General features: G+C 41.9%; 2 protein-coding genes across 3 annotated transcripts; both read right to left on the bottom strand.

The window, feature by feature from the left end:
* Positions 1-11193: 11193 nt before the first annotated feature.
* On the bottom strand, positions 11194-44659 carry SPOCD1 (SPOC domain containing 1). Its single transcript, XM_032227104.1, has 14 exons — positions 43080-44659; positions 42027-42080; positions 41634-41738; positions 38426-38510; positions 33558-33681; positions 32671-32830; positions 30129-30242; positions 29346-29471; positions 26768-26816; positions 24543-24684; positions 22344-22497; positions 19900-19989; positions 17889-18075; positions 11194-12739 (listed from the first exon to the last, which is right to left on the bottom strand). The coding sequence occupies exons 1-14, from the start codon at positions 44574-44576 to the stop codon at positions 11829-11831; spliced, it is 3798 nt and encodes a 1265-aa protein (XP_032082995.1). The 5' UTR covers positions 44577-44659; the 3' UTR covers positions 11194-11828.
* A 6815-nt stretch (positions 44660-51474) lies between these two features.
* Positions 51475-91214, bottom strand: PTP4A2 (protein tyrosine phosphatase 4A2). 2 transcript variants are annotated; one of them, XM_032227074.1, is made up of 6 exons: positions 90893-91214; positions 81034-81714; positions 77312-77404; positions 56859-56989; positions 55306-55380; positions 51475-53898 (listed from the first exon to the last, which is right to left on the bottom strand). In XM_032227074.1, exons 2-6 carry the CDS (start codon positions 81127-81129, stop codon positions 53790-53792), a joined length of 504 nt encoding a protein of 167 aa, XP_032082965.1. In that variant the 5' UTR covers positions 81130-81714; positions 90893-91214; the 3' UTR covers positions 51475-53789. The 2 variants fall into 2 exon arrangements, with proteins under 2 accessions (XP_032082965.1, XP_032082968.1); XM_032227077.1 differs by having other exon boundaries at positions 90889-91214.
* Positions 91215-108721: the final 17507 nt, after the last annotated feature.

The raw sequence follows: 108721 nt of genomic DNA on the forward strand, positions 1-108721 counted from the left end.
TTACTTTATTTAATCCCTGTTTCATTTCTGTATGTTAAAAATAAGTCATTAAGTAATTTGCTCTTGCAATTAAGCATAACTATCAATCTTGTGAAGGATTATAAAAGTCTGCCTTTTGTTGCCGCATAAATAAAGCCCTATGCTGTAAAATGCACAGTCATTTTTAAAAAAAGTTTTGCAACTTTATTTAACTGTTATTTCCAGAAAATCAAAGGCATAATAGTGAGAAATTTCTGATTGAAACAGGTGTTATGATGTCAAAATAATTCAGTTAATGGCATGGTGGGTGGGTGGGTGGGTGGGAGAGAGAAATAGGTGAGACAAGAGTTATCAGATACCCCATACACATTTGAAAGTGCTAGTAATTAATTACATTGGCACAGAACATAAAACCTGAAGACAAGTTCTGATTTGGTTTCATGGAAGCATGCCACAATCAATAAACTCCCTCTCTTGTCCTGCTGCTGGCTGGGGAATTCTGGGAGTTGAACACCCTGCATCTTAAACTTGCCAAAGTTGAGAAACATTGCCCTAGATATTTCCACCAGGTCCTGTGCCAAAAATCTTCACTCCAATTGCATCCATGACTGCTTTCAAACAGTGAACATTGTGAGCATCCTGCCATTAGCTATGCAGAACATTCCATCTCTTGAGATAAAATGCCTTGCAGATACCGTATTTTTCGGAGTATAAGAAGCACCGGAGCATAAGACACACCATGATTTTGAAGAGATAATTTTTTTTTAAAAGTGTTTGTAGTCTCCAGGCCTCCCAAACCTTCTGCATACCTCGGGGTTTTTTGCAAAAAAAAGGGGGGGCATGGAGAGCTTTGGGAGGCTTATAGAGTGCTCCTGGGGGCCGGGGGGGCAGGGGAAACAAGCAAAAATGGGCAGTTTTTGCAAAAAAAAGAGGGGCATGCATAGGCTTTGGGAGGCTTGTAGAGTGCTCCTGGGGACTGGGGGAGTAAAATGAGCAAAAATGGCCTCTTCTTTGCTGGATTTTGCTCTCCTCAGCCTCCAGGAGCACTGCAAGCCTCCCAAACCCTCTGCACATCCATTTTTGCAAAGTGGGTGGGGTTTCAGTAGGCCAAAAATTCTGCATTCAGTTTATAAGACACACCCAGATTTTCACCCTATTTTTGGGTGGGAAAAGGTGCTTCTTATACTCCCAAAATATGGTACTTAAGAACCCTATTTAACTGTAGCTCTGGATGGATAACAGTAGGCATTGCATGGGACAATGCCACAATAGGTAAGCACCATGTCAAGAATACCATTTAAGGTCAGGTCAGCCAAGAATAAGGACTTGAGTGCTCTGAACTTTGTGATGATGGAGAGTTTTCAGATGAAGAAGATGGTCAGAAGAACCAGATGTATCTGGCCCTGGTCTAAGACTTGGACCAGAACCATTGCTTGCGAATGTAGGATCCTTTGCTCATGATTTAGGTCCAATCTTATCAGGAGAGCCATTGGATCAAACACAGGTAGTCCTCCACTTATGATGGGTCACTTACCAACCATCTGAAGTTACAACAGACTCTGCAAAAGTTAGTTGCAATCTGATTTCAAAGTTAAAACCACTGCAGTGCCCCTGCCATTGTTTATCCCATTGTTGTCCACAGGGATGCTCAGCATCCCCCCCACATGCACACACACACACACTATCTCCCCCGCCCCATCCCACCAGGTCCCTTTAGGCCTCAGCCTACTCACAATCACCCAGAAAAGGGAATTGAAAGTCAATCAGCAGAAGTTACCAGCACATGGAGGACAGTTACAGCTTATAGGTACTTCCTATCCAATCACCCAAGGGACTTTGCAGGACTCAGAATAGCAATATCACTTAGACCTATATATCGCTTCCCAGTGCTTTCCAGCCCTCTCTAAGCAGTTTACAGAATCAGCCTCTTGCCCCCAACAATCTGGGTCCTCATTTGACCCACCTTGGAAGGATGGAAGGCTGAGTCAACCTGGAGCCTGGTGAGATTCGAACTGCCAAATTGAAGGCAGCTGGTAGGCAGCAGAACTAGCCTGCAGTACTGTACTCTAACCACTGTGCCACTGCGGCTCTTGAAAGTCTTCTCGAGATAGGGAAATCCTTTAATTACATAAAGCCACTTCCCATCTCAGAACACTCACCCCACATTGCAAGACCTCAAGCACACAAAAGATTAAGAGTTAAACATTCCCCATAGGGGTGCACTCAGTCTACTGTAGAAAGTAGAAAAAGTCGTGATGACCAGAACTGGAGAGTTTTCCAAGTGAGATCTCATCAAGGCAGTATCTCTATCTCAAATATCTATCAAAAATGTTTTGTTTAAAGTTTGTTGAAAGCGTTTGAGGGCAAAACACATTTTGTTATAGAGTTTCCAAATTTGGCCTTGAAATCCAGAAGGCAGCAAGGAGTTTTCTGCACCTCAGTGCTATCTTCTAATAGTAATCCTGGTCTCTGCAGTTAGATCTGGCAAACCTACTTCTGTTATGTCTGTTGGTACATAAATCTTACATGGTTTCTACAATGTCACATTCTAGAAAGGATGTATGTTTTTTTCAGGAGGAAGACCTTTGAGTGGTACACCTGAGACAGTTCTCCAAAACACGTAAGATGTCGGAGGGGGAAAACCACCTGAATTTAAAAGCATGTTATTCACATTTGAAATAACTCAGTGGTGTCAACTGAACTTTCTTCTTGTTGTTGTTTTTTCTTTGAAGATGTTTCGCTTCTCATCCAAGATTGCTAAATGTCTGTAGGATAAACACCCTTTGAGTGGTGTGGGAATAAGAGTGGATTTCCAGCAAAAAAAATGGAGACTAAAGAAACCAGAAGCCCCACTCAGGTGACCCTGAGGACACAGATCAACCTCCAAGTGCTTCAACCATCCTCTAAAAAGGATGCAAATGACCAGCTGACTTAAAGGAATATCAATCTTTCCATTCCCTGCTATCCTGTCAGAGCCGAAAAAGCTTCTTGGATGAGAAGCGAAAGGTCTTCAAGGAAAACAAAACAGAACAAGAAAGTCCAGTTGCCTCCTAAAAAAGCACCTTTGGGACAAGTGTGACCTGGATGACTGAGAATCTCTACAGACAGATATTTATTTTTATTTATTTTTTGTCACTCATGTACAAAATAACAGGAATAAGAATAAACAGGAATAAGAACGCAGGAAATGGGTACAAATAAATGGGGACAGTAGGACAGGGACGGTGGGCACGCTGGTCTCTTAGGAATGGGGTGAGGTCAACAGTAGACAGTTTAAGGTTAAAGTTATGGGGGTTTTTAGGATGTAACAACAGTCAGGTAGTGTCAAGAGGTAGCCCTTGACTTAAGACAATCGAGCCCAAAACATATGTTGCTAAGTGAGACATTTGCTGTGAGTATTGACCCATTTTACAACTTTTCTTGCCATTGTTGTTAATGGAATCACTGCAGTTGTTAAGTGAGTAACATAGATGTTAAGTTAGGGTGACCAGACATCCCGCTTTTGGCGGGACAGTCCCGATTTTACACAATTTGTCCTGCGTCCCGCATCGTTGTTAAAAAGTCCCAATTTTTCATTTTTGGCACATTGCAGTTCGCTCACTCGCTCCCCCGCCCATCCGCACTAAGCCAGCCCAGTCTGCTGCTCACTGATTGGCTGGAGTCCAGCCAATCAGTGAGTGGGCTGGAGGCGAAACGTTTAAATTTAAAAGCTTCACGCTGCTTGAGTCTGACCTCCATTTCGTCTTCGCCTTCCAGGAGCTTGCTGCTTCCCCCTCAGGTAAGCAACTAAGCCCCGGCAGCAGGACTCGGGAGGCTTCAGGTGGGCGGCGGCGGCCTAGCTTTCGCAAGGGAAGGCCTTCCCTTGCGAAGGCCTTCCCTAGCGAAGCCATGGGCTGGCAGTAGCCGCCGCGGCCTAGCTTTCGCAAGGGAAGGCAAAGACGGCCTAGCTTTTCTCCCTACCCCACCCTCTCCAGACCTGCTTAGTGACCCTAGCCTTGTTGTCCCTCCAAAGTCCAGTCCAGTGTCTTACCTGTTCCTGCTGCATCTCTGCCTGCCTGCTCCCTGTTGCTTCCATCCATCACTGCGAGGATCCATCGCATCGGAGTTCTGCTGATTCTGCCTGCTGGTAAGTGACCCGGGTTTTTTTTCTTTTATTTTTTAATATATTTTAAAATAATATTTTATTTATTGTGCATAGGATTTTTTAAAATAGTTTTATTCTGTGTGGATTCTTTTTTTAAATTGTCTTAGACTATTAAAAAAAAGATTCTATCCAAAATAAATTAAAATAAACCATTTTTAAAAATTCTATGCACAATATAGAATTTTTAAAAATGGTTTATTTTAATTTATTTTGGATATAATCTTTTTTAAATAGTCAATTACTTCATAGTTACTTCAATTTATTCTGTGTGGATTCTTTTTTTAAATTGACACATCTAATCATAAGGATATAAAGTTATTTCCAACCATTATTAGATTTTTTGATTCAGAAACTGGAATACAAATTAGAATTTTAGATTTTGTTTCTTTGCCCGGCGAAACTTCTGAAATAATTTTTAGTTCCATTATTAATATTTTGGAACAAAACAATTTAAAACATAAAATAATTGCATATTGTGGAGACAACACGAACGCAAATTTTGGAGGAAAAGCGAGAAGAGGTACAAATAATATTTTTTATAAATTAAACAAAAACCTTAATCAAAACATTATTGGTGTTGGTTGTGCAGCGCACATAATACATAACACCATTCAAACAGCTGCTGACTTGTTGCCCGTAGATGTGGAAAATATTGTTGTTAAAATATATTCTTATTTCTATATATACACTATGCGCGTTGAAATGCTTAAAGAATTTTGTGAAACTGCGGAAGTTGAATATCAGAAAATACTTGGATACAGTAAAATGCGCTGGTTAGCTCTTTTGCCAGCTGTCAAAAGAATTTTGAAAATATACGATCCTTTGAAATCCTACTTTCTATCACAGGATAAATGTCCTAGAGTTTTAGAAGAGTTTTTTGAAAAAGAATCTTCAAAAATTTGGCTAGAGTTTGTACACAATCAAGCAGCTCTTTTTCAAAATGCTATAAAACTTATTGAAGGTGACAAAATTTTGGTAATCGAAGTAGCAAATGAAGTTAATAATTTAAAATTTCAGTATCAAGAGCGATTAGAAAATATTTTTATTCCATTAACTATCCGTAATAGTATAAGCCAGCTAGAAGAACAAGGTGCAATAAATCATGCAGATATCATGAATCACGTTAAAAAGTTCTATAGTAACTGCATAGATTATTTAGAAGAGTGGACGGTACATTACAAAGATATTGAACATTTTCATTGGGTTGCATTAAAACAAGAACTTAATTGGAATGATGTGCAAAAATCATTCGATCATATTACTCAAAATTTCCCATATAGTAATATTTCTGAAAATGATCTTTTTGATGAGGTATCATTATTAAAAATATATATATATTGATAAGGAAAAGGTTAAATCTTGGGCATCAGCAAAAATCACAATAGAGAACAAATGGTTAGAAATATTTCATCATTTTGAAACAAACCATGTTCCATACAATAATGCACTAAAAATTGTGGAATACGCTCTGTCCCTACCAGGAACTAATGCTGCGACTGAACACGTTTTTTCTACGGTAAATAAAGTGTGGACATCAGAAAAATCACAATTAAGTGTTGAGACTTTGAAAGCCATTTTATGTGTGAAATATAATTTAACAAATTCTTGTGAAAAATTTCATGACCTTTTAAACAAAGACAGCAATCTACTAAAAAAAATTCACTCAAGTGAGAAATATGCCAAAGAATAAAATAATACTGTACATAATTTTTGTAAATATATTTAATAAATATAAATGTAAATAAATGTATTATATTTGTAAATTGTAGTTATGTTGAAATAAAATATATATATTACAATACTATTTTTGCGTTCTATGAAAATTTTTGTTGCTCTATATAAAATTTTTAATCAAGAACACCCCCACCCACCCACCCCCCGGTCAATGGTGTCCCTCTTTACCAATCTGAAAATCTGGTCACCTTATGTTAAGTGGACCTGCCTTCCGCATTGGCTCTGCGGGTCATAAGGTCGCCAAAGGAGACCCTGGGACCCTGGGACATAGCAACCGTCCTAAGTAGGAACCAGTTGCCAAGTGGCTGAATGTGGATCGTGTGACCATTGGGATGATGTAAGTGTGAAAAATGATCATAAGTCACTTTTTAGGGCCGTTGTAACTTTGAATGGTCACTAAATGAACTATTGTAAATCAAGGACTTTATTATTATTTATTATTACTCTATAAACCTGAAAATAAATTGATCCTCAAAGAATTCTTGAGACTTCAGGCTTGGAAAAACAGGCCTAGAGCATTTTCTCAAGGAGATGCCAAGACGGCCCACAACAGTCTCCCCTGAAGGAAAACAGTGTTATTTTCTATTAAACTGCACCATCTGGTGGTCAAAGTCAGAGGTTGCAGCCTCAGCATCGCCCCCAAAAAAGCACCTGCCTCATTTGGACACTGAAAGCAGCTGGAAGAAAGAGATTTTCTAGAGCAGGGCTGTCAAATTTGCGGATCAGATGCATCATGCAGTGGCCACGCCCACACCCGGTTTAGCAAAAGGGGGGAGTCTCAATACATCAAATGACGCCCCCGTAACGACATGAGTTTGACACCCCTGTTCTACAGACTCTCTTTCCCTTTACCATTTCTTTATTTTATTTATTTTGTCAAGCATGTACAGTATAAGAGAACAGATATAAGTATGTTGGAAGAAATGTCCTTCTGGGGTTTAATTCCAAGCGGAGGAAAAGACACTGGACACATGGAGGCTGCTTGGAAAGATGGTTTAATGGTGGCCAGGATCACATGACTTGAGCTCCTGAACAGAAAAGGGGATCACATGCTTCCAGATGTTGGGTGAAGAAGAAAAAGGGGCAGAGATGCTGAAAGTCCCTGGTTTTAATGCCCTCTCTGGCCTTTGATCTTGAGTTTGTATTCTGATTGGTTGTCAGACTCCCATGGGGCCATGCAGGGGCAACTCTCTAGGCTGTGCTTTGAATCCATGTTTGTTTGAGCACTGCTTCTCCCCAGGCGCCCTGTGGTGAGATGGGTAAAGGGCCAGTACTATTATGCCTTAATCCCATCACCCCGGAGCTGAAGGGGAGGAGTTTTTGTTACATAGAAGTGACTGGCTCAGGGATTTTAATGTTCCATTGACAAAGGTGGGGGCTATTAAGAGTGAGTCTGTTTCCTGCCTAAAAACATGTTTCTCCATTTCTTATCCAGGGGAATATAATATTCTGCCTTTTCAATATTTCCCAGGATATTTCATTTTTCTAGGAGAGGGAGGGGTGGGTTTTAGCTTCCTACAAGTATAAACATGATTATGAATACAGGAAATGGTTATGAATAAGTGGGGACAGGAGGACAGGGATGGTAGGCAGACTGGTGCGCTTATGCACACCCCTTACAGAACTCTTAGGAATGGGGTGTGGTCGACAGTAGACAGTCTAAGGCAGTGATGGGTAACCTTTTTCCCATCACTTGCCAAAAGTGGGGGGGAGCACAGTGGGGTCGTGCACGGGCGTGCCACACCCATAATACCATGGGCACGATCCCCGCCCTCCTCCCCCTTGCTTTTGGCTCATTATGGATCCGTTTTTTGCTTTCCCCAGGCTCCAGAGGCTTTCTAGGAGCCTGAGAGGGGCAAAAACAGCCTCCTGCCTCTCCAGAGGCCCTCAAAATTCAGATGCTTCGCAATTGGTTTGTATTTGTGATGGTTGCAGTATCCTGGGGTCACGTGATCCCCATAACAACTGTGGCAAGGAAGGTCATTAAATGGGCCAAAGCTCAGCTAACAAATGTCTCGCTTGACAACGGAAATGTGGGGCTCAATTGTGGTCGTAAGTTGAGGACTACACGTAGCCCATTCTGTTACCCATAATGGAAACAGAAAAAAATATATGAAAGAATTCCCGGAGCGGGGGGAGAAAGAGGAAAGAGTTAGAAGAAAGGCAATGAGAAAGGGGGGGGGGGAGCCTGCAGAAGTTACTCTTCAGATGGTATAGTTCAGCGGTCACCAACTGGTGGTCCGTGAGAAAAGTTTGGTGGTCCGCAGAAAAATTATTTGCATTTTTTATATTGCACTAAATCAGGGGTCCTCAAACTGCGGCCTCTGAGACGGACACGTGCACTGAACGTTTGTGTTGCTGCAGAGAGTCTCCTCCCTTGGGGTCTTTTTGTGTAGGACAGAGGGGGACAGAAATTCCAACTTGGGGTCTGCCTCGGCCTCCTGGTGCGGGGCTTTGGACGAAGGTGCAAAGAGCCGGAGGGCCTTGTTCCAATGGGACTGAATCATGGCCTGGAACTGGCTGACCATCTCAGCCCACTGAGCCTCCAGGCACTGGTACCTGGCATTGCACTCCCCTCTGCTTGGAAAGACTATGCTCCTAGTCCTCAGTGAGGTGCTTTTGCTGAGCCTCCTTTTCGATCAGATCCAATTTGACCTGAGCCAGCTGTTTGGCCAACTCTTTCTTGTGGTGGCTGCTTAGCTCCAGCAACTGCTTCCTGTTGGGGCCCTAAACAGCCCAGGTGGGCAGGCAAGGAGTGGCTGAGAGGGGAGGGGCAAGTAGAGTCCGGCAAGGCACCCCTCAATGTGAGTGACATCAAGTTGGCCACACCCACCCACCCAGTCATTAGGCAGATCATATTAATGGTCGGCGGGATTTAAAATTATGAATTTAGTGGTCCCTGAGGTCTGAAAGGTTGGTGACCCCTGATATAGTTGGTCCTGAGTGAAAAGGAAGGAAGCAATGGGTGTGTCATGTCTGCAAGCTATCTTTTCTTTTGGACTTCAGGTCTGCCACACTTTCTACTGTCTATTTTCTATTGTGGGAAAATAGGAGGGGGGATTATATGGAGTTGGGTGATATGTAGCCATAACAACATTCTTCTTAGAAAGCCAAGGTCATTTTTGTCTCTGCACCTGCCTGGAACTGGATGGGTGGAAGCTGCCAGCAAGGCAGTGGGAGATTTGACCATGGGATGGACTTATGGGGACAAGATCTTGAACTTTCAATTGGATGTGGAAAACCGGGAAGCTTTCAGATTCGGGTTTTCCTAGATGTGCCAACATGGCTCTCTTAATAAATTGGAACTTTGAGGAATCCTTTGCCTCGGACTCTGATTTACCTTTGGGTGCTATTTGGAACCCTGACAGGGTGGCTTGTATGACTGCCACATATTTTCAGCACCAGAAAGTCAAATAACTTTCAGAAACCTACCTTACAGCCTTCCTGTCCTTGGACAACATTAGCTGCTGAAGGCCACAATTCGCCCCATCCACAGACCTGCTCTCTACTTCCAGCTTGTCATTCACAGGGCTCTATACAGCCTTCGATATGCAACCACAATTGAGCCCAACATTTCTCTTGCTGAACAAGACGGTTGTTAAGTGAGTTTTGCCCCCATTCTATGACCCTTCTTGCCATAGTTGTTAAATGAATTGCTGCAGTTGTTAAGCCAGTAACACGGTTGTTAAGTGATTCCAGCTTCTCCATTGACTGCTTGTCTGAAAGTCGCAAGGTGAGGACATAACCCTGGGACATTGCAACTGTCATAAATATGAGTTAGTTGCCAGGTTTCTGAAGGTTGATCATGTGGGGCTGCAGCAGTGGTTGTGGTCATAAATGGTCATAAGTCCCTTTTCTCACTGCTGGTGTAACAATAATCACTAAATGAACCGTTGTGAGTCAAGGACTACCTGTACTTGCAGACAGGTAAGGAAACAAACAAAAGGTAAGGAAGATAAAGGTAAAGGTTTCCCTCACACAAATGTGCTATTCATTCTCGACTCTAGGGGGCAATGCTCATCTTATTTTGGCACTTCCTTGTTATTTCAATTTCAGGTGAGGATATTCCTACTTTCCCAGTATTTCCTTCCTCCCTTCCTCCCTCCTTCCTTTCTCCCTTCCTTCCTTTCTCCCTTCCTCCCTCCCTCCTTCCTTCCCTCCCTTCACACAGAATGTGATTTATGCTCTATCAGTGGTTCTCCTAGACATATGGTAACTTCATTTATAATGTTATTCTGTACAAAGGTAAAGGTAAACGTTCCCCTCACACACATGTGCTTGTCGTTCCCAACTCTAGAGGGCGGTGCTCATCTCCATTTCAAAGCCGAAGAGCCAGCGCTGTCCGAAGACGTCTCCATGGTCATGTGGCCGGCATGACTCAATGCCAAAGGCGCACGGAACGCTGATACCTTCCCACCAAAGGTGGTCCCTATTTTTCTACTCACATTTTTCCCTGTTTTCGAACTGCTAGGATGGCAGAAGCTGGGACAAGTAATGGGAGCTCACTCCGTTACGTAGCACTGGGCATTCAAACCGCCAAACTGTTGACTTTCTGTTCGACAAGCTCAGCATCTTAGCCACTGAGCCACCACGTAGTAGAGTATCATGGTTCTAAACAGGAGACTGAATGTGAGAAATTTTTCCTGGTGCAATTATTTAGCATTTCCTTAACAATAGTAGCATCCAAGTAGAAGTCTTCAAACAGAGGCTGAACAGGCCTCTGTTTCAGAGATGGTCTGTTGCAGTGTGTATCTCACTCTTAGCATCTTTAAGATGTGTGGACTTCAATGCCTCAGTCAGCATATTTGGAGTTACAGTCCAGCCATCTTAAAGTGGCCACAATTGAGAAACATTGTTCTAATGCAGGGGTCCCCAACCACTGGTAGGTGGACCGGCACCAGGCCAGGGCATGCCAGAAGCCGGACCACGCAAACAAGTGAAGCCGGAAAACTCTCTCCATGGAACCAGTCCCTGGCACCCAAAAGGTTGGGGACCGCTGTTCTGATGTATCCTACAATGAGAAGGGACTTGGACCACACCAGTGTTTCTCAGTCTTGGCAACTTTAGGATGTGGATTGCAACTGCCAGCATGCTTTCTGGGGAATTCTGGGAACTGAAGTCCACACACACACACAACTCTGAGATTCTATTCAGAAAACAGCCATTCCAACTTTTTCTTTACCTCAGCACAGGTTTTGAAAAAAAGATTTTAAAAAGAAACTCAAAACCCCATAATCTTACAAAACATTTAACACATAATAAAACATTTATTTATTTATTTATTTATTTTAAAAAACACTTTTGAATTGTTTCTTAACATGGAAATAAACGTCAGGAACAGTTGTCTTTTATTCAGACAATAACTTCAACCCCCAATGCAATTCTCATTCTCCTCATGGAATCTGCCTCTTGCCCAACATACATATTCAAAATCATCAGCATATAACATAAAACCATAAAACTATCCATCTCTTTTTTGCCCTGGAAATTACTCAATGCCAATTCCCATGAACTTCATGGAAAATGCTCATTTTAAGTCATGAGTTTACAATGGTTTCTGGTGAGCCAATTGGCTACCTGTTTGTCACAACCAGGGTATGAGATAGAGATACTAGGATTCGGGTAATTTACCGTATCCAACTCAGTGTTTTTCAATCTTGGTAACTTTAAGGTGTGTGGACCTTTAATTCCCAGAATTCCCTGCTGGCTGGGAAAGTCACCAAGACTGAGAAACGCTGATCTAAATAAACTTTTAAACCCCAATCAACGCACAATTGAAACCTAAATGTACCCCCGTCTCTTAGAATTATAAGGAATAAATATGCAAGCAGGTTAAGAAAAAGTAATGAAACTTCCTTCACCTGCAGCTTATTCTACCCTTATTTCTACCCTGTTTGCTCTCAAAGAGGAGTTGTCCTCTATTTTGCAGGTTTCAGCCACCACCATCATACCTGTCACCCTCCCAAGCATCTCAGGTTGGTCCTATGTAGTATCCCCCGTCTTGCTGGACTGGAAACGACTCTAACCCAGCTGGAATCTGAGACAATGCAGAGATCATTTCCTGTGTAAGGAGACTACATGGTTGGGCTTCAAGATTTTGAATGCTGGACTGCATCTGTGTCACATATTGGAGAAGACCTAAGGTTTCCTGCACAGATGGGTTATGCGCTCCAATCGTGTTAGCATAAGGAATCTGGGGTGGAAGTTGAGCCTGACATTCTTCCACAGGGGTCACGGCTTCAGCACAAAGGACACTCGGTGGAAGTGGATTCCCAAAGGTGTTTATCCCTTGTGCTCCATAGGGTAAGGCCATAGGAGTTCCATGTTGATCTGGATGTAAAACCCCAGAAGGTAAAAGAGGCCCATGCAGGCTACAGAAATCCGATAGATCTGGATCGATAAAAAACTGTATCTCTTCCCCACTCGGACATGGCCGTGATCCCCAAGTTCCCAGGGTTAAATTGCCCAATTGTTCTCCAGTTGAAGCAGAATCTGCTGTTGAATGGAAAGTATCGCCCAAAGGAGTTTGATGGACTTCATCTCTTGCATCTTGGGGGCAAGAAGCGGAAGGCACTCTACACAGTATGTCTCTTTTGAGCTGTTCTATGAGACCGAGAAGACCATCAACTGTCAGCTCCTCTTGCTCTGGAAAGCTTGAGGAAAGCTCCCCTGTGCACAGAGGCTGCGGGGTCTGTTCCTGACCAACATCTGCCTGTAAATGTGAAGGGACAGTGAAGCGGCTGTTTTCCAGGCTGACCTTAGAAGTGACCCTCTTTCTCTTGGCTTTAGGTGGAAGATCATGACTTGTCTTCAGAATGTCCGGACTAGTCCTTTTGGGCAGGATCAGCCCTAGCAGCAAAGCTGGGTGGCGTTGATCAAGTCCTGTTGAAAGAAACAAAGCCATGGAATGAAAAGGACTTGCCCAGGGACAACTTCACAAGCGTCTCACACATTTTTAAACAAAGCCCTTTCTCTTTGCTGGTTGCCAATACCGAAAAGAATGAAGTTCATGGGGCAGGAATTTGTAGTTCTCATGCCAGGGAGAAGCATAATGTGAACCTTAAGCATCTCCTTCCCATTCTCAAGGCTGTGAAGAGAACAGCCAATTTTCTACTCTCTTTTCTGAAGGAAGTAAACAACTACAATTTAAATCATGCACATATATGGCAATGTGACGGTGAATCTTTTGGGCTTGGCATGTCAAAAATTTGGAAAATGCCTAACTTGACCCTACAGGCATGTCTCTTATATACACATATACATCCTGAACAAAAGAGACGGAACGCTTTACATATTCATTCCTAATCCAATGCACATCTGGTTGACACAAAGTTGATTACATACAATTGCTGATAGTATTATCATTTTGCAGACTTTGGTTGCAGATATTCTCTGCGCTTGCTCCTCAAAAATGATCTTTGCTCTGCAAACAACCACCCCGTGCAGCAGTTGGCAAACAAGGGAACTGTGCAGCTGCCATGTTGCCATTGCCTTTTGCAAGCTGCGCTCTTTTTTGTGTTACCATCAATCACGCCTTTGAAGATGACAAATGCTGGCATGGATGGGGAGAATCCATTTTAAATGATCTTTGGGTAGTGCCCAAAGGTATTTCTTGTGTTTGTATTCATTCAGTTTCTTTGGTAATTCCAACAGGGAGAAGAATTGTGGTCGGATGTTGGTGAACCCTGGAATGTCACACAAAATGACATGGGGTGTCACTTTGGACACACATGTCATAGGTTCACCATCCACTGGTACAGATATATAGGCACAGATTAGATAGAGATGGAGATATTTATTTAGTGTGCAGCGGATGAAGATATTGATTTTGGTGGACTGCCATAAACTATGTGTAAATGGTTTTCTTCCTGTCTCCATTGAAGGAATTAATCTAGGGCTGTCATATCCAATTTAATAAATTTCCAATTTAATAAAATTTGTATGCCGCCCACTCCCTAGGGACTCTGGGCGGCTATCCCCAATCTCTTGCTATAAGCCCATGATAGTGAGCACATATTGGTGGGCACGTGAGCACATATTGGCACATATTGGTGGGCACGTGAGCTCAGCTCTGGCCGAGCTGATTTTCGGGCCTTATTCAGGCCCTCTATAAGTCAGGAAACAGGCTGTTTTCAGCCTCAGGGGTGGGGGAAGGCTATTTTTGCCCTTGCCAGGCTCCTAGAAAGGCTCTGGAGCCTAGGAAGGGCGAAAAATGGGTCCACCGTGCCATCGCATGCCAAAAGCGGGGGGAACGTGGGGGGAGCACGCACATGTGCATGGGACAGACACATAGAATTATGAGTGTAGACACACATGCACGCAACCCCCCCACCATGCTCCCCCCGCTTCTGGCACTCAAAGGTAAAAAGCTTAGCCATCAGTGCTATAAGCAGTTTCCTGAATACAAACATTCTGTAAGAGTCAGAAGCAAAGCTGGGTTCCTATTAGTTCGGACCGGTTCGGCCCAATAGGTGGTAACCTGGTGGGCTGGGTCACTGGAACCAGCAATGACCCAGGCATGCCACGCCCCCGAACCGGTTCTCTCGGTTCATCTTGTTTTTGGCTTCTGCGCATGCGCAGAAGCACTTTTAAAGAATTGTGCATGTGCACACAGGTGGCATCAAGTTCGTGCGCAGTGCGTCCCTGAGCAAACTGGCGGTAGCAGCAGCCAGAACCCAGCCCTGGTCTGAAGAGTCGTGATTTACTGCTCTACGTACGAGAAGCCTGTTGGATATAATAAATACATCCTAACAGTTTGCAAGTCAAACTTGACAGGGAGTAGGGGAGGGGGTGGGGGGAGGAAGGGAAAGCAAACCTTTTGGTAATCTTGGGGTTTTAAAACAAGTCTTTAAACTTGTTGGCCCTTATTTATCCAAAAGATTTAACTAACATTATACAGGTGCTGTACGATGCTTTACCTTAGTGCGCTACAGATGCTCTGAAGTACAACTCTCAGAATCTTTTCCTTAGATCTGAAACAAACCAACGCGGTGAAGGAGACTAATCTGCTTTATTTAGAAAATGACGGGATGAATCGCTTTGACCAACTGGTATGTGCTCCCCTGCCTCTTCCTCTTCATCCCTTGCCCTGGATCTAAGTAAATAGCACACTTGGTAGCTGTGCATATGATTCTCTGGCATTTTGTAATGCGAAATGAAAGGACGAGGCCAATTCCAAATGTCGATGGAGAAATGTTAATATCCTGTTCCAGTTGCCGCAGGACAATCAAATACCATGTTGTCTCCAAACAGGCATGCAAAGGTCATCATAACAAAGCCAGTGAAAATGACAGCATTGGAGGAGGGGAGGGGGGAGATGACAGCTGAGGAAAGGAGACATCCTGAAAAGCCCATCATTAAAGATTCTGCAACAGTGCAGAATAGTCTCGGTTCATGTGGAGGTTGATTGTAATCCGTCCCACACGTTGGAGATTCAGCGAAGTTCAATAAAAGTTCCAACATGCCCATGTTTGCCCCTAGAGCATACAAAAGTATAGGACACTGAATCATCCAAGAGGCCTGGTATGCATCACACCCAGCAAAATTGAAATTGGACCCACTGATATAACAGAAGGTTGCATCACCTTTTGGGGCTAAGTCCACCTTTGCCTTTAGAACTTCATGTGAAATATGAATTTTATGTTATTTCTCTGCAAGAATTCTCAGTGGTTTCCCTCTCCAGTCACATTAAACATAACAAATTACTGGCAACTTTTAAAGGAGTTTTTGGTACTGTCCATGGGGTTTTCATGGCAAAGATAGTGGAGTGGGTTGCCATTTCCTTCTCCAGTGGATCATGTTTTGTCGGAGCTCTCTGCTATGACCTGTCCATCTTGGGTGGCCCTGAAGAAAGTAAAAGAGGCTTGCTCCTGGGGAGCAAAATTATGGCAAATCTAGACAGCATATTAAAAAACAGAGACATCACCCTACCACAAAAGTGCTATGGCTTTTCCAGTTGCAATGTATAGCTGTGACCATAAGAAAGGCTGAGCGCCAAAGAATGGAGGCCTTTGAACTCTGGTGCTGGAGAAGACTCTTGCGAGTCCCTTGGACTGCAAGGTGATCAAACTGGTCAATCCTAGAGGAGATCAACTCTGACTGCTCTTTAGAAGGCCAGATCCTGAAGAGGAAACTCAAATACTTTGGCCACCTGATGAGAAGGAAGAACTCACTGGAGAAAAGCCTAATGCTGGGAAAGATGGAGGGCAAAAGAAGAAGGGGACAACAGAGAATGAGGTGACTGGATGGAGTCACCGAAGCAGTTGGTGGGAGCTTAAATGGACACCAGAGGATGATAGAGAACAGGAAGGCCTGGAGGAACGTTGTCCATGGGGTTGCGATGGGTCAGACAGAACTTTGCAACTAACAACAACAAAAGAGGAGTTTTTATGATCTCAAAGCTGCAGTTTGGGCATCCTTGACATAGATGATATCTTCCTTGGTGCACATATCAGAGCTAACATTTCTGACTAGTGACTCCTTTGCCAAATATCATTCGCTTAACTGTTAGCTTAATCTGGAATTGCTTTAACAGAATGACATAACATTGAGTTCCCTAACAATCTTGCTAGCTGCAAAAGCTCTTGACACCATTTAATGCATCTTCCCACAGAAAACTTCATTTATACTCCCTCCAGGACCTTGTGTTCGCTCAGGCTTTCTCATGCCAGCTTTCATGGATCCTGTTTCTTTTTCTTCGGGTTGAGTTCGAACTGCAACTGTAGAACTGCCTTCTACTTTGGCCAGGTTGATTACATTGATTGGGGATCTCAGTTCAATTCTTCTTCCGCTTCCACTTGCCTTGTATGTTCTCTTGACATGTAATCAGAGAACTCTGTCAACCGCAGGTGAAACAATATTTTCGTTTGGTTACTCCTGTTCTGCCAAATACCAATAATCCTAGCAATTATCTATGTGGTCCTTGCTTTCTGAGCTTAGTTATTCTCCTGTAGGGGTTTCATGACCCAACTAAGTAACATCATCAGTACTAGCTGCTTTCTGCCATTCCCTTTCTTCTTCTGATCTTTTTTTGCTTCTTCATTTCTCTGGTTTCATTTGAGCTCTCATCCTTCAGCTGTCAAAGTTCAGGTGCCACTAGATGGCAGCAAAAAGATACAGAACACTCTCTTTCCTGTCATCTACCGTGTTTTCCCCAAAATAAGACCCGGACTTATGGGGGGGGGGGGGGCAAAAGATGCATTAGGGCAGTGATGAGGAATCTTTTCAGCACAGAGTGCCCAAGCCGTCTTCTGGTCTCCTTCCTCTTTTCTTTGGCACTCTGGCATGCTGGCCAGCTGGTCTTTATGTCTGCTGGAGTGCCAGAAACCTGAAGACCAGGTGGCCGGTGCACATGCGTGTGCATGCGTGCCGGCCAGCTGGTCTTTGGGTTTCTAGCAAATGCAAAAGCCAGCTTTCCAGTGTGCATGCGCATGCTAGAAACCAGAAAAGCAGCTACCTACAGAGTGCCATAGAATCGCCATCAGGGCATTAGGGCTTTTTTTCTGGAAAACATGCACAACGCGGGAAACCAATAGACAGTGGAACAGATTGACATCCAATTTAATAGACACGGGCAATTCCAACACGCAGCAGCACTGGCAGGAGGCATAGGCCGGGGAGGAGGGGGGAAGAGGGGAGCTGATTTCTGCCATTCTCTTTCTTCTTCAGACTTTTTTTTCATTTCTCTAATTTCACTTGAGCGCTCATACCTCTGCTGCAAAAGTTCAGTTGCCACTAGATGGCAGCAAAAAGATGCAGAACATTTCTCTTTCCTGTCATCTAGTGGCCATTCCAATGTCTGCAGTCCAGAAATGGTAACTACAAAACTGCTGAAACAAAGAGAAGTTCTCTTGAAAGAGAACTCATAACAGAGAGGTTGTATTAAATTATAATAGCCAAAGAAATAAAAACAAAAAAACGCATCCATTTTCCTTGACAGGAAGCTTATCTTACTAAGAATATATCTCCTGGTTTTAAGCTGTCCAGCTTCCTAAGAACCAACAACCTAGAAGTGACCTGGTCTGGTTCCTACCTGGTCCACCTACTGGGTGGAACTGGGAAGGCACCAATTGGTAGGCTGGTAATGGCACCAGGAATATCTCCATCAGGCTGCTTTCCACAATGCCATATCTCTGTCTGTTGTTCAGGTAGGTATACAAAGTGTGGTAAGAATTGAAATCTCTGGATAAACTGGGGCGAAATCGTATCACCCCCATTTCCTAAATGGAAAGGTAAGAAAAAGGCCATTAGCGGATGGGAAAAAGGTTTTGCAACATAAACATTTGTCTATATAATTTATGGTTTTAAAGCAGGGGCTGCCTATACCACCAGCACACTGCAGGAATAGGCAAACTCTTTGTGAAGTGTGTGTGTTCAGAGACTTACTATACTTTATGTTAAGCGTTACATTGGCAAATTAAGCCTAACCTAAGAAATAACTGAAGAAAAATAAAGAACTGGGTCTGCTCAAATATCATCCCCCAAATGCATCAGATTGAAGTAATCACAACAACGAAAAGAGCGAAGGGAGAGAGGAAAGGCAGGGAGAGGAGAGGGAAAGAAGAAAGGGGAAAGGAAAGCAAGACATGGAGGGGAAGTAAGTGTAGGAGAGAGGGCAGAAAGGGGAAGAAGAAAAGAGAAAGGAGAGGAGAAAAGAAGAAAGTAGAGAAGAAGGGAGGGAAGGAGAAAAGGAGAGGGAAGGAAAAGTAGGGTTATGATAAAATAAGATGGATGAATGGGATGGCAGGAGAAGCAGTCCCAATTAGATGGAGAAAAGAATTTATAAATGTTAAAAGATATACACACAATATCGATAATAACTATGAGGATGTATAATTGTGAATGTATGTATGAAGAATAAAAACAGAGAACTTTAAAAAATAAGAAACAATTGAAGAAATAGAAACTGCAAAAGCTTTGACTTGTGAGTGGAGAATTTACACCCAGGGGGTGTTCCAGATTTCAACACAGCTAACTGACTCCATAAGCTAAACAGAGAGGATTTTAAGAATGGAAATCCTGAAGGGAAAAAAAATTCTTCAGGAGGCTTGGGAGAGTCTTGAAAAACAACATAATTAAAGCCCAAACATAAACAGGGCCAGAGAGAAGGGAAAACCAAGAGACAGCTGATGAGACCAGCATCCTTTCAAAAGATGCTCTCTTATAAATTGAGAAACACAAAGGAGAACTTTTTTAAAAATGGAACAAAAGGTTGTATAATGAAACTAGAATACAGCCCAAAGATGGGGTCAGATTGATTAAAACTGAGAATGAATTGAGGCTAGTGATGAAATAATTAATAAATAAATAAATAAATAAATAAATAAATAAATAAATAAATAAATAAATAAATAAATAAATAAAAGTTCTCTTTGAAGTATGTACAGAACAAAAACCAAGGCAACAGGGAGTCTGCTGGTTGGAAAAGATGGCAAGATAGACTAGGAAGAGACCCTGTGAGTGCTAGTCTTTCCTTCAGCATGCAAGCTTCCTGGGTGACTGACCAGCCACATCCTTTCAGCCCAATCATAGGACTCCAACTATGGGGAGAAGGTTGGATTAGATGGCCTCCAATATCCCTCACATCGTGTGGTGGGATTCAAATAATTTAACAACCAGTTCTCTGCCCTAATGACCAGCTGGTAGGTGGGGCTCAGTGGTCATATGACTGGGTGGGCATGGCTAGCTCAACGTCACTCACATCGACGGGTGCTTTGCTTTAGCCGTTACAAGGTAATAAGGGTTAACCGGAGAGGCAGTTTCTGTAAGCAGGGCAATAAAGATTAGGCTAGAAACAACACCACAATGTTTCCTTCCTGCCTCCAGGATCCTTTCCAGGATTAGCCCTGGAAAGTGGGAAAAAACAAACTGAGTTTTCTTCCAACAACCGATTCTCCAAACTGCTTAGAAAGTTAACAACCGGTTCTCCCGGATAGGTTCCAACTGGTTGAATCCCACCACTGCTCGTATCCTATATTTGGAAGTGGAAGTTGGTTTGTTAGGATATGAATAACCATCCCTAAACAAAGGAAGAATGAAAATACCTCCCTCTTTGTTGGCCATATGCTGTCTACATAAGCCCAGACATTCTTGGGGAGAATACATCCCTCTGACCGAAGAACTGTTGGTAAAGCCTGCAAGAAAATAAAAAAGGCAAACTTTCAGTGTTGCAAAAAAGAAAGCTCCATATTTGGAAGTAAGGTTAATCCAGTGGATACACTTTTTATCAGCATTCCTTATGGCAAGATAAAGATAAAGAAGTCCCTGCAGATTTTATTCTGCAAATCCTTGCCAACCATAGGGGATGGTGCTCATCTCCGTTTCAAGGCCATTGAGCCAGTGTTGTCTGAAGACATCTCTCCATGTGGCCAGCATGATGTCCCAGACTGCTGTTACCCTCCCACTGAAGTGTTACTTATTTATCTACTCGCATTTGCATGCTTTCAAATTGCTTGGTTGGCAGGAGCTGGGTCGAGGACAGGAATTCACCCAGTAATGGTTGGCTATTCTTTTCAGTACCTGTTTGGTAGTGGGAGCGCATGTACAGAGGATCCATGATGACGTCAGGGTGGGTGGGCGGAGCTTCACACCACCGCCACTACCGGTTTGCCTGAACTGGTGCGAACTGGCAGTATACCACCTCTGAACTCACCCCATCACATGGTGCTTGGGTCTCAAACCTGGGCTGATGGTTTTCCAGCCAGAAAGCCCAGCATCTTAACCATGTGTTGAGCCACCACACCACCATTGCTTATGGACTATAATAAAATAAGAAAACCAATAGGGCCAAAACCCCACAGCAAAACCCCACAGATATGTTTTAAGCTCTCTAATAAGCTCCTGATGTCAGCCATCTTTTCTTTTGGGTCTTTGGCCTGCCACACTTTCTATTATTCTACTATGAAATTTCTATTGTGGGAAAATGGGAGGGGGGGAATTGTACAGAGTCACATACTATGAAGCCATAACAAAATTCTTCTTAGAAAGCCAAGGTCATCCTTTTGTCTCTGCACCTGACTGGAATTAGATGGGTGGAACTACCAGCATGGCAGTGGAAGATTGGACCATGGGATGGACTGGTGGGTATGGGGTCAAGATCTTGAACTTTCAACTAGGTGCGGGAAACCGGGAAGCTTTCAGATTCTGGTTTTCCCAGATGTGCCAACATGACTCTCTTAACTTTGAGCAATACTCAAAGGAACTTTGGAACTTTGAGCAATACTTTGCCTTGGACTCTGATTTACTTTTGGATGCTATTTGGAACCCTGGCACTTGATGGAAGGAGAACATGCCTGCCCCACCCATAAGAATATAAGAATAACTGTGGTGCATTTCTGTAAGCATAACTAATCTGATTGCTCCTTCTTTCCTCAATTCCACAATATCCCTCCAGAAATTCAGTGACCAAATAGTACACATTATTCTAAGCAGAGTGCATTAGAAATGTATACAGTGAGTCCTCACTTAACAACCACAACTGAAACCAGAATTTCTGTTGTAAGTAGTTGCAGTCATTAAGTAAGTCATTACTTAATGGCAAATCCATTCTCATGAATGGGTGTAATACTGAATTCCAAATTTCAAATGCCAAAAACCAGCAAAAAATACTGGAAACTGGCAAAGATTGCAGTCACATGACTGGCTGCAACCAGTGTTTCCCAGTCTCAGCAACTTTAGACTGTGAGATTTCATCTCCCACAATTCCCCTCCCAGCATTCATTAAAAAAATATATCAAACCACTTATTTGAGATGTGGAGTTATCAAAACTGAATGGATGGATGGATTCATTGCAGTTTGTTTCTCTTTGCAGACACCACTTCTTGCAACTAAGTGCATTTGAATTGCATTATGTAATTATATATTTAAAATTTAGCCATGATGGGTAATGTTCTAATGACAGAAGTGCAATAATGGAGAAATTGCACACTCCTTCTAGGGGCACAAGAGTGGCTGTACTAATATTATGTAAGTCAGGACATCAGGAAATTGTCTGCTACCATCACTGCATCCCAATGTGGAATAGCACTAAAATATGTTGGCCCTTTTTGGTGGCATTATGGGCAAGAAGAGGAATCAGAAGGTAATTCCCATTTCAACTTAAAAAGGCAGGTGCCCAAAATCACATGGGCAAAATTGACCATTCTGTGGCTGAATTTCAGCAACAGGTCAGGTCTTGCTGAGAGGCTGCAAATGGGGTGTCGGTTGTGCATCTCACAAGTAGCCCATAGCTGATTCAGTTACTTAAAGCTACCACTACCAGAGGGATCCTTCAGAGCACTCTGAACTTGGTTGTTTTCTGCAAACATTTCATTACACAACTAGGTAACATCTTCAGTGCTAGACTAGCGCTGATGTCCTAGCACTGATGATGTTACCTAGTTGGGTAACGAAACATCAGCAAGAAAACAACTAAGCTCAGAGAGTACCAAGGACCACACCATTCAACTCTGAGCTACAAATATTATCTTCTATAGGTACTACCCCTACCTGACAGAGACGAGGACCAAAACCAGAAACAGGATATGCTTTGGCTACAAACTGCTTCACACTGAACGTCTGGATAAGCCCATTCCAGATGACTGAGTAGCTGGACTGCTTTGCCGCGGGTCGATTACGGTTTGCAGTGCTAACAAAGGCAGACCTAAAGAAAGAGAAAGAAATCTGCAAACCATGGTCTGTTGCACCAGTACACACCAGCTACTTTGGGCAGAGATGGGTCACTACTATCGGTTCGCTTCGTGCGCGTTTTGCATGAGCACACACTAGATGCACGATGCACGTGCGCACACACTTTAATGTAAATTGTTCTTTGCGCATGCACATTACTAAACAACATGCTGGCAATGTCAGTGCCAACTGGAGAATCAGTTCAGGGGCATGGCCAGCCTGGTTACTGCTGGTTCTGCGACCCAGGCCAAAATACCACTGCCAGTTCGGCCGAACCAGGCAGTGGTATTAAAATTGGTTTAATTTTAATATACTAATATTTCTACATAATAAATTTCGAATAGAAATGACTACTGAAAGCTAAAGCACATTTAATAGAGATTATCTAACATGGATCCAATTGAAAGAATCACTTTGTCATAGTTTGCAGCAATCCAGCCAGCACACAAGCAAATAATTCAGCAGGATTCATTTATAGAAGAAACTTCTTTATATACAATAATGTAAAACATGATGCATGTATATAATGCCCATGCAACTCTTGCAACATGGGAGAAGTAGAAGTGACAAGGATAAGAAGCAAGGAGGCAGAGCACTCAATCAAAGACAAAAAAAAGTTTTATATACACAGAACAGTTAAGCTAAACCATGTCCAGGCTCCAAGTAGTCTCACATGGCTCACAACAAATCCTGTGTCTCCGTCTCCAAACAGTTCCCATTGTCTGACTTGTTATTATGGCTATTCCAGTTCATAAATTCTTACACACTGACACACTTTGATCGTGAGATGGGCAGCATATAAATTTAATGATTGAATAAAATTAAAACTTAATAAAGAAATGCACAACAGATGTACTTGAGGGATGGTCACAAAACAAGCAAGCAGAGAGATGAAGGATGGGTTTAATATCTAGCTGCCAACTGCGTGGCATTGACCAAAAAGATCTAACCAGTTTCTTCCTGGTTTTGCTGATACCTTCTTTTGCCAAAATGCAATGCATTGGGCTCTTTTGGCCAAAGGACAAATGTTGACTTTATCTCCTATTCAAAGCCTGGAGAGAAGAAATAAACAGGCACCACATTTTCTTGGTTCAAATATCTTCTTTTCAGAGAGAAGACAGACCAATTTGCATGGGATGGAAAAAGGAACCACTACTCCAGCCTTTTAAATCTCCATTAAACATGCTTCTTGCTGTCCAGAAAAGAATATGGAAGGCAATCAGCCATAAATTAGGAGAATAAATTTGCAAAACGCAACCTTACCTGCTAAGAAACTCAAATAATTTAGAGATGACCATTAGATGAAAATAAACAGTGCCACATTTTGCTCTGGCTTCACTGCGTTTGACTTTCAGTATGTGTTCCCCTCCTGAATGTGATAGCGACTGGAAATTTGGGGGCAGGAAGAAGTTTTGTCATTACAAAACTCTGCCTGGTGTCAGCTTGGATGGTGTCCAGCCACCAACGTTCTTTGGCAGCCTGATTTCCTTTTACCACTAACTCTTCTAAACACAATTGCTTTCTCCAGGGAATTCCCCCGCATGACATGGCCATAGCAGAGGTGAAATTCAGCAAGTTCTGACCAGTTCTGGAGAACCAGTAGCGGAAATTTTGATTCGTTCAGAAAACAGATAAATACCTCTGGCTGGCCCCACCCCCATCTTTCCTCTACCTCCCGAGTCCCAGTTGATTGGGAGGGAATGGGGATTTTGCAGTATCCTTCCCCTGCCACACCCACTAAGCACACCCACCAAGCCACACCCACAGAACCAGTAATAAAATAATTAGAATCCTACCACTGGGCCATAGTAAGTGAGTTGCAGTTTCATGATTGTACCTTTTAATGATATGTCTGGTGTTATACACTCCAGTACTTGCTTGTTAGTCAGCTGAGAGGCTGGAATCACACAGCATTCCTTAAGATTTCTGGAAGCTTTTATTGAAAAGGTCAAGACACTCAAGTAGTTTAGGTTCACAGAATGTGGACACATCATTTGAAAATCATAAATTGAGACAGACCTGCCCTCATCCTGAGGTCTCTTGTCAATCTCGGAGCATGTGATGTTTTGATGCAAAATCTGAGAGGGATTTGCCTCCTGCTGAAAAGTAAATTTATAGGTGGCCGGCTCAAACAGCCGCTCATTGTCAGCAGCCAACTGTCCTGCAGAGTCAGAAAGTAAGATACTTTTAAGTGTTGTTTTCAATTACAGGAAGTTCTCAATTTACGACTGCAACTGGGACTACAACTTCCGCTGCTAACAAAGCCGGTTGTTAAGTGAGTTGTGCCCAATTTTACAATTTTTTTTGCCATAGTTATTAAGCAAATCACATGTTGTGAATACATTATGAATCAATCAGTTTAAGTGAATACATGGTTAGTACCGTATTTTTCGGAGTATAAGATGCACCAGAGTATAAGATGCACCAAGGTTTTGAAGAGGCAAATTAAAAAAAAGGTTTTTCCATTTTACAAACCTCCCAAAACGGGCCCGTTTTCTTTTCTCAAAAAAAGTGCATGAAAAGCCCTTAGGAAGATTGTAGAGTGGTCCTGGGGGTGGGGGAACAAAATACGAGCAAAAAACAGCCCATTTTTTGTGAAAACGGGCCAGTTTTTCACCAAAAAAAGGGCATGCATAGCCATATGGGGGCTTATAGAGTGCTTTTGGGGGGGGGGCCAAAATTGAGCAAAAAACGGCCTGACCTTTGCTCATTTCTGCCCTCCCCAGCCCCCAGGAACTCTCTAAAAGTCTCCATAACGCTATGCACGGCCATTTTGGTGAAAGGGCGGGGCTTCAGGAGGCAGAAAATGCTGTATTCAGTGTATAAGACGTACCCAGATTTTCAGCCTCTTTTTGGAGGGAAAAAGGTACGTCTTATACGCTGAAAAATACAGTAAGTGATTCCAGCCTTCCCCCATTGACTGCTTGTCAGAAATCAGTTGGGAAGGCCACAAATGGTGATCACATGACCCAGGGATGCTGCAACCATCGTAAATACCATATTTTTGGAGTATGATGCACCCTTTCCCCCCCAAAAGAGGGTGTACACTGTATACAGCATTTTTGCCTCCCAAAAACCCGCCCCTCTTTCGAAAAATGGATGTGCAGAGGCTTTGGGAGGCCTGCAAAGTGCTCCTGGGGGCTGGGGAAGGCAAAAACAAGCAAAAAATGGCCCATTTTTGCCCCTTCTAGCACCCAGGAGCACTTTGCAGGCCTCTCAAACTCTCTGCATGCCTCATTTTTCACAAAAAATGAGGCATGCAGAGAATTTGGGAGGCCTGCAGAGTACAAAAATTTTACCTCTTCAAAATCTTGGTGTGTCTTATACTCCGGTGCATCTTATAGTCCAAAAATTGGTACATGCTGCTTGGCAAAGGTACAAATTTCGATCACATGATTTTGGGTACTCTACAACTATTGTTAAGTGCAAAGATCAGTCATAACTTTCCACACAAAGACTACCTGGGTATTTTAAATGCTCCTAAATTTTAAATGTTTCAAAACCCATGTTCAAACACTAACATAAAAAGTTAAACAACAAATATACAAACAGCAAGTCCTGAAGTTTGAGATGCACTGTGTCACTTAGATTCCATGATTGACATTGCTCTATTTATTATTTATTCAAAAAACATCAGTATGTCTTTCTGGTTAAAAGGACTGGACCCTTGCAAGGTTGGTTTTTCTTCTCCAAATCATCCCACGCTCCCTCTGACAATACCATTCCCTGGTGGAAAAAACTGATTCTGAAATGAAGTAGTAACATAACCTAAGAAAGAGAGGCATGGTCATGCCATCACCTGAAGGTTTGCAGACTCCCCAAAGGTGGTTAAAAAGAAACCATTTGAAAATCAACATTCGGTTCCATTCCTTCATTTCAGAATGACAGTGAGTAGAAAAACAGCCCGTAGATTTTACACCAAAACCTGGAGCTAGTTGTTTCTTCCAGCCCTTAGAGTGGCTTGAATGCAAAATTCCGAAGCACCAAAAGCAGTTTGTGAGCCTCCCCTACTCTAAGTTCCAAATACAAATAAAATAAATTCCAAATCTTTTAAAGCACAGGAGTACTTAGAATCACTTGGAGAGTTGAGATTGTTTATATAGCTGTTTTTAATGTGTTTAGTTTTATAGATTTAATATGGTTTTAACTGATTTGGAACGGGAGCAGCCAAGACATGGTGAGAAAATGGGTAGCGAGATAAATGCTTTCAATCAATAAAATATTAACCAAGTAAATAAACTTACTTATTTGGTTGTTCCCATCTAATGATGGCACCTCGAGTAGCGATGATTCCTAAAAATAATGTACCACAAGGAGAGTTACTGTGCTTTTAATGTTAAGCCTCACCAGTTGACATCTATGATAAAGTCAATGAAGCTTGCAGCTTTAATACTATTCACTGGAGGGTGGGGGCTTAGCCAATGGAGCTGTTCTAACAAGAACAATACAGTTTGCTACAGGTAAATCCCAACTTATGATCACATAAGGAAGGCAGCTGATAATTGAGTTATACCTGATTCTGCATCACTTTTTTTGCCACAGTTGTTAAGTGGATCATGCAATCATTAAGCAAATCCAGCTTTCCCCTATTAGATTTACTTATCAGAAGCTGGCCAAGAAGGTTGCAAATAGCAATCGCATGACCCTGATGGGACACTGTAACGCTTATAAATACACGCTGGTTACCAAAGCCTCAAATTTTGATCAGATGACTGTAGGGCTGCTGCAAATGTTGTGTGAGGACAGCTCAGTGGTGGGATTTAAGTAATTTAACAACCGGTTCTTTGCCCTAATGACCAGCTGGGTAGGCGTGGTTTGGTGGTCATGTGACTGGGTGGGCATGGCCAACTCAACATCACTCAGGTTAATGGGCGCTTCGCCTTAGCTGTTACAATGTAATAAGGATGAACCGGAAAGGCAGTTTCTGTAAGCAGGGCAATAAAGATGAGGCTAGAAACAACATCAGAATGTTTCCTTCCTGCCTTCCTTAGAGGACTAGCCCTGGAAAGTGGGAAAAAAACAAGCTGAGATTTCTTCCAACAATCGGTTCTCCCAACTGCTTAGAAAATTAACAACCGGTTCTCCCGAATAGGGAGCTGGCTGAATCCCACCACTGGGAGAGCTGTAAGTCATTTGTTGTAACTTCAAATAGCTTACAAATGATTGTGTAAGTTGAGGGCTACCTTTAGCAATATCAGAAAAGGAAGTCAGTAAGAACAATCTAAACATTAGATTTTAGACACCTTTTCCCAAGAGTTCAATTTCCAGTGTAGAAACACCCATTTGGTTAATTTCTATGGCAATTGATGGAAATGTTAATATCAAGGAGAGTAAGGTTGCATGTAGGACTCAAAAAGGAACTTGGAAAAGCATCTAATCCAGACTCCTTTTCCAATGTTGGCTCCACTAATTATACAGAATTCCAAGAATGTCACCATATATAACATGAATATAAACCTTTTCTTATTTGGTTGATCTGCTGCTGCCTTTTTTCTGGGAGGGGAGGGGGAGGGAGGGAGGCAGCAAGCAAAAGCAAAACCAAATCAGCACAAAAATTTGTAAAATACATGGAAATAATAAATACTGAAACTACCCAAGAACTAAACTTCTGATGAAATCTCTATAAATTCACTGCAACAGAAAACAGAGTCCAGAGGCAATCCCCAAGTTACATAGCAAGCAGGGGTGGCTTCCGGCTGTCACTACTGCCAGTTTGTTCAGGGATGTAGCGTGCACTTGATGCACGCTGTGAGCACATACAAGTGGTGGGTTCCGGATCCCGTTGCAACCAGTACAGTGCAACGTGGCCGGGTGTCCGCCACATGAACGCGCGCCACGAGCGCATGTGTACTTACCGCCCATGATGTTCCAACTGCTTGGCGGAGCTTTGCGCAGGCACCGTACACTCCGTGCGCGGAAGCCCTGAAAACTTCAAATACCGGTAAGGAGTGCGGGCGGGTGGGCCCTCCAGAGCACCATACCAGAACGGTACCTGGTGCTCCCGGCAGGCACCGGTACGCCCGTACCGGGGCGTATCGGTCATAACCTACCATTGGAACATACACAGTGCAACAAAAATTACTCTCACAGAGGGCAAAAACAAGATGGCAGTGCTTACAGAACTGGTTCGGGGACGTGGCAGGCCTGGGCCGCTGCCGGTTCCAGCGACCTAGGCTGCCAAGTTACTACCAGTTCGGCCAAACTGGTTCGAACCAGCAGGAACCCACCTCTGATAGCAAGGCAAGAGAAGACCTCCAAGGCAGGAGGAAGGGTCTCTGACCAGAACATATCTTCACAAGGGCTTCTTCTTCAGATCTTAACCATCCAATTGGAGGTAACCTTTGATCCGGCCCTCTGGAATGAGCTCCCTGTTGAGATCCGGATCCTTACTACCCTCCCGGCCTTCCGCAAAGCCACCAAGTCCTGGCTGTTCCAGCAGGCTGGGGGGAGCTGAGAAACATTTACCTCCACGGAAATTGTGAATGTTGGTTTTAATATGTTGTCTTTGTCTCGTTCCCCCCTTTCCCTTGTCTTTTGTGAGCCGCCCGGAGTCCTCCGGGAGTGGGCAGCATACAAGACAAATAAATAAATAAATAAATAAATAAATAAATAAATAAATAAATAAATAAATAAATAAATAAATAAATAAATAAATAAATAAATAAATAAATAAATAAATAAATGTATGTATGTATGTATGTATGTATGTATGTATGTATGTATGTATGTATGTATGTATGTATGTCTCCCTTCAGACTCAAGGGAACTGCCTACAGCAAGGTTCAGTTGGTTGCCCTGGCCCAAACACTACCCTCTACTCACAATTAATTCTTCAGATGCCACATCTATATCTGCTTCTCTGTAGATCTCTACAATTCCTTTGTGGGTGAACTTTTCAGAGCAACATCTTGGCACCTCTCGCTCCTCTTTCTCAATCATCTCCAGTTCCTGTAAGCAAGAGAACGACACAGACATGGCCCCAAGGAGGAGGGTCATTTCACACATGACATTCAAAGGGACACATATCTGATATTGGAATCAAGATGGTTGGTGACAGACCAGCAGCTTCTGAAATAAGCTGGTGGCTTGTGACAGGCCTTCCCATTTTTGGCTTCATCAGACAATCCCAAATGCCACTCAAGGATCAGAAAAGTACCCAAACTACCCCCAGCAATGGTAGGACTCAGGGGTGAAATCCAGCAGGTTCTGACAGGTTCTGGAGAACCGGTAGCAGAAATTTTGAGTAGTTCAGAGAACTGGCAAATACCACCTCTGACTGGCCCCAGAGTGGGGAGGGAATGGGGATTTTGCAGTATCCTTCCCCTGCCACGCCCACCAAGCCAGGCCCACATAACTGGTAGTAAAAACATTTGAATTTCACCAGTGGGTGAACATATTCAACACACTTTCCTCCTTTTACGGGTGGGAAGAGTCCCCTGAAAGTAAGCTGGGTGGCATATAAATTTACTAAAACAAACAAACTTGGCTACCAATATTAACTTTTGCAGATGGGGGAAACACAAGGCTGAATTTGTACCTGCAGCAAATTCTTATCCTTCCAAATAAGTCAACTGAGCTGAAAAGGGCAGAGGGACTTCAACTTACATGTTTGTACTTATTGGCTCTCCACTCTGCTAGTTCCTTGGAGGCCATCTCTAAAGAGTTCATCTGAACTAGTCTCCTTGGGGTGATTTTTCCAAGCATCAACTTGTGGAAGAGCTGGGGAAAACACAAGCAAAAGATATTTTGCATGAGAGCTGTAATTAAAACAATAATAGCTGGCCTAAAATAGCCTTATTTTCTTTTCCATGAAAGAATACAAGAAACCAGCAATGCCTTTGAAACAAAGTGTCATACAGATTGCAAACCAAGATCTGTAATACAATATTCTAGCAAACTGACTGGGTCACCAGTTCCTCACTGCCTTCTCTAGATTTCTCCAACTCAAAATGGATAAACTTCTTTCTTTCAAATGGGTGGCTGGGCCCCCATTTGCATCTCACCATCCACGGACGGCAACTGTTTTCTGTCCCATGGATTGCCTTTATCTCACCACACAGCCCACAAAGAGCCTTAATTTGTGCTTAGCTGCAGAAATGTTAAGGTAATATTCGCTACTTATTCCAACACTGTTCAAAGGTGGTCTCCACATATTTCACATTTGTTCGTTTCATCACCTATATAACCTTCCAGGAAAGGTTGGGAAGTGAGTCAGGGTAATTAGTCTCCAACTTGCAACTGTTTATTTAATGTTTGAAGTTTATTTTTGTTTAACTATTTATTTGATTAATATGTCACCCATCTCAGAATAACAGACTTGGAAGGGACCTTGTAGGTCATCTAGTCCAAGCCTCTACCCAAGCAGAAGAGCCTACACCATTTCTGACAGATGGCAATCCAGTCTCTTCTTGAAAGCTTCCAGTGATGAAGCTCCTACAATTTCCGAAGGCAACTTCTGTTCCATTGGTTCTCATGTCAGAAAATTTCTCCTTATTTCTAGGTTGAATCGCTCCTTGACCATTTTCCATTCGTTATTCCTTGTCTGGCCTTCGGGAAGTAGGTTGACTCTCTCTCCTCTCTGTGGTAGCCCCTCAAATATTGGAAGACTGCTATCATGTCTCCCCTGGTCCTTCTCTTCACTATACTAGCCATGCCCAGTTCCTGTAAGCGTTCTTCATATGTTTTATCCTCCAGTCCCCTAATCATCGTGGCTGCTCTTCTCTGCACTTTTTCTAGAGCCTCAACCTCTTTATTATAGTCTGGTGGCCAAAACTAGATGCAGTACTCTAGGTATGGTCTTACTAGGGCTTTATAGAGTGGTATTAGTACCTCACTTGATCGTGATTGTATCCCTCTGTTAATGCAACTTAGGATGGCATTGGCTTTTTTGGCTGCCGCCACACATTGCTGGCTCCTATTTAATTGGTTGTCCACTAAGATTCCAAGATCCCTCTCACAGATGACTGTACTACTATATATGTACTTTTGGTTTTCTCACTTTGGAAAGTGCTGCAGTTACAATGGCTTTGAAAAAAGAATTATAACTGACCCTGCAGTCACATGATCAAAATTCGGGCACTTGGCAACCAACATGTAGTTATGATGGTTGCAGCATCCTAGGATCATGCGATTCCCATTTCTAACTTCCCAGCTTGTTTCTGAGAAGCAAAGTCCATGGAAAACGTCAGATTTGCTTAACAACTACGTGACTGACTTCTCTGTAGGGGGTAGGGGAAAGATCATAAAACCAGGTGTGACTCATTTAATGATTACATAGCTTAGAGATTGAAATTTGGGTCCCCATTTTGATCATAAGTCCAGGACTACCTGTAGAGGCAGTAGATGGACCAACAAGGGTGACAGCTAATTTCATGCTGATGCAGCTTTCTGGCAACTCAAGGATGATTACATATTACCAGCAGTCCTTGTTTAGCAACCACAGTTGGAACTGGCAATTTGGTCATTAAGCAAAATGGTTGTTAAGTAGAGTTATAAGAGTGCCTACAGTTCTACTTCAGCTTTTCTTTGCTTTTCAAACTTGCAAAGGTCATAAATACAAGTATTGGCCATAAAGTTACTTTTTCGTCACTGTCATCTGTGAGCTGTCATTAAACACAGAAGTTGCTAAATGAAGTAGCTACCTGTACTATCACTCAGTACACAGTTAAACCCAAGAATTGGATGAAAAGCTCATTTTAAACCTTGCCTAAATTGTAAATTATATGACCCAAATTCTAGCAGAATTTGGAGGAGCCATAAACCACTAATCTGCAGTCTCCTAATCCTTCCTTTTATACTATATTGAATAAAAACCGGGCAAGAATGATTTATAATTTATCTTATAATTTATTATTTTGGCTTATAATTTATATTTTATTTTATAATTTATCATTTACCTTAATTATTAATTATTCTTATAATTCATAAGAATAATTTATTCTGCTCATTAGATATTGGTTTAAAAGTACCCTTTCTGGTTAAATGTTATTTTAAATGGAACAAAAAAAATGAATGACAGCCCGAGATACCGTAGTAATAAAGCAAGCCATATTTTAAGTTTCTTGCTTCATAGTTAAGATTCTCTTTAATGTTTTGAAATGAACTATGAGGCAACTTAGCTTGCTTTTTTTTTTTTTGGATTTATGACCTGGTTGTCTGTTGATTTCAGATTGAAGAGCAGACTGCGATACTTGTTTTTATAAAGCCGATCCACACGGCCAAAATGTCTGAATATCTCTGTCTCCACTTTCTTTGCTATTTTCGATGCTATATTTTTCTGCACATCCATGTCAAGGGAATCATTCAGTCTGAAATAGAGAGGCAGGAGATAAGTTGGTCTAACCAGTCAATCGCTCGCACTAAATAACATGTGTTCTTTTCATTTCCACCCAAAATTAGCAAACAGGCCATTTAGAATGCTGTTCTCTTTTCAATTAAATACATTATTTAAAGATACTGGAAAACACCAAGGAAGAATATTTGCTTTGGAGTTCTATGAATCAAACAGAGGCCAACTCAAGCTACCACTCTATTCTAAAGCATACTGGATGAATGTTGGTGGTCCTCATTTTCTTAACGTATCTCAAAAAGTATCTTCATGAGCCAGGGATGCTATTTATACTATCACATATGTAAGTAAAACAAATGGGACTTTCATTTGCCACCATCGTTAAGTGCTACTGTGTTAACAAAATAAAAACATAGAAGGAAATGTATCCTTGAAGTGTCTGTTCTCAGTAAGCTTTATCAAAATTTCTATCACCACCTGATAGGCTTCTTTCTATTAAGACAATAATTCTTTCTTGAAGACAGTAACAGTATAATCTCCAGTCCACACTGTGAAATAAGTAAGTTCTTCAGTGAACATTGATTATTAGTTTTGGAGTCCTACATTTGATTCCACACATCAATTCATTTTTAATTGCCATTATTTATTGAATTTGAAATCCCAAATGGGTTAATAATGGTAATTAAAATTAATTTCATCAAGTTTGTCCTCTTGTATACCAAGGATGTTCAGCCATACTGACCTACCTTTTCTGGAGGGTTTCTGTCAAGGCTTCCACAACTTTAATGCGACTTTGCTCTTCAGAGAGCCAAAACCTAGATATTGGTTTGGACATCTTTTTTGGTGTTGTCTTCTCTTTTGTTCTGCAGTCTTTTAAAATAATAGAAAAGTCTTGAGACACTACAACAAATGAATTTGCAGAAAGAAATTTGAGGGAAGCCTATTACTTCCTTGCTAAAAGCTCTGCTTTTTGTCAAATATATGTACACATTTAGCAAGCCCTAGTAAGACCACACCTAGAGTACTGCATCCAGTTTTGGTCACTACACTATAAAAATATGTTGAGACTCTAGAAAACCAGGATGATGAGGGGACTGGAGACTAAAATATATGAAGAACGGTTGCAGGAACTGGGCATGGCTAGTCTAGTGAAGAGAAGGACCAGGGGAGACATGATAGCAGTCTTTCAATATTTGAGGAGCTGCCACAGAGAGGAGGGGATCAAGCTATTTCTAAAGCACTTGAAGCCAGACAAGAAATAATGAATGGAAAATGGTCAAGGAGAGAGTCAACCTAGAAATAAGGAGAAATTTTCTGACATGAGAACCAACAGAACAGCTTGCCTTCAGAAGTTGTAGGAGCTTCATCACTGGAAGCTTTCAAGAAAAAACTGGACTGCCATCTGTCAGAAATGGTGTAGGGTCTTCTTCTTGGGTAGGGGGTTGGACTAGATGACCTACAAGTTCCCTTCCAAGTCGGTTGCAGAGAGAAGGGGGGTCAAGCTATTTTCCAAGGCACCTGAATGCCGGTCAAGGAATGATGGATGGAAACTGACCAAGGAGAGATTCAACCTGGAAATAAGGAGGAACTTTCTGACAGTAAGAACAATCAACCCATGGAACAGAAGTTGCTTTCAGAAGTTGTGGGAGCTTCATCCCTGGAAGCTTTTAAGAAGAAACTGGACTGCCATCTGTCAGAAATGGTGTAGGGTCTCTTGCTTGGGCAGGGGGGTTGGACTATAAGGTCCCTTCCAACTGTTAATCTGTTAAAAAAATAGAAGAATGTCGCCCTAACTTCTAAAAAAAAACAACCATTCTCAACCTTCCAATCAGTTTAATGAAATTTGCCTCAACTGAGATAGTATCTTCTGTGGAGACAGGTACCAATTCAAAAGCTCTCTCTAATTATCAATCCAGATTCAAAAATTAAAATCATTTCAGAACTAAATGAGAGGATTAGGTTGGGGCACTTTAAAGCTTTGTACTTTTTTCGAGTAATAAACAAGACCTTGCTATAAAGCCACATTTTTCAAACTGGCATCTTTAAGACATTGACTCCCAGAATTCCTCAGAAACCCTGCTGGCCAGGGATTTCTGGGAGTTGAAGTCTACACATTTTAAACTTGTCAAGTAAAGAGACTAGGGCAGGAATTCAAATTGCCATTCCAAATCACAAAAGATTCAAAACAGAAATTATTCAGCTCGTTATCTGAAGCATCTCTTTATTCTGCTTCTCCGCTTCAATTTTCCTGGAATTCTCTTTTTCTCTTAAAATTCCAAGCTTTGCTTTCAAGATCTGGGAAACAGGAGTAATCACATTTCTCTTTATCTATGTGACATGAAGATGTAGATTCTAACTTTTCTAACTCGGAAATTTGAGGCTGCCATTCACCTCCAGTGCAGTTACTAATAGCAATAGCCCTTAGACTTATATACCACTTCAGCCCTCTCTAAGCGATTTACAGAGTCAGTATATTGTCCCCAACAATCTGGGTCCTCATTGTACCCACCTCAGAAGGACGGAAGGCTGAGTCAGCCTTGAGCCTGTTGAGATTTGAACTGCTAAACTGTAGCTAGCAGTCAGCTGAAATAGCCTGCAGTACTGTACTCTAACCATTGTGCCACCGTGGCTCCACAAAAAGCTGCTTATGACCCCGTTACTAATGCTTTTTACACGATATCAGCCCTGAATTTAAATCATTCAGAATTTTGTATTTTTTCACATACATTTCAAACTGATTCTAGAATTTAAACAGCGGAGTTTAAAACATCCACCGAATGAAATGCATGACTCATTAGTGCATGACACGTATTCTTCAGAGCCTATCAGGGCTTTCAACAATTTATAGGCCTTAATGAGCACTCCTGAATTATTGCTGACATTGCAATAAACATTCTAGCAAGAAGAATCTTACCTTCTTCATATCTCCTTCTTCAGGGAAGCTGTTTCACTAACAGATGTGTGTGTGTGTGTGCGCGCGCGCGTGTTGGTATACATATATATCTATATATACCTACCGTATTTCCCTGAAAATAAGACAGGGTCTTATTTTCTTTTGATCTCCAAAATAAACGCTTGGCCTTATTTTCGGAGAGGTCTTATTATTTTTGAGGTGCAGGAGATAGCGAACGTGGTCACCTCATGGCTGCTGCTGTGTTGCAATATTTTCAGGAGGGCTTATTTTCAGGGGAGGGCTTATTTTAGCACATGCGCTCAAAAGCCTGATTGGGCTTATTATCCAGGGAGGTCTTATTTTCAGGGAAACAGGGTAGGTTCCTACCTACCTACCTACCTACCTACATACATACATACATACATACATACAAGGGACGCGGGGGCTCAGTGGCTAAGACGCTGAGCTTGCTGATCAGAAAGGTTGGCAGTTCAGCAGTTCAAATCCCTAGCGCCGCATAACAGAGTGAGTTCCCGTGACTTGTCCCAGCTTCTGCCAACCTAGCAGTTCAAAAGCATGTAAAAAATGCAAGTAGAAAAATAGGAACCACCTTTGGTGGAAAGGGAAGAGCGTTTCATGCTCCTTCAATGTTTAGTCATGCCAGCCACATGACCATGGAAAGCTCTGGCTCTTTGACTTTGAAACGAGATGAGCACCGCCCCCTAAAGTCGGGAACAACTAGCACATATGTGCAAGGGAAACCTTTACATACATACATGAGAATATACAATGTATATACTGTGCGTGTGTGTGTGTGCGCACACACACACAGAGTATATACACTGTATATTCACATACATACATACATACATACATACATACATACATACATGAGAAAATTCTGCCTTTGTTGCATTGGTCTCTACCACGCTCAAAGGCATGTCTATTAATCAATCTTTGGAAAATTCCCTAGCCAAAAAAAGAGATTCTGAGATTTGTCAAGAAGTATTTATGATGATTGAAATGTCAAAAAATGCTTGAACTGTGTGAGATTCATGGAGATTTGAAAAGTCAAGATATACAAGAGACTACGGCTTCAACCACAGTTATAACTACCATCTTGGGGTTTTTTTTTACCTCTACAAAGGTGCCTCTAATTTATCCTCATAATCTGTAAAATATTGTATATGAGGAAGACACTTTTTCAAGATATTAATCCTTAGCCAATCACGTAACAGTACCCTGACTTTGGACCAGCATCTAAAACCCTTCTCCCAGCCAACAAGACAGTCTTATCCATCCCATAAATTATCCCATTACTGCATTGCGATGGATCAAACTGAGAGCTCGTATATGTTCTATTTACTCTTTATGACCAATAAATTTCACAATTCCCAGTTGATCGTCAATATGATGGAGGGAACAGGCCCACAGCAAGCTGACATTTGTTCAAACTCTTACTCCATCATAAAGCTTATCACGCACGTCCCCAGGGCAGGGTTTTAAAACACCAATATGTCTACAGACAATTCCGTTTGCGCCCTCCAGGCTCTTGCGCACAATGGGATGTTTAATTAAAAAATAATTGTAAACAAAATTAAGGAAGCAATGGGGAAGTTATAAAGGAAAGCACCAGCTTCTAGCATCAGCCGTATTTCAAAAAATGCCTCTGGGGGCCATAACATTCCTATAAAATAAAAATAAATGGGGTTATTTTGTTTGGAGATCTGCCTCTTTGCCAAGAACTACAGGAAAAATAAACTGCGGCGCCAAATGGTGTATTCTGCAATATTGGTGGGAAGCATCCCCAGGTTTTCTTTTTGGGTTTTTTTAAACTGGAAGCCAGCCATCATAGCTGTGGGTAACACAGCCAAAATGCAATTTCAAAATTCCCAGTGTGGCCACCAGTCCTTGAACTGGGAGTCACCGATAACGGGGTTGACTTTAATCCAATCTATTAGTTTGCTCCTGAATAGATAAAATAAACAAATCCTCAAACTATCCAAGTCTCCTTCCTACTACAATATGAAGGATTGAAGTGTCTATGGAGATTCTCAGTCATCCAGGTCAGGGTTGTCCCAAAGGTGCTTTTTTCAAAAGGCAACTGGACTTTCTTTTTTCTTTTCTTTGAAGACGTTTCACTTCTCACTCAAGAGGGTTCTTCCGTTCTGATTGAATCAGAGGTGGTATTCAACAGATTCTGACCAGTTTTGGAGAACTGGTAGCGGAAATTTTGAGTAGTTCGGAGAACCGGCAAATACCACCTCTGACTGGCCCCTCCCCCATCTATTCTCTGCCTCCCAAGTCCCAGTTGATTGGGAGGGAATGGGGATTTTGCAGTATCCTTCCCCTGCCACGCCCACCAAGCCCATAGAACCGGTAGTAAAAAAAATTGAATCCCACCACTGGACTGAATGGTGGAGAATGGAAGGAGCTGTATTCCTTGCAGTCCTCTGGTCGTTAGCACTAAGTTACTGCAAGGATCATAAAATGCTTCCATTCTCCACCATCAGAACTGACGAAATGTCTTGCATGAGAAGTGAAATGTCTTCAAAGAAAAAAGAAAAGAAAGACAAGTTGCCTTTTGAAAAAGCACCTTTGGGAAAGATTGAAATCAGAACTGATATCTGAAAGCATAAGACACTTTTACTTTTTAATAAGATGCCCAGATCCCTTGACTGGTTATAAATACTATAAATAAATGAACTAGCAGCAACGTACCTAAGCGCATGGCTCTGTTTGCTAAACAGAGTCTATCTTCTTTTTTTCTCTTTGAAGAGCTCTTGGTGTCACTGCCTTCACGTTTCTTGCATTGCAGGAATTATGACAATCATGCAAGGAAAACAACCAGGATTTAATGAATTGCCTCTTGCAGACTTGAATATGAATTAAATTATCCATTGGTTACTGTCATTGTTAGTATGCAGCCCAGAGTTGCATGTGGTGGGAGGAGGAAGTTTACCCAATGAGTGGGCTCAGGCATCACATCAATCCATAGATTGTTTAACTATTGCCACTGTTACCATGTTTCCCCCAAAATAAGACAGGGTCTTATTTTCTTTTAACTCCCAAAATAGATGCTTGGCCTTATTTTCAGGGAGGTCTTATTATTTTTGAGGTGCAGGAGGCGGCAAGCGTGGTCACGTCATGGCTGCACTGCTGCAGCAGCGAGACACGACGCTGTGCCTGCCGTTCTTTTTGCAGCGGCCATTAGTGTGACAGAAGGGGCATGGTGGGTAGGGTTGCGGGAGTGGCTGTTAGGTAAGGACGTGGGATGTGGGGGCATGTTTCCCCTCCCTTTCTCCCACCTCCAGCCTCACCTCCTCACCTCGTGTTGTTTGTGCGGCAAGCAACCAGAGGAAATGGCAGGGACCGGATGCGCATGTGTTTACATACAATACAATACAATAGCAGAGTTGGAAGGGACCTTTGAGGTCTACTAGTCCAACCCCCTGCCTAGGCAGGAAAGCCTATACTGTTTCAGACAAATGGCTATCCAACAACTTCTTAAAGACTTCCAGTGTTGGAGCATTCACAACCTCTGGAGGCAAGTTGTTCCACTGATTAATTGTTCTACCTGTCAGGAAATTTCTCCTCAGTTCTAAGTTGCTTCTCTCCTTGATTAGTTTCCACCCATTGCTTCTTGTTCTATACTTAGGTGCCCTGGAAATATTTTCGGGGAATGGCTTATTTTAGCGCATGCGCTCAAAAGCCCAATTGGTCTTGTATTCTGGGGAGGTCTTATTTTCAGGGAAACAGGGTAGAAACAGTACGAGTTCAATGATGGAACTACTCAAGACAATAACTTCAAAGCAGCAAAGAATACATTCACATCATTGCAAATACAGGTGCACACAAGGTAGATACAGCATGAAGTGTTCACCAGCTTTTTATCCCCTAACACAAGTTCACTTCCCTCACCACACCTTTGGCTCAGCATCCTATCAAAGACATCTACCTTATATGGTACTTACTTTCCCCACCCCCACCTCATCTGTGTCATATCTACAGTTAAACCATAACCTAGTTTTTGTTAGCATAAGCTCTATTTTTATCTTTGTGTTTCCGCTACTTGCGGTGTCAACTGATATGTAGTTGTTAACTGCTTATCTAATATCAAAACAGCTCAGAATTTTCCTTATAGAACATAGGTTAAGCATTTACTTTAGAAACAATAAGAGTTCCATTTTTAAAAAAAATGACACTGCCCCAGAAGGCTGGCCCTTCCCTATGTGCAACACCTACTGGAAACACACACAGAGGTGGAGATTTCAAAAGACTTTATTCTGCACAAAAGAAAGACACGGGGATCACTCCTACTAGGCTGGCTGGAGAATTCTGGGAGTTGAAGTCCATAAGTCTTAAAGTTGCCAAGTTTGAGGACGCCTGCCTTAAACAGTACATTTTAAAAGATTTATTTGCTTACTATTGTGGTCTGCTGGCGGCCTGCAGAGCTGGCAGCAGAGTCGAACAGTGAGGAGGTTAGGGAGGAACATGGGCCGGTTCTGGAGTCTGGGGAAGGCTCAGATGAGGGCTCGGCATCAGAGGCAGAGAGGGAGCCAGGACTATCTGGGAATTATGTGCTGCCTCCGGAGCCTCCAAAGTCTGACATCAGCAAGGCAGAGGAACAGGGGGAGTCTGTTCCCAGTGCGCACATGTGCAGAGTTGCCAGAAGGAAAGAACAGTTAAGACAAAAGGCGAGACTTGGTAGTAAGGCTTGGAGATGACTGCCCCCTCCCATAAGAAATAAAGGAGGAGCAAAGGAACATGAGCCTTTGCAGGAAGCAACTTTGTTCATTCTGGTCAGTTTAAACTCTGAAGCTCCGTTTTGACTCTGTGCTCCGTTTGACCTTGCAAAGCTAATTGGCAATTAGGTCTTTGGCAGCATTTCAAGGGAGATAAAGGTAAGTGCTTATCAGCCTTATCCTGAAAAACTGTAGCAGACTTCTGCTGGACTCTTTACATACTATTTGGGACTCATTACGGACTGTGAATGAACATAATTCACAGCCGTTGAAATAAAAAGAGGGTTTTTGGGACTAAGCATGTGCATTTTACTATCTCAGGAAGCCTAGATCAGAACACTCACAAGCTCCATAAGCCATCCCCTAAAAGACCAACCCACTTCCATCCCCTATATTCAGTAAATCAATATATAATTAATTATTATGTAGGCAATTCCTAGCATTTACTATCTCCAAGTTCCCTTTTTTAATGAGGTCGCCTTACCCCATGGCAACATGTGGGGTTTCATCAGAGCAAGCATTTCTGAGGGTTTTACTGACCAAGCTGTTTTCGTTACCTGATCCCACCCCACCCCATGAACTAGCAACTGGTTGCAAAAGATCTGAAAAGCAAAAACAAGAATTTCTGGCAAATGCAAAATTTTTAGGGTCTTTTGGACCTTTCCTTCACTAGGAATTTCTAAATAAATCAATATTGGTTGAACAACAAACAAGAATCCATCAAACTTTCAGATATCCAAAAGAAACAAAGGAAGAATCCAAAGGGAATTTTGCTATTCTGCTTTGAAAATTATTTCATAGCAAGGAGTCCTGGAAAGTATGTTCAAAATAAATGATTTTGTTATATACATACCCTTTTGGCTAAATGCTCTGGTTTTGAACCTGATAATCCACTCAAGATCACCAGAAAATGAACCAATAAATGATCAATACATTAGTCATTGCATTGATGAGAGAGGTCTTATTTTCTACAACATCAATTGCTCTGGGTAGAAATTTATCAGAATTCTTCTTGGCACAAATTATTAGGGTTGTGTTTTTTTTTTTGCCTGAATGATGTGTGAATTCTATTCCGTATTCCATCATTCACAGCTGTTCTATTCTGTCATTTATTCAATTATTCCATAAAGTTGCAAAGGACGATGTAAAATAACAACACCAAATGAAACTATGGAATGATTCACCTCAGCATCTGAAGAATCCTCCAGTTCGGTAAGTCTTCCCAATCTGGACTTTTTCTGATTAACGCTGGGGCTTCCAAGAAGTTTCACTAATGACCCAAACAGTTCCTGGAGGAAAAACCCCACACACAATTACAGATAGTCCTTGACTTATAACAGCTCATTTAGTGACCCACCAAAGTTACGACGGCACTGAAAAAAATGACTTGTTTTTCACACTTAGGACTGGTACAGCCATCCCTACAAGAACTAGTAATTTCAGATTTTGCATTCTAGATATAGCAGTTTGAACCTGGAACAAGACATCTGTGCTGCACATTTAGCAATTTCTCCAGTGGAAAAAATTAATCAAAGGCAGTTTCTATCTATTATGCTGCAAAGAGAAAAGGAACTTACATAAAAGACCATTTTTACACTCTGAGACTGACACAGCGGAAAGTTTTCTTCTTCCTTAGAAAGAACATACAAATCTTAAATTATTTTTTCATTTTACTTTATCTCTTTTTTAGTGACTAGTTTAAACAAAAGGATCGTCTCCTGATCTTTTCCCCTTAAATCCATCATCAAAATGAAGCACAAACATGCTTCCGACTATTCCATTCGGCACTAGGACCAAATAAAGATATTTCCTAGACTGCTCTAGCTTTTAAATTTCCCTTTTCTTGAAGCTGGGACTGAAATTTGCACCTAAGAAATGGCACATTGAATTCTCCATTGGAGACTCTCTTTTACCAACCAAATGTAGGCTAAATCTGACCAGAGAAACAGATAGAATATTTATGCTGATGAATAACATTAATATATTTTGTTGGGTGTGTTTTGTGACAAAGACCCAGCTTTTATTATTTATGCTGATTTTTGGCATTTAGGATCTTAAGCAGAGGTGGGCTTCAGCCGATTCAGACTGGTTCAGGAAAACTGGTTGCTAATTCTGCCCAGTTCGGCGAACTGGCTAATCCTATCACTGGCTGACCCCAGCGCATTTTTCAGCAGTTTTGGGGCCATTTTCCAGGCCATTTCTGATTGTCCTTTGGGCCATTTTTAGCTGTTTGGGGGCCATTTTTTGAAAATACAGTTGCCTTTTGGAAAAGCACCTTTGGGACATCATTTCAAAACTTCCCAGCCAAGATTCCGACAAGCAAAATCAAGGGGAAAAGCCACATTGGCTTCATGACCACAAGATTCACTTAACAACTGCAGAGATTTACTTAACAACCATGGCAACAAAAGATCATAAAAATGGGCATTTAACAACTGCCTTGGCTTAGCAAGAGAAATTCTAGTTCCAGTTGTGGTCATAAGTCAAGGACTACCTTTATATTTTTAGATTGCCTTACTACTATTCCTATATTAAGAATCTGGTCACATTTGATGCAGCCGAGAATGCACAGGGGACATTTTCCTAAATTGAATTGGTACCCTCCATAAAGAGAATATCTATAATCATACTTCCACAGAAATGTTTTCTTCTGCTGGCAGACAATCCATATTTTCTTTTTCATCATTGAAGAAACTGACTTCCTGGTCTTCAACTGACATTGTTGCTTTTTTTATCTCAGTGTGTATGAAGGCTCCATCATTTTCATCTGGATATGTCTGATTTGCTAAATTCCCATCTGATAGTAAACATTCAGCACTGTGATCTGAAAGGCCATCATCTCCACATACCAAATCTCCAGCCATTTTTTCATCAGCTACACACACCGGAGCGTTATCGTATCGAATTTCATTGTTTTTTAGCAGGAACCAAAATCTCTCTGTATTTTTACTGCTATTCCTGGTATTACCTTCCTCCTCTTCCAGGGTCATTTGATCTTCACGGACCTTTTCAGTTAATGTGTTCAGACTGAGACCCTTCATTTCCTTTATTGGCAGCTTAATTTCACTCTTGTTCAACATTAGAGTCTGTAGGTCTAATTTAAGATTGATTTCTGAAAATGATGAGAGACGTTCAGATACCTGGCATCTGTCTCCTTCAGGAGATTTTTTATCAGTCAAGATCATTCTGCTAATTGATGTTTTGGAGAAGGTGTCCCTGCTAAAGGCAGGGATCATTTCCTTACTCTGCAAAGCTCCTTTATCAGAGATAGAGATGGAATGTAGGCTGCAGGGTTGGGTTACATCACTAATAGTAGTTTCACTTGAACCTCTTGAGAGCATTATTTCCACATCTTGATCATCTTCTGATTCATAATAGGCACTTTCCTTCTCTGTTTCTTTAACCACATGGCTTCCAGATTCCATACATTTTTCAATTGTTTCAAGACATTTAGTATTCATTTTTTCTGCGTCAAAAATCAGAAGAGAAGCCTTTTGAAAGTTTATTTTCCTTTCTTCATCTGTTTGGGCATGACAAGGACCCATTACTGCATTTCCATGGTTTGGTTCGATAACAGATAATGTTGCAAACAAACTCTGATCACTCAAGGCCAAAAATTTGGAAGATTTGGCTCCATTTCCAGATTTTCTAAGGTCACAATCTGAATTTGTTTGCCCAGGGTCCAATTCTCCAGAAAATTCCCCTACTTCCATAGAGTTATCTACCTCTGTGGTGCCTCCCTCTGTTGTGTCCTTTTTTTCCTTTTCTACCAATGCTCCAACATTTGAAATTTGAAAGGACTTCTTTAGCGTGGGAACACAATTTTTATCCAATATGTCATACAGTGCGACTTGCAGTTTTCTAAAAGCTGGAAACTTCTTGTGCTGTGTTGGTGGTGCCAACTGCTTTCCACGTGGAGCCGTTAAATAATAATCATGCTTTTCTTTCCTTCCACGGTTAATGTTTTTCAGCAGTACAAAGGATGCCTTTATTATTGTATTCTGCTTTAGAGATTTATTTCGGCTTCTGCAAGATGTTGATAATATTTCTGAGGTCAAACCAATCTGTTTTCTACTGTTTTCTTTCTTTGTTCCTGCTTTTTCGGAATGATATGTTGTAGATTCCATTTGTAATTTCACCAACTGATGCTTTTCGTAGAAAAGGTTCCTCAATGTATTCTCTCCTTGCAAGGCAATTGCTATTTCATGTTCTTTTCTCTGTACAATCCTTCAAAACTATGGATTCTGTATTGTGAAAAGAAGAAAAATCAAACACAGATACAGCACAGTCTTTCTCCCATTATTTTTATCTATTTTTGCCCCCTCCCCATCATCTTTACCAGCTGAGGTTAAAATCAGAGCCAAGTATTTAATGAGGGTTTAAATGAGGGTGCATTATTTCACTCTTTCAGACTCTTTTGGTCTTAAGATTTTTTTAAAAAATTTCCCTACTTGCTCCCTTCCCTTCTGCAGACTGCAACAAGTAACTCCATTCAGTTCACTACTTTGCTTCCCTCTTAAAAGGCAGCAGTTTACAAGCAAAGCATATATCACAAAAGAAAAACAAATCCAAGGAAAATATACATTATTTAGTGTTTAAGAGAAAAACAAGATAAGCAAATGAACATTTACATAACATTTTAAAACTGTTAAGAATCCAAACACTATGTGTCCCTGAAGAATGTTAATTATTCAAAGGAATAGAATAGAATAGAATAACAGAGTTGGAAGGGACCTTGGAGGTCTTCTAGTTCAACCACATAGTCAGGCAGGAAACTCTATACCAGCGACGGCTAACTTTTTTGGCTCGCGTGCCATAAGGGAGAAGCGCAGGGGAGGGTCGTGCGTGGTCATGCCACACCCATAATGCAACATGCAACCCCCTAGTGCACATGCGTGCAAGGGAGGCGCTTCCCCCCCATTTTTCCATGCTTTTATCACCCTCCCCAGGCTACAGAGGCTTTATAGGTGCCTGGGGAGGGCACAAATAGCCTCCCCCACCTCCCTCCGGAGGCTTCAGAGACGGAGGACTAAAAAGACCCTATGAGCAAACCGGACGTCACTTCTGATTTGCTCGTAGGTTTAAGCCCTCCGACCCTACGAGCAAATCAGAAGTGACTTCCGGTTTGCTCATAGGGTCCTTTTGACTCCTCCAGAGGCTTCCGGGAAGCCTCCTGAAGGTCCCTGATGAAGCCTCCGGAGGGCTTAAACCGACCCTACGAGCAAACCAGAAGTCCATTACCGAACTTTCGGTTTGCCCATGGGGCCAGTTTTTTGTGCTCCGGAGGCTTCAGGGAAGCTCCTGAAGCCTCCGGAGGGCCCCGGGGGGGGGGGACTCTGTTCGCCCTCCCCAGGCTCCTATAAAGCCCCTGGAGCCTGGGGAGGGCGAAAAATGGCTTTAAAAAAGGGTGAACTCAGATGGCCAACTGACAGGGCAACGCCTTGCATGCCCTGACAAATGGCTCCGCGTGCCACCTGTGGCATGCGTGCCATAGGTTCACCATCCCGGCCCTATGCCATTTCAGACAAACGGTTGTCCAACATCTCCAACATCTTCTTAAAAACTTCCCAGTGTTGGAGCATTCATAATTTCTACAGGCAGGTTGTTCCACTGATTAATTGTTCTCACTGTCAGGAAATTTCTCCTCAGTTCTAAGTTGCTTCTCTCCTTGATTAGTTTCCTCCATTGCTTCTTGTTCTACCCTCAGGTGCCTTGGAGAATAGTTTGACTTTCTCTTCTTTGTGGCAACCCCTGAGATATTGGAACACTCCTATCATGTCTTCCCTAGTACTTCTTTTCATTAAACTAGACATACACAATTTCAGCAACCCTTCTTTATATGTTTTAGCCTCCAGTCCCCTAATCATCTTTATTGCTCTTTTCTGTACTCTTTCTAGTCTCATCATCATTTTTACATCATGCCGATCAAAACTGGATGCAGTATTCCAAGTGTGTTATCAAGGCATTATAAAGTTGTATTAACACTTCACATGATGTATTTCCCATCCTAAATTCTCAAAATAATCCTTCCTTATTAGGCCATCTTTTTCCATTCTCATCCACATACATTCAACTATAAAATACAGAATAACAGAATTGGAAGGGACATTGGAGGTCCAACTCCACTTGAGCTGAAGACCCTACAGTATACCATACTGGTCAAATGGTTGTCTTAAAAAATATCTTCTTAAAAATCTTATCTTAATCTTGTATTTTCTGATTCTTATCCTACCTTTATTACTTTTTCAGTAACTCAAGGCAGCATACATAATACTCCTTTATCTCCTAGTTTTCCTACAACCCTGAGAGGTAGATTGGGCTGAGAGAAAGGAACTGACCCAAAGTCACTCAGCCAGCTCTCATACTTAAGGCAGTGCTAGAACTCACAGACTCCTGATTTCTAAGCCTGCACCTTAACTGGCCCAAGCTAACTCTCAAAATCATCCATTTTGCTTCATCACATTTTAAAATTCAGGGATTGTAGAAATTAGAGATTCCCTGCCATTGTTAGACAGCCTGATTTGTTAAGCTTCAATTCCCAAGAAGGCTGTGAGAATCTGGAAATTCTTAAGAGTTGGTCCAAAATATCTGAAAGGCAGTAAATTAAAAAACAGCTGTTCTTAGCAGTGACAGTCTGGCATTATATAGTTTTGAATCTGTTTCCTGGAATAAATTTTGTCTATGAATAGCATTGTTCTGATAAATGAAAATAAATACAGTTATAACCTGCTAATCAGGATTCAGAAAGATCTAGAAATTCAAGATATGGGAATTATGGGGGAAAAAATCTAATACTAATGAACTATTTTATTGTATGGAAATGACTTATAACCAAAATAGTCCTTCCCAGTTTTGATAAAAAGCAACCAAAAGATTTGATTGCATAACATCATTTTGCAGTGTAACTTTTTCCCTACTAAAATCAATATCAACATTCCAATCCCAGGTACTGTAACATTATTGTCTACTATGATTCTACTAGAGCTTATTTCTCTCCTTATGTTTCCTGTGGATGTCAACTTCCAGAGTTTCTAGAATAATGTTACTCAGTACCCAAAACTTTGACAGGTAGACCTCAACTGCCAGAATTTCCCAGCCAGCATTGTTTGCAACAAGATGCATGCTGGCTGGGAGAATTCCGGAAGATCGAAGCGCACCCATCTTAAAGTTAGGAGGTTGAAAAACTGTCCTAGAATGTAATTTTGCTGTTTAAAATATTGTATTGTTTTCCTAATCATACATTTTGCTTATCAAGGCTTTCTATGCTTGGTGAGATTATCACACCCTCAAAATATATATAATTGAAACATATTCCTTTATGCCAGTGATGTCAAACTCACATCATATGATATATTGGGATTCCCCCCCCCTTTTGCTAAAATGGGAGTGGGCATGGCCAGCGCATGACGCATCCAGCCTATAGGCCAGGAGTTTGACCACCCAGCTTTATGCCAATCTTCCCCATTGAAAAGATGCCTTCCTTTCACAGGTTGGATTACATTCCCCACTACTCCCCTCCAGCATGTCAAGGACCAGTGAGTGATGAGATTTGTATTGTAAAGTTGAGAAAGGAAAAGCTCATCTGATTCATTTACTTGATTAAAATTGTACTATTTTTTATTTATTCCTCTATTGAAAATGTTTCCTAATTTCAGCACATCCTTATTATGATCAACTCCTAAGAAAAGGAAAAAAACGTATTTTTTTTAATTGAGAGAAAACGATTGAGGGGGGGAGGGGGGAGGTGAAATTCCTTGTCTTTTGTTACAGTCCAGTCCAGTCCAGGCACAACTGGTGGTGTGTTTGCTCAGTGTGGAAAAGTGGGAGTCTAATTTACGTGAGAGACCTTTAAGGCAGGGACTTCAAGTTGAAGTCCACAAATCTTAAAGTTCCCAAGTTTAGACACCCCTGCTTTAGGGCGAATTTTAGGAAATACTCTTACTTGCTTGTATCACCAACCTTTCGCGCACGATCAGCTGGAAGAAAAACTGAGCCAACCCAAGGACTAAGCAAGAAGACTAAGCAACTTAACGTTTAAAAGGAAGGGGGGTTAAAAACATCATCGGTTCTAAGGCCTGGGCCAGGTCGGGAGTCCTCGCCCGCGTGTCTTTTCCCACGGGTTAAGGCGGATGCCCCTCTTTCTCATTTGTCCCCGGGGTCTCCACGACCACCGCTCGGGCTGAGGCTGGCCCCACCGAAGCCCGGGGAAATGGCGGATGCGTCTCCTCGCTGGCTTCCTTTCCAATGCAAGACCACCAGCCGAGCAGGGCCAGGATGGGACGCAATCGGGCGGCTTACAGGCTCCTTCCCAACGGCCGTGCGCTCCAGCAGTTAACAACCCACGCGCCTCCTTTGCAAAGGGATTGGGAGCCTACCTGCGAACGCCCCGCCTACTTCCCTGGGCCCCGCCCACGTGGGGGGACACTCGCATACCGAGGTTAGGCGGTCAAAGAGGCGGAGCTTTACCGGCACGCTAGCGGGCGGGGCCTGCCCGATGAGCCAAAGATGCGGAGGAGGCGGGGACTTGAGCGCTTCTGGCCCGGCCCGCCCAGCACGTGTAGCGGACTGGCTTCTGCTTGATTGGGAGCGGCGTCCATCCGAGTGGGAAGCGGAGTTACTGCCGTCTGGGCAGGGAATGACTGACCTTGTAGTTCAACGCAACTGAAGGGCGTCGGGAAGGCTTGGCGCCATGGGTTCAAGCGGAACGCGGACAGGATCCGGGAAAGGCACCGAAGGCAGGAATGGGGACGGCTTGGATCTCGCAGTAGAGCCTTCCTAGTGGTTTTCTCCCTCTATCGTACTCGTCATTTGGGTTTAAGTATCCTTTGAATTTTGCATAATTGATGGGGGGGTGTAGCTCAGCTGGAATAAAATAATGACCTCTAAATTAGAAGATCGGGGCTATAGAACTCGGGCAATCATTCGATGACAACCAAGAGATGGGAGCCTCTCCCCCTTTGCAAGCCGAGATCTGGAAGATCCAGTTTCTAGTAAGGTGGAATATTTGGGCAGCATCTGAATGACGCAAAGGGAGGTAGGAAGAAGAGGCTTTAAGGCAGGGGTGGCCAAACTTGGCAACTTTTAAGACTTGTGGACTTCAACTCCCAGAATTCTCCAGCCAGCTGGCCTGGATCCAGGGGTCCCCAAACTCGGCAACTGGCAGAGCTGGCTGGAGGATTCTGGGAATTGAAGTCCACAAGTCTGGGCACCCCTGCTTTAAAGGATGGCTGAAACACGGTGAGACTTAGAGGCAGCTGGAAAAGAGCCTCAAAGCAGTGGGAGGTCATGGAAACAGGTTGGCGCTGCTGAAATGGTCAGGATACCCTGCTCAAAGCCTTTCCATCCATTGTGGATGACTGTTTTTCCCCTGCTAAGAGCTGGCCTGAATTGTTCATCTGCCTTTGACATCACAGCCTGTTGAGCACCAACAGGAATAATTAGGTAATAAAATACTTCAGGCCACGCACCTCAAACAAAACAAGTCTGAAAACTCTTGGCATGAACTAAGCAGGCACATTAAACCCTGATCTAACAATGGTAACTTTGAGGCAAAGATTGGTTGTTTACAACCCTAAACCACCTGCCATCAGTTATGTGGTGTGTCTGTGTGTGTGCAGCCAATTGAAACTAATTCAGGGAGTTGTTTGGTTTTGGCTTAGTGAGGCATGAACATATCTAGGTTTCTTTAACCAGGTTTTATTAGTTAGAACCGTTCAACAAAGCTTTTAAAAAAAAAAAAAAGCATGACTTGGCAAGAGTATTTTCAGTGGCCCAGTTCATGAGGCATGGTGAGATCCTTTCTTTGGACAGATTCTGAAGAGAATTAATACTACTTGATGTCTTCTCTCCTGAAAAACTGGGTGAAGGATATTTAGCTGAGATTTAGTATCTACTTCCATCTACAAGCTTGGTTTCCTAAGATATAGTTCCCTGACTTTGGCTAATTATGAGCTTATTAACAAAACTCTGAAGATTCTGACCTGTACCCTAAATTCCTGTTCTGAGATTGGCTCCTGTGAAAAAATGTTAGGTTTTATGAAAGCAGATGTTTCCAAGACTCAATGCAGACTCAAGACTCAACACAATAGTTGTGTTTACATGACGCATCAAACCACAAAACAGGTAACCACATTTTAGCTTAGTTTGTCGTGCAACCTGGCCCCTGGGGTCAATACCAGATTTAGACTTGATGAGGCCCTAAGCTATATAAAGTTTGAAGGTCTCTTATTTAAAAATTGCACAAAGATGCGTACCAAAACAATCCTTGATCACCACAAAAAATGAAAATGTGTTTTAATTACATATAAAGCCATTTTAAAACTTCACAAACATTTACTACTCAAGTACATATAAAAGCCACATAAAATTCTTTTTAAACAATCTCTGAAATTTTGGGAGGTTCTACAGATTGTGAGGCCTAAGCTGTGGTTTATTTAATTTATGCCTAAATCTCACAATGCATGTGGTTAATTCATAGCTCACTTCATATCATATTTTTGCATCAAATCAGCCCAGTAACTAAGGAATGCCCAGATCTTGAAGTGAAAGTTCAGCCATTTAAAGCAGGATGTGTTGGGGTTAACATTCAAGCTGATAAATTCCTCTGTGTAGCACAGCATTTATGTGACTGTTGTCATTATGGAACCGAATCTTGAAAAAAAAAAGATTCTGACAGCATCCAATATATGCATCTTACTCCTCAAGTAGAGATTCAGGCAGCACCAGGTACGGGCACACAAACGTCCTTCCTCCCACAGTCCTCTGAAGGACAGCTGGATTCCTAACAAAAAGGCAGTGCAGAGTCAGAAGCTTGGGCATTAAGCAAATTGATTGGAGTGGATCATTTTCTCTGAAAAGCATTTTCACCATTGGGTCTAACACAGGAAAAAATAAAAACCCCAAAATAAAAGTCTTGTATTTTCCAGATGGAGGCAGCAAACCTTCTAAGTTCTTTCAGTCTCTGGACTTCTGCCCTAACCCAAAACAGTTGATCCTTGTAACAAATTCACTAAGAAGCAAGCAGGAGACTTTACAGTAAGAACTTTATTGCACTATGTTTCAAGTGCTAAACCAGAAATTGTGCCTATTAAGCTCGGCTCACATTGAAGCTCCAGCATTTCTATTCTATGACAGAATGTGTAGCCCTGTATACCGAACTGTTCCCCCCACCCGCCCCCAATCAGTTCTGCTAGGTTTGAAATACAAGCTAATATACTGTAATACAATACAGTGAAACTGAAAGGGGAGAACAAAACTATACATAGGGAAAAGAAAAGAAATCAATTATTTTACAGGTTTAGGGCAGAACTTTAGGAATTTTTTAAAATCTGACTTCAACACATTATGCTGCAGCATTTTTCGGTCAAAATAACATTTTTTTAGGAAATAAGATCTGATTACAAGGATGTGTACTTTTATGCATATGTGTGACAGCCAGAGCAGGAAATAAGGAAAGACAGCTCTATTTTTCTTCTTCTTAGAATTATGCTTCCAGATAAACATGATCTTTCTTAAATGTAAGACATGCCACTCTGAACACTTGTATGTTTTACAACAATGTGAAAAAACAAATATCAAGGAATCTGGCATTTGGGGCTTAATAGATTTACAAACTAAATTCAGTCAAGACTGCAATCTTACAAACATTCAGGGGTGTCAGTTTCCCTACATTTAAAGAAGTTCTCAATCAACATGCATAAGATTGCACTCCAGGTCACCCACATCGAGATTTAAGTGGCGTTATCACCACAATCAGCTTTCACACAAGTTTGCCAGGAAGCTTTTAATGATTTTTAGACTCAAAATATTTAAAAGGACTACTGTATATCAAGTGATTCAACACAATATACTGTGAGATACCCTGTTGGAGAGCTGGAAGGCCTTGTCTGTGTTCACTGATAGAGCAGCTGGAGGATCCCACTGGAGCCTGATGCTGCACAAAGACTGAAGAATATAAATTAAAAATCTTCAGCAAACATTTTTAAAAGCAAAACTGAGCTGGAAGACAAACAACTCAGTTTAATTGAAGCAATTTAGCAGAGAAGTAACTTAAAATGAACAAACGTACAAGCAAAACTTCCTGCCTTTCCTAATCAAAATCAGTAATCAAAACTGAGCCCAGTTTCCCGATATTTTACATGAAGACAACAAACATATGAGGCATTGACAGTATGTGATCAGCAAGTCTCCCTTAAGAACCTGGTGAAAAGTTAAAAACAAGGCAATCAGTGGTTAAGGTGAACTCTATGAGAGGCTAAGCTGGAAAAACGCCCGCAGGCATGGGGAGCTCAAGATGCCAATGGATGGAAAAGCAGCATGAGAAGACGAGACTTGATTCAACTGTTAAGATCTCTCCAGGGAGGAAACGTACCACCTTTTCATCCATCCTGGATGATACCATAAGTTGGCATTTTAAATGTTTTCACCAAAAACATTCAGTCTCTCTCTTTGCTGGAAGATATTTTTTTTCTGCTTAAATTGCAGGAAGTCAACTTCTAACTCAAAACATTTAGATAACATGTAACTGTAGACAAATGTTGAGCAATATATCTCAGCACTGAAGACAACATTGGAAATACCCACCATCATGTAATTTGGACATCTGCATAAAAAGAGCATGAAACGTCACTGTTAAATGTATCACAGCCACCAGCATTATGAAATGAGCCCACGCCCCCAGCCTTCTTCCTGGTGCCTCTTCAGGTGTAAACTGAAAGATGCTCGTAAATACCACCTAGTTAAGGGCTTTAACCCAGAATATCAGATTTACTGACACTGCCTTTACTGACGCTGGTAAAACAACCAGTTGCCAGCAAACTTACACACATACATATATCACACTATTTCTAAAAGCACCCCACAGGGTTTAAGGCTGCTGCTCACTCACATGGACCATACCAAACTCCAATTCTATCTTCCAGGTTTCAACAAAATGAAAGAGAAACCACTTCTAAAACTAAAAAATAATAAATTCAGGCTAGGACCTCATTAGGGCTCCCCGTCCTACTCCACCATTACAAATTTCTGCACATACTCCGGTGTTCCTTAAAACATAAAATCAATTTGGTTTTCTTCCACCAAAAAAGGTTAAAAACACAGAAAAGTAAGGAAACTCCCATCACTTGGCAGATGATCAGACTAACATGAGAAGACAATCCTGCACTGAAATGTTTCGTTTTAATTTTATTTTTTATCACAATCATTATCATTAGGAGAAAGGCAGAGGAGCCCTGACTCCACAACAGCCAGGATGTCGCTCAATGCAAGAATTACAATTCCAGATTCCACAAGTCCAGAAAGACAGCCATGATAGCGTCAAAGACATCACAAAGGGACTTGGCTTATTGCACGATGCAGTGCCCGTTGGCATCTCTAAAGCGTAACCTCATCTTCGGTCGGTATTTCTCAAGATAGAGCAGTTGTTTAGAATTGAAGGCTCCTCTCCTCTTCCTGAAATACAAGAGCATTTCGGGCATTAGCATATAATTGCTGAATCCATGACTAAAATAGAACAGCCCCAAGAGTAGACAATTGAAAACTGCTTTCTTATCCAGCCCTTCCACTTTACCCCAATGACAGTAAGATACGAGACAAACAAAGTGATTGGCATATGTGCACACAAGGGCAAGTGGACCCACAGATTGTATTAAACCTGCAATTTAGTTTTTGCTACCTGCATTAATTCAACAACGGGGAAGACCCAGCAATGGGGCTGCATTGATTGCTAGTTTGCTTTCAGGTCCAAAGTGTCACCTTTAAAGCTCTTCATGGCATGGGAGCAGATTATCTGGGGAACCCCTCACCTTAATGGCTTTGGTCTGCTCTACCCACTCCAGCAGAAGAGGCCTCTGGAGATCCTGTCAGTTGAGGGATTTTGGCTAGTGGGGTCAAGAAGAACCACCTCTCTGGAACATCTTGTCCTCAAAGGTGAGATCCACTTCCACCCTTCTATCCTTCCAGAGGAGTCTTAAAGCTTGCTGTCCCAGTTGGCTTGGGGCCCTGCTAGGGATGCATGCTGCTGGAGGTGGCTGCTGGAGTTAAGAGACAAATGTCTATTCCTTTACTCTCCACACCCTTGGTTTTAACTGTTGTTAAATGTATCTGTAATGCTTTTATATCTATGCTTTTATATCTATGCTTTTTTATTATTGCAAGCAACCCAGAGTTATTTGAAGCAGGTGGCATATAAATTTAATAAATAAATTTCCTCTCTTTGCAAGGAGAAAGAGAAGTGTCCATAAGCCAAATCCAAATCAGAAGTGTTAGGATAAAATGGGATGTTTTGGGGAACCTCATTTGCCAAGCTTCTTAGAGGAAAGATGAGATAAAAAATATTTTACAAGCAAGCTGGATTGGTGAGATAAATTCCTAAGTTAAAAACATGTGGCATATTAAAAGAAATGCAGGCTACCTTTGCTAGCAGCAGCATCTTTCTTTAGTTAAAAGCAGTAGGAATTATCTCTTAAAGGGCACTTGCTGCACAGAAAACTTAAATTTCTCTGGAAAGGGTACCATTATCACCTGGACCAAAAATCTTAAGCAGGGCAACACTCCCATCCAGACTGGCCAAGCATTCCAAAGGAGTTGGTCAAAATCTCAAGGAAGCAAGACAACAAGTCAGCATTAAGGTGTTCTTTTGCCAAAGCTTGTATGTCCTTTAGGGGACAATCTCTAGTACCAGCAGAAATCCCAAACCCAAACCCTGGGAGGAAGTCTGAACTAAGGTTTTTTCACAGCTACCTCTGCACAAAATCGGAATTACTTCAACCACTGTGACAGAAACTTCCTCAAGACAAAAACTGAAATAGAAAACAAGCAGGAGGAGACGGAATACCCCAGAAGATCAACCCCACTCACTGTCTTATAAACTGCACAGCGTCCTCATACTTCATTCCACATTCAATGAGTGCAAGGGCAACCAGAACTGGAGCTCTGGAAGGGCATGAAATATTAAGACAGATTTAAAATTCATCCAATAAACATTCAGAAATAAATCCAATTAGCATAGCCATTGGCCCAAGACAGTTTCTGCCTTGCAGCAACAGAACACCTGTTCTGATCTCGATTCAAGTCCAAGTCAATGGTTTTCTGGGTGCCAAACAGAAGTGATATAATATGGTTTGTACATTTTGCTGAAATAGCTCTTTACAAATAAATGAAACATGGGAAAGAATATAAAGATCCCTTTGCTTTGTAATTAGGAACAATTTTTAATGAGCTGATTTAACACTGCAGCCCATATGGCAATCCTCACAAAGGAAACTCATGCTAACAGTTATAGACGCTCTGGGCTTCTTAACTTATCCATCCTTTGTATTACTAAGCACTCATAAAGGTATTATCAGTAAAGATATTGATATCTTAAGATTGCTATTTCACAGGCCATTAGCATAAAAAAGAAGTCTAACACCAAATCAGGCAATCCTCCACCAACAGCCCGATGCTCAACACACTAATGAAGACTAATGTGTATATTAACACTGCAAAATGTTTCACATTTGAAACATCCCAATGTCAAAATAGATATTTCAAGTTTGAAGCAGGTTGGTCTGACTCTACTGAAAATCTAGAGTGTTTCAAGGTCTGGACACCCACAGGAACCTCAGACCAGCCTTGTTTCATGTTTGAAACACTGTCACACCTCTAGTAACAATACACACACAGGAGCACCTACTGAGTGCAGACATGTTATCTAGAAGTGTAGCTAAACTAAGCTAAATTATTTTCAATTATTATTCATTTATTTCTCAATTCAATGAGAATTATTTGTGTCACTCCGAGGAGTATTAAGAGGAGTATTAGGAGGCCTGCACTTTAGCACCGGCTTGATTGATTCTCATGCTTTATAATGTCCTAAAGATGAATGTTTTAAAAGAATAAATTGAAAACTGAAAGACTTTACATGGTCAAAGATTAGCTTAATGAAGGGAAAACAATGTATGTATGCCTTACCAGGACCTAGAGCACTTCTAAGGGAAAATCTCTTTACAAGAGGCACATTGCTGTACAAAATGGTCTCGTATACCATTCATTTTATGCTCAGAGGTAGGACAGAAATTTATGGAGCTGACTAGTCACTTTTCTGCAGACAAACAAATGCCTATTGACAGGCAGCTGCCTCACTCAAGAGAGACTGGGCTACATTCATCCAGTGGCATCTGACACAAGCGATAAGCAAGTTTTGACAGTATATCTGACATAAGTGGGCATCCTGTCAAAACTACAATAAGCCCGAAACGCTGTTACAAAGTAAGACCCCCTTTCATAGAAAGCCACACAAATCTCACTTTTGCTAACCTAAGCACAGCCTCACCCAATTTGCCTCTTTGCTATATCCCACCCACTTTCTCTCTCCCCCCCAAAACAGTATTACAGTTAATTTTCCTGCTTTAATGCAAGACAACGTTTACCTTCCTAATCCTGCCACGCAATGCACAGCAACACAGCAGCCTGGCTCCTCACGGAATTTGGTTTTCAACAGGTTCAGCCAATCCTCCACAATTTCACCGGGGGGTGGGGCTCCATCATCAAATGGCCAGTCCTTTGGAAGAGAAGAGGAATATCCAGTTTGGTCTGAATGGTTAAGGCACCTGGCTAGAAACTAGGAGCTCACAAGTTCTAGTCCAGTCTTAGACATGACAGCCATCTGGGTGACTTTGGGCCAATCACCAGGAGACAATGGGCTCTAGTCCCGCCTTAGGCATGAAAGCCATCTGAATGGACCAATCACCAGAAGACATGTCTATAGAGATTTTCAGTCATCCAGATCATGGTTGTCTCAAAGGTGCTTTTTCAGAAGGCAACTGGACTTTCGTCAGTTCCAAGAAGATTCCACATCCTTTTGCACTGATTCAGGTGACCCATAGGGCAGAGCTAGCCCCCCAAGTGACCTCAACACTCTCAGAGTGCTAATGACCAAATGACTGAATGTGTGTGTGTGTGTGTGTGTGTGTGTGTGTGTGTGTGTATGTGTATATATACAGACACACACATACATACACATATACATATGTGTATATACACACACACACACACACACACATTTCCACCCCCCATCACCACTATCCACTCAAAACTGAAGAAGTTTCTTGGATGAGAAATGGAAAAAACCAAAGTCCAGCTGCCTTTTGAAAAAGCACCTTTGAAACACCAGAAGACAGTCCGGCTTAAGGCATGAAATCCTGCTGGGTGACTTTGGGTCACTCCCTCTCTCTCTCAGCGCAATTCACTTGTTGTTGTTGTTGTTGTTGTGGGAAAAATAAGAGGAGGAAGGAGCATTGCGTGTTTTCACTGTCTTGAGTTATTTATAATGGCTGGATATAAATAAATAAATGTGAGGTCCATTCTAGCTGTAGAGAAGGGGGATGCCACCAACTTCCTTCCAAGCAAGCAGAACAGAGTCAACACCCCCATATCTTCAAGGCTTTCATGAAGGTCCACATGCAAATTGATGGAAACAACTTAAAACAGGAGGCACAAGACACACACGCTGTGAAGAAGAAATAATCAGGCTCTTAATTCATAACTGTGTAACATGAGGCCCCAGGAAATTTGGATGCAGTCCCGGTGAAAGCAAATACTGCTACTAAATTTGTTTTTATATACCAGAAACAAAAAAGTATTAAATGAGACGAGTTTAATCACACATGCACAAACAGATTTTATAATTTAATTAATATTTATTAAATGTAAATGAAATAACATTTAGTTTTGAATTGGAGGTCCAGAAAAGACTTTAGATATACTTTTGTCCTCTAAGGTATACATTAGTTTTATTTTAATAATGTGAAAAAAAATGCTTTCTGGGGAGGAGGTAGTTTGCTTGGTCATTGCAACATTTTGGAGAAAGATTAAGGCATCCTTCATATTCAGAACAACTCCACTTTGAAGTAGGAGTCTTAGGACATATTTCTGAGAATCTATGTAATAGTCAAACGTAAATTGAGGCTAGGAACGAAACGACTCACTTGCAAAACTGAAATATTCAAGTGCCTGATTTATTTTTCCTGGAAAGAGGCAGTAGCCGGTCTTGAAGTGAAGGAATAAAAACAAGTTTTCTCAGAAGATTCAGCATGAAAGTTGACATCCCAAAATGTCCACTGGAAAAACAATTCAAAATCTGAATGCTGGCCCAAATTTATACTTTAATAAAGTGTATGTATAAGTGTCTGTCTGTCGGGTTTCCCCCAAAATAAGACCATAACATATTAATTTTTACTCCAAAAGATGCATTAGGGCTTATTTTCCTGTTAGGTCTTATTTGGGGGGAAATATGGTACTAAATGCACCCATTTGGCTGATGATCTTAACTGGGGTTTATTTTTGGAGTATCCTGAAAAATCATGCTAGGACTTATTTTCCCGTTTGGTTGAAGTCCCAACTGAAGGTCTGAAAGGATGAAGTCCTGAAGAGAAATGACTTTCAACTGACGGAGTTGAAGGAATGAAAGTTGCAGACAGGAAAGTATCAAGATATGAAACAAGGAAGGATAGTGAAGATCTTTGAAGAGAAGGGCAAGGTCATGTAATATAATCCGGAATGAACAGAAAGCCAATTTAAGAGATTTAAAGAAAAGACAATTAAAATTAAATGACTTTAGGTAATGGAATATTAGAAATGGAAAAGAATGTGCAGAACTAGAAAGCTAAAGGAAAGTCTTGGCTAGAGTTAAAGGGGACATTCACCAGAGTTTTTGTCACTGGAAAAGGGAGACTATTTTTGTTCCAGTTCTGCAAATGAAGAAGCAGTACAAATAGAAGAAAGACTAATCCTCCCAGACAGCAGAAGTCTTTGAACCAATTTAGTCAATGGAGAAGATAATGTGTTGAAGCCTCCAGCCTAATTTAGCAGGAACTGCATATCTGAATTAATTACTGCTTGAGCAACAAGAACAATGGAATACAGTATATTTAAAATAGCCTTGTGTTTAATCAAGTCAATTAATTTAAATTAATTCAAATTTATTTCATTTCCAACAAGGAATGGAATAACTCTAGCTCAGAAGCCTATTCAGCCAAAGGAAAAAGGAAAACAGTAGGATTTGTATAACATTTTAACTGAATTACATTCTTCATTTAGCTGATAGTATTATTAAGCAACTAAGGTTCAAATGTAACCAATCCCAAACATAACCCAAAAGTGCTCTCATCCAAACCAGGGGATCACCATGCTGTCAAAGAAACCCAGGGTCTGCTTGTAACTTCAATCGAGAAAGTAGCTAGTGTAATAAAGTAGTAACAGATTAAAAGCAGGACGATCAGAATTCTACTCAGCCATTAGGCCTCCTTTCTCTTAGCTTCACTTGAGATGTAGCCCATGGGATGTCTTGAACTGCTTAAGTAAAGGCAAAGAGTGATGCACTTTAAAAGCAATGCCACAAAAAGGGTGTTGGTACTTACCTGATACGCCTCTTCTCATAGTGGTGGAGAAGTATCCAGGATGGGTTGACCTTGTCCTCTCATTGATTGGACTGAGTCAGATAAGCTCTTTGGGACACGCCCTGGTCACCAGGTACTGCCCAATTATCGACGAAGAACTCTATCCGACTCGTTGTGCTATCCACTCCAGACTTTAATTTTAGTTTCAAACCTTTATTGATTCAAACCTTCAACATAACAGTTTAACAACCAACATAACACTTGCTAGATAACGATGTCAGGGAGGGGCTGGATATTCCTTCCCCACTATGAGAAGAGGCATATCAAGTAAGTACCAACGCCCTTTCTCCATAGTGAAGGGAGGAGTATCCAGGATGGGACGTACGAAAGCCTACACGTCCCTAGGGAGGGTTACACATGAAGACAACATGGCCAAACGTATGCCTGGTGGGGCATGTCCCCCACCTTGTGAACAGCCTGTAACACCCTGCGACCGAATGATGCTTCTGCCAAGGCAAAGGAGTCCAACTTGTAGTTCCTCATGAATGGTGAGGGGGAAGACCACGTGGCTGCCCTACAGATCTCAGTCAATGAAGCCTACGTGGCTCAGGCCGTTGAAGTGGCCACGCTTTGTGTGGAGTGTGCTGTGATAGGACTCGGTGTTTGCAGACCCTGTGATTGGTAGGCCGTAGCAATACAGGTCTGCAACCACCTGCCTATGGTGGTGGAAGTCACCTTGTTACCCAGAGACCCCAGTTGGAAGGAGACAAACAGAGCTTTGGATTTCCTGTTCGGCCGGGTTCTTCTGAGGTAAATCCTCAGAGCCCTCCTTATGTCCAAGGTGTGCCACTTTCTCTCCAATGGGCAAAAGGGTCTGGACAGAAGTTGGGCAATATCAACTCCTGCGAGCGATGGAAGCAGGAGCACACCTTGGGTATGAAGGAGAGATCCAACCGTAGCACCACTCTGTCCAGGTGGAACACGCAGAGGTCCTCCCTGGTGGGCATAGCTTGCAGTTCGGATATCCACCTGGCAGAGGTGATGGCCACCAGAAACACCACCTTAAGAGTTAAAAACTTAAAGTGACACAGTTCGTAATGGTTCAAACGGAGCGCCTGTCATAGCGTCCAATACCTTGTGCAACTCCCAGGAAGGGTACCTGTGTACCGTGGGCGGTTTGAGGTTGGATGCCCCCTTGAGGAATCGCCTGACCATGGGATGGTGAGTCAAGGTCTGGGCCCTGCCACACAGAAGTACCAATGAGATGGCCGAGAACTGTCTCTTAATTGTATTGCCCGTCTGGGGAAAGTCCAGAACTTGTGGAACAGTGGTCCGCACCGGATCGTGCCCCCGGAAGTTGCACCATGCAGAGAAGGCACGCCATGTAGTGCCATAAATGCGCTCCGTGGAGGGTCTGCGGGCGGCCTGGATGGTCTGTATCACCCTGGGGGAGAAGTGGTCTTCCCTCAGGATGTTCCGCTCAAGCGCCAAGAGGTCAACTGGAACCACTGAGGGTCCAGGTGCTCCAGTGACCCCTGGCTGAGGGAGATCCTCTCCCGGGGGATCCTCCAGGACCTGTCCACCGAGAGAGTTTGGAGATCGGCAAACCATAGCCTCTGGAACCAGTGAGGGGCAACAGCACCACCTCCGCCCCCCCCCCCGTGTCTTGTACCTGGAGAAGAACCTCAGGAGTTGGGTGTTGAGGGGAGTGGCGAATAAATCGACCTCCGGGCGTCCGAAGTGCCCTGCCACCTCCTCGAAGATAGCTGGTTGCAGCCTCCACTCCAAGTTGTCCACTTCGGTCCAGCTGAGCCAGTCGGCTCTGATGTTGTCCACCCCCACTATATGTTCCGCCGTCAATGACAGAAGATTTCTTTCGGCCCACTGCCCCAGTCTTTTGGCCTCCCGCATGAGGGCCTTCGATTTGGTCCCCCCCCCCGTCTGTTTATGTGAGCCTTGTTGATGATGTTTTCTAAAATGTGCCTGCCCCTGACAGAGCGATAGAATTGTAACAGGGCCAGGCTGACCGCCCTGAGCTCCAACCAGTTGATATTGTGAGTCAATTCCGCCTGGCTCCATTGTCCTTGCACCATCTGAGCCTGCAGATGGGCACCCCACCCAAGCAGGCTGGCGTCCATAGTTACCGTCACCCGGTCTGGCATTCTGAAGACTTCGCCCTTGGTTATCGCTGGGGACATCCACCAGATCAGTGGGCGGGAGACTTCTGCTGGGAGAAGGACTTTGGTCTGGGAACAGCTCATGCGCCTTCGCTAGAAAGGCAAAAGGAACCATTGGATGTCTCTCATGTGGAGGCGAGCCCAAGGGACAATGCCAATGGCGGAGACCATGGTGCCTAAGGGAGAGCTGTCTTTCTGTTGACAGAGAAACCTTGCTTGCCTCTATATCTGTCAGGGCTCCTAGGTGGACCAGACTAGTGGAGGGGTGAAGATGGCTTTTGGCCAAGTTTACCGAGAACCCATGGTCTCTCAGTACTGTCATTGTGATGTCTAGATCCCATAGGGCACCCTTAAAGGAGGATGACTGCAACAACAGGTCATCTAAATAACATTGAATTCCAACAGGTAACTGCCTCAGGTACGCTGCTAGGACAGCCATTACCTTGGTGAAAACTCGACGGCAGAAGAAAACCCGAAAGGCAAGGCCCGGTACTGGAAGTGGTGCCCTAGGTTGCAGAACCTGAGATATTTGCGGCGTTCCTGAGCAATGGATATGTGCAGGCCTCTGTGAGGTCTATAGAGGTGAGGAAATCTCCCCGCTTAACCCCCTCCAAGATGGAATGGAGTGAGTGCATTTTAAACCTCCTATAGTGAATGAAGTGGTTCAGGAGTTTCAAGTCAAGAATCGCTCTCCAGCCACCCGAGGCCTTAGGGAATACAAAGAGGATAGAGTAATGCCCCTGACCCTGCTGGTCTAGGGGCACTAGTTGGATAGCCATGATGTCCAAAAGGTGTTGAATGGCCTCCTGCATCAGTAACCTCCAGGTCTGGTTATTTGAGACCGGGCAGATCCAGAAGAAACTCGGGGGGCTGGAAAGGAACTTGAGTGAAAGGCCATACCTAATGGTGTTCTGTACCCACTTATCAGAGGATTGGTCCCAACAGTCAGCAAACTATGCCAAGCGCCCCCCAAAGGGGGGGTGAGTTAGATCTAGCTCTAGTTTTTGCGGAAGGAGCGCCCCCCGCCGCCTCCTCTGCCCCCTCGAAAGGGCTGCTTCTGCTGCCTGCCTCTCTGCTGCCTATCTGGGTATCTCTGCCTGGCAGAGAATCCTCCCTGGTACTGCCTGGGACCTGAGTACCCTGCATCTGACCCCCTGAAGGAATTCTGACCCCGGAAGGAGGACCCGAAGTCTTATCCCCAGGAATAGGAACACCTGGGGTATGGATCCGCCCTGAAGCTGCCCTTCTTCGGAGCATTGGGAAGCACCTTCTGCTTGTCCTTGTTCTCAATCAGGTAGTAATCCAGAGCCATTCCAAAGAGGGAGCCCCCTGTGCAGGGGGCTAATGCCAGGCGCCATTTGTGGCGTATGTCCACCTGCCACTGTTGCAGCCACAGCAGCCTACCAGATGCTATGGACGAGGTCATCGCCCTGAAGGCAAACCTGGCTGCGGTCCAGGTGGCATCCGATGAAAATTGGATGGCTGCTACCAGTTTGTTGATGTCCTGGTGTGCTCTGACATCAGTTATGGGAATTTGTTGCTGCAGCTCCTGTAGCCACAGCAGAGAAGACCGATTGAAGAAGGAGGTGGTGGCCTTCACCGCCCAAGCGGCCGCTTGATGACTCCTTTGCAGGGTGAAGTCCGCCTTCTTGTCCTCCAGCTTCAGAGCATCCTCTGGTTCCCCGGGCATGTTGGTAGGTGTATGGAGAGCCATGACAGGTGCATCGATGGTGGGTTGCGACAGCACCTGAGCCATGTCCTGATCCACATTGAAGAAAGCCTTGTCCATGGATGTGGGCATGGGTCCCGCTGTGGGAGATGCCCATTGACACTTGACCAGGTCAAGAAAGGCCCTGGGGGTTGGCACCGTGTCGGCCTCAATGGCCTGCTCATCTAAGATGGTTTCTGCTGAGAATCCCTGGCGTTGAGGTGGTACTTCTGCTGCTCTGTTTCTGAGCTTGGCAGCTGTCTTGGCCTTGAAGAGAAGTGACTTGTACAAGGAGGGCTGGAATAACCCGAAAAAGGCCAGCTTAGGAGGGGGCATGCCTTCGTCTTCAGATAGTTTATCCTCTCTAATCTCGCCCTCCTCGCATTCCAGGTCACTGTCCTCTTGGGATGAGGCCGGGGAGCTGGGGGGTCCTCCCCATGGGTTTCCAGCCCCTTTAGGACCCTAGGAGGGGATGCCACCTGTGGCTGCATCTGTGGCTGTTGGAATGCCACTGCCATGCAATGCTGGAAGGCATGCATCATCAGGTCCTGAAAGTTGGGTACACTGTGGGGGATTTCTGGCTGGTGCCCATGCCCACCTGTGCAGGGGGAAACCCCAGAGGTGGTAGTCCCGTGAGCAGGGCTGTTCCCAACGATGCAGGGGAGGGGATTACCACCCCTGAGCAGAGCCCCAAAGGCCTGAAGTGTCAATAGGGATCCTTGCCTGCAAAGCAGGGTCCTCCTCGGTGGCCCCGCTGGTTGAAGAAATCCCTGGAGCCTTCCACTCTGTTCCCGGGCCTGGGGTAGTCTTTTGGCTGCCCGCCTCTTTGCAGATCCGCTCCAAAGTCTTGTGCCTTCGCTTTTCAAACTTTGAAGAGGGTTTGGAAGGCTTGGGGCCACCCTCTGCCTCTAACTCTGCCCTGGGAAAAGGTGCTTCTTCTTGGCTCTAGCCTTTGCTCCCCCCCTTTTGGAAAGTCTCTGGGGTGGCCACTGGATGGGTGCACCTCTGCCCCTCCGGTGGGGCTACTGGCCGTCGATGCAGTTACCTGGGTCCTGCTGGCTTCCTCGGAGCTGCTGGGCGCCGCCATCTTGGGTCACGTGTTTCCTCCCGGTTTCAAAATGGCACCACACACCAAAAACAAAGGCGCTGCCTTTAAAAATGCTTTTTCAAGCGGCTTGTGCTCCGAGGAGCTTTTGTGCACCCTTGCCACTGGTTTTCCTTGCCTCCTGCCTTCTTCCAATGCTGCTGTAGCCGGGCTCTCACTCGTGGCCTCTCCAATGAGTCGGACCACGTGGAAGCAGTGCGGGCACTCCACGGCACTTGGAGAAGCCACGGTTCGCCGCTCCACCCCTGTGGGGAGCGGCGGAGTGCTCTGGCACCGGTAGAGCCTCCACAGCAAAGCTTGTGCCTTTGTCTTTCTGGCTTGCCCGGCAGAAGTCCTCACTGAGTGACCCTGGTCTCACTCAGTGGCCTGGGCAGCGTGCCGCCCCTGAGGGCTTGTGGCAGTCCTTTTACCCCACCAGGGAGTTATCCAGTCCAGAGGAGGTTGATCTTTGTGGCAGGGAGGCAATTTCTCTTTTCTGTTCAGTCTTTTATATTGTTTTCCAAGATTACAGGAGATCCAGAATGGCAAACCGTCCAGTTGAGGGACTGAGTCGATAACGGGGCAGTACCTAGTGACCAGGGCGTGTCCCAAAGATCTTATCTGACTCAGTCCAATCCCCTCACTATGGAGAATTGGCCAGGTACTGCCTCCATCCCTCACACTGTTAAATTTGTTGTTTTCTGCTCCACATACAAAACACAAACTACAAAATTTTCGTGCAGATGCAACACAGTTCTAAGAGCATAAGAAGAAGGTCGGGAAGGGGAGGATGGGTCAGAATTGTCAACATCCATACATTAATGGTAGCAGTCAGGCTTACTTTAGCTAGCATATAACACAGAAGGAAAAGGGACTGATCTAGAAAGAAAGAGAAAATATGGGCACTAGTTCTCAAATGCAAGATTTTATCCAATCTCCAGAACAGATAACTCTGCAGCTTGTGCTATCGGTAGTACAAAAACAAGCCCCTAAAAAATAAGCCATGAATCCCACCTTGTTAAAACACATGCAGGGAAATCAGAGACCAAATTGGCTCTCAATCTAGGCTGATGGCATCTGGAGGTTTTCCCAGAATCTACAAGCATCTGGACACTCTGAACATCTGGACATATTGAACACATATCTCACCCAGTCCAGATGACATTCATCAAACCCAAGGCAGCAACCCAAGGTTGCTCTTCCTCCTCACAAAGCATCTGATTCCAAAGATCCCAATATACTTAGTAAAGACAACAGCCAATATAGATGGCCAGAAAGCAGATCTGCTTTAATTTTCAGGAAAACAGTTTCAAGCATTTTTTGTCAGACAAGACCAGAGTCAGATCTTATAGTATTTTTGTCCCTTTTTTCCATTCTGAAAAAGGTACAATAGATCTGAAAAGTTAACTGAGTAATTATCACCATACCAGAGATAATGGCCCTTAGTACACTGTGCCAGGTAGTGCCTGGCCAAACAAAGCAGCTGCTAATTTTAAATTTTTTAATTTCCAATTAAAAAATTAGTGTCACATTTCTTCACTTTTGTTCAGAAACAGCGAAAGAGGTGCAGGAGTGGACCAAAGGCAAACAAACTCAACACTCTAGGATAGTAAAGTTATGACAGCAAATAGGGCAGAGGGACCCACATGCACCATGAATAGAAGTCCCTGGAGATATCAAAGGAAAAACTAGCAGCCTCAATGCAGAGATCCTTGCTGTAATACATCCTATAGTTTATTTCATAAGTACATCGTGTTGTAATCACACATGAGAACAACATGTTATTGGCAAGAAGCTATCACACACTACTGCTGGAAGTTAATTCAAGCTCTTCAATGAATCAGCATCTGTTTAGAACTCAAAAGACCTTTTATTTCACAGGTTGACAGCTATATAAGACCTTTCCTGCAGCGCCTTATCAGAATGGATGTCCTGCACCAGGGGAACTTCCCACCCACAAAAAGAGGCACAAGAGCTGTGGTTCAGGGCAGAGCTACTGAAATTGAAGCTGCCACTGATAAGTTCTTGTCACGAGCCAGGAATTAAGATGTCTTTGAAGCAGCAATGGAAGCTGACTAAGTTGCAAGACTCATGAAGTGCACCCTTCAATTCTGAAGGAGACCAAAAGGACAAGAGCTGCATTCATTGCTACTAGGAATATATTTATAACTTGCTAAATTTGTTTCATGTTTGTTTTTCTTCCCAAACAGCCTTGAACTGGCTGTTATTATTCCCCGTTTTACATGTTAAGGAACAGATTCTAAGCCAGGAAGAACAGTTTTTAAATATATTTGTTTGTTAGATTTATCTCCTGTCTTTCCTTCAAGAACTCAAAGAACCATATATGGTGTTCCTTCTTCCCATTTCCCCCACAACCCCAGAGAACTAGATTGGGCTTTAGCTCTTCAGGGCCACAATGTATATATGAATAAAAACCTGCAAATTGGTAACTATCTTTCAGGCAAATAATTAGGCTCAGATACTGCTCAAAGCTTGCTCTCAGAGCCTACTAAATATAACTTACAAACATATTCCACTCATCTACGACCACCAGAGCCAAGTTATGTTTTGTTCCAGACACAGTGACTTCTCTGTGACACCTTCTAATGAAACCATTCATAGAAAAGAATTTTGTTATCTTTAATCATGCCTGCTTTTCAAGCGCAAGCTATTCTTGGAAGCCAACACATGAACTTGTGATGTTTCAACAACTGCCATGGATTAATCTCAATAAAATCCCATGACCATCCCCTTCTCTTTTCCTTTATGGAATGCCGTCCTTACGAGGGCTTGTTTACCAATGTTATAAAAGAGGGCACTGGAATTAAATGTAATCTACCAAGGCAAGATCAGTGAGTTGTTCTATAGGCACCTTGGACCCATCTTAGTTCTCAAACAGATCTCCAAGATTACCAGGGTATCTTTAAATTGTAATTTTTAAATTGCTTTAAATTACCCTGAATTAAGAAAGTGGGAGGTAGCAGAAAGGCCAAGGTCATCTGTTGGTTTGGAAGGATTTCTATTTGAATTTTCCTCGGCTACAAGTACTCTGTAGAATTCACTGAATACATTTCCCCCCATCTTAATCTGGAAACAGAAGGGAGTGGTTGAAAGCTTGAACATATAGGACTGTAGGAGGGGAAAATGATCCAAATGTAGTTCTCTCAATCTAGGGTCCTCATGCCCTTTCCCCATAATGTCTGTTGATGGAGAGACGGTTTGTTCATTGCCACCACTCTTTACATAGAAAATTCTTCTCCAAACTTTTACTCCAATCTGCTCTCAACTGTCTCACTTTTTTGATAGCTAGCAGAGCAGTCCGGATGCTGGGTGGCTTAGAATGCTTGTTTCAGAACAAGATACAAATTTTTTACTCTGTAAATAAACAACCTAAAATGAACTGAAGACAACAGGAGAAATGGGGGGGGGGGGTGTTTCCTCATGGATTCTGTAGACTAAGGAAATAAAGAAAGCCAACTTAGATCAATCCATAATAAAAATCTCATTAGGATTTTTTTCTTACTGGGGGGACAGGACCATTTTTGCTACATATTTCCCCATATTGGAAGGCAATCATAAGCACGTTGCCCTCAAGAAGAATGCCATCAAATAGAACAGGGGTGTCAAATTTGCATCGTCAGATGATGTATAGTGACTTTTTCCCCCTTCGCTAACCGGACATGGGTGTGGCTATCGTGTGATGCATCCAGGCTGCGAGTTTGACCACCACCCCAAAGTAGAAGATTAGCCACATCATCTATGACTGTTTGCCACTCATGTTGAATAGCTCTTACCTATGAAATGGTGAGATAAACCCAGACATTGACTAAGATTTTGCTTTAGGTTTAGGTTTTATTAGGATTTGTATGCTGCCCACTCTCTAGGGACTCTGGGCGGCTTACAGATAAAAACGGGGGAGGGGGGGGACATATAAAAATTAAAAAGAACAAACATTAAAATTTCACAACATACATACAGCTTAGAATGGGGCTGGATAAAATCAACAGCCCCAGGCCTGCCGGAACAGCCAGGTCTTAATCGCTTTGCGGAAGGCCGGAAGAGTAGTAAGGGTCCGGATCTCCATGAGGAGATCGTTCCATAGGGCCGGAGCAGCTACAGAGAAGGCCCTCCCCCGGGGAGTCGCCAGCCGACATTGACCGGCAGATGGAATCCGGAGGAGGCCTAATCTGTGTGATCTTCTTGGTCTCTGGGAGGTGAATGGCAGGAGGCGGTCTCTCAGGTAGCCAGGTCCTAAACCATGTAGGGCTTTAAAAGTAACGACTAGCACCTTGAAGCGTGTCCGGAGACCAATGGGGAACCAATGCAGCTCACGGAGGATAAGTGTAACGTGGGTGTACCTAGGAACCCCCACTATCGCTCACGCGGCTGCATTCTGGACCAACTGCAGTCTTCAAACACTCTTCAAGGGCAGCCCCATGTAGAGCGCGTTACAGTAATCCAGTCTTGAGGTGACGAGGGCGTGAGTGACCATCCGAATGACCTCCCGGTCCAGATAGGGTCGCAACTGGTGCACCAGGCGAACCTAGGCAAAGGCCCCCCTGGTCACAGCCGACAGATGATGTTCTAACGTCAGCTATGGATCCAGGAGGACACCCAAATTGCGAACTCTTTCTGAGGGGTGTATAATTTCACCCCCCCAGGCTAAGAGATGGAACGACTGGACCATCCTTGGGAGGGAGCATCAATAGCCACCTGGTCTTGTCGGGATTGAGTGCAAGCCTGTTAGCTCCCATCCAGACCCTGACAGCTTCCAGGCACTGGGACATCACTTCAACTGCTTCGCTGAAGCAGTTCTTTATAGAGAAAGACCCACAGAATCTAATGAAAAAGGCAAGTGCTGATCAAAGGAACAAAAACCATCAAGTGCGTGTTTTACTAGAGGATCAAAAATACAAGAGAGGTCAACAGCTGTATATCATCTAAAATCTCAACTAAAATGGGAACACAATTACAGCATGTAGTTTGGCTGTCTGCATAAACATTTCTAAGGGTTTACATGATAAATTTTTTCAGTCTGTATGTATTTAACTTAATCCATGCTAATTGAGATTAAGGAATTAAGCTTCTTACAGAATCAAACATACTTTTTCCATAGCAGTCTTCATTCTACAAGTGGAACCAACTATTTAGTTGTTGATCCACGCTATTGATAAGTGAAACTGTGACTCTGCTTATGATCTTACTCCACTTTTCCTTTGCTTTATAAATCTGTGAAGGTTGTAAATGCAAGGATTGGTCTGAAAGTTACTTTTTCATCACCACCATAATTACAAACAAGAGTTTACAATGCACTTGCAAAATGTACATTTTAAACATATTGTTTTATTTCTAAAGTTGCATTACTACTTAATAAAAATTATACTTTTTTAAACACAACAAAAAGCTAATTTTCCTTATGATTATTTAAACACAGCCTTCAGCATTTCTATCTGGTCCCGGTGATCCCTCAGGTTCATATTTAATCTCCATGCTGACAATCTTTTGGGTTTTTTTATTTAATTCACACAAATTTCATCTATCCTTGAATTATACTCTGGCTTGGTTCCAGAATAGAAAACAAAATCCCAGAAAATGGAATATGGCATTTGGCATAATTCTCGTACAATGCATTTGGATATATAACTGTGGAAGCAAACTATAAAAATTTGTTGTCATCTAATATAAATGTTTTATCCATACTTTTAGCCTACTGTACAAAAAGCTATAAAAACTCTGAAAATAAATTCTGTGTACTTTATAACTGAGAAAACTAATAAAAAAACATTAATCCAAAAACTCCTTACTTTTTTGGAAAAAGTTGAAATACCTTTTCTTTTGGACACAGTAAAAGTATGTCAACTTTAAAAAAAATCCTTTATGTGAGCAAGCAATCAAAGCATCTTCAAAGACTGGAAAAAGTGAATTAAATTATAAACAGTAATTTGTCCCACAATAATAAAATAATTTCCAAACACTATGCTTTTTGACTGGGGAGGATGTGTGTGTTTTAACTGAGAAGCCTATGTTAGTTTTTATTTAGTTCACTTTTTCGAGTAAAAGAAGTGAACCAGAGCTTGTCTGTATGAAAAGCTGAATATAGCAGGCTGTAATTGTTTAACAGTACTTACGAGCTGGAAGATTAAATGAGACATGTTTTTTAACATTAAAACTCCTCCTGAGATCCTGAGGTTTAACACTGACATTAAACACATAGGACACATTTGTATTGAAGCTAGGTTCAAAGATGGTAGGTTCCTAATCGATTTTAGCTAAGGCTGAAATCAAAGCAGCTCCCAAAAGAAATTGGGATGGGCAACTTCTAGGAATTCCAAGGCTGGGAAAGATCCAAAAATAATATTGGGAGAAAGCAACAGCTGCTCACTTTGGTAATGCTGACAAGAAGCCTACCAAGTTGAGCTTCTTGAAAATGTCTTTAGTTTCACCTTTAAAAAGACTACGCTTTGGCCTGGAACAAATTAGGATGACTATTATAACCAGAGGGCCCCAAGTTTTCATTCAGAAAAATCAGTACTCAATTTTTTTTAAAAAAGATATCTCATTTAATCCTCCATCTTAAATCATTTATTAAATAAATATTTTCTGAACAGACATAGGAATTCCAAGATCTTTCCATAGTAATTTGTTGTCCTTTCATTATTTTCATATTTTCTAGTCATGAAAACTTTTTTCCCTTTAATTATATATAAATTGTCCCAAATGTTGATGTTAATAATTGTAGTAACATCTATAAAAGATTTTTCTTATTTGAAAATATTGAAACCAAGGCAGGATCCAAGTCCCAATATTTTATTATCCATACTTGTCCAAGAAATCTTAACTTTGATCTCAAAATATTTAGACTTGCCAAAGTTATCCAAAATCTTTTACTAACTTTTAGGTTCATGATGATTAATCAATGAATATGAACTGAAATCAAAATACCATAATAATTTATGTTTAAGCCACATCCCTATTTTATGCCATTTTATTCTAAATAAAACAAAAATACAATCTGAGAAGTTGACTCCCTTAATTTTTATTGCATTTAAGATTATATTACAGTTATACATACTTCACCTTAAAAAGTTGCATTTATTGAAATATAGGGTTTGTTTTTACTTTGAACATGCATTCTGAAATCTTAACATTCAATATCTAATCGACATTGTAAGAAATCTAAGCATAAATATATCCTCTGCATCTTACTCTCTACATACTGTGTCTATATATATAAATACATACACACATCAGTAAATCTTTAAATTCTCCTGGGATGACACAGTAGCATAGCTGCAAAATTTTAGTAAACTTTCAGTTCTATAAGGCAGTGGTCCCCAACCCCCGGTCCGCGGACCGGTGCCGGGCCGTGGAGTACCTAGCACCGGGCCGCGCAGCGGCCGGGGGCCATGATCGCTGCAGCGGCCAGGAGCCATGATCGCTGCAGCGGCCGGGGGACATGATCGCTGCAGCGGCCGGGGGACATGATCGCTGCAGCGCAAAGGCTCCTGGGCCGTGCGCAAAAGCTCCTGGGCCGTGCGCAAAGGCTCCAAGGAAGAGAGCCCCGCGCTGGTACACACGTGATATATAAACAATCAATGTGTCGTCGCGAACAACGCCCCCCCCCCACCCCTGCGCGCGCTCAGCTGGCCACGGTAAAATTATCAAAGGCTGACTGGTCCGCGGCGATAAAAAGGTTGGGGACCACTGCTATAAGGCATTGGCAAAGATGCTACATGAAAATCTAGAGTACATTTTTCCATTAAACCTGAATAAATCACACCTATAACCTGTGTCTTATCTGTACTCAACCCACATTTACACTTGGTCCAGTAACATACAGACTTCAAAAGACTAAGATTGTTACGAGATAAATGCAAATAAGTAATGAAATAGAGGTCCTGCAGCTTCAATCATTCACACTTAGTCCCTCCTGCTAGTGGGAAAAGTTAACCAAAGCAGTGAATTTCCTCACCAAATTTCTTAAGTATTTTTTTCAACTGGTTTCCCATGGTTTTTCTATGATTTGCTGTTCTCTCTTTTTTTAAAAAGCAACTCTCAGAAATCAGTTTATTTTTAAGATTCTTGTTTCTAAAACAAGAATTCAGGGATCTTGGCATGGAGATAAAAGTTTTTTTTTTAATACATAGCTTCCTTGGCTCAATTTAATTACAGATAATTGTTGTTTAATCTCCATTCAATCAGTGCTGAATGAAGGGACTAAAAGTCCAGTCCTTGACGTTCTGGCCAATGCAATGCCTCTGTGGCCACAGAAACAAAATTCAGGGTCACCCACATTTACAGCTGCCTTTTGGCCATCCACCTACCTGCTACCACCTGGTATTCCTGCCACCCAGCCCTGCTCACATCATATATCACTATGGTATAGCCGTGACCTTCTTTGTACCACCTTCTTTCGCACTGGTGCAGTCAGGACTTCTCATGACCTGTCCAGGACCTCCATTCATGTCCCATCCAGGCCCTTCTTTTGCAAAATAACCTCAGCACATGAAAGCAAGCCCTGGCTGCACCAGTGCAAAAGAAGACAAAGTGAAAGTCCCTGGCCAGCACAGTAGTAGTATGTAGTGATGGGTGCAGAAGCAGCTGGCAGAAGAATATAGGTAGGCAGCCAAGAGGGCAATCCCTTACCTGAGTCTTGGAGCTGGGAGAGAACAAGCTGGGAATGACTTTAGTATTAGTACCTGGATTTATAACAATTGGGACCAGAATCTCAATCACTGAGTGAAGCAGTGGTTAAGCAAGACAATGATCACATTCTTGGGGAGGGCATTTTGCAGCAAATCAGAAGTGTTTCACAGGTCACAATTAATTCAAATGGTTATTAAGTGGCTGGTTGTTAAGCAAGGATTACCTGTTCTTTTCTAATGGCTGTGTTGGATTTAGTGGCAAGAGAGGTTGCCAGGATTGCTGCTGCTAAGAATGTGATCACATGATATCACACTTCGCAACCGTATCACTTAGCAATGGAAATTCCAGTCTTCTATACAGACATTATCTGAAGACTACCTACATACACAGAGGATGCCAAGCAACATACATATATGACTTGAGCCACTTTCTCATTCATACCTTTTGGCTGGTTTGCAACTTTCAATACATCAAAATATGCTCAGCCGCTAAAAAGTGACATGCTAGTATACACTACTCAGATCACAATCATGGGTTGCTCAGAAAACAGGCAGTTAACCACCTGTGACTATTTCCTCTGTGACTTCTCTATCTAATAATTTAGTTCAGTATTATCTGATGAACTGACCAATTTGAAATCTTTGTTCTGATATGAACAGGATACTACTTATACCTTCTTCCTCTAAATGAGTAACTGTCTAAACCTTGACTGGTCATAGACCTACAGGGAGAAAAATGCAAGCTGCTTTACAGCCCAGATTCCAAACCAATTTTACAGAGATGCAGGAACATTCCACAGCTTAAAAAGAAATTAACAATGACATTAAAAGATTTCCATATTGGGGCTTCCGGGGGAGGAGCCTGTCGCCGTCGGGGGCTCAACGGAGCTCCCCTCAGAGTTCTGGTCTGTATATCTAAAAGATCTATAGATATCTCCCCTTTTAGGCAGAAAGGGGCAGGGAGGAGCTCAGTCGTTAGAATCTCTTTGAAATTCACAGCCTTTTGTCTTTCGCTGTGAACGGAGAAGAGGTTCAACACAAAGCTGAGCTTTTTTTTTTTTACTCCAGCCAGATCTTCTCAGCTGTTTTTTTCAGCCCAAGGCAGGCCCTCCCCCCCCAGAACAAATCTAAGCTATTTAAAATCGGTCCAGGCAGCGACCATTCCTGAAAACCTTTTTTGTTTATTATTATTTAAAATACCAGCTTCAACCTTACAAAAAACCCCTTTGTTTAACTGTTTTTCAAAATGGCGATTTTATAGCCTTCGCAGTTGATATATTTAATCAGCCCTGTTTTCCTGAAGACTTTTCTTTACTAATTGCCAGAGTTTACTCAAAGTATTTTATTGTAAATCAAGGTGTGCAGAGACTTTGTTTGTTTGCTGTTGTTCTTTTATAATGGCTCCAAAGTCAAAAAATTCTAAGCGTTTTCTTAACAATACATCCCAAGTAATCGCTATAAAGTCACAGTCTATGCCTTCTACGCCCTCTACTGGAGATGTTAACGAAAGAATTTCTTTTTGAAACCCTCAGAGAATTTAGAGAGGAAATAATGCAATTTATTTCGGAACTATGTGATAAACTTGATGCCAAGATTGCCCAAACAAGGGAGGATACCATCGGAGTTATAACCGTGATGACAGATTACGTTGCAGGAATGGAGGATAAATTGGAACTTTTGGAACAAGACAATTTTAACTTGACATCTAAAATCGAAAAGCTGCAACAGGAAATTGAAAAGGCAGAGAGACAACTTGTTATGACAAATTATAAAAAGACTGCGTTTGCAATAAGAGTTAGGGGATTGCGTGAAAACGAACAGGAGAATTTGAAGCAGACCTTTTTTGAGGCTTTCAGTCGTGTGGTGGGAGGTCCGGGACTCAACTTTGATTGGCAGATCCAAAAAATTTACCGCCACAATTCGTGGACAGCAAAACAGAGACAGCTTCCGAGAGATGTGGTTATATATTTTGCTACAAAAGAATCCAGAAACGCGATACTACAAGAGTTCTACAACAACAGGCTGCGAATTGATGGACAGGATTTGATCGTTTTTAAAGAGGTGCCACCCCAGATGTTAAAAGCCAGGAGGGACTATGCTTTTTTAACTAAAGAACTTAGAGACAATCAGATACAGTACAGATGGGAGGCGCCATTTGGTATTACAGTCACACTTGACGATCAGAAACATCGCCTCAACTCAGCTTGTGAAGCCCGAGACTTTTATCATAAGATTCTAAAGGCGGGACTTCCTGAATTACCCGGACTTGGACAAATACAAGGAGAAGTACAAGAGAGACAACCAATCACACAACTACAAGATGGGAGCTATCGTTTTTCCCCTTCGGAAGGGCAGCAGAGCGGAGAACAAGGATTTAGTTATGCTTCCAAAACATTTGCTTAATCGTAACTGGAATAATACTCTGTAACTATGCTTTGTAGAAAAGGGCATAGTGGTATACCGATCAAGAGACATTAAGGCTGTAAGAAATGATGTTGATCGCTTCGGGAATTATATTGTATGGGACTTAAAAAAAAAAAAAGACTTGATGGACAACTTGGAACTTTTACATAAATTGCTTATGTTTTATTCTCTAGGGTGAGGGAGGCGGAGATTGTGATGCTTCTGGATTGTGGTTTAGGTTGAATCGAGTTGGGAAGGGTGGCGCAGATGGGAGGGTAGCGAAGGTTTAATTAGAGCTTATTTTGAGCCAGAAAGTAAGTTGACTTCTATAGTAATGTTTATTTGAACATAATGTTTGGAAGAATATACTCAGGGAGCTTGAAAGAAGGTGGAGCAAATAGGGGAGGTGTACGGATGATAATAAAATATATATATGGACACGGGTAGACGCAGGATGAGAGGAGTTGGAACAGAAACCGAGAGAAATATTTGAGGTGTTTAAGTTGCTTTATAGAGAAAGAGGTAAAAGGGATATATTAAAGGTTTGGAAATGGATACATATTTAGATAAAGAGATAAGGTCCCTAGCTAGAGTAGAATTTTATTTGATTAACTCACTTGGTTTCAACATAGTTTGAAATCCTGCAAGTAATAAATTAATCGAGACTAGGAATGATGCACATTGCTTAAGTGTTAATAACGATGGGAAGCTGAGCTTAAGGTAGAGAGTTTATTGGTTTCTCTTTTTTTGGGGGGGGGTCTTTTTCCCCCTTCCCCTTTTCTTTTTATTTTTCTTTTTATTTTTTTTAATTTTTATTTATTTTTTATTTTTTTTTAGTTTCTAATCTATTTGGTTTCAATATACTCCAGACTTTGCTTGATAAGGAACGATGTCGGGAATGGGATCTGGGAAGTCGGAAGGAGGTCTGGGAGGGGGGGTCATGGGGGGGGAGGGGGGGAGGGTGGAAATATAGATTCAATTTTTAAAACAATGAATGCACTTGGATACTGTTGCTTTTTCTTTTCTTTCTTTTTTTCCCCCTTTCTTTTAATCTTTTTTTTCTTATAATTTTAGTGTAAATTACAAAATGAATAGACCAATGAATAGTAAAAATACACCGAAGTGAGGAGTAGAGGGAAAGAAGAGGGAGGAATTAAGAGGGAGTGAGAAGGGAATGTAAGGAGGGTGAGATGGTGGGAAGGGGAGAAAGGAATGGTTGAGGGGGAGGGGAAGTAGAAGAGGGGATTGTTGGAGGGGAGAAAGGAAAGTTGGAGGGGTAGAAGAAAGGGTGTATGATGAGTTGTGTTTATTGCTTTTTTTTAACTGCACAGTATTTAAGTGATTGTATAAAGGAAAATGAAAATGAAATAAAAGAGTTTTGAAACAAACAAACAAACAAAAAAAGATTTCCATATTGTCAGTCCCATTCTATTCGTGATTGTATTTCCCAAAGATTGAAAAATACTCACCAGAACTTGTATTCCTTCTTTTTCAACAGGTGCTTTATCATAGGTAGCATCGCAAACTCGCACCAAGGTGGTCACACCGTATTTCTTCAGCTCCTTTTGTGAACAAACAGGAAACGTCCAATTTATTTCTCAGAGTAAGGGGGGGAAAGTGTCACTTGTGGAGACATGCAGCTTTATTAATAACTATTAACTTATAGCAACCTATCAAAAGAAAGTATTTTTGCTGCAACCTAAGATGGCTGCCCTGGTGCCTCTGTGTCAACAATGCATAAAAAAGAGTAATACAGCAGTATTTAAAAACTGTGAACCCTTTGGAATTTTCAGTATTTCTACATAAATACAAGTAGTTCTCAAGTTACGACTGTAATGGAGCCTGCTGATTATGGTCATAACTCATGATATCATAAAGCAGATAAAGTCACTTGACTGACCTGATTTTATAGCCTTTTTGCAGCAGTCATTTGCTTATGGGCATGGTTTTTGCAAAAAAAATTGAAAATACCTTAAATACTGAACTTGGGCAAGACCGTTGTAAAATGCAGTCATGTGCCATAGGACACTGCAAACTGTAAATGCATTCCACTTGCCAAGCACTCAAAATGGGATCACATGATGGGGAGGGAGGTGACCATGGCAAATCGTAAGTAATCCCCCCTCTGGTAGATCCGTTGCAACTTCAACCAGTCACAATTGAGGACCTACATCATCTTGTAATTAGTTCCCCATGCAAGTCCTAAAACTAGATAAAGAGTTCCCAATTAAACAAGTAAGTAAAAAACACTGTCCATTTATTATTGAGGAAAATAGTCCAAAACTATGTATTTGCATGTGGCAAAAATATTGGAACCTCTAAGAATGCACATTCATTTAAAGGGGAAAGTATAATTCCTTTGATTGAAACACCTGAATCTAATCAGGTATGCTTTTAACTTATTTAATTTGCCTGGAGAACAGGTAATAGTTAAGGTCATATATATGATGAAATATTGAAAACCCAAAAGGACATCTTTTCACATCTTTTAAGCACCGCTGTAAATGTTTCTAGTTTTTCTACAAATGGAGCAACAGACTGTTGGACTTCAAGAATGTAGAACCCCTTCATTTTTGCCTATTAGGAGAAATAGTCAAGTAACGTTAACTCTGGAAACAGAAGAAAATTCATATATCCTGGAATTCATCCTCCATCAATAAAAAAGTAAGACGTACTACCAAGCTGAGGAAAAGGGGTAGGGAGAAAGTACACATTTTGCTCATATAATTCTTCCCCATATATATAATTTTTGGTCTGAACATTTCCAGACAGAGACTAAGTTCTTTTGCGTAGTAAGTATTTTAGATTCTTTTCTGTTTTTCAAAAGCTTTTGGGAAGAAACAAACTCACTCAAGGTGGGGATTGTCTCTAAATTGCTCCAGGATATTTTTCTGAGATTCTACCCTGCTAGGAGTTAGTTATATGTGCTGAAATGTGGCTGCTCTTGTAATTATAGTGAAAAGTAACAGAGTATTTTAAAGGGGAATTAGATCAATTCATTGACAAGACCATCATAATAATTAACACACCACTTTAAGAAATATAAATTCCTGCTTTCTGGTCATGGTAAAAATAATCCTACAGATATCTGTACTAAATCGGGGACTATAGTAAAGCATCTGGCTTTTAGATAATTATAGAGAACATATACACAAAAGTGAGGGCATCAGCTTTTCACCTGGAGTAAACTCTTAACAGACGGCAAAAAGTGTTTATACAAGTTAACAGCCGAACATCAAATTCTCTTTTAACAGAAGACCACAAGTTACAGTGACTATATTCAAGAAAACTGCTTTGCTTAGCCTTTAACATATTATTTATGGATACAGGCAAGCAAGCTTTATCAACAGCCTAAAAGAAAGAATATTTAAGAATGACTTTTTTAACCATAGGGAAGAAAGATAAAAAATGTTAAGTGTCCCCAACATAAACAAGAGCCTCACAATGAGGAAAAACAAAACTAACCACTACCACCAGCTCTACTAATCTCATTTGCATGGAAATGTTTGGTTGCCTTGTTTGGACAACCATCAAACTTTACTTGTCTGAAATATTGCCTTGTTTTCTGATGGTAATCTATGGCAATAATTGTTAGAGTAAGCAAATCATTTTATTTTAGTGATAGATCTTATCATTAAAAAATAAAGGGAAACTAGCAACCTGCAAAGCAAGACATTCATTTCAAACGTGTTCTGCATTCCCAGCAAAGCCTCTGGACCCCACTAGTAAAAGGGATTCTTGAGGAAGTGTCAATCAATTAAATCCTGAATCCTGGTGATTACACAAATCTGCAATTTCTTGGCAGCATTTTCAGAAGTGACTTCTTAAGTCTGAGAAAGTGGCAGCCTCAAAGTCATCCAGCTGGCTTTTGTGCCTAAGGCAGAAATAGAACTATGGAGTTTAAATGCTCAAGGCATTTTTAGAATAATAAAACAGCAGTGGGTCATTGCTGCTTAGTACTGTGTTCATTCTAACATATGATTATTTTGCAACCATCTTATGAAATGTCCATTATACACTTTTAATCTGCAAATTTATCTACCAGCTCAGAGAATTTGTGAGATCCTGAGCAGTATCTGACAGAGACTTTGGGAGAAAACAGGAAAGTATATTAGTCAGTTTTGCAAAGTGGAACTGTATTTATGTGTTAAACATATCAAAGACCGGGGGGGGGGGGGGGAACCTTCTTTGTATTTTCATCATACTCCTCTATTATGTAAGCTGTCAATTGCTGACAATTATACAGGATCACTAATAGTCTCTTCAAAGCAAGTCAAAGGAATATCACGGTTCCTTTATTTTAAAAGCTGAAATAGACTGACATTCATTTTTACCACAGAATAGTTAAAGTGAGTAACCTAGATATGGTGAAGTGCAAGTCCTCCTCACTTAACTACCTAAATTGGGACTGGCAAGTCCATCACTAAGTGACACAGCCTTTAAGCAAAACCTCATCTGACTACTCTGCTTAGCAGTAGTGGTTCCAGCAATCCCAGTTGCTGCTGAGTGAATCTCACATGGCTAAGTGAGGACTCCATGAGATCCAAGACATTATTGCAAGATAATAACTGCCTCTACTTCAATGCATCTCCACCTATCTATCTTTGCCCTTTTGGCCACCTACTTAATTGCTGCCACCAAATGCCCCTGCCACCCAGTTGGCACTACCAGCTAGAAATCTTACCAGAAAGAAGGAACCAGCCAGTAGTGGAGCATAGTGCAGCGCACACAGCCTCCTCCTATAGCTCTCACCCACAAGTGCATGGCCAGGATGCACAGCCCAGCAGAAGGGAGGCAGATGAAGACAATGAAAGTCAGCGAAGGGGGTGGTAACAGTGGTTGTAAAAGTGGGTGGAATTTTGTTCATGTGACTGTGGGGGCACTGCAATGGTGGGAACTCTTGTTATCACTATGTGTATTGATTTCATCATAGCTATTCTCTGCTCCATATAGTTTCTATGAAAGAGGGCCCCTTTTTTGGTAGGAACCCATGGGGGCTGTACTTTTAAAAGAATGAATTCTTTTCAATAATCTGTGAACCAACAGCAGAGGGATTTTTATGAATGGGCTACATAAAATTACTTTTTTCTTCTTTTGACATGCCCTTTCTTCCTCCTTTCCATTTCTCCATCTCTCAATACTTTTTCAAATGCTTCAAACTTTATACATCATAGATGGATACCCCTCTTACCTCTGTGAATTTGGTGAGGGTTGCATTGGTTGGGTTGTGGGTAATCAGGAAGCGCATTGTCTCATAAGTAATCTCCACTGGAGCAGGACGGTTCATAATGGCGAAGGGAGGAAAGTGTATGAGGGCTAACAAAAATTAAAAATCAAATTGTGCAATGTTTCACAGCAGAAAACATCAAAGACCACTAAAGTGGGGAATTGGTGAGAGCTTTCCTTATTTCCTTGGTCTTGTTCTTCAAAATATTTGTTTCACTTTAAGAAATACTACTTTTCTTGAGCATCTGCTGGAATTCAACTTCAGCCTCAATCACTGCAGGTGGCACTCCTTCAGATTTTGCAGGTTTCTATTACATGCAAAAAATAGGCAGCCTTGACTACATTTAGGCACTGGTGAGGCACAAAGAAAATTGTAAGGACAAGTCTTCTCTCCAACGGAGTTCAGCCAGGCTTTGCTTCTCTAGTGTCACTAAGAGGAAGAGGTTTCCAATGTACAAAAGATAACCCCATATATTTGAGGGTTATCTCTCAGTGTCTTGAGTCTTCAAGGCCAGGTTGAGTTATCCCACGAGGGACGCCAGCCTCCAGCTCACTTCTCAGCCAGGGTGCTGTGCTGGGCCCGGCAGAAATCTGCCCTGACACTCAGAATCGCCATAAATGTGTGGCTTGGATTCAAATGGAAAACCTAAAAGACAAGGAAGAAATATCTAGGCTTACAGAGAGGTATTCATAGATTTTTAAAGAATGCAACTTTCATATCACCTGATACATATAGCCTACAGATGACACATTGCACTAATTCTCCTTGTATGCAGATTTAGCACTAATTCTGCCTTTCAATAGTGTCAAGATATGAGAATTAAGGGCTTCGTTAAGTGCTCTATTTGCATCAAGCATATGTATAGCAGTCACGTCAGGAGAAAACTGAAAGCCAAGAACAGTTCAGCTCACATTTTCCCAAGGCGGTGTGTTCCATGACGCATAACATAAAACAAATACCAGGAAATTCTAACCTGCCTCACTTCAGTGTTGATCTTTACCAAGGTTGTGACGTACATTACCCAAGACAATATACTAAGAAAGGGACTACATGCTTCAGTAGCCTGTTTATACATTCCCAGGTAAGCACTTTAATCACTTCAGTAGCCTGTTTACACAATCCCAGGTAAGCACCCTTAACCCAATCTGAATATGGAGAGGGTTTTTTTAATCAAAGAAAAAGCTAGCCAAGTCCTGGGAATGCTGAAAACCTAAATTTTATGGATTATGAGTGAAAACAATTTAGCTATTACAAAGAGTTTTGTAATGTCTGCAACAGTCTATCATGTTCACCTACTGGGGAAATACAACCAAGTGGGTTTCACAATTCTATCCCCACCACAATATTATAGAGAAGGTGGTAGAGACATGTGCTGCGTCACTAAGCACACAGTGCCTTTCAGAATCAAAGACTACTTTGAAGGAAGGAAAGATCAATGTGCAAAAACTATGTGCCACAGAAACATTCCCTCGCATTTTCCAGTTTCATTACTACTTCTAGGATTTAAAGCTGTAAATCATTAGTTGTATGGGACCCCAGCTCAGGTCCCAAGTAACATGATCTTCAATTGTGCTGACTGCAGATTATAGCTGGTGAAGTTTAATACATAGAAAATCCCAGACTGGCAAAGATAAACTAAAAGGGACACTTAATAAAATGTAGAAAATGTTGGCAATGTGAAATGGGATTTTGAGGCATAAACACTGCTTTGCAATGCTGTTGTTCAATTTTCTCTTTGCCTATCAATACATGTAAAGCATTCAGGTCCCCAAAGAATCTCAAATGGTCCAATAGCCAGGGAAGGGAGGTGAAGCCATTTTCTAGGCAAACAGCTTGAAACAACATTGAATGCAGAGAAACTATCAACTGACACTAGGGAATCAATTAACCATATACTGGTAGTTACAAGTGAGAAGAGATTTATAAAACAACTACTGCTTGCATAAAGAAATGCTCTTGCTATAGCTCTCCTTAACAATTCCTAAGGGATTAGACTTCTAATGGGTAGTTTATACAATATTGCAGAATTTTAACCTCTTCTACTTTTCATTTTTCCAACTGTCTATGTCACAATAGGACAGCCTGCAACTACTGTATGATTTTTAAAAATGATTCAAACCATAGTAACAGAGGCAGCCAATGGTGAGCAAACAAAAGTAGAAATGCATTTGTTTCTATGTAGCATTGCAACCACAGAAAAATATGACAGGCTAGCAAAGGAAACCATCACTTCAGAAACTGAGATGGTATTACTATTTGCAAACCTGAAACTGCACTAAGAATATATAAACTGTGTATAATGTAACCTCATCAAATAGATTAGTACCCTGAAGAAAAATAATTAAGATGACCATGTATGATTTTTCAAGACCATCTTTGATACATGGATCACAAATTTTAGAAAATACTGTTGGAAGTCCAAGGTTCTATATTACTTATTTTAATTTATGAGGATTGCTTAATAAATATCAAAGTACAATAGAATATATACAAGAAAAATATTAAATAAATATAGAAGAAAACCATGTGCACAAAGGTCCTTTTCTGATCTTTTAAAATATCATGATTTATTTTAATTTTGATTCTTTTTTTACCTTTTTATTCTTCTCATAAGAAGAGTCATAAAGCAATTTACTTTTATACTGGTTATACTAGCAGACTCTGGACTTGATAGTTTCATTTCTTTAAACTATGGTCTCTGCCCCCTCACTCCCAAACTTAATCATTAGCACTTTGATTAAACTCCAGCATGGCCATAATCAAAATAATGGCATGAAACAGAAAGTGACATTTCCTCTTTGCTTGCTTGTATATTAAAAACTGTTGTCAGAAGCAGTTATACGTAGTCCTCAGTTTACAACCAGTCACTTAATGACTATACAGATTTATTATGGCCACCAAATCAATGCTTTAATAGCTAATAAGGCATTCCCCCAAGTGTCAGAAGTGGTCATGCTGGCCCCCTCTTGTGACCAAATGATTGCCACATATCAGGCACATGGCAATCAGTCAACTTTATAACCGGTCGTGACATTCTGTGGTTACATAACTGAAATTCGATTTTTTTGTCAATTTCCAGTAAAAACACCCATTCACACAAGCACTGTGTTTGCTTAACAAACAGAAAATATGGCGCTCAAGGAAAAAATCCTCTGAGCTTTGAAAAAAATACAATTTGGTTTTCAAATGGATATCGCAGTTTTGGAAGTAATTTAGAAAGTAGATTAGGCAATAGATTAGGAAACCCAGATCTTGGGAATGACATGACATAGGGACAGGGACATGGTTTAAACATTAGCTAAGCCTAGCTCATTACAGAGTCTTCCCCCCAAACTGGATAGCCTCCAGCTGCACTGAAACTACAACTCAGAATTTCCAAACAGCATGACTGATGGCAATGCTAGTGGGAACTTTTGAGAACTGTAGCCCTAACATATACTAGATAACAGAAGCCCAGGTTGATTAAAAACTTAATCAAGCAAGTCCTGGAACAAATACTAAGTTTCATTGCTAACAAGACAGATAATTTAAAAAGTACCTTGACAATGTTGTCCATTTAATTCAGGTGCACTTACTTTTTTATGCCCAATTTCTAATTCAGTGTCCTCTCAGAATAATAGAGTTGGGAGGGACTTTGGAGGTCAACCCCCTGCTCAAGCAGGAGACTTATGCCATTTCAAACAAATGGTTGTCCAATCACTCTTAAAAAACCTCTAGCGATGAAGCATCCACAACTTCTGGAGGCAAGTTTACAAGCTGCCAATCCATCAGCCAGACATCAAATACTAGTTTTAAGTGTGTGCAAGCAACACCTTTAGCATATCTGAACTCATTCTATTCCTCAATGTATTCCACATTTCATTACCGTATTTTTCATGGGGGTAATATGAACTTCCACAAATAGTAACATTAAAAAATTGTGGGGCTCTTCTTCATGTCAGGTCAATAGACATTTTCAAGGATATATTATGAATATTGTTTCTTCAGGGTGGGGAGGGTGGGGAATTTAACATTTTAGAAATAACAGCAGCAGCCTTTAGATTGTTGCTATCTATATTAATCTGTATGCAGCTATGTTTTATCAAGATTTTAAGCACAAGCCAGATTTCCATCAGTTAGTGTAGATAAAGGTGTATAATTCTCATTGCATTCAGGTATTCAGGCTCTCCTCCAGCTTAACCTCCTATAACAGTGATGGCGAATCTATGGCACACATGCCACAGGTGGCACGCTGAGCCATTTGTCAGGGCACGTGAGGCGCTGCCCTGTCAGCTGGCCAGCACGCATGCACGTGCTGGCCAGCTGAGTTCACCCTTTTTTAAAACCATTTTTTGCTCTCCCCAGGTTCCAGAGGCTTTACAGGAGCCTGGGGAGGGCGAAAAGAGCCTCCCCCACCTCCCGGAGGCCCTCCAAAGGCTTCATGAGCTTCCCTGAAGCCTCCGGGTGTGCAAAAAACCCGGCCCTATGGGCAAACCGGAAGTTTGGGAATGGACTTCCGGTTTGCTCGGAGGGTCGTTTTGACTGCTCTGGAGGCTTCAGGGAAACCTCCTGAAGGTCCCTGAAGCCTCCGGAGGGCTTCCAGGCAGGGTGCGGGAGGCTGTTTTCGCTCTCCCCAGGCTCCTATAAAGCCTCTGGAGCCTGGGGAGGTCAAAAAAAGAATGAAAAAAAATGGGGGGGGGGGTCGCACCTGTATTGCACACATGCGCACTGGGGGTCGTGCATTGCATTATGGGTGCAGCACGCCCGCACACGACTCCCCCTGCGCTCCCCCCCACTTATGGCACGCAAGCCAAAAAAGGTTCACCATCGCTGTCCTATAATAACAACTAAGCCTTTTCACATTCAGAAGTAAGTAATCTTTGTTTCTCTTTTCTCTTTAGTAACCTTATTACTAACTTAACAACTACAGTGGTTCACTTAACTGTGGCAAGAAAGGTCATAAAATGGAGAAAACTCACTTAGCAACTGTCTCATTTAGCAATTGGGCTCGATTGTGATCGTAAGTTGAGGACTATCTGTACTGTTGTAATGTGTTGGCTGTATTGATCCACCTTCTCTTTCATCTTATTCTACTGAATGTATTCTTAACTCATTCTGTGCTCAGAGTCATTATTAATTGGATTTAATTTATAGTTATAAACTTGGATTTTTTTTAAAAATGGTATTCATTTTCATTAAAGGGTCCAGTGACTTACATTCAACAAAATAACATACAAATTAAGCATTCAAAATAGCCTAATGTCTGCCTACAGCAGTGTTTCTCAACCATGGCGACTTTAAGTCCTGTGTACTTCAACTCCCAAAATTCCCCAGACAGCTGGGGGGTTCTGGGAGTTGAAGTCCACAGGACTTAAAGTCGCCAAGGTTGAGAAACACTGGCCTATAGTATAAAGGATGCTACAACTGGAATCACTATTCAATGATAATTTGGTTTGAGGGGATGTTATGAAGATTGTTCTATATTAAACAATATACTAATAGCATTTCATAATTAGTGATAATTTCACCAAGAATAATTTTTCACTGGGCTGTAAACATTGAGAAATTAATCTAAATTTAAATGAATCATGAATACACAGGTATCAAGCATCTTTACTTGCTACACTGAAATATTAGCAGTCTGAAAGCAATTATAAAATAGCAAGATGCTGAAATATGTTTTTGTTACTAAATGTTACAGAAAAACAGAAGAGAGGCATGTGAGCATTTAGGGGCTTATCAACACCTCAGGTTTCTAGGCATCAGTGCCAAATTTCTAGGAGCCCAGATGGGTTAAGTCAGTGGTTCTCAAACTGTGGGTCGGGACCCCTTTGGGGGTCGAATGACCCTTTCACAGGGGTCACCTAAGACCATCAGAAAACACATATTTTTCGATGGTCTTAGGAACTGAGACACCAATTTTATGGTTGGGGCTCACAACATGAGGAACTGTATTAAAGGGTCGCGGCATTGGGAAGGTTGAGAACCACTGGGTTAGGTGATAAGCTATTAAGATTCTAAACCAAAGATAAAATATTAAGGGACTTATAAAAGAAATGTAAAGAATTGTCCCCAATATGTTTGCATTGCAATGATGTATATTTTCTACAAAACACTAAACAGGGAAATATTTTGGAAAAGTACACCATGCAAATTGTTCAAAATAATTTGCATAAGGCAATTTTCGGATTGCACTGGAAAATTTATGATGCAAATTACCCAACACCACATCAGAAAATTTTCCATGGAAAAATAAAAACACTGGAGAATTTTCCATACTGCAGTAATCTGATTAATGGCAATTTATTTTCAATGTAACATCTATATCAATGGACTTCAACAAACCTTACATGATGTGGAAAACACCTAGAAACTGCAAATACAGAACTCATTTCTGAACTGTGGAAATAATGCATGAAGTTAATTGTGCTAATGAACAAAGTGATTTTGCAGAGTTCGTAGAATTTGCTAAAATGAGAAAATTAATTTCAAAAGCAAATTTAGATCCATAAATAAATTACTGTAAGATTTCCAATTACTCACAATTTTGAGAGAATGTGTTTCCAGTATAAGCAGGGAGGAAAAGTATGTGGCAGAATGGAAATAAAATATATTACAAAACCAACTCTCTCAACATGTCACCCCACAGGTATATTTCACACGTCAGCCTCTAGAAGCTGATGACCCACCATCTTCTATGACCAATGTGAACAATTCTGTTTACTCAAAATGACTAATTATTGGTATACCTCCAGATCACACAAACAAGTTAGTATAAAACTAGTTTCAGAAATTAAGTTTACGTTTGGAGAACTTTGTGAGATAAAGGTCAAAATGCAGCATGATTGTAAAAGGTTATATATATATTTACTGAACAAGCAAGCTATTTACGTTCATTTCCATATTAGACAAGTTATCATTCACCCCACAGACTAAAAGTCCATTTAGCTTAGCATTTTATCAGAAGTCAGTATTATAGAAAAACGGAATTTCCCCTGTAGTATCCTGTGTGTGGTAGTTAGAGATAGAAAGATTTCATGCATTGGACTATCATTGTCAGTAGCTCCAAATGAACAATCTATAAAATTGTTATTCATATGTAAAAAATACTGTTGTATTTACTTCAAGATGTACCAATTCTTTAACTGCAATTTTGGGTGCTTTTTTATAAATCAACTTTCTATCTATTCTTGTGGTGCATTAGCAAAAATCACATTATTCACCAATTTGAATAAAGATTTTAATCCCCCCCCCAAAAAAACAGGAAATTGCATCTGATCTCCTTCCAGTAACAAAATGCAGAACTTCTGTGCTGTATGATGAAAGGTATTCTCCCCCACCTCCCCAGTTTCTTTCCTTAGAAAGAAAAACTAGATTTTCTAAATGGCACAAAAGTTATCAATTTTAAGAAATGATCACAGTAACATTCCACTTGCAAAAGACAGAAATTAAAAGAAAGCTGAAATTTCAATTCCAACCCCCTCCCAAAAGTTTGAAAATTGATATTTTTTTAAAAAAAAGTTTTTAGTACAGTATCTACAGATCAAATAAATTACTTATTAGTAAAAGCATCCTAAAGTTTTTGCACCTTACTTCAGACACAACCACAAAGTCTTTATTCAATTTACGTGACTTTACAGCCACATATTCTCTGTCTTCCTTCTGGGCTCTCATCAGTTAACCAGCACAACATTCCACCATACGGCAAAGTACAGAGACAAGGGCAGAAGATAGATTATATGCACTTTAGCTTTATAGGAACAACTTTTTGTGACAAGTGTTCCTGTTAAGTCATACTCAATTCTCATAGTTTAAATCAATTCCCAGAGTTTTGGCAGCTCTCTTAACAAATTACACTCTAGGTACATTATTGATTTAAATATTTAAAATATTTAAAAAGCTTAATGAGACTTAGTTTTTTTAATGAATTAACTATTCTAATTTTTGGAACAAAATGCATAACTCATATTAATATATTTTCTGTGATTATAGAATGAAGATTACTTTTAAAGGAACTTTTCTCTTCAACACCAGTATCAGTACCATTTTTTTTAAAAAGACCTTTAAGTAAGCAATTGGAAACAATGCTTTTAATGAGTAAATGTTACGTAAAAGAATGAAGAAAAAAACAGCCTTCATTTTTATAAATAAATAAAAAACTTTCAGCAGACCTCCAAAATGAATCAACAGGCCAAGGTGTCCTAAAGAGATCCTATCATTGTGGGTTCCAATTCTCCTGAAGGACTGACCAAAGCTCATTTCTGCACTTTGAGTCACAAGAGGAGGTGCCTAGTTTTCCTTACTACTGCAGTTCTGAGTCACAACCACTTCTGCTCATTCAACAGGAAGTGGGCAAGTTTTCTCTTCATTTTCAATTTACACAAGAGTGAACTGAAACTAGCAACCTGTCCATGGAGACTGAAATCAACCTCAGAAAGCCAAAAAAAAGTTTGACGCAAACAAATAAACAAAAAGGGAGAGATGGGACCCAGCCACTTAATTCAAATATTGATGCATACAATTTTTTTCTAGGCTTCTAAAAGACCTTAACTCCTGGGAATATTTTAGCCCTAACAGATTGCCTGGACGCCCCATTAGCTGTCTCTGCTGGGCTTTCTCACCCAACTTTGCTACCCATTTCTAACTACCCCGACCCCCCTCTTCTGTTTGCATTCTCCTCTTGGCCTTTTAATTACCAAGCAGCACATATGCCTACTGTACATGGGCAGCTCTCACTTCCTCAACGTCTTGAGCTCCAAACTCCATCTATTGTTACATAACCACCGCCTCTTACTCCACTGCCCTAACTCCCCATTTAAGAGCTGCGCTTCTAGTTTATTCTGCCCAGCTCTTCCCCAACCTGCCTCCTACCCAGCCTCCATTTTGTTCTCCTTCCCAACTAGGATGCCATGCCACAGATGGCTCCAGCAAGATCTCGGCAGCTCCCTCCTCCCCGGGGCGCTCCAGGTGAAACGTTTCTCAGCCCCGTCCCCCTCCGCCCTCTGCTTCCCCCGTTCTCTGAAGCGAAAGGCAGCCGGGCTTCCCTCGTTGACCCGGGCTGCCATCTTTGCATCCAAGGGCAGCCGCGCTCAGAAAGCCTGGCTCGGTGGGAAATGCGTCTTTGGATATTACAGCCACATGAAAAGAGGGGGGAGGTAAAATAAGGATAGAAAATATTGGGAAATAATAATTACATATTCATACGTTAAGATACACAAAAGGGCAGAAAGAAATTATAATAAAAGGCATGCACAAAATAATAGGAAACAATAGAAATGTAACATTTAGGGATAATAAAGATTATGTTTACGTGTCCTGAAATGTAGGTTACCCAGTTACCACACCATTTACGCACTGATAGATAGAAAGGATTATAAAACATAAAAATTTGATTAGGAAAAAGAAGAGAAGAAAGCCCGGATTCTCTCTCTGGAAGGAGGGAAGGTCACTTGCAAAATCCTTCAGCGGATCTGCCGACGTCCTAAGAGCCACTGTTGTCCGGCTGCTATCCACCAGGCTCCCCCCTCCCCCCGCCAGCATTTCCCCTATCCCGTCCCCCGTCCAGGGCTTCAGCAGCCGCAGCCCAGGCAGCCTTCGCCCCAGAGCCCTCGGGAAAGGGCAGGAAAGCCCCGGGGCGAGGGAGGCCCCGCCTCGGGGCCCGCATTTAGCCCTCCGGCCCCCAACTGCCCCGCGGAGCTCGCGCTCCTCCAATGTCACCCTCGGCGCCGCCCCGCGTCCCACTCCCCGCACAGGCCACGGCGTCGGAGCGCAACTGCCGCTGGGCCAGAAGGCCGCCGTGGCCTCCTTCCCTCCCGCGCCCGCCGCCGCCGCCGCGCTTACCCACCGGCAGCATTGAAGGTGCAGGCGCTGAGCGGGCCGGGCGCCTCCCACACGGCCTGGGCGGGGAGGCCCCTTTGCCTGCGTCAGGACGCGGAGCCGGGCCAGAGCGGAGCGGCCGAGGAGGAAGAGCCGAGCCGGGCCGCCTGCCCGCGACGTCACGGCCGAGACCGGAGCTGGCCGGCAGGAAGGCGGTGACGGCAGCAGAAGCGGCGGCGGCGGCGCTTTCACGACTCCCCTCAGGCGGCCCTGACAGGCAGGAGGCCTCCCACCAACCACAAGGCCCGTCAGGAAAGCCGCCCGCCCGTCTGCTGGTGCTGCGCAGATGCGCCTGCGCCGCGCCCTGGCCGAGGGGAGGGGCCCAGTTGCCTCGCCGCCTCCGCGCCACTCTTCACGCGGGCTCAGACCGCCTCGCCTCTTTCTCCTGCGGTGGGAGGGGGGTTTCATGTGGCCGCCCTTAGCGGGAGGCTCTCTGAACACACGGAGCTGGCCCAGGATTGGATGGGATACCACGAGGAGATCCCGTAATCATTGTGGAGGGAGCCAGGGGTCAAGGCTCTTTGCCATGAGGTTCTAGGTATAGAGAGAAACAGAGGTAGTCCTCAACTTTCAATTAGGACGTGGTGGCTAAGAAGCTGAGCTTGTGGATCAGAAAGGTCCGTGGTTTGGCAATTCGAATTCCTAGCGCCGCGTAACAGAGTGAGCTCCCATTTCTTGTCCCAGCTTCTGCCAACCTAACTGCTCGAAAGCACGTACAAATGCAAGTAGAAAAAACAGGAACCCCCTTTGGTGGGAGGGAAGCAGCGTTCCGTGTGCCTTCAGCATTCAGTCATGCCGGCCACATGACCACAGAGACATATTCGGACGGCGCTGGCTCTTCGGCTTTGAAACAGATCAGCACCCACCCACCCCCACCCCCCACCCCCGCCCGCAGTCGGGAACATCTAGCACATGTGTGCAAAGGGAACTTTTACCTTACAACTTGCAACAGTTCGTTTAGTGACCATTCAAAAGCTACAACAGCATTGAAAAAAGGCAGTTATGACCATTGTCACAATCTTTGTAGCAGCCTAATGATCATGTGATTAAAATTCAGATGCTTGGCAACTGGTTCGTGGCTATGTCACAAGGTCAAGGGATCACTTTTTGCAAGGTTTTAATAAGCAAAATCAATGGGAAAACCTGATTCACTTAACAACTGTGGCAACAAAAAAAATTGGGGCTCAATTGTGGTCAAAAGTTGAGGACTACTTGTATACTTGTATTATCCAAATATAAAATGAAAATAAAAATAAAAACAATGGGAAAATTGGGAAGAAAGCAGGTCGGGGGTGGTGGTAAAGGAAGAAACAGAAAAAAACACTTAACTTCCAACTCTTCAGCACAGTAGAATAAAAGTAATAACATTCCAGCCTCAACTTTTTATTTTTGCCTACTTAGTATATAGCGGCCATTTCTATAATCACAAACCTATCTAATCAGCAAATCTCAAAGTCAGAATTTCTTTTATTGTTTCAAGCACAAAATCTAGAATGTTTCCAAGCACCCACAGACACAGCCTTCTTCCCCAGGTGTATGGAATTGAATTGAATTGAATTTATTAGGTTTATATGCCGCCCAATCCCAAAGGACTCCAGGCGGCTTACAGAATAAAAAGAAATTTAAAAAACTTAAAAACAATAGGACACACAAAGTTAAAAAAGAACGCAACAAACACCCAATCAGAAGGCCTGCCGGAAAAGCCAGGTTTTAATGGCTTTGCGAAAGGCCATGAGAGTGAGGAGGGCCCAGATCTCTGGGGGCAGCTCATTCCATATGGCTGGAGCGGCAACAGAGAAGGCCCTACTCCTAGGCGCCGCCAGCCGGCATTGTCCTGCTAAAGGCACCCGGAGAAAGCCCATCCTGTGTGATCTTATTGGTCTAAGGGAGGTATGTGGCAGGAGACGGTCTCGGAGGTACCCAGGTCCTAGGCCATGAAGGGCTTTAAAGGTGATAACCAGCACCTTGAATCGTGTTCGGAGACCAATGGGCAGCCAGTGCAGCTCGCGGAGGATAGGTGTGATGTGGGTGTACCTTGGCACACCCAATATCGCTCGCGCGGCTGCATTTTGGACTAGTTGCAGTCTCTGAACACTTTTCAGGGGCAGCCCCAAGTAGAGCGCGTTACAGTAATCCAGTCTTGAGACGACGAGGACATGAGTGACTGTCTGAAGTGCTTCCCGGTCCAAATAGGGCAGCAACTGTGCACCAGGCGAACCTGGTCAAAGGCCCCCCTGGTCACAGCCGACAGATGGTGTTCCAAGGTCAGCTGCGGGTCCAGGAGGACCCCCAAATTGCGAACCCTCTCTGAGGGGGGCAGGTTTTCTCCCCCCGGGATTAAGGATGGACTAGGTGGACTGTCCTTAGGGGGCAACATCCATAGCTACTCGGTCTTGTCAGGATTGAGTGCGAGTTTGTTCACTCCCATCCAGACCCTAACAGTTTCCAGGCACTGGCACATCACTTCCACCGCTTCACTGAGTTGGCACGGTGCGGACAGATACAGCTGAGTATCATCCGCATACTGGTGGTATTTAATCCCGTGCCGGCGGATGATCTCCCCCAGTGGCTTCATGTAGATGTTAAATAGGAGGGGGGACAGGACCGACCCCTGCGGCACCCCATAATTGAGGGGCCTAGGAGTCGACCTCTGTCCTCCGACCAACACCGACTGCGACTTGTCGGAGAGGTAAGAGGAGAACCACCGCAAAACGGTGCCTCCCACTCCCACCACTTCCAGCTGTCGCAGAAGGATACCATGGTCGATGGTATCGAAGGCTGCTGAGAGGTCAAAGAGCACAAGGACAGAGGAATGGCCTCTGTCCCTGGCCCGCCAGAGATCATCGGTCAGTACGACCAAAGTGGTTTCGGTGGAGTAACCAGGCCTGAAACCAGACTGAAAAGGGTCTAGATAATCTGCTTCATCCAAGGTCCATCGGAGTTGGAGGGCCACCACCTTCTCAACAACCTTCCCTAAAAAAGGGAGGTTGGAGACTGGATGATAGTTTTTAAAAATAGTTGGGTCCAGAGAAGGCTTCTTGAGGAGGGGTCTCACCACCGCCTCCTTAAGAGGACGTGGAAAGGATCCCTCCATCAAGGAGGCGTTCGTAATTCTCTGGAGCCAGCCTCATGTCACCTCCCTGCTGGTTGAAACCAGCCAGGAGGGACACGGATCCAGTAAACAGGTAGAGGCACTCATCGCTCCCATGGCCTTGTCCACTTCATCAGGGGTGGCAAGCTGGAACTCATTCCAGAAAGTCTGAGTAAGACCCTCCCTCGGCAACTCGGCTGGTTCTGTCCAAATGGAGTCCAGGTCTCTCCGAATCTGAGCGATTTTGTCCGACAAAAATTGACCAAACTCCTCAGCTCGAGCCTGCAAGGCATCACCCGTTTTCCCCCCATTCAGGAGGGAACGGGTTATCCTAAACAGGGCGGCTGGGCGCGATTCTGCGGATGCAATGAGAGCCGAAAAATGCGCACATTTTGCCACCCGTATCGCCACGAGATAAGTCCTAATAAAGGCTCTTAGCAGTGTTCGATCAGATTCGGAGTTACTAGCCCTCCAGCGTCGCTCTAGGCGTCTCTTTTGGCGCTTCATCTCCCGGAGTTCCTCAGTAAACCAAGGAGCCCTCCTGGATCCACTGCCACGGAGAGGCCGCATAGGCGCAATCCAATCCAGGGCCCCAATTGCTGCTGTGTTCCAAGCGGCGACCAGGGACTCTGCCGGATTATGGGCAAGAGAGTCAGGTATCTCCCCAAGCTCCTTCTGAAATCCCAACAGGTCCATCAGGTGTCTGGGACGGAACCACCTAATCGGTTCCACCTCCCTGTGGTGGGGGAGTAGCTTCCAAAAATCAAGCCTCAACAGGTAGTGATCCGACCATGACAAGGGCGAGATGTCTGTTGCCCTTAACTCGAGATCACGTCTCCACTGCCCCGAGAGAAACACTAGGTCAAGCGTGTGTCCCGCTCTATGAGTCGGACCTTGGATTACTTGGGTCAAGTCCATGGCTGTCATGGAAGCCATGAACTCCTGGGCCCCATCAGAGCGTTCGCCTAAGGACGGCAGATTAAAGTCCCCCAGTACTAACAGTCTGGGGAACTCAATCGCCAGCCCGGCTACTGACTCCAGGAGTGCAGGCAGGGCTGTTGTGACGCAGCTAGGAGGTAGGTATGTCAACAACACGCCCACTTGAACCCCTAGGTCCAACTTCAAGAAAAGGGACTCACACCCAACAATCTCCAGAGCAGGGCTCCTGCAAGGTACTAAAGATTTCCAGATAATAATTGCCACTCCCCTACCCCTTCTCTAATGTCGTGGTTGATGGAGCACCTGAAACCCTCCTGGACACATTTCAGAGAGGGGGACTCCTCCCTCATGGCCCAACCAGGTCTCAGTAATACATGCCAGGTCTGCCCCCTCGTCAAGTATTAAGTCCCGGATGAGGGGAGCTTTCTGGATCACAGACCTGGCATTTAGCAACAGCAACCTGAGACCAGGGCCCTGGCTTTTCCTGCCATCTGGCCCTAGAGTTGGACTTACAGGGCCGGAACGAGGGATTGCTGTGACGTAGTGAGCCTCCTTCCCCGGTAATGGCTAGCCCTGTAGCCCCCATTGTACCTGCCCCTCCCTAACATGACCAGAATGCTCCAGCCCGCCCCCATCCCAGAGGGTCCCTACCCCCCTCCCACGGCCCATGCTCTACCCGGCAGGACACATCTATCACTCATTCTAGGATGAGGGGTAGGCCTGGCCCCCCCTACCACTTCTGCTTGTGCACTCAGTGGGGGAGGCACCAGGCCGCACCCTCAATCCTCTTAGATGCACTCTCAATCACTCTCTCATGCATACCCCACTAAAATCCATTAAAACATATAAAAATACAATAGTATAGTAAAAAATAGTTAAAATTATGTGGGTTCATTCAACCAGCAATCACCCCATACACTCTCCAATACACAAATATTGCACAGATCTTAACAGAAAGTACCACTCAAGTGGGATAGTGCAGAAATCGTGGTCGGGAACCAATGATAGTAAACAAGGAGGGAGAGTTCCACAGTCCCTCTCTCTCTTGTAGGTCCAGAGATACAAGGAAAAAAAGGGGGGCGGCAAAGGTGGTTATGGGGAGGGTAGACACCTGCTGAAATCGATGATAAGTTCGCAGTCTCGTCCCCCCCACCTCACGATGATAACCCAGCCGGTCCAGAGGAGCAATCCTCTGAAAGGAGTATTCCTAGATATGCAAAATTTCTGGAAATATTGAAACCTGGAGGCAAAAATTGAAACATTTGCAATCTGGGTAAGAATTTTTTGGGCTGCCCAGCATCCATTTCAATAACCAAATGAAATTATTGGCAGCTGAATTGTTCTCCAGCACAAAAAGAGCCAGTTTGGTGTAGTGATAAAGGTGTCAGGCTAGAAACTAAGAGACCCTGAATTCTAATCCCAATTTAGGCAAAAATCCATACCGTGTTTCTCTGAAAATAAGACAGGATCTTATTTTCTTTTGACCCCTGAAATAAGCACTTGGACTTATTTTCAGGGAGGTCTTATTATTTTGAGGTGCAGGAGGCGGCGAGCTTGATCACCTCATGGCTGCTGCTGTGTTCCAATGTTTTCGGGGAAGGCTTTTTTAGCTCTTGTGCTCAAAAGCCCGATTGGGCTTATTATCTGGGGATGTCTTATTTTCAGAGAAACAGTGATGTTGAGCCAGTCACTTTCTCTTAACCCTAGGAAGCTGGCAATGGCAAGTCAAAAAAATCTTGCCAAGAAAATTGTAGGGACTTGCCCAGACAGCTTCTAGGAATCTTGATCGACTCTAAGGACCATTAAAAAAAAGCACAGTTGATGAAAAGAATCTTCTGCTTTATTTATTTTGTACCCCGTCTTTATTATTTTTGCAAATAACTATAGTAAACGAACATATCCAATGCACTTTCTTCCTATTTACCTTACAACAGGGGTCAGCAATCTGCAGCTCTGGAGCCACATGTGGCTCTTTCATCCCTCTGCTGCAGCTCCCTGTTACTCAAAATGTGTTACAACCGCCAGTGTGCGACACCCGCCAGCATGAAACTTATTGAGTTTTCAACCCCCAGTAGATCAAATATGGATAAATCCAAGAAAAGTTTCAGAACAAAATTTTTCAAATGGCTTTTTGAGTGTTAAAGGTTGCCAACACTACAACAAGAAGTTGGGCTGAGACAAAGTAAGTGGCCCAAAGTCATCCAACTAGCTTTCATGGATAAGACCGGAGTAGAATTCACAATCTCCTGATGATTGGCCCCTAGTCACCCAGCTGGCTTTTGTGCCTTACGCAGACTAGGATGTAGTCTCCTGCTTTCTAGGCTAATGCCTTAACCACTAGACCAAAGTCTTTCTCTTTGTGCTACCTTAGGAAATGCTATCATTATCCTGCCTAATCTAGGAATACAGATCTCCAGGTCCCCACCCTCCAGTGTCCTTCTCCATCCCCCCCAGAGTTGGTGGGACCAAATGTTTGACTTAATGTATTGATCGAAATGTTTAGGATTTCTAAAATATATTCCTGAAGTTAATAGTGATTCTTAATATTTTAAGTGATGCATTTTATCATTTATAAGTAATGAATAATCTATTGGAAAATGATAACCCCTATTTTATTTGAATATTATTTTATTCTTTCCACCTTTGCCTCTTTTCTTTATACTCATTCACTAAAATATTGAATTTTTTCAAAAAATAAGTTAACAAAATTTTCACATTCTTATATTCCAAGAGGTGCAGAAGTATTTTAGAACAGAATAAAATAGAATAGAACAGAACAGAAAAGAACAGAATAGAATAGAATTCTTTATTGGCCAAGTGTAATTGGACACACAAGGATTTTGTCTTTGGTGCAGATGCTCTCAGTGTAGATAAAAAAAACAAGATACATTCGTCAAGAACTTAAGGTACAACACTTCATGATAATCATAGGGTACAAATAAACAAGCAGGAAACAATATCAATATAAATCATAAGGATACAAGTAACAAAGTTACAGTCCTGCAGTCATAAGTGGGAGGAGATGGGTGATAGGAACAATGAGAAGACTAATAGTAATAGTAATGCAGCCTTAGTGAATAATTTGACATGTTGAGGAAATTATTTGTTTATCAGAGTGATGGCATTCGGGGGAAAACTGTCCTTGTGTCTAGTTGTCTTGGTGTGCAGTGCTCTGCAGCATCGTTTTGAGAGTAGGTGTTGAAACAATTTATGTCCAAGATGAGAGGGGTCTGTAGATATTTTCACGGCTCTCTTTTTGAGAGAGTATACAGGTCCTCAATGGAAGGCAGGTTGGTAGTAATTGTTTTTCTAGAGTTCTGATTATCCTCTGAACTCTGTGTCTGTCTTGTTGGGTTGCAGAGCCAAACCAGACAGTTATGGAGGTGCAGATGACAGACTCAATCATTCCTCTGTAGAACAGAATCAGTAGCTCCTTGGGCAGTTTGAGCTTCCTGAATTGGCACAGAAAGAACAATCTTTGTTGTGCTTTTTTGATGACGTTTTGATCTTAGGTGTCCATTTTAAGTCTTGAGATATGATAGAACCTAGAAATTTGAAATTCTCTACTGTTGATACTGTGTGGTCTGGTATTGTAAGAGGTGCTAGCATGGGAGGGTTTCTCCTAAAATCTACCACCATTTCTACAGTTTTGAGTGTCTTCAGTTCCAGATTGTTCCGGTCGCACCACGAGGCTAGTTGTTCAACCTCCCGTCTGTATGCAGATTCATCGTTCATATTTTAACCCTTGCAGATGTTTAGGGCATCCATTTTGCCCCTTGGCATCCTCAAATCCCGCTTTCCATGTGTATTTGCTTATACAGTGATTTATAAACTGTCAGGTTCACAAGAACCTAATGAACTTTATAGCAGCAGCAGCAGCATCAACAATAATAACCAGTCAAATTACAGAAAAATGTAAGACCCCCAGAAAGTAGAACTTGCAAGATAGATAGTCGGTGTAGAGGTATAATTGATTATTTCCAACAAGGTGGTGTTGAATCTTAGTAACCACATAGATATGCCCCTCTCCCTAACCTGTTTTTCAGGTTTCCCAATCATGCACCTACTGCTGCAGTAATTCTTCCATCTTCTACAGTCATTCCCTTCTCCTTCCTTCCAATTTTTCCAACATTATGAGGAGCATGAAAATGTAATATTATCTGCTGGCTTCCGGTGGGGGAGAGGCTTGCTGGTGGGAGCTGGTCGTTACAGCTCCGGAATCCTGGACGCATTATCTGTCTGATGAGCAATCCATCAGCCGTCTGACAGCTTGTTTACCTTTTCTTCGGGAGAAGGAGATAAGGTGAGCTAATTGTGCTGGGCAACGCACCAACTGACTCTCTCAGTTCGATTCTGGAAGGGGAGGAAGGAGCACCCGAGAGCAGAATTGTCTCCGTGCCAGGAATTCCTGTTGCTTCTTGGCAACACAAAGCAACCTCCCATCCTCAGAACAAAATTTGATTTACTGAATTCAAGACGAGCAGACCCTATACAAGTGAACTTTTAATTGTTTGTATTAATCCTTAGCTTCATTTTTACAAGAATTCCTTCTGATATCTTATTTGCTAAAGAGATATTCAAAATGGCGCCGAGCAGCTTCGTAACACTGATCGGGCTTTGAATTTCTACGGAGCTTAAAACTTAAAACTTCAAAGGAGTGATTTAATACTAAATTAAATAGCAACAGCTGCACAATAGACCAGCAGAGACTTATTAATTGGCTGAAGAAGATTAAAACTTGGAATTGCTTCTAAACAAAACCCTATCCAAAAGGTTCCCCCCCCCCGGTTTCAAAAAGTGCTGGCAGTTCACCCGCCCCTAGCAAAAAACTACAGTCATTACTTCCTCCCCACACAGGGGAGCCTTTAACTAAAGAAACTTTTCAGAAGGAACTGGCTGAAGCATTTAAAAATCATGTAGTTACTATGGAAACAAAATTTAAGGAGGAGATATCCATTGCTCATAAAGAACTGTCTGATAAACTTGAGACCCGGGTTCAAAAGATCAGGGATGATATGTTGGGGGTTCTTAACTTGTTTTCAGATTATGTGTCTGGAATTAAAAGCAGATTAGAAGACCTTAATGACTCTAATATTAATTTGGTATCCAAAATGGACGTGGTGCAACAAAAAGTTGGAGATGCTGAAAAAGAAATTATTATGTTACAGTATAGACAAATGGAATTTGCACTAAGAATCAGAGGTTTGCGTAAAAACAACCAGGAAAATCTGAAACAGATTCTCTCAGAAGCTTTCGATAGTCTGATGGGAAGACCAGGGGGGAATTTTGATTGGCAAATTGATAAGGTTTATCATGTTAACTCCTGGCTGGCGAGGCGGAAACATCTTTCAAGGGACATTGTAATTTACTTTACTACAAGAGACATGAGGAATATGATAATGCAAGAGTCCTATAAAACCAAGCTTATAATATTAACCCAACCGCAGGAATCTAGTATGATCTTAATGAATATGATCAATCAATATGGTCAAGTGTCAGGATTTAAAATAAACCTAGGAAAAACAAAAATACTAAACAAAAGGAAGAACTAGAAAGAATGATAGGATGTGAAATAGTTAAAAAGGTCAAATATTTAGGAGTTCATATTTCAACCTCAAACGGGAAGTTATATAGATATAATTATGAACCACTTTGGCATAGTATATAGACAGAGATGAAAAAATGAGAAAAGTTACAGTTATCCCTGCTGGGAAGAATAGCAGCAGTGAAAATGAATATTTTACCTAAATTTTTATTTCTTTTCCAAATGCTACCTATACTGAAAAAAGATGTGAACTTGTTAGAATGGCAGAAGGGTATTAATAAATTTGTATGGGCAGGGAAGAAGCCAAGAGTAAAACTAAAAATAATGCAAGATGTCCGTGAGAGGGGAGGTTTGAAATTACCCAATTTAAAATTATACTACGATGCAGTAGCTTTATCTGTAATTAGTGATTGGATTAATTTAACAAATGATAGGATACTTAATATCGAGGGGTATGATTTGGTATATGGCTGGCATGCTTACCTGCTATATAACAAAAAAGTGGACAAGAATTTTAAAAGTCATATTTTAAGGAATGCTTTACTGTGGGTCTGGAAAAAATATCAATACAAATTAAATGATAAGATACCCATGTGGGCAATTCCTAGACATGCAATAGAAAATATGAACATAGTAAAAAACAGAATATAATTACTTACAGACAGCTACTTGCCCTAGAAAGGGGTGTATTACAACTAAAATCCTTGGATGAATTAAAAGAGGAAAGGGTAATTCAAACATGGTTCCAGTATGGACAACTACAGGCCAGGTGGAAAACAAATCAAAAAATTGGTTTTATGCAACTTGAGGATAATTTATTTAAACAAATAAGAGATCAAAGCTTAATGCATATAAAGAGACTATACAATGTATTAATACAAATGGATTCCGAAACAGAATTAGTTAAAGACTGTATGATAAAGTGGGCTCAAAATATTGAAGAACCAATAATGTTGGATACATGGGAAAGGATCTAGGTAAGAAATGTAAAATTTACACAATTTTTATTTTTTATTTATACAAGCCCAAAACTTGAGAGAAAACTTTTACAAGATGTTTTATAGATGGCATTTAGATCCTAAAAAGTTGGCTTCTATGTACCCGAACTTACAACCCAAATGCTGGAGATGTGATTCTCTCGACGCCACGTATTTTCATATATGGTGGACTTGCAAAAAGGTTAAGGCATTTTGGATAAAAAATGGTGGATTGTGCAAAATGTTCTTTAAAAAGGATAAAGTTTACCCCTCAGTTATTTTTGTTAGGTATAATTACTGATTGTACAGCTGTAGAGATTAATTTGATTTTGCACTTAATAACTGCAGCTAGATTGTTGGTGGCGCAATACTGGAAGAAGGAAGATTTGCCTACAATTCAAGAATGGACATTGAAAGTCATAAATTTAGCCAAGATGGCTAAAATATCTGCATATCTTAAGTACCAATCAAATGAGAGATATAAACGAGATTGGAAAAAATGGATCGATTATATACAAAATAAATATGGGACTAAGAAATTCCAGATAGCTTATGATTAAGATCAGGAATGATATAAATTGTTTAAAGTTAGCCTAGCAAGGAGGAGCTAAGTTCAATGTAAAGCTGTTATCAATTCTTTATTTTTTTTCCCAATATATTTTAGACGGTTATACCATGTATGAGTTCTGGGAAGTCGGGAGAGGGAAGAGTGGGGGGGGAGGGGGGAGGGAGGGATGAATATTAGGCTTGACGAGGGGTGTTAGATTTTAATGTAATATAATTGCACATGTATACTGTCTTCTCTTATTTTTTTCTTTAAAACTAAGATATGTTAAGTATATTGATAGGGAAGGATAAATACCATCAACATAGAATGGAGTTTGCTCAGAAGCTGAAATACACCAAGTAAATGAGAGGAAAAGTGGGAAAGGAGAGAAGAAAGATAGGAAGAGAAGGATAGGAGAGAGGGTAAGGGGTAAGAGGGTAAGGGGTAAGAGGGTAAGGAAGATGAAGAGGATAAGGAGGAGTGGAATGAACAGAGAGGAGAAGGAGAAAGGAAGGGGAAGTAGAGTAGAAAAGGATGATGGAGGGAAGAAAGGAGGTAGGAGAGAGGTAGAAGAAAGAGATGTATGGAGAGCAGAAGAGCTAATAATGGGTTGTTATCTTTTTGGGCGTTGATGGCAAGAGGAACTGATGTAATTACTACTTAGTACAATAGGATATTGGCTATGTAATAGTATACATGTGATTATATGTTATGAAAATGGAAAATAAAAAAGTATATTTTAAAAAAATCTAATATTATCTGCTCAAGACCTGCAATCAAATAAAAGTATTAGTTGTTCTAAAACAGGGAAAGATAGAATGCTGCTTATTATTGAGGGGAAAGTATGTATATCTATATTTTCACAGTCAGAAATCAATAAATTTATTTTTAATATTACAGAAGGAACAATCAAGAACTAACTATCTGGGGAATGCTGTGGATTTGCTAGGTGTCTCTGCATCAAGTATCAGCTGAGATCCAATTTTTTTGCAAGCTCTAGCAATAAAAATTAAGGAGCAACGTGGAAAAAAAATGGGATTAAAATAAAATATAAAGAATTTAAAGTAACGACAATAGATAGAACAACCAGCCTTAGAATTGGCAGGGTTGTTCTTAAAATGGGAGAGAGATCCTATGGATTTCAGTCATATAAGTGGTCCTCAACTTATAACCATTCATTTAGTGACTATTTAAAATTACAAGGGCATTGAAAAAAAGTAGCATGGCTGTTTTTAGAACAACCATCGCAGCATTTCTGAGGTCATGTGGTCAAAATTCGGATGTTTGGAACAACATTGGAAAAGTGTAGAGATTCCTATTGATGAGAAGGTGATAAGGAAAATATTAGAATGTGCAAAAATGAACAGATTAACATTAGCAATTAAGGAGAAAGAACAAACTGAATATTATATGATTTGGGAAGTATTTTACCAATGGTTGGAGAGAGAAAAAGGAGTTTGGAGATGAAGAAAGCTAAAAAAAATAAGTAGAAAATACACTTAGATAAAGCTATAAGACTGTTAGCATGTGTATGATGACAATTGATATATATGTTGATATATTATTACTGGAAGACAGTAAGAAGAAAAATTGAGAGTTTTATAATGTTTAAATGTTCAATATATTATAATACTAAACTTAAGGAAATAATGTTAGTATGAATGTGAAAGATGTGGCAAAAGAGGAACAAACAGAGATGTTTGTACCCAGACGACGCACTGCAGAAGGAAAGATGGAATGTTTATTTTTGTAATTGAAAAATAATAAAACTCTTTTTTAAAAAAATCAGATGTTCAGTAACTGGTTTGCAGTTATGACCATTGCTATGTCCCAGGGTCATGTGATTAATTCTAACAAGCAAATCAATGGGGAAGCCAGATTCACTTAACAATCATGTCACTAACTTAACCACTGCAATGATTCACTTAACAAACTGTGGCAAGAAACATTGTAAAATGGGGCAAAATTTACTTAATCTTGCTTAGCAATGAAAAACGTGGACTCAGTTGTGGTCATTAAGTGAAAAACTAACTTGATAGGAGCTTACTCAACTAGATACCCTGCAGAGGAGAGGCAGGAGGTTTTTTTGTCCTTTTGTTTTTCATTCCAACCATGTGCCAGGTTGAAAGAGTTATCTCTGCCATGCAGACAGTTGCTATGAACAGTCTATTAAATACCCAGCTGTCTTAAGCAATCCTGCATGTGTTTTTTTCTTATTACTTTTGATGGATCACATGCCCTAGAAGTTCATTTAAAGCACTTTAAGCCATTAGTATTTTAAACCAACAAAACCGGGACTCTCTCACACATAAGCTATTTTTAAAAATATTTTTAAAGAGAGTGCTTGATTTATGATGCTTGACCCGGAAAAGAGATTATTTTTATGTATTGTAGTATATCTCGGCAAGGGAGAGCCTTTTGCATCTCTCCTTTTTTAGGTTATACCAAGAACAGATAGGAACAAGCCAGTAGTGGGTTCTGGATCCCGTTGCAATCGATACGGTGCAACAGGGCCCGGCATCCCCCATATGCACGTGCACAGCACACGCACACACATGCATGCGTCCTTACCTCCACGATGCCTCTGTGATGCTCCAGCTGCTCGGCGGAGCATCACACAGGAGCCATACGCTCCATGTACATTCATGGAAGCGCTGAAGAGCTCAAATACAGGTAAGGAGCTCGGGCAGGCGGGTGGTCCCTCCGGAGCACCGTACCAGAATGGTACCCGGGCGTACCTGCTGCAGCCCACCACTGTAACAAGCACTCTAAGAGAGAGTAGTTATTATTATTGTACAATTGTATCACAGCGGCCAGTTGTTTCACCGGATTTGGCATTGGTTACTAGTCGGGCCCCACCCAGGGGCCTAGGACGTCGTAACGTATTTTCGTAATATGCGTGCAGATCCAAGCAGTGCGGCTTTTTGCATTTGACTGATGGTGATTTTGTCAATTTTTAACTGTTTTAAATGTAATTCCAGTGCTTTTGGAATAGCACCCAGTGTGCCAATTACCACTGGAATTACCACTGCTGGTTTGTGCCATAGTCGTTGAATTTCGATTTTTAAGTCCTGGTATCTTGCGATTTATTCATGTTCCTTCTCGGCGACCCTGCTATCACCTGGTATTGCGACGTCTATGATTGTGACCTTATTTTTCTCAACCAGTGTGATGTCTGGTGTATTATGCGCCAGTATTTTGTCAGTTTGTATACGGAAATCCCACAAGATCTTGACCATCTGATTTTCGGTGACTTTTTCAGGCTGATGTTCCCACCAGTTTGTTGCTGTTTTAATATTATAATTTTTGCACAAATTCCAATGGATCATTTGTGCTACTGAATTGTGCCGCAATTTATAATCAGTCTGCGCGATGTTTTCTGTATTCTTGTTTTGTCTGTTGGGCCTTCAGTAGATTTTTGTTCTTTACTTCAATTAATAGATGTTCTTGACTTTCTTTTAAATAATCATCCAGTGCATGTTTTTCTTCTTCAACTGTTTGCTTCACTTGTAATAATCCTCTGCCACCTGATTTTCGGGGCAGATATAGTCTATCAGTATCACCACGTGGATGTAAACTGTAGTGCATTGTCATTAGTTTCCTGGTTTTTCGGTCCAAAAGGTCCAAATCAGCTTGTGTCCAGTTAACTATGCCAGCTGTGTATCTTATAACTGGTATTGCCCAGGTATTTATGGCCTTGATTGTATTTCCACCATTCAATTTAGATTTCAAAATTTTCCTAACTCTGTTGGTGTACTCTCGCCTGACAATAGTTTTTACTTCTCCATGCTTGATGTTATCCAACTGCAGAATGCCTAAGTATTTGTAGGCTTCATTTTCTTTGCATTTAATTAGTTGGCCATTGGGCATTTCAATTCCCTCAGATGCAGTGATTTTGCCCCTTTTTATGGATACAGTGGCGCATTTTTTCCATGCCAAACTGCATTGAAATATCGGTGCTGAATACTCGGACTGTATTTGTCAATGATTGGATTTCTATTTCTGACTTTCCATAGAGTTTCAAATCATCCATATATAGTAAATGCGAAATTTTTTCAGCTTTTTTGGCTGTTTGGTAGCCTAATTTCATTTTTTTAAGATTACTGATAGTGGGATCATTGCGATGATGAAGAGAAGAGGTGAAAGTGAATCACCCTGGAAAATTCCTCGCTTGATATTAACCATTCCGTAGCTCTCATTCCCTACTGCCAACTCAGTTCTCCATTGTTTCATCGCCTTTTCAGTAAAGGATGTAATATTTTTGCTAATGCCAGTTGTTTCTAAGCATTTTATGATCCAACTATGTGGCAGTGAGTCAAATGCCTTTTTGTAATCAATCCAGACCATATTCAAGTTCGTTTTTCTGTTCTTACAATTTTCTAATATCATTTTATCAATTAGAAGCTGATCTTTTGTGCCCCTGCTCCTTCTTTTGTTGCCTTTTTGCTCTACTGGCAAGATGTTTTTTTCTTTCCAAATAATCCATCATGTTATCTGCAATAATGCCTGTGAGTAATTTGAAGGTTGTTGGTAAGCATGTTATTGGTCTATAGTTTTCAGGTGTTGTTCCTTTGGTTGGATCTTTCTGAATCAAGTATGTTTTTCCAGTTGTCAACCATTCATCAATTTGGCCCTTTTGTAAAATTTCATTCAGTTGCCTGGCCAATATTGCATGTAAACTGGTCAGATATTTGAGCCAGAAACCATGTAATTGATCCTTTCCAGGTGATGTCCAATTCTTTACCTTTTTAACTCGATTTTTGATCATCTCAGTTGTTATTTCTAATACTTGCATTTGTTTGTTGCCAATGCTTTTCTCAAAGTCATGTATCCACTTTGCTTCCTTGTTGTAGTCCTTTGCATTTTCCCACAATTCTTTCCAGAATTCAACTGTGGCCTGCTTTTCTGGTTTTTCACTTTTGGTGTCACCATTCACATTAAGACTTTGATAAAAACGCCGTTGGTCTGATCGAAATTGCTGATTTTGTTTATATTGGATGATTCGTGCCTCATATCTTTCAATTTTTCTAGCTGTTGCTGTTATCTGCTGTTTTACAATCTCTACAGCTTCATTGATGTTTCTTCTATCCAATCTATATCTTCTGATTAGCCGATCTATGATTTTGTTGTTTTTAAGCCGTTGCTCATGCATGTTCTTTAAGTTACTAGCATCTGCCCTTAATTTTTTGATTTTTTGTTCTAGACGGATTTTCCACTTTGGCTTTGATGCTTTTTCTGTTGTGTGACTAGGTACTTTAATTTTAATGCCTAGTTCATTAGTGACTATTACAGCTGCGCTGTACATTAACTGGTTTGTTTCCAAGATGGATCCCGGTTCAATTGTTGAAAACACTGCATTAACCATTTTCATGATAGGGGCCAAAATTTTCTTAGGCACAGTTTTTAGTGATGGTAAACGTTGCCTTTCCTCATTAAGCAGAAAATGCTCCATGATCTTATCCTTCAATTCTTTTTGTTTTTGAGTTAGTTCATCAGTTGGTTCAGTGATAACTGGTTCTAGTGGTGGTGATGTTATTTCCTCCCCGAGAGCTTCTTCTGGGAGTTCTACTATAATGTCTTTAGTTGTGTCTTGAATATCAGTTATTTCCGCTTGTGATATTGTTTTTTGGGTTTTGCAATTTGCCTGAATTTCCTCATGTTCAACTTCACTAAACACTTTATTCCGTATAATAAATCGCCTTTGATCTGCTAGTCGTTGTTCACTAACATTTGAATCTGGATATTGTTGTTTCCATAATTCATACATTCGCTTTAAATATCCTCTTTTTTCTGGCTCTGAGTTGTAGTAACAGGCCATTATGGCACGGTTTTCATCTGCACTATATTTTTGTCATTTTGTTGGCTGGTCCACTTGTAGCCCACTTGTCAACGGATGTCCAGGGACCCCAACATCCGCCGCGGCCCTTGTTAACCCGCGCGACGACCGATGCGGTATGGAATTCTTATTCGTTTTTTACACCATATTGTATGGGTTGGCGGGGTTTTTTTTACGGGACCAGATGCCAACCTGATCCCAACCTTCCTCCTTTCTCATCCGGGCTTGGGACCGGCAACGGCGGAGTTTTATTATTATTATTATTATTATTATTATTATTATTATTATTATTATTATTATTATTATTATTATTATACAATTGTATCACAGCGGCCAGTTGTTTCGCAGGATTTGGCATTGGTTACTAGTCGGGCCCCACCCAGGGGCCTAGGACGTCGTAACGTATTTTCGTAATATGCGTGCAGATCCAAGCAGTGTGGCTTTTTGCATTTGACTGATGGTGATTTTGTCAATTTTTAACTGTTTTAAATGTAATTCCAGTGCTTTTGGTATAGCACCCAGTGTGCCAATTACCACTGGAATTATCACTGCTGGTTTGTGCCATAGTTGTTGAATTTCGATTTTTAAGTCCTGGTATCTTGCGATTTTTTCATGTTCCTTCTCGGCGACCCTGCTATCACCTGGTATTGCGATGTCTATGATTGTGACCTTATTTTTCTCAACCAGTGTGATGTCAGGTGTATTATGCGCCAGTATTTTGTCGGTTTGTATATGGAAATCCCACAAGATCTTGACCATCTGATTTTCAGTGACTTTTTCAGGCTGATGTTCCCACCAGTTTGTTGTTGTTTTAATATTATAATTTTTGCACAAATTCCAATGGATCGTTTGTGCTACTGAA

Source organism: Thamnophis elegans, chromosome 12 (assembly GCF_009769535.1).
Source record: "Thamnophis elegans isolate rThaEle1 chromosome 12, rThaEle1.pri, whole genome shotgun sequence".
NCBI lineage: Eukaryota > Metazoa > Chordata > Lepidosauria > Squamata > Colubridae > Thamnophis > Thamnophis elegans.

Excerpts from the sequence above, each read along its gene's own strand:
- SPOCD1 (XM_032227104.1), bottom strand. The coding sequence starts at position 44,576 with ATGGAATCTACAACATATCATTCCGAAAAAGCAGGAACAAAGAAAGAA. Across the intron at positions 42,081-43,079 it reads AAGAAAACATTTCTGTGGAA|GAAGAAGAAAACTTTCCGCT; the intron begins GTATGATTATAG and ends GTTCTTTCTAAG. Across the intron at positions 19,990-22,343 it reads TTGGTCCTCGTCTCTGTCAG|GCTTTACCAACAGTTCTTCG; the intron begins GTAGGGGTAGTA and ends ATTTTCTTGCAG.
- PTP4A2 (XM_032227074.1), bottom strand. The coding sequence starts at position 81,129 with ATGAACCGTCCTGCTCCAGTGGAGATTACTTATGAGACAATGCGCTTC. Across the intron at positions 56,990-77,311 it reads AAGAAGGAATACAAGTTCTG|GACTGGCCATTTGATGATGG; the intron begins GTGAGTATTTTT and ends TCTCTTCCAAAG. Across the intron at positions 55,381-56,858 it reads TGCGTGGCAGGATTAGGAAG|AGCTCCAGTTCTGGTTGCCC; the intron begins GTAAACGTTGTC and ends ATGCCCTTCCAG.